Source organism: Eleutherodactylus coqui, chromosome 13, assembly GCF_035609145.1.
Source record: "Eleutherodactylus coqui strain aEleCoq1 chromosome 13, aEleCoq1.hap1, whole genome shotgun sequence".
Classification (NCBI taxonomy): domain Eukaryota; kingdom Metazoa; phylum Chordata; class Amphibia; order Anura; family Eleutherodactylidae; genus Eleutherodactylus; species Eleutherodactylus coqui.
In genome coordinates this window covers 35,263,586-35,407,764 of record NC_089849.1, presented here as the reverse complement: position 1 = coordinate 35,407,764, position 144,179 = coordinate 35,263,586, and the positions used below count along the sequence as shown (strand labels likewise).

The 144,179-nt window shown below is 44.9% G+C and overlaps 2 protein-coding genes and 1 non-coding gene across 5 annotated transcripts; 2 read left to right on the top strand and 1 right to left on the bottom strand.

The window, feature by feature from the left end:
* Nucleotides 1–26,330: 26,330 nt before the first annotated feature.
* NAGLU (N-acetyl-alpha-glucosaminidase) lies at nt 26,331–95,740 on the top strand. Of its 3 annotated transcripts, XR_010787470.1 has the most exons (13): nt 26,331–26,888; nt 33,729–33,876; nt 36,338–36,484; nt 38,183–38,268; nt 40,364–40,620; nt 44,583–45,338; nt 59,689–59,850; nt 59,931–60,110; nt 60,772–60,865; nt 61,960–62,143; nt 66,782–67,017; nt 92,341–92,517; nt 95,532–95,740. XR_010787470.1 is itself a non-coding variant. In XM_066586180.1 (11 exons), the coding sequence occupies exons 1-11, from the start codon at nt 26,479–26,481 to the stop codon at nt 66,941–66,943; spliced, it is 2,586 nt and encodes an 861-aa protein (XP_066442277.1). In that variant the 5' UTR covers nt 26,331–26,478; the 3' UTR covers nt 66,944–67,088. The 3 variants fall into 3 exon arrangements, 2 of the variants coding, with proteins under 2 accessions (XP_066442277.1, XP_066442278.1); XM_066586180.1 differs by lacking the exons at nt 92,341–92,517; nt 95,532–95,740 and having other exon boundaries at nt 66,782–67,088; XM_066586181.1 differs by lacking the exons at nt 59,689–59,850; nt 59,931–60,110; nt 60,772–60,865; ... (2 more) ...; nt 92,341–92,517; nt 95,532–95,740 and having other exon boundaries at nt 44,583–48,270.
* TRNAC-GCA (transfer RNA cysteine (anticodon GCA)) lies at nt 84,887–84,958 on the bottom strand. Its single transcript has one exon. It is a non-coding gene; the product is annotated as a tRNA-Cys (tRNA).
* Nucleotides 95,741–103,026: 7,286 nt separating the features above from the next.
* Nucleotides 103,027–124,168, top strand: COASY (Coenzyme A synthase). Its single transcript, XM_066586047.1, has 10 exons — nt 103,027–103,156; nt 106,356–107,023; nt 111,372–111,586; nt 114,898–115,029; nt 116,593–116,782; nt 117,286–117,350; nt 117,481–117,565; nt 119,961–120,058; nt 121,597–121,743; nt 123,418–124,168. The coding sequence occupies exons 2-10, from the start codon at nt 106,369–106,371 to the stop codon at nt 123,499–123,501; spliced, it is 1,671 nt and encodes a 556-aa protein (XP_066442144.1). The 5' UTR covers nt 103,027–103,156; nt 106,356–106,368; the 3' UTR covers nt 123,502–124,168.
* The last annotated feature ends 20,011 nt before the right edge of the window (nt 124,169–144,179 follow it).

The following is a 144,179-nucleotide window of genomic DNA, read 5'->3' as shown; positions in this document are numbered from 1 at the left end:
ATCTGCACCAAAATCTGCAACAAATTAGCATTGTGTGAATGCATCCTCAATAAGTAATGTGAGTGACATGCACTTGCACCTCATCCTCCTTTCCACTTTTCATTTATAAGCTTGGTCAGTGTAGTGGCAGACCAGAAGACACAGAATTTCAATCTTCAAAAAATGCAGACCCCACCTATCAGGCACCTATCTATGGGTTATGACATAGAGGTCTGATTTTGGAATATCCTTTGAGGAGTGCTTTAGCTGATGTAGGAGCTATGGGCTCTGGTTTGTTATTAGCCTTCTAGGACTACTGTAATGTTAATAATCAGTCCATTCCTGCTCTGGTAATTGGAGAGTCATGCATACAGACTTTACCCACCTTCATTAAAGGCTCATTTAGACACAACGATTATCGCTCAAAAGATGTAGCTCAAGCGACTTTTGAGCGATAATCGTTGTGTCATTTACAGCGCAAGATGATCTCTCAAGATGAGCGATCACCTTGCGCTGCCAGCGGAGGATGCAGAAGACAAGCGGGTGTCCCCACTTGTCTTCAGCATCCAGCTGTTCCCCGCTCGGAGTGCCCGGCTGTTATACAGCCGAGCGCTCGGAGCGGAGGATGCAGAAGACAAACGGGGTATCCCTGCTTGCCTTCTGCATCCAGCTGTTTTCTGCACAGAGCGCCTGGCTGTTATACAGCCGAGCGCTCCGTGCCGGGTACGGAGAACAGAGCTGGACCGCTCTGTTCTTCATACCCAGCCTGTCATCAGGGAGCGGGATACAGCTGAAATATTAGTATCAGCTGTATCCCGCTGTAAATCCCTGATAAGGCTCATCGTCGCCTTTCAGCACGCTGAAAGACAAGGATGAGAGACGACATAACAAAAACTGCACGATGTCAGTGCAGTTACACACAACGATTATTGCTCAAAAGATGGCTTGTGTCGTTGTGTCTAAATGGGCCTTTAGAATCAGTAGTCTATGTGCATTGTCTGGAGGCCAAGAAGTCCAGACTAGTGTTGAGCGAACAGCACAAGTAAAACCCTGTTTTTGGTCAAACTCTTCCGAAAGTTCAATTTGGTGCAAATTCAAACCAACCTTTTAGCAAATTTCTACCCGAAACAATGGGGTTCTACTGGTTTGGTTCACTCAACACTAGTCCTGAACACTGTTGTATAACACTATCTAAGGGCCATAAAAGCCTTGTGTAACACCTCTCAGAGTTTTATACAGGGCTTTAATGACTCTTAGACAGTGTTATACATCAGTTTGGGGAGTTTTGGTTAACTTCCAGTTCAGTTTGAACTAATTCAGACTGAACCTAGCTTTTTGCAAAAGTTGGGCGAATTGGCTGAACCAAACTTTTCAAAAGTTCGCTCATCACTTGTCCAGACCTTTAGAACATTCGTTCACCTATCTGCCTGTGTGAACCTGCCATCCATCACCCAACTAATGAGCAAACACCAACAAATGAAAAATCATTCTTGTTGGTGGCACATCTCCTTAGTGTAAACAGGGGATCAAACGGTATGGGGAATGACTGATTTTTCACCTTCCCATAGAAAGAATAGCTGAGTGATCGATAAGTAACCTATGAAAAGTAATCTAGTATCTACAAAGCCCCCAATGAACCCCTACAGTGGCTAAAATAAACAGCTCTATATATCAATAGGGCTCCCCAGCCAATAAAGCCCTCTTGGGTAGTCAATGGGGCCAAGTGGTCTCCTATTCAATCACCAGAATGTACTATATCAACCTGTTCTAAGTACAAAAGCCTAATCATAGACTTTATTACACTTTGTACATCAAGATGTTTTGTCAAAAATTAATTCTTCACATCTGGAACTCATATAATTACTGGAGAATAAAATGTTATACAATGTTCAGTTCTGTACCAAATCCCACAGCTCCGGATAATGAGATTTTCTTGGTGTGAATCATTATCTAAACTAATAAACTTAAGTTTTCCAGTGGGTGGTAACAAAAACAGTACATGGAGGATCTCTTGTGTGTTTATCGAGTGTGAAAACAAAAACAGAAATACAGACCTGCCCATATTACATTCTCAATAGCTAATTATAAAGGCTGCAGCCCGCAACCGAGGAGCCTTTATGACATCTGCTGCTGTGTAGTTGTTTCAGACTGATTATAGCCTAACTGAAGGTAAGTAGCCCTGTGTTCGAGTTGCGCCCAAGAGGCTGGGCCCAAGTTGCATCAGACAGTACATTGACACAGGTCTGTGTGTTGTCCAATTTACACAGAGGCAACACATTGACATGCATTGGCATTTCCTATTTCTCTTCCATGGAATGGACAAGAATAGGACATGCCATGAGTTTTTCCCCAAAGGTCCGTGTTTAAAAAACAGCAATGTGCATGTACTCATAGACTATAACGGGGCCGTGTGGTATCCATGGATCTGTACAGACAGCACATGGCCAAAAATATGCTAGTGTGTAGGGGGCCTAAAGGGATTGAGTCTGTATTGAGAGCAACTTATTTTTGGGGGCTGAAGATAGACAAATTACGAGTGGCCAGTAGTTGTCTAACAAGGCTGCAATTTCAGAGAACATCAACACCCATTAACACTTTCACATAAATCAGGAGAATCACGTATAATCACTACTGGATCACATCCTTAAGCCCAAACATATTCAACAAGTTGATTCTCAATGACTCTAAAGTACTTCCTAATTACAAATGAAGGGCGATTTTGCATGCAGAAAATCGGCCATGAGAATTGCAACCATTGAAACCCATGGGTTCACATTGGTAAAAATACGCTATCTGATGTATGTTTTGTGCATTTGCGCTACAGAAGCTCAATAAGAGTCTATGGGGGTGCACAAATATGCGCCCTTGTGCATGAAATGATATTAATTACTAACATCGGCAACTAAGTAGGCTAGCCCCCCTTCCACTTATTACACTGCCCCGCCAATTGAAACATGGCGCGGGTGTGTCCCACACCGATGTGAACAGGGCCAGTAGTGGGGCAAATTTCAGTAAGGAGCGTAAATCCGCTCACCAGAGGAGGTGATTGGGGCCTATTCAGAGCGCGATTGCATCCTCCTTTCAATATGCCTGATTCTTTTGTTCTCAAGACAGAGAAGTCATGGAAGGAAGAAAATGACTTTGGATGCAGACTGACCATGCTTACCATAACATTTCTGGAACACACTTGACTTATGGTGGTCATCATAGATTTAAGCCCTCACACGAGTTGTAGACATGGAGTATGATGCCGATTATGGAGACGCTTTACACCAGTTTAGTTGAAGGGACAATGCTTTACTGAATGTACAATAAAGAATAGTATGGCAATAACATACAACTGTATTCAGGGGCATAACTATAGGGGATGCAGGGGATGCGGTTGAACCCGGGCCAGGAGCCTTAGGGGGCCCATAAGGCCTCTTTTCTCCATATTGGGAGCCCAGTACTATGAAAAAAGCATTATAGTTGGGGGCTCTGTTACAGATTTTGCACTGGGGCCCAAGAGCTTCAAGTTACACCCCTGACTGTATTATTTGGATACAATGCAAACAGCTATCTTTGGACTAACGCTATAACTCGGATTGTACCCTCGGATTGTACGAATAAGGTGTCTTTAATATTGTGCACAAGAGCCCCATGTGGCGCAGAGTTTTAAGGCAGCAGAAATGCAGTCCCAAGCTCTTGCTCACGACCTGAAGGTTGCAGGTTTTATCCCACTTGGTTCAGGTAGCCGGCTCAAGGTTGACTCATCCTTCCAAGGCTGGTAAAATGTGCACCCAGCTTGCTGGGGGCTGGGGGGGGGGGGGGGGGGATAAAAGATGACTTGGGAAGGCAATAGCAAAGCACCCTGCAAAAACACCCTAGGAGTCAGTCATGATTCAGTGCTTGCACCAAGGGACTTTACCTTTACCAATATGGTGCACACAATATAGAATAATCATGTCAATAAATGGTTTACCTAGGGAAGTTCCACAGATGCTGCATGAAGTATTAACCAAATTACTAAATCAACTAAAATATGCAGTCACTGCCCCCTGAACAAATGTCATTAGCACTGTACCTTTTGGGAGGCTGTACAGTGAAAAAAGGGCAAAATAATCCATTTTAAAGGTGAAGAACCTGGTGTATAATACTCTGAAAGCAATTGGCTAAACTTGAAACCAATGAAACGCGAGGTAATTAGTTCTATAGGAATCAATGTAAATCCAATTAATTAGTTCTAGAATTCCAAAAAAAACACCAAACCACATTTTTGTACAGCGTTTCGCGCTGCTTTTTCAGCGCAGCGTTAAACGCTTTACAACGCTCCCATTCATTTCAATGGGGCTGTTCACACAAGCGGTTTTTTGGCTCTGCATTGCCCATTACAATGAATGGGGAGCGTGGACAGTGCTGCCGAACGCGTGGCACAACTTGGTACCTTGTTTTTGGCAGCACTAAACTCCCTAGCTACACTGACTGAGAGAAAAAAAATCAATATACTCACCTTGCAGGTGCCGTCGGTGACCCGGGGGAAGGCGCTCTCTGGAACCTCCGTGCAGGCTTGTCAAGCTGGCAGAGCATCTTGCTAGAGACGAGGAAAATCCCCTGCCTCCAGCAAGAAATTACTCTGATTGGCTGTGTCGGCTGAGTGACAGCCCGCTCAGTCAATCGCAGCTAGCGCTGGATGCTCCAATGAATGGCTGTGATTGGAGCAATCCATGAATGGCTGTGACGTCAGCAGCGATGTCACGTGGGCCGGTGGCCGCTGGTGAAACTAGAAGTGAGCGACGGAGGTAGAGACGAAATTCTGTGGTGAAGAATCAGCGAAACTGGAAACCGGCAAAAGAAGACGGCGACAAAAGTAGAGGTATGACTGCATACAAAATCCAGCAATACCATACACAATGTATGCATGGGTATTTAACCCACTGCAGACTGTAGTCTCATTCCATAGGGTCCCCTGATTACTTGTTACACCCCAAATCAAAAGATTTCATCAACTTCATGTTAGATGGCTCTCACTTGAGCGTTTTTTACAGCGTTTAGCATGACTTTGTAACATCCCCTAAAAACGCTGTAAAACGCCTCGATTGGTTTCAATAGGGCTTCTCAGACGAGAGTTTTTTAGTGCGTTTCAACAATTTGTAACGCACCACATCACCCATCGCAATGATGGGGTGCATTAAAAACGCTGTTGAATGCGTCTGAAAACGTCTTACGAAAACGCAGCGTTTTTACTAGCGCCTGTTTGAGAGCAGCCTTAGGCATTTGCACTTTACTGTTATGCAACTATATTCCTCAGCTCAGGTATCCATTGTTGCATCGCAGCCCATAAGTGCAAAGCATGCCATTCCAAATCGGATGAAGAGATTCCACTGCTGCAGAAACGTCGTCGTTGAGGTTTGGTGGTTGCGGTTATCCCCAACAGTAGTGCTTACCGGCTATTTCATCTCCACAGTGTTGACTACTTGGCTGAGTTGGAATCTTAGTCAGTCTGAAATCCACCTCTATTAGAATAGCTGCTGCTTTTCCTCCACTGCTTTACACTGCAGCTCTGCTTAAATGATCAAATACATATGCCACATATGCACCGAACCCAACGAGCTTCAATAAGGAATCCTGTATTCAATAAAAAGAGGATTATTATTATCAGAGGAAGAAAATGTGTTATAGACCGGGCTTAGTGCTGGCAGAGGACTGTTAGATCTCGATGTGCTTCAATAGTTTCTGAAGTAATCGCTCCACTTCTTCAATTGTCATTGTAAAGCACTTTTCCTTTTGAATTATGAAAGGAATTCATTCGCTGACTATGAGATCAGCACCATAAAATTTCAGAAGGAAAAAGAAATGAAATCTTTATATATTTCTTGGCACGGAGCGGCATGTATTATTTTTTCATATTTTTTTTACAGCCACCTTTGTTCCATGGAGAACAGCTGCTGGAATCAATAGAAATACCTTGTGCTTTATTAACTGCATCATAAGCCTCTTCATAGAGGAGATGGAAAGACTTAGAAATTGCATATGTTAATGACTATATAGCTCGCTTACCTTTTGAAGTGAGTGTTTTATCTAAGATCTGTACCTACTATGACCTTTGCTAAGGTGAGAGGGCACTGGGTTCAGACTTGGGGTCTTCTCCTTCGGCTGGAGGGTTCAATAGGATGATATTAGGGGCAATGGTTCGTACTGGCTCTGAGATCGAGAGGGCCAGTCCCAACCTTTTGAGGCTTGCCAACCTTTTGAGGTGCCAACAAGGATTCATGACCTAGTTCTGGCCAGCCCAGGTCGGAAAATAGGCCAGGTCGGAAAATAGGCAAGGTTCGCTGCTCTGTTGGAAGCTCACATATGATTCTGGAACCGACATCTTTGCTTTTGATGGTAAATTGTAATTAACAGCTAACTGCAGATGAACAATACAATTCCCGTCCTCAGGCTTCCGTTTACCTTGACCATTAATGAGTCGGTAGGTACAAGTCTTAGTCCTGTGGTTTCTCTCTCAGAGTCCTTTTTTAGTCCAACAGTGCTTTTGCCTATATACCAATGACATACATAGAAAATGAAAAAGGTTCCCGCCATCTGATACTAGTTCATATTTCTATACCACCAACTTCAATAAAGGTGGGTTTACACTGCTTATTCCCTCCAACTTCCATCTTGTGTAGGAGCCAGCCCTGTTTGCTATTGCTATGGAAAGTGAGAGTTGGACACCACACATGGGATGAGGTATAGTGCCGGCCTGAGCTGGACCCTGACTCTCCATGAGTATAGTCATCTATGGCACATAAGTCATGATGATTTTCTATTTTATAGCTTTCGTTACATTTTCTTTTTCAACTACACTGAATGGTCCTTTTATTAGAGACCCACATCTAGTAGGGCTTTGGAGCTCCTTTGGCCTTCAGAATCGCAGCAATTCATCATAGCATAGATTCCACTATGTCATGAAATGGTTCAGCAGGAATATTGGCCGATGCGGACAGGAAGTTTCTTGTAGTTGCTGCAAATTAGATTGAGATTTTGACATGCTCTGACCAGCTGACAGGAGGGATTCATCGATTCATGCTGCCTGCGCCAAATTTTGACCTCCCATCAGCATGGTGGAACAGGAATCTGAAGTCATCCGATCAAGTTATGTTTTTGCAGTGTCTGAGGAGCGGGCCCACAGCTGAGGAGATGGCGGGGTAGATAAGGATTTCTGTCACGGTGGCTCTACCATCTCCTCTCCTGGGGGTAGCTTGGGAACCATTCAAGTTACTGCTGGGGGAGGTCACAGGGAAAGGGTAACTAGTGGTTACCTTAAAGTCCATTGTCACTCGTGACACTACTGGTCCATCCTCTGCGGTGAATCTTGAAGTGAGAATAAAGTAGTCCATGCACAGGGATAACTTTCTGGACAAACCAGGAACTGTCGGTAATGTTTGTTTACTTAACTCCAATAAAGTTCCAACACAACACTAATAGTTCAGCACAATTTACACTCTCCGAAGGTGGTATGACAGGGAGGACTTCTCGTGGGAAATCCAGACAATCCATAGTCCTAGTTATCTGTGTGATCCTGCTCTTGGCGACTCTCTCTTTCTCTCCAACTCTCTACCGGTCAATACTCACTCTTCTGCTGTCCTTCTCTCTCTAGCAATGGTCCTTCCTCCTCTCTCACTCAGTGCTGCTGGCGGCACTAGCACATCCTGGGTAGCTTAGGCCCAGGCCAAGCTGAGGGGTATCTCTCAGCTTCTTCCATTCTTTCCCACACAGACCAATCTGTGCCCAGGTGGGCCAATCACTTGCAGTCTGGACAGCACTCTCTTAGACTCAAGTCTCAAGTCTCCAGACTCAAGACTCCAACCTCCAGTCTGTTCAGTCTCTCCAAGCATACCAACATATATATAAAACACAGTCACATGAAATACAACAAGATACATTTTCCAGACATAACCCAGACATTAACCCATTCAGTGCTGCAGACGTGCAATACACTTCAAATGCATACAACATAGAAGACACTGACAATAGCATTGCACAAGACAAACATTTAACATTATGGAGGGGCCCTGTTAACTCTGACCTACTACATTTTTCCACTGCTCCAATTTTTGCACTCTTTTGTCCCCTAGAATCTCACCTTTCTGTTTTTCTGAGGCTTTTTTTCACATTTGTGTTGTAGTTTCCATTTTCTTGCCCTGTTATGGGAACAGGAAAATGAATCTACTGGCTGAATGGATCAGTCTTATGACGGATCAGAACAGTGCCGAACAGATTCATTTGACTATAATGGAGCCTGTTCAGTTTCCCTTCGAACTGGTCATGTGCTGTTATAGCCCATCCATGGTAAGGAACGACGAGTTGTGTGTTCAGATTAATCAGTTGGTGCACAATAATTCTTGACATCCTCCGGAGACCTTTTTCATAGACAGGTTGCTTACATTTGTTGTCCAGCTGAGGGAATGACCTGGAAGGCACAGCTAGGCGAGAGGATGATGCCTACTCCTCCACCTTGCCTGTTGTCCGATCTGGGGGTGTGGGAAAACTGCAGGCCATCATAGGACAATGCAGCGGGGGAGGTAGAATCAGACTGCTGTATCCAAGTTTCGGTGAGGGCGAGCAGGTTAAAGTGTTTGGTGGTGAAGACGTCATGGATAGTTGGGAGTTTGTTGCATGCGGATTGGGAATTCCATAGGGCGTATTTGAATGGGGCAGGATATGAATGATTGTGCACTGCTGTGTCAGCAGCTCAGAGCAAACTGATTAAATAGATAATAATCTTTATTTATGTAGCGCCAACTTATTCCGCAGCGCCATTGCTGCTGATGACCAGCTGAGCAGTAGTACTAAAGTAGGAGGCCCCTCTGGAGATGGGGCATTTGGCCAATTGTCCAGTTCATTCCCCCTAACTCCAGCCCTGAGTGTGATAGAGATTAGTGAATTTATTATTTTAATTCCCAGAGCACAGTGGGGCCTATAAATGACTCAGGGGCACAATGGAGCCCTAGTAGTTACTCACTGGGTACAGTGGGGCATATAAATAACTTAGGAGCACAGAGGAGCTGTTACATTCATGCAGGACTTATCTACCTTGTCTGCACAAACGTACTAAGAAAGGGGTTCACACCAAGACATAACAGTCCCAGATGGAACACACCAGTAAACATAAAAGGGAAAGTTATCCCTAACAACTTTGAGGGGAGAGAACCCTGCCTACAAGCAGGGGGATGATCCTGACAAGAACGGCCCTGCATCTTGTACCTGAGGGCCTAGTCTATCTCTAGATGAAAAGTAGGAAAGAGGAGAGAACTAGACAGTTATAAGATAAACCTCATAGGTACTCAGCACACAGATGTCACATGCTCATCCCACACACAAGACATGGATACAGGCATCCATACACCTATAGACAGAAGGGAAACATTCAGACCAGGCATCCACACATCTGCAGACGGATGGGGATTGGGGCGGCCACACACCTACAGACACAGGGGGATTCTGGCATCCGCACACCTACGGATGGAGGAGAACAAACAGGCACCACATATGAATTCCAATCTGCATCCAGGCAAACACCAACAGAACATAGAATCTAGACTCAAAAATCAGACTACATCCATCTGACACAACACAGAATGACCCACATCCAGGAATGGGCGTGACCGAGTTAAATATACTCAAATCATGGCTGATTGGCCAACCAGGGGACACACCTACCTATTGACCAATCAGTCCATACACCACAGGAGAGGTTACAGCAGAGTTGAGAGGAGGGCCCCAGTGAGGTATTTTCCACTGTGGATTGTCCGGATTACCCCGAGCAGTCCTCCCTATCACACCACCTTCTAGAAGTGTACTTTGTGCCTGACCATTGCTGTACATTCCAACATTATTGAAGTTACAGTAAACGAACATTACCGACTTTTCCCGGTTTGTCCAGAAAGTATCCCTTCGTGTGGACTGAGTTATTGATATCATCCAGATTCAGCGCAAAGGACAGAACGGTGGCGTCACGAGCGACAAGAAGATTTCAGGTAACCTCCGGTTACACTTTCCCTGTGACCTCTCCCAGCAGTGACTTGGATGGGTCCCGAGCTACCCCAAGGGGAGGGGATGGTAGCGCCACTGGGACAAGGTCCTTATCTACCCCACCATCTCCTCGGACGCTGCACTAACACACAATGTCACAAGGGCCTTTTGCAGTGACAAGTAAGAGGCAAACAGCAGAAAAGAATTCATAGCCACATAGACCAGGCTAACGTAATAATGTCACCCTGGTTCCATTACTTGTTATCGTAACATGGGCCATATTATTGACTTAGGGTTGTCAGCAGGGCATGTAAATGTCTAAGGGGGCCCACCAATGTGCACACGTAATCCTGGAGCCCGTCCTGAGGGCAGAGAATGAGGTCCCTTAAGTCTAAGTACTCCAGAGATTTGTACTGTAAGGATATTGCTGCCACTTGATGGTTGCTGAAAATTTGTGCAAGACGGGCCTAAAGATGCTGAAAATTCTGCACCAAAATCTGGAAATCCACAGATTAGGCTGCGTCTTTAGGCGCTTCATTAGGTGCGTATTGCAAAAATATTCTGCGTGTGTGAAAGGTCCCGTAGAAGCCAAGAGTGGCGCAGTTTACGATAAAATAGAAGCAGACCCTATTTGCTAATCCTGGAGCCTTTTACTTGCACTTTTTATATTGTTTTGTGAGGTTATCCTGGGTTGACCTAAATATAAATTTTCATACAAGACTTCATATGTTATTTAAAGAAAATGACCCATTTATTGCTACAAATTCCATTATAAATCAGGCTTTGGATTACAAGTGTGAGTGCGCTGATTAATAAATCACAGTGAATAGTACACAGACTGACGTACAGTAAGTCGCATTGTCTGCAGGGATCATCTCCAACAGTAGTCATATTCAGGAATGTCCATATTTCTAGGACTTTCTATTAGGGTCTGGGAGCCATACAATAAATAGTAATGTTTTCTACTTTATTATTTTCTATTCCTTCAAGAATTTTGCAAAGGACAAAGTTGAAGTCTAGACAACTTCTAACAAACAGCTGGATTAACATGGGACTTAGCTACTAAATAGGCAGCAACTGGGAAGCCGTACTATAAGGCTATAACTAAATCCTCCCTGCTCCGTCTGGAAGGAAAAGAATTATAGCATCCAAATAAATAAGAAAATAGCAACTTCTATGCTGAATGGACACTTTATTAGAGACCCCGCCCTTTTCACGGTTGCAGCTTTCTTGTATGAAAATTAGACCCCGGCATAACATCAGGTGAGCAAGTTTTCCATGGATCAATTTCAGTGTGAATCCACATTAGAATAGGAAAATCAAGCGATCTGAGCAACTTCCAACGAGGCCCGGTCATTAGTGTTAGACTAGCTGAGGATTTCATACACTGCCAACCTTGTAGGGTTTTTTTATGTAATGTTGTCGAGAATATACAAAGAATGGTCTGATTGAGGAAAAACATCCAGAAAATGGGTAATCTATGGATGGTTCATTCCCTCAGCTTGACAAAATCGACCACATCCGAAAAGAAATCTCTGAAAATTGCACGGCTAGCCCTGACCCCGGTCTCCTCAGCCCTGCATCTAGCACTTACTCACTTTCTACGTTAGAACCAACGACAGAGGAAGAAGTCTCCACACTGCTCTCCGCAACTCGCCCCACCACCTACGCTAGCGACCCTCTCACCTCCTCCGGTCCCTTTCCCCAGCTCTCATTACTCACCTCACCACCATCTTCAACCTCTCCCTAACCTCTGGCACTTTCCCCTCCTTATTTAAACACTCCATCATATCCCCTGATGCTGCCAACTACCGACCTGTCTCAAACTTCCCCTTCATTTCCAAATTACTAGAACGCCTGGTCTACTCCCGCCTCATACGCTTTCTCTCTGACAACTCACTCCTCGACCCCCTCCAGTCTGGCTTACGCTCTCTACACTTGATCGAAACTGCCCTCACAAAAGTATCACATGACCTGATGACGGCAAAGTCAAGGGGTGACTACTCCATACTAATCCTCCTTGACCTGTCTGCTGCATTTGACACTGTCGACTATGAACTCCTTCTCACTATGCTCTGCTCTATTGATCCAAAGGACACTGCTCTCTCCTGGTTCTCCTCCTACCTCTCTGACCGCTCTTTCAGTGTCTCTTTTGCTGGCTCTATCTCCTCTCCACTTCCTTTCGCTGTTGGGGTCTCCCAGGGCTCGGTCCTTGGTCCCCTTCTCTTCTCTATCTATATAGCCCCAATTGGACAAACCATCCACAAATTTGGCCTCCAACACCATCTGTACGCTGACGACACCCAACTATACACCTCTTCTCGTGATATCTCTGCACCATTCCTCTACAATATCACCGACTGTCCACTGTCTCTAATACTATGTCCTCCCTTTTTCTCAAACTTAGCCTCTCTAAAACTGACCTCCTCGTCTTTCTGCCTTCCAACCGACCTCCCCTCAACATCTCCATTCCAGTGTCTGGCACCATCATAACCCCCAGACAGCATTCCCGCTGCCTTGGGGTCACACTGGACTCTGACCTCTCCTTTACCCCCCATATCCAATCTCTGGCCCAAACATGCCACATGCACCTCAGAAATGTTGCTGAAATACGGCTGTTCCTCACCATGGACACGCTAAAGACACTCGTGGTTGCCCTCATCCACTCCCGACTTGACTACGGCAACTTGCTATTCATCGGCCTCCCCCGCACCAGACTTGCTCCACTCCAATCCATACTAAATGCGACAGCTAGGCTCATCTTCCTATCCAGCCGTTACTCAGACGCTCTGCACTATGCCAGTCATTACCTTGGCTGCCCATCCACTACAGAACTAAATTTAAACTCCTCAACCTCACCCAGAAAGCTTTGCATGGTGCTACGTCACCATACATCGCCTTCCTCCTGTCTGTACACATTCAGACTAAACACCCCTCTAATACGAACCTCACATGCTCGCCTCCAGGACTTCACGAGAGTAGCACCCATCCTCTGGAACACTCTACCCCAAAGTATCTGGACAATTTCCGTTGCACGAAATTTCAGCTGTGCCTTAAAAACGTACCTCTTCAGGGAAGCATACCAAATCTCCTGACCTAGTCCCCCGCCCCTCCCTATGGCTCCCCACACCTTCCGCCCTAACTATCACATACGACCTCTACCCCTGCACCTCCTAACCACCCCTACCACATTTGCTTTCTAATAACTGATTTCCACATGAAATCCCCTATTGCCTGTGTTCCCTATGCCTCGCTCCCCCCTGTAACCACCCTGTACCTCCTGTACCACCCCCACCCCAATTGTTTCAAACTGATTGTACCTCACATTGTAATTGTTGTATTGTTTGCATTTATCCCATGCTTGAAAGCGCTGCGGAATAAGTTGGCGCTATACAAATAAAGATTATTATTATTATTATGTGCCCGAGTCCTCCTGGTCTTCGTCTCTGCTGTGAAGTGATGGAAAATAGGAGAATTACACACTGCCGTGCAACCCTTGTTGTGACAGCGGCTCAGCGCGACCTTACAGTGATGAAAGAGAGATGGTATGAGATTCAGAGCCAGAGATAATACAATCAAATTGTAAATATGGCAAGGGGCACTGGACTGCAGGGAAGATGAGCCCATAATTTCAGGGCCAAGTGGGGTGGCTTTGTAAATGGGGCCAGGGACATTGACCACAGAAAGTAAGGGCCCTTCTAAAGGGGATTAGTACTTTGAGGGCGGACACCCACTGGCAATATTTTCTATCTTGCGCTGCGAGAGCAAGTGAAAGCACTCGCCTCGCAGGGCAAGAAAGATGCCGGAATGAGACCGTGATATTGCCGGTCTTTTCAATGGGGCCAGCGGCAGCATTGCTAGCCCGATTGAAAAGATATGGAGAATACCGCGGACTTCGGCCACAGCTGTCACAACTGATGGAAAAAGTGCAACATGCTATCCCATTGTTTTCAATGGGATCGGCGCTGCTGCTGGTCCCATTGAAAGCAGCGGTTTTTGGCAAACCCAGCAGTATGATTTTCGGGGAAGGGCTTGAAATATAAGCCCTTGCCTGAAAATCATCAATAAGTGGTTAAAAAAGTAAAAAAAAGTACTCACCTCTCCGCCGCTCATGCGCGTCCTCCAGCTGGCCCCCCGATACTGCTATCCAGCACTTTAAGCAGGTGGGGATTTAAAAATTCCTGCCTCCTGAAAGGGCTGTGCTGATTGGCTGAGCTCTCAGCCAATAATAGCTAGTGCTTAGCTATTGGCTGAGTGCTAAGCCAATTACAGATAGTGCTTAGCTATTCATGAATGAATAGCACTATCTTAGCTGACTGTATACTTATGGTCGATAGCTTATTTAGGTGAATATAGAAGGTAATAATATTTAAACTGTCCACTCAGCAGGCAGAAATGGTATATCCTCTAGCTAATTCTTTACTTTAGCATCATAGAATAGATGTAAAATCAAAAAACAAGCCCTGTGTGGCGCAGAATGCTGAAGCAGCAGAAATGCAGTCCTAAGCTCTCGCTCATGACCTGAAAGTTGCAAGTTCAATCCCTGCATAAGTCAGCTAGAGAGCTCAAGGTTGACTCATCCATCCAAGGTAAAATGAGTACCTAGCTTGGTGGTGGAGGGGGGTAATAAATATATAAATTAGTTATTTGAAATTGCTGCGGAATAAGTTGGTTCTATACTAATAACAAAATCTTATTTAGCTGGTGCTAAAGATGGTGTGTGATAAACATCAGACATGGGGGCTGCATTGCATGGAAGTTGCTGCAATACATACAGGAGTGTGACAGGCAATCAAGCCTGGGGAGCAGGGATGGAAAAGTGCGCAAAAGGGACGGAATGGCCCTTTAAGGAGCTCATTGACCTTAAAAAGAACATATCACTACTATTAAAGGGGTTTTCTGGGACTATACTATTGATGACCTATCCTCAGGATAGGTCATCAATAGTTGATTGTTGGGCAACCACTCGGGATCCCAAGAGGCCATAGCGCTCAGCTGAACACCACAGCCTTTTCTCAAGCTAGTGATATCATGTTCATTCATCACATGGCCTAAGAGCAGCTCAGACCCATGCAATTGAATGGAACTAAGCTGCAATACCAGTCATAGCCACTATGTTGGTGGACTTCTGTACACAATGGAGTTGCCAGACCATGCTAGTATTCATAGTCACTAGTTCCCTGGCTGCCAGTTTGCATGACGAGGAGGTTCCATGCTTTAAAAAGGAGGCAAATCTGTTTAGAAGCCCTCCAAAACGTGTTGCATTCCTGCGTGACTCCTGCCCTGTTTGCCCTGTGCCCATGGAATAAAAACCGGAGGTGTTCCTACTCTTCTAAGATGCCTGAATAAAGTGTCATACTTTGTAATGAACTTGGATAATTAAGGAGGCTCATTGTTGCCTGCAAAATCCTCATCCAAGTAAGGGAGGTTTCATACTGGCGAGAAAATTGCGCAATTTTCACCTGATGCATTAGAGCGATTTTCTCACTCTATTAGTGAAAGCGCATGATTACGAAACCAATGAATTTCAATGGTTTCATTCTCATTTGCAATGCTTTCACTCCTGCGATGCTGCGTGAACAAAAAATTGCGATATCGCGATGCATTGAAAGCAATGGGAAAAGAGCGCGTTCCCCTGCTGCAGCTGTGATGTTTTCACTAAAGCGACAACAACAACAAAAAAATCACAGGATGCTCTATCTGTCTGCGATGTGCGCATTTTTTTTTTTTTTATACCTCCCATGCTTCACTATGGAGACTCCTTTTTATCGCATTGCAACGCAACAAACCTGCGTTGCAATGCGATTTCAACATAAGAAAGTCCTATTGACTTTCGTGTACGGCAGCAATGCAATGCAAGATTATTCTAAGAAGAAGCATTGCCTACGCTCAAAAATCATGGTAACAGAGACGTGATTTTGCCACGACTTTCTCGCGGCAAAATCGCGATCGCCCATGTGAAACCAGCCCAAGTGCATCTTCTATTTTTCTTTAAGCTATTCACTCATGCATACGGAGAAAAAAGAAACACAATGTATACGAATGACACAAATGTTAAAATTGATCCATTTTTCATGCACCAACATTAGACAGGCTTTTGTGAATACGACCTAACAGTATAAACTGAGGAAGCTTTGTAGTGGAGGATGACAAGTATAGACCTGATGCCCCTAGTGGACAAATGATGTAATCACACTACACAGTGTTGTCTTTGGTGTCGGTAATCTCTAGTAAGGCCATCTTTAACTGGGCAAGTGTGATAATAGTCCGAAAAACTCAGAACGATATCGCACATGTAAAGCGTGCGCTTATTAGTGCGAGTGTGATGTGTTTTGGTAGAAAGATGCATTGAATCGCTGCACATGGGATTTGCATGTGCATTTTACACACGCATGAAAATCATATGTTTCAATAGTAAAATTAGAAAAATCGCATTACACTTGCATGAAACTCGCATTTACATGCGAGTGCAAAATAGTTTTTCTTGCCTCCAATAGGAACTAATGGGCAATTCTGCATTAGTAAGTATTCCATTTTGATCTTGAATATACATAAAGATGGTTAGATGGCGGTAGAAGTACAGCTTTTGGATGTGATAGGAAAAGTTTGGATTAGTATTTTTTTAATTCATCCTAAAGTATATGAACACTTCTTTTGAGCCACACATGGTTAGAGCGCCATCTGCTGGCTGCTTTCCATAATCAAGTCAACCGTCCCACAATAAAAGCATAAAGCATTTCCCAAATAATGTCACCCTGTCCTGAGAACAACTTCTACAAGGTAAAATGGGTAATTCTGTATCAATAACAGAAAGAGATGGAGAAAATAGTAGGAGTCCAAGGATGGGCTACAGAAATGGTGGAAAGACTCAAGAACAAAACTTAGCAGGAAGGACTTAAAGGGGTTTTCTGACATTGGTGGAAGTGGGAGGACGAGATGTGTGGATAATGAAAAACACGCATACTTGCCTCCTGCTGCAAGCTGCTCCTGGCTCGTCTCTGCTTACATTGGCTGCAGCGGTGACATGGGTTGTTTACCCACGTGGCCGCTGCAGCCAATGGGTGGCCAGCAGGGAAGTCATTTGTAACGTCCCGTAACCTTGCCTTGGTGCTTCTAGAAGTCCATGTGACATGTAAACAGTACACCACCAAAGCTATCAGATGCTGCAGCGCCGGACCGCTGAAACGACAGTCCAGCACTGCAGTGAGTATATTTCTTTTATATAGTTTTGGGCGTGGGGAGCGCAAGGCTATATAAAGAAATAACTTTGAAAACCCCTTTAAAGAACATAGTCTGTATACCCTGGAGGAGAGAGGGGGCACAATGGAAACTTTTTTATACCCTCTTTGGAAAAAAAAAATCAAGCCCCTACAAGGAGTTGACGTTTTGCTGTAGGACCAATCCTGCAGTTCCATCTGAGGCAGATATACAAATGATGAGAGTTGTGGTGATTGGATGAACGGTCTTGTCACCTGAGGTCCTAGAAGTGGCTCCCCCCTTGGCCTATAAGAGGCTCTCGGAGGCTCCTTGTGTGCAGTGATCTCTTCTTCCGCTTGTGTAGAGCTTGTTGACCACTAGACGCCTCTACGACGTAGAGAAGGGATTTCACCCCGTTACCAGAAGGGGGCGCATTATTATTGGGGTGTGAGAAGCTGTATGGTTGTATCGATGAATTGTCCCCCACCGGGCCGTTCTGGCCAGACTGTTATGGGGGGTTGGGACCAGTGGATGTGTGAGGGCACACAAGGTGACCTTGCTCAGGACGCCCCCTACAGACCACCAGTAGAGAGGAGCGTCTGACCAGACTGTTAGGGGCTGTTGGGAACAGGGGATGTGTGAGGGCGCACAAGGTGACCGGGCTCAGGACGCCCCCTAGAGATTACCAGTAGAGGGGAGCGTCTGATTGTCCAACAAACATGAGCAGCCTCAACTGTTTCCTTCACAATCCGGAGACAATTGGCACCAATGTTACATTCTCCTGTCTCTGTAAGAACCATCTGCAGGCTCTTGGCTGAAGGACATTTGCTCTCATGGCACACATTATGTGTACTACGTTTGACACCCACCATCGCCTCCGTTTGCAGTGGTGTCATGAACAACTAAACTAGACACTTCAGAGGGGAACCGGGGTGTGTTTAGCGACTAATCCAGGCTTAGTTTGGGCACTGACGACGCCCATGTTCAAGGCTGGAGACCTCGGGGTGAGCACTTCAATCCTACCCGCTGCTGGTGTGCTGTCTGGGGGGCCATCGCATATGAAAGTCAGTCACCTCTAGTAGTGGTACGAGGGACAATGACAGCTCAGTAGAGATGAGCGAGCGTACTCGGATAAGCACTACTCGCTCGAGTAATTGGCTTTATCCGAGTATCGCTGTGCTCGGGGCTAAAGATTCGGGTGCCGGCACGGAGCGGGGAGCTGCAGGGGAGAGCGGGGAGGAACGGAGGTAAGATCTTTCTCTCCTTCTCTCCCGCCCGCTCTCCCCTGCTCCCCGCTGCGACTCACCTGTCAGCCGCAGCGGCACCCGAATCTTTAGCCCCGAGCACAGCGATACTCGGATAAAGCAAATTACTCGAGCGAGTAGTGCTTATCCGAGTACGCTTGCTCATCTCTACAGCTCAGTGATATGTTCAGGACATCCTGTAGCCACATATGTTCCTTTCATGGCGGCTTCCAAGAGGCAGCAGGATAATGCCCGGCCGCACATACAAGGGGGTCACAGGAAGCCCCCACAACATTGTCATACTTCCGTGGCTGCCCGGTCGCCAGATTTATCACCAATAGATAATGTATGGAACCATCTGGGCCGGCAACTTTCACGGTCTACGAATTTGCACGTTCTAGAGGCTCAGCTACAGCAAATGTGGACCAATATGCCTAAACTTAATTTACTGGCTTTGTATAGGACAGGGGCGGAGAAGTCCAGCGATGTGCTTTTTATACTTACCTGGCTCCCTGTTCCCTTGCTGTCAGCTCTGACAACTTGCGCTTGGTCTGTGCATCGGACTCATCTCTGTGGTCAGCGCATGCAGACACATGCTGTTGTCTATGGGAGCACGCACTGACTGCAGAGATGAGTCTAATGAACGGACAGTCTGACAACCTCCAGGGCTGACAGCAAGCGAACAGGGAGCTAGTATATCCCCGGACTTCTTAGCCCTTGTCCTATAAGCCCATGAACGTAAGGTTACATTTACACGGGATGATCATCACCTGAATTCTTGCTGGAAACACGAAATTCGTGTGATAGTCACCCCGTGTACACGCTTCCAACGACAGGGCGAGAAATTGCTCACCTTTCGGAGTCACTTGGTTTTAACAAAACTAAAAAACAAGCGGCTGTCGGGTCGTGGAAATAGCTGCATGTTCAAGCGGCTCCTGTTTGCTGTAAACGGAGGCGTACTGCCAGAACAATCCCTTCCCGCTCCACCTCCATTCACTTGATTGGCTATCACTCCTTTATGAGCACAAGAGTGATAGATGGGTGACAGTCCGTGGGACATTGTCCCGTGTTAAGGGACCTTTCACTTATGCCTACGGCTGGGTTCACACGGGACTAGAGATGAGCGAGCATACTCGCTAAGGACGATTGCTCGATCGAGCATTGTCCTTAGCGAGTATCTCCCCGCTCGGCAGAGAAGGTTCGGCTGCCGGCGCAGGTGACAGGTGAGTTGCGGCCATGAGCAGGGGGGAGCGGGCGGGAGAGAGGGAGAAAGAGATCTCCCCTTAGTTCCTCCCCGCCTGCCGAATCTTTGCTCCCGAGCGGGCAGGTACTCGCGAAGGGCAATGCTTGATCGAGCAATTGCCCTTAGCGAGTATGCTCGCTCATCTCTACGCGGGACGGATTTGCCGCGGAAATTCAGTGCAGAATTTTTGCACGGCAAATCGGCCTGCAGCTCCTAATCTCCCAGGATTAGCCAGCCATGTGGACGAGATTTTGCAAAAATCTCGTCCACACGGGGTGGCCAATTCGTCGCAGCAAAGCCAGCAGAACCGGCGATGCGGCGCGGAATTGACAGCCGCAGCATGTCAATTCTTTTTTTTTTTCATTGCGGCCTCTGTCCTCTCTATGGGGAGAGAAAGCCGCAATGGAATGCCGGCGGCTGAACCGCTCCAAAACCCGCGGCAAGATGCTGTGGAAATCTCGTGGCTTTTTGATGCGGCCAAGCTGCGAGATTTCTGTCTCGTGGGAACCAAGCCTATAGGTGACGACAGGGTACCTTTAACCTACTCTCCTGTTGGCTAAATACCTACTGAGCAGAACAAGGACAATGATTGAGGTAAGTCGGTCACACCTACACCTACTGTGTGCTGCAAGGTAAATAGCCAAGAATAATAACATGCTCATTGCTAAATCCCACGGCACACAAACCTTACGGATATGGAAACATTTATTGTACTTTTTACACTGTTAATAGTTTGCTTTATTTTTTACATGAATAACCCAAAAATCCATTTATGTTTCCTATATTCATGTCTTCCTTTTCTTAAAGGGGTATTCCCATCTTGGCTTTTCATAACTATGAAACTGCTGCTGTAGTTACCTTCTACCCAGCCAGCGACTATGTAAATTGCCAAGTTTTACAGCGCAGCGCTGTTTCCATGGCTCCCATTGAAGAGAATGAGAGCTAAGGAACCAGTGTAGCGCAGCAGGGAGTTACAGAAACAGTGTAGCGCAGCAGGGAATTACAGAAACAGTGTAGCGCAGCAGGGAGTTACAGAAACAGTGTAGCGCAGCAGGGAGCTACGGAAACAGTGCAGCGCAGCAGGGAGTTACAGAAACAGTGTAGCGCAGCAGGGAGCTACAGAAACAGTGTAGCGCAGCAGGGAGCTACAGAAACAGTGTAGCGCAGCAGGGAGCTACAGAAACAGTGCAGCGCAGCAGGGAGCTACGGAAACAGTGCAGCGCAGCAGGGAGTTACAAAAACAGTGTAGCGCAGCAGGGAGTTACAGAAACAGTGTAGCGCAGCAGGGAGTTACAGAAACAGTGTAGCGCAGCAGGGAATTACAGAAACAGTGTAGCACAGCAGGGAATTACAGAAACAGTGCAGCGCAGCAGGGAATTACAGAAACAGTGCAGCGCAGCAGGGAATTACAGAAACAGTGTAGTGCAGCAGGGAATTACAGAAACAGTGTAGTGCAGCAGGGAGCTACTTTTTCTGACTGCAACCTGGATAACATCATATAAAAATAATGGGGGTGGGATGTAAAGTAATGAGTCATAATAATTATTACAGCAGCGGTCCGCAGCCATTGGCTTGGTAGCAACATGGGGCTCGCTATGGAAATCTACAGTTCTGACCATATGCAATAGCAATTAACTTTGTAGCAGACATATTCTAATCACCAAACAGCGCCAATCCAGATGGCATATTACTAATGTGAGATTTTAGGTTGGCAGCCTGCTGAGGTGGCTGTATGATATCTATAAAATGAGTACACAAATATCCCCAACACACTTTTGACCCCAGTAATGTAAAGGAACTGCCTGGGAGAAGTGCAACTAGTAGTCATGGGACCACTCTACCAGGACCACCATCAGCAAACAGTGGGTTACGGTAATTGGAAAGTTATAACTAGTATGGTTTTTACTCTCCCTTTTGTGTTTTCATCTCATCTTACATTTGCAGTTTCCACCTCGCTCTCCACCATGCAGGTCACAGGCACTGCAGACATTAACAGAGATCAGTGATCGCTTGCTGGGCTCTGTTATTGGCTGAAGGCTGTTACGTTCCAGAGCGGGGCTGCGGGACACAGCGGGGCGCAGGGAGAGGTGCTTGTTATGTTAATGCCTGGGAAAGGAATTTTACAGTTAAACTAGAACTCGTACAAGCCCTTTAACCTGACAAGTTGGCAATGGACCGAGTGAACTGTTGTGTAGTCTGGGTTTCCATAGAAGAGTGTCAGATTTGTCTTTTGGCATGACCAAATTTTCAACTACAGCACTCTACAAGGAGCAAGAAAATCCAACATGGCAGATCAACTTTTTCGACAGATATTTTCTCTCATTCAGCATCTGTCATTCTCATTCATCTAAAAAAAATGAGCTGATGGGAGGTGGAAGATGGTCTAAATTGCCCTTCTCCGCTGTCCAAAACCTCTGCCCAGCTCTAGGCGTCTGAAGTATTGCTAGTTACAGCCGAACCTATACCCCTCTAGCATAATGTCATGTCTATGGCAATGTGGTTGCTGTAAATAAGGGAGATGGAATAATACCTCCACAGTGCCACCTATTGGAAGGCAGATTTCCTTTAAGCCAAAGTTAGGCTCTAAAAGAGTCTAACTTTGGCTTGAAGGAATGCTGCCCTCCAATAGGTGGCACTGTGGAGGTATTATTCCATCTCCCTTATTTGCATATTACCCAGAGGAGCATGAATGGCCTTTGAGTCTCCTGTCTCACCATCTAGGTGCTCTCCATAAGGAGAAAAGATAGTGGCTGCCGTAAGCATGTTTCAATCTCCATTATCATATATATATATTCAAAGAATGATCTCAGTGCTATTATTATTATATTAACTTTGATGTAAACCACCAGATAGGATTACTGAAACCCTGTAGTGGGTTTATTTGAATTCTTGAACTTCCGTACAGGTTAATGGGGTTAGAAAAAAGGAACTCTGCTAAAACCCCTGGGGGATCTGTTAAGGGAATTTTTATAGCAAAGTGTTAAACTTCTCCCTTTCCTAAATTGGAAATGCAAAAGTGCAGTAATGCAGTGTGCATATGATAAAACGCTGCCCCCTGCAGTCAGGGGAGGAGTTCTGTGTAAAATGAAGTTAAATTGGTTCCTTGTACTGATGGGGAATTTGCTCAGCATTGGCTTCAGTTATGTGTAATCATTTGAGAGCAAAATACAGTATGTCAGCAGCACATATCCTGATGGTTTGCTGCAATGTAGTAACAGCACACATGCCCAACACCCCTACACATTTAATATCTGAATATAATTGCATGACTGTTGTCTGTCTATACTAACTGCATAAGAATACAAGGTTCTTAGCACATATTTTGAGCAAAGTATGTGGGCCCAACTGCCACGTTAAGGAGAACCTTATTGGACGGGTACCAAGTGCTAAAAGACAGTGAGCAGTTCCCAGTCACGTGATCACCGTTATCCAATGTATAATGGTGATCATGTAAAAGTTAAAAGACAGTTGAAGTTTTATCTCCCCTCACCAATGCGATCAGTGAGGGGATATGAAACTTCTTACTAGAGGCTTCACATTTAAACCCCGACATGATCATCCTCCACGGACCTTCCCCGGCTTCTGCACATGCACCCACCGGCAAAATGATGGACACATGCCCAGGAGCCGGGGTGCCTGGGAAATTTAAAATCTCCTTGCTCCAAAGATAATTCTTTGCACAATAGTTATCCTGTGTAAAGGTACCTTTACTTAAGGCTCATTTACACACAAAGACAATCTTTCACAGGATTGAAAGATTGACAGTTTCAGCGATCATTTTGCATAAAGTAGTAATGGGCACTAATGCCCATTAGCACTTTATCTGCTATATTTACATGTAAATAAGCCTCCAGCAGCTGTTTGCAAATCCCAGCATGTGATCTGGACTTTGCACTCAGCTGCATTGTCTTCGCAGGAGCTGCCAAGGGCTGTCAGCTGAATACAATGCAATCAGCTGCTCCCGTGGAGATCACAGCATGCGGTCCCTGCTCTCTCTCCAGCTGAACAATTGATTTTATGCTCACTTAAAAATCATCTTTCATCCGAAGAGTGAAAAATGGAAGCGTTTACACGCAACGATTATCGCTCAAAAGCCATCGTTTGAATGAATTTTGAGTAGAGATGAGCGAGTATACTCGCTAAAGGCAATTGCTCGAGCGAGCATTGCCTTTAGCGAGTACCTGCCTGCTCGAGATGAAAGGTTCGGGCGCAGGCAGGGAGCTGCGGGGGAGAGCGGAGCGGAACGGAGGGGAGATCTCTCTCTCCCTCTCCCCCCCCCCCCCCCCCCGCTCCCTCCTGCTGAGTGCCACTACTCACCGCTCCCCGCGCCGGCACCCAAACCTTTCATCTCGAGCGGGCAGGTACTCGATAAAGGCAATGCTCGCTCGAGCAATTGCCTTTACCGAGTATACTCGCTCATCTCTAATTTTGAGCAATAATCATTGAGTGTAAATGGGGCTTTAGGAATGCATTAGAACACACATCACAATGCAATTCTGAAATTAGCATTAGGTCTCATGCATTTGACAGCTGGCTCCACATTTGTTCTGTATATACCTGCATAATACAGTGCTGTACAGGGGAACCATATGGCAATGACAGAGTACCTATGACTCTATAATACGGAACAGTTTGGACTCTGTGTACCACCGTACAGACTTGGGACACATTATACTTGGGTCTGGTCTCAAGACTCCCTTATTACACTTCTATGGATTACATTTTAGTGAATCCTGCCCTGAGCAGGGGGTTGGACCAGATGACCCTGGAGGTCTCTTCCAACGCTGCCATTCTATAATTCTATGATTGTTATGTATTCTTCTTGACAGATAAAAATACTGCACCAAGTAGAAGTTGTTGAAATCTAGTACCCTGTTGGGCCGCCTCTAGCCTAGATACATAATAAGATATGGTTGGGAATGGAGACTCTAGTACCCTGTTGGGCTGCCCCTCGCCTGGATACATGATGAGACACGGTTGGCCATGGAGACATATAGGCTCTCTATGTTATCCTCCTTGCCCACAGATGTTACCACCGGGCCTCTAGATTCTGCACACTTGTAGGCTGCTGAAGCTGGCATCCAACCTGGTTCCATAAATGCTTGATCAGTGATAAATCTGCCGACCAGGCAGGTCAAGGAAATGTGTCAACCTGGTGGAGACAATCCTGGGAAACCCTTGCAGTGTGCGGGCGAGGAGTCTGCTGAAAAGTACCTCTTGGAACCCCTACTATGAGAGGTAACATGTGGCTGCAGGATTTCCCACACACATCGCTGAGCTATTAATGTCCATTGTATCACTACTACCGATGACCAATTGTGATGGCTCCCTATATGATCACACCAATAGTTAGGGCAGTGTATTGCTCCACAGCAAACACAAAATGGAGATGTTAACCACGATACCTCCATACTCAAAAGCAACCACCGTTGGTGCACAAACAGAAATTGGAATTGTCACTAAAGACGATATGGTTCCAGTCTGCAACAAGGTTTCTCTTTCACGACACCACTGCAAATGGAGGCGACTGTGTTGGGGTGTTAACAACAGGTCATGTATTGGGCGCCATGACACCAACTTTCCTTCTGCGAAGTACCTGGAAATAGTTAGGGCAGAGACAGGGGTCTGTAATAAAGGTACAACCTGTGTCAGGATGGTGGACAAGAAAACTGTTGGATCTACTCATGCTTGTTGGTGGATCAAATGATCCTCTCTGCTGGTGGTCTGCCGTCTAGAGCCTGTTCGCCATGTATGCATGCCCTCACATAACTACCGCTTCCAACACCTCCTAACAGCCTGGTCAGAACAGCCTAGATGGCGGGTGATTCATTGAAATGACCATCCTGCTTCCCAATGATGTTAACTGCGCAAAATGTCCTTTTCAGATTCTCCGCCCGTGTAAAAGGGCCTAACTTTGACAACCCCCTTAAATAATAGCACTATAGTCCAAAATGCCAACCTTCACAGACCAATTATGAACAAAAAGCGTTCAGAAAATGGTTGTCCGAAATCACGACACTGTAGAGGCGTGTCTAGTGGTCAACGATGTCTCAACAAAAGGTCCACTACACAAAAGTAGTCTCTGAGAGCCTTTTTATAGGGCAATGGGGGAAGCACTTTACAGCCTCTGGTGACAAAACCCCCTGTGTAATCCCACCGCAACTGTAATCCTTTACTTATCTGCCTGAGATATAACTGCAAGCAGAGTTCTGCATTTCGCAATCCGACATTTGTATCCGGGTGCATTATTTAGTTTTTGGCAATGAGCGTGTTTCCTCTTATTTCTGTTTCCCTATTCACACATCACATATATTCAAAGCGAATATAATATGGAAAGAACGAGAACCAAAACATCAGCCTCTTCCTCCAGTGTGATATCTGCAGGGTGCGATCATCATCGACTCCGACAGTCTGGAATGGCTACATTAAACTTGAAGAATTGCAAAACTCCCTAGAGCTAACAAGAAGCAGCCCTGTTCTCTGTCCCTGCAGCCTGTTCAAACAGTCACCCTCGCTTACTAAAACACTTCCAGAACCAATGACATCCATGGCGTGGCCAATCCCGCAGTATGTGACAGTCCACCAATAGTGCTAGACTGCATGAGGCCAATGAGGCACCAGGTCTCATGTTACCAAGTCAGGAAATGTACAAGACTCAGCTGCTACATTGCAGGGGCATGCTGTTTGAGTCTGCAAAGTCTTAGTCTACACTTGTCATCAGAACATCTTCTACCTTAGCTGTTAACCCTTAGATTCTTAGCAAGAGCTCATGCGATTAGACCAAGGATCTTCCATGAACATTTCATAGCAGACACAAGGATGAAAGTAGATGGGCTGACATTGATTCTTCTGTCCTCTCTTGGTCTGGTGGTTTCAGGAAAAGTTTTCCAGACTTTGTCCCACTTGAAGCCACAGCGCAAGGATGCGGCACAGACAGCCGCCGTTCAAGATCTGCTTCATCGGTTGATTGGTGATCGTGCTAATGAGTTTGTGGTCACCGTGAACAGCTCCTTGGCTGGAAATGATGGTCTGGACACTTACCGGCTGAGTTCTGTGGATGGGGGTAAGGTGGCTGTGGTGGGCAGTAGTGGGGTAGCCGCTGCCACTGGATGCTACAGCTATTTAAAATATTTCTGCGGCTGCCACATTTCATGGTCAGGAGTCCAGCTGCAAGTCCCATCACCGCTACCTCGAGTGCCTTCAACTATCACCGTGAAAACGCCTAACAGGTAAGATATATACAAGCGTGGAGACGTCTTGGGAAAAAAAGTTGAGACAATGCTAACTTAGGCTGGCTGCACATGGCAGTCGGATTTCGCAGATTCTGGCTGTGACCCCCGGCCAGCGACCCTGTATACCTGCTTTTGCTGTACTGCGGATGGCCGCGGACGCTCGCCGTTGATCATGCACAGTATGGATTTTTTTTTTTTAAATGTGTTTCTTTCCTGCGCTGTTGCTAGGCGATGACGCGGGTACCTGTAGGCTATTTGCAATATGAATTGCGGATGGGCTGCATGTCAGACGGCTTCCATTGACTTCAATGGAATCCGCCTGCACGGAATCCGCGGCACAATAGAGCATGCTACGATTTTTTTCCTCCACTTGCGGAAATCACAATTTAGTTTCCACAAGTGGGAAGGAAAAAGCGGGTTTACATACCTTTTTGAAAGCATGCTATTTGCTGCTGATCCTCCATGCGGCGTGGATTCCGTAGCGAAAATCCGGTTGTGTAAAGCTGCGCTTAGTGCATATGCATACCTTTTTTTTTTTCATTAATTCCACTTTATTACATACCGCCTTTGAAAAATAATAGAAACTTGATGTCCTCTGGACCCAGCTAAAGCCAGCAATCTTGTCACTCACAGTGACTCTTCACTCTTCCCAGAATGCATTGGGAATATGCAAATTATCTTCTTACAGTTCCAATGTCTGGTCTTTGAGATGTTCAGAGCTTTAATACAGCACCTCCATAGGTGCATGGGGACCGACTTGCTTCCAGGGTAGAATATCTCTGTACATATGGCACCTGATGGAGCATTTATGGCAGATCATGGAGGCCGTGCAGCACCGTAGTAGAGAACTCTATGGTTGTATGAAAAAGCTATACTGCATATAGAAAAGTGTTCTATATAAAGCTATTTCATCCATTTAGGGAAATAAAGCTAAGCTACCCAGATATAGAATGCTAATTTAAAGGGGTTGTCTGTTTGGTGGGAGATTTTTTTTTTTTAAATATCGCTACAAATGTGGTAAAGTAACGAAAGCAGCGGTACTTACCTGTCCTCTTCCCTGGTGATCCAACGCTGCTGCCTCACGCTCCTCACAGCGTTTGTTTTTTAAAAAAAACAGCTACTACCTGATGGCCGCAGCAGTCAGGTGTCATACCTCTGGTATCACTACTTAGATGCTGGGAGCCATGTTGCCAAGAGAATGGCACCTGACTATTGCGGCCTCTGATTGGCTGCAGCAGTCAGATGGTATCCTTTCCCAAACCAACATCGGGAGGACTGAGGGCAGAATACTGGCTATGCTTTTGTGATGTGGCTTTAAGAGGGAGCAGGCACCCGGGATCGCGTGAAGCGGAACAGGAAGCTTTCGCCATCTTGGAGTGCAGGAGGAAGCCTAGATGGAACTGGTAGTCAGTTTCGACATTTTGTTACCTTCTAAGAGGTAGTGGTGAAATCCTGGTGATGCTGGCATATCCAAGACGTACCAATGGTGAACATACCCAGCACAGAGCCAGGTAATGAGTCCATGAAGTGGGACTGCAGAGTCGCTAGCTTCCTGCCTGCTGACCGCGTCTGGGTGAGCCTCCCGCTCTAACCTGCCATAGTGAAACACCGGAATGGCGTCATACCCAGCAGCTCCGCAACTGCAGCCTTCCCTGGATGAGAGGTGTTTTCATGTGAAAACAGCCTGGCATCACTGTGGGGAATCCCTTCATCCCTCTGGGGAATCCCTTTACCACTACTGCATCTGAAGGGATTTCCCCACGGGGCTGAAGAGATTTCCCCGCAGGGCTGAAGGAATTCCCTGACACTGTTGTCACAGCCACAGCAGAGGATCGCTGAGTTCTCCCATTGCTTTCAATGGTACAAAGGGAGCAACTAGTCCCAGCAGATTACACTATCGCTGGCCTAGGATTATCCTGGTATCTATTCTTTTGCCTGTGTTGGTTGTCCGTGCAGTTTTATTCCTCTTTTGCTTGCAAGCCATCGCACAAGGTCACATGACCTTCTTCCCTATGTACATGATGATGCACAGTCATATGAGCGGTACTTCCTCCATGCACTAATCCAGCCTATGCCGCCCTTAATGCAGGAATTAATGCAGATCTTCCCCTACAGTATTAATGAATAGTAGAAAAAGACCCCCAGAATGGCAGCAGGCGTTACATCTAACACAAAGCAGACTTGCGTATGGTTTTTATTAAAGGGGTATTTAACCTCTTGCAGTACTGATGACCCATCCTCCCAATAGGTCATCGATAGTTGATAGGAGGGGGACCTTCCCCGTTCCCTGGCAATCAACTGATCTTAGCCTCTGCTCCAACTGCAACGGGGTCGGACATCAGCATTTAGGTCAGAGTCGGAAGTGCAATAGACTGCATAGCTCCCATTGATTTCAATGGCAGCTCTACCTTCTATTGCACTTCCGGCTCTGACCCCCAACGTGGACAGAGCTGTCAACATCCAGCCTGCTACAGTGAATGTGCGGGGCCTGAGATCAGCTGATCGCTGGGGGTTCTGAGCAACAGATCTCCGCCTATCTACTACTGATGACCTATCCTGAGGATGGGTCATCAATAATGAAAATGGTAAAATGCTCAGAATACCCATTTGAGGGGGAAAAAAATCACTGTGCCTATATGATCTATGTATGCAGTGCTGTATGTACTAAAACTTGCAAGCAGCATATGGACATATGTAGATGTCCTCTTTAACAAAGACCGTGGGATATCAATAATTAATTTGGATTCCTTTGATCTTCGGTCAAAAAGGGCACCTGTCAAACTAGCTCATAATACCTGAACATTTCCTTCCAGTATTGGGATCTTATCATCTACACCTCAGATCATCTCCTTGATCCCACACCTGTAATTATAGGTTGCTGAATGGTCCAAAGCTGTCAGTTCTGTCAGGTCAGTTGGGTGCGGTAGCAGTGACGCTGCATTGGTTCTAGGACTTATCTTCCCGCTATTCTTTTCAAACTGCTGCGGTGGCGAAAAACCTTGTTCATGCGCAACTATTCTCCATGCCGGCGAGCGTAGTTGCACATATTGCCATCTGAAACCACCGTAAGGCCTCTTTAACACGGCTGTCTGCAATATTGCCGCAAGAAAATTGCAGCAATATCGCAGCTGTGATCTGTGCGATATTGCTGCATCTTCTCACGATTATATTGCGATTTTGTTGTGTTCTTTTGCCAGGATTTTGAACAGGCTTCAAATTTAAGCCCTACCCTGAAAATAAGCCGTGGCTGCAATAAAAAAAAAAATCACAATACATTACCTAAGAGGCGCTGTCCGCCAAACCTCTCCTCTGAAGGTCCCAGACACTTGTCTGCAGTCTTCAGCCAGGGTTTCCTGGTCAGGGGGTTCAAAAACATCACCTCCAGAAGGTGCTGGCTGTGATTGGTTCTCGAGTACCGCGACTCAGCCAAACACTGCAGTGCTCGATGAACCAATCACAGCCATCGCATTCAGTGGCTGTGATTGGTTCTTGAGTACCACAGCTCCGCCAATCCCTGCAACGTTCGATGAACCGATCAGACCAGTGGTATCCTTGTGGATTCTTCACTTCTTCTGAAACAATCAGAGCCAGCACTTCCTGCAGGAGGGTTTTTGTAACCCCTCACCAGGAAGCGCAGGATGAAGACTGCAGTCAAGTGCCGGGGACCTACAGAGGAGTGATGTATTGGCTTTTTTTTTGTTTTTTTATGTAGCTAAGGGTTATTTTAGGGGAAAGAGTAGTATTTCCTACTGTTAAAAGTTGCATCGCACGAAAACTGCATTTCCGTGCGACGCAATGCTAGACATGGGAAGGCTCCATAGGGAGACATGGGCTACAAAACATTGCGGCAATATTCAGCATTTCTGGCAATGTTGCAGCCTTCAAAACATCGCTAATGTGAAGGAACCCATAGGAAAGCATGGGCTTCACACACGTGCGATTTGAAGCGCTGTCACATCGCAAAAAAATTGGCGCGATTTTGTGGCACATATGAAAGCGGCCGTATTCTCATCATTTGCAAACAATGAGAGGAACCAGTTAGTGAACTTTGGGTATGTTTACACTCAGCAGCTTTATTGCAGAAATGTCGGCGACAGATGATTTTCTTGACTTCAATGGAAGCCGTCTGTGCGTAACCTGCACCGAGTCGCAGCATGCTGCAATTTCTACTCCCAGAGCAGAAAATCACAATGATGAAATCTCGTATTTCCAGCATGCTATGGGGGGGTATTTGCTGCGGAGTCCGAAGGGAAATGCCCACTGCGGACTCAGCAATGCAAATCCGCCCGTGTGCAGGAGACCTTAAGCATGTTGCAATTTTTTTTCTTGCAATGTCGCAGGCTACAAAAAGTCGCTCGTGTGGAAAAACCCGTTGGAAACCACGGGCTTCACATACATGCGTTTTGTGCGATTTTGTAGTCAGCGTGAAACCAGCCTCAAGGGGTTACCCTATGATAAGCTTCACAGGTTGGGAAATATACAGCTGCTTCTGTAATACGCCACGAGCTGTAATGGAGAGTGCTGTACATATGTGTTGCGGGGGACTTCTACAAGGGCCAACAAATGCCTGAGCAATCGCTCAAAAGAGAGACGAGTGACTGTCATCCCATCTAAACAGCTGATATGGCAAGTGAGCGAGAATCACCTAAAAACCAAGTGACTGTCAGCCTGTGTAAACAGGTAGTTGTTCATCTATGAATTACTGCCTGTTTACTGTGAATCTAAAATAAGTTGCAGATCATTAGTATACAGTCAGGAGGATGAGCTGTGATCTCCTGTACTATAACTGTGTGACAGGAGCTGTGTGATCATCATCAGTAGCTGTTTTAGGAGTGTCTGTAACCCCCTATACACAGTTTCTGTAGTAGGATTTATGCATTAGCATCATACACACTGAGAAATTGACTAGTTTCAGACATCAGAACCCCAAGTAGATCTGAGCTGGTCAGAATTGAGATCACATGACCATCTGAGGAGAAAGAGGCCAAGAGGTTCAGATAGTAAGAAACAACTAACCAAAGTAACACTAGCCCATTTATATATACTGGGGGAGAGCTACATAATGAATGAAAGAAAAATATCACTATTTTCCTAAATAGTTGGCTTTCTATTGGTTTAGACTTTGTTTGTCTAAAGCCAAAGTCACCCGGACTCCGTGCACTGAATGTCCTATTCTCGTCTGTGATAACGGATGAGGGTAGGTTATGCCAAGATCTTTTTTCACGTGGCCCAGTGGCCTGCATAAAAGGACATGCATAGCATAACCCGATTGTAGCCTCCTGCCATAGCGCAGGAGTTTGAAAACAATAGCGGGAAGATAGGTCCTGGCCTGTCTTTCCTGCACATCCTATCTTTTCTCACCCGTACAATTAACAGGTGAGAATTCCACTAGCAATAATGAAACCATTGAAATCCCATCCGTCGCGGCCGGATCTTCTCTTTTTCTGCCCGACGGAAGTCCTCGTAGCGTGCCGCGCGCATGCGCCGTGCACACTTTATTTTCTTTTTAATTCCTGCTTTCCAGCGGTCCCGTGGCACGGATGCAGTGACAGCTGCGGGTGTGCCGCGGGACCGGACAGCTTCCATAGGCTTCAATGGAAGCCATGGCAGCCGTTCATGCGGGAAACCCGCAGAAAATGGAGCGATCCTCACGACAGTGAAATATGACATGCGCTTGTATTTAATTACCTGCGGCTGTCCAATGATTCCCTATGGGTGTGGATCACGCGTGCGGGACACCTGTGCGGATTCACTAATTCGATTTTGCCCATGGACATTCGGCCTTAGGACATAAACAGAGGCGTGATAATCATGGCGGCATAACGGGACGAAACAAAACCATTGATTTCAATTGTTTCATTTTCACTATTGGGATTCTTGCGCGTTAATAGTACGTGCATGGAAAATCTGCGCCATTTACAGTGCCAGCAGAGTGAATGAGCTTTTAAAAATCTCATTCTCACGCAGTGGAAAAAATCTACTGCGGAAATGGACATACAGTGCAACATTTTAACTCTGTTATATATTACCGTAACTATAGCAGTGGATTTACGGGGAGGAATCCACCTACTCAATTGGTGGGGTTAATTTTACACTAAAATCTGCATTAAAATCTGTAGCAAATGGTGCAATGCAGATTTTGCTCTGCGGGTCTGCTGGGGAATGTCTGCTGTAGACATTCCGCTCCGTGTGGGCATACCTTTAGAACATACCCTTTCCGCAGCTACAAAAATCCATACCAAAATGTGGATTTTGGTGCAGATTTACCTTTTCAATTGAATTTAAGTAAAGGGGTAAAATCTGCTGCTGTTCTGCACCGAGTGGTGCGAATTTTGATTTTGGTGCAGATTAGAGATGAGCGAGCGTACTCGGAAAAGCACTACTCGCTCGAGTAATTTGCTTTATCCGAGTATCTCTGTGCTCGTCCCTGAAGATTTGGGTGCCGGCACGGAGCGGGGAGCTGCAGGGGAGAGCGGGGAGGAATGGAGGGGAGATCTTTCTCTCCCTCTCTCCCGCCCGCTCTCCCCTGCTCCCCGCTGCGACTCACCTGTCAGCCGCAGCGGCACCCGAATCTTCAGGGACGAGCACAGCGATACTCGGATAAAGCAAATTACTCGAGCGAGTAGTGCTTTTCCGAGTACGCTCACTCATCTCTAGTGCAGATTTTTTTCAGTTGTGGAAAACCAGTTACGTGAGAATGCACATATACACTGTCTAGTATCAAACACATAATCCAAGTTGTCAGATAGTTGACCCCTTCACAGCACTCTGCCGCCGCTCTGCGTCAATCATGGTTGCTCCTATTTGCTTTTTCAGATTTTTCTCCTTTTTTTATAGGTTTCGCTACTATCAAAATGTCTGCACTTCCAGTTACTCCTTTGTCTGGTGGGACTGGGCTAGATGGGAGAAGGAGATTGACTGGATGGCACTGAATGGAATCAACATGCCTCTCGCATTTACAGGCCAGGAGGCTATATGGCAGCGGGTAAGAAATACGCCTCTTTCGAATGATGCAGATATTTGCGGTTGAGCAAAAAGGTTGTACCCAAACAATGGCAGTTCTTCGACTGAGGCCGGAGACCTCACGTTGTACTGGAGGTACCACCAAGTCGTGTTGCACTGAAGTGACTTGCCCGTCCTAGTGTGCTGCTGTGAGTCTTTGAGTGGCCACTCTCTACCACAGCATGCCCTATCTACACATAATGCATGGGGTACCAGTCACTTAGTGTTCATACTGCCCCCGGGTCCTCGTGATAACTACTGGACTACTTTTCATTAACAGCAAGCATGCAACAGGCACCTCGTACCTACCCTGCTCAACACATAAGTACAGCCCCGAACCACAAAGTGGCCAACCTTGTCCCAGTCCAAGTGTTTTTGTAAAAGAGGTACTGCCTTTTTATTTCGTTGCAGTTCATGCTTTTTGCCACTTTTTGTATATCTTGGAAGTCCCCTTTTGCCCAGCTGTACTATGTTCAAGAGTAGCATTTTTGCAACTTAGTCCCCCAGCCGTCCAGGCACCCTGTCCAGCTCGGAGGTTTGGCTCTGCAGCAGGTCTTGGGGCAGACACTCCGTACTCAGACCAGTCCTTCTCCAGCAGGCTCTTTCTTTACCCTCTCTACATGAGTGACTACGTGACTCCTTTAGTCTTTTTGCCTCCAGTCCATCGGCTTGTTTCATGGCGGCTGTATTTAAGTCTTGTTCTGCAACACTCACACAGCAGGACTCTCAGGCACTCTTCCCCCTCAGCCACCAAATTTTCCACTTTCTGTGACTTTTCTGCCCCCTCATCGTCTTAGAGTCGCAGGGCAACACTGAACGCCACACTTGCCAGTACTTCACGCTCTACCTGGGCCCGTGTGGATGCTTGGCACCTGCTCCTTTTCTGCAGTTTGGCAGAGACTGGTGGCACTGCCACATACAGCGGCCAGTCAGCCACAGTGTACACCAAATAGAACGGGCATACAGTGCAGCATGGCAATACACAAGGACACCAGGGGGCACAAAAATTAGGAAACAATACTTACAAAGGGGAACATACACAGTTACCATAAGGGAAAATGGGAGGGCTACCTACCCTTGGAAAATAAATAACCTGTACATCCTTTGAAGTGATAGATTAGTTTTATAAAATATTATTTGTCTCAGTAAGAGAAACGGAAGAATCTTGTAGATATGATACCCTACTTAGTTTTATACACACAGTTCCACTTTCTACCACTAGGTGACAATATAGGATTGTATCCGAATGAGGCTACACCTAAAGGACAATACTACTGATTCCTGACTGTGTTGTCTGTCATTACTCTTTATCAAGAAGCATTACATGCATGTTACCAGTGCCGGCCTTAGATTAGATCACCTCCTGTATGAAATTCCCCTCCCAACTTCATAAGAAACAGTATATATATTGCATTGATAGCTAGGCTGCTTGTATTTTGCTTGTGCAAATCAGAGCAGGTCAGTGAATTAATGCTGTACCAGAACCAAGCTCATAACATAAATACAGTATCATAACCAAGCTCAGTACATTAATACAGCACCAGAACCAAGCTCATAACATAAATACAGCATGAACCAAGCTCAGCACGTAAACACAATATCAGAACTAAGCTCAGTACATTGATACAATACCAGAACCATACCATATCATAAGTACAGCACTAGAACCAAGCTCATAACATAAATGCAGTAGCAGAACTAAGTAATTGTGTTATGAGAGGGCGCTTATAGTCAGACAACAGTCCTTCGGAACATCATAGGGAGTAAACAAAGCTAGGGAAGATGATAATACATGCAGCTCCACAGGATGCTACCGCACGGAGAAAGAAGATTATCTGGTCGGGTGGACCTTCAAACTGGTGGCCAGCGCCCTGCAAGACCACACTGGCCACACGTAACTAAGGCTGACAGTGTCTGTTACGTATCCAGATTACCATAGTAGAAGAGATAAAAAAAACTAGGACCAAGGTGCAAACCACAGAACAGAGGATTGGTGGGACGATGATGGACGGTGAAATGGCTATTTGTAACCAGCTGGTAATGCGTTTCGAGGCTTTTTCAATCAGCTGGAATCCAACATTGGGAGGGAATCAACTGAATATGGCAATATTATTCGGTTCCAGTCCATTGGTGGTCAGTGGAAGAAGCAGTGCCGCTAACCGCTGAAGGAAATGGATATCCCAAGAGTCTTTTCTTCTTGGGATATCCAGATGACTGTCTAATTTAGATCTTGTGGTTCCCACAAGAGTTTACAAACTGTATGAATCCTCTCATTTGAGAAATATTGATAATCCCACTCATCCCACTCGTCGGATGGCCCCAAGTATTGGTGAACTCTGTAGAGAGATCTACGCATACATCTTATCCGTAAAACATTGCGGCCAGTAATATATACCGTCATCCACCATAGAATCCTTTATCCTTGAATGTATTTTTGATTTCAGGTATTCTTGACTTTAGGATTAGGCCAGTCGGAGATTGATGACTTTTTCACTGGTCCTGGTTTTCTAGCCTGGGGTCGGATGGGCAATCTGCACACTTGGGGTGGTCCATTGTCCTATAACTGGATGGAGAAGCAGCTCTCCCTGCAGGTAACATTCACTGATATAATCAGTTGAAAAAGTTGTATTAAATATTTTAAAGTTTAAAAAAACCTCTTTCCCCATATTTATAATATTTTATAAAAAGTGAGGTAAATCTTGTATGTATTCCAAAGTGTTACCAATAGAAACTAGATGTCCCAGAAAAACAAGCCTCACACAACTATGTTGATGGAAAAATAAAAAAAAGTTATGGGGGGTAAGAGGATTGTGGCAGATAAAAATTTAATTTTTTTCTAAAGATATTTTATTTTTCAAAAATAATACAGTTAAAGGGGTTGTCCCGCGCCGAAACGTTTTTTTTTTAAATTCAATAGGCCCCCCGTTCGGCGCGAGACAAACCCAATGCATGTGTTAAAAAAAACAAACGTTTAGTACTTACCCGAATCCCCGCGCTGTGGCGACGTCTTCCTTACCTTACTAAGATGGCCGCCGGGATCTTCACCCACGATGCACCGCGGGTCTTCTCCCATGGTGCACCGTGGGCTCTGTGCGGTCCATTGCCGATTCCAGCCTCCTGATTGGCTGGAATCGGCACACGTGACGGGGCGGAGCTACGCGATGACGCGTAGAAGGGGGCGGAGCCAGAACACTGCTCGTGCCGAGACCCAAGAGAAGGGAGAAGACCCTTCTGCGCAAGCGCGTCTAATCGGGAGATTAGACGCTGAAATTAGACGGCACCATGGAGACGGGGACGCTAGCAACGGAGCAGGTAAGTGAATAACTTCTGTATGGCTCATATTTAATGCAAGATGTATATTACAAAGTGCATTAATATGGCCATACAGAAGTGCTGAACCCCACTTGCTTTCCCGGGACAACCCCTTTAAAGAAAAACTATATAAGCTTGATATAGAAAAAAATTGTACTGACCCATAAAATAAAGTTATCGCGTCATTTTTGCTGCCGTGTGCACGACTTAGAAATAAGACCACCCCTAAATAATGGCGGAATGGCTTTTATTTTACATTTCACTCCACTTTTAATTTTTTAGTTTTTTTAGTTCATTAAACCGTTGAAAAATGCAGCACGTCCTGTAAAAAATAAGTCCTCAAACAGCTACGTTGATGGATACGTGAAAGAGTTATGATTTTTTGAAAGTGGGGAGGAAAAGACGAAAATGGAAAAAAAAGCGGTGCTTCATTGGCATCATGGCAGCTGGTATTGCAGTGACTTTCAGGCTGCTGCTTCCCCCTATTGGTGATATGGAGGAAGTAGCAGTCTAAGACTGTGCTGACGCCTGTACAGTCTAAGTCACTGAAATGAATGAGGACAAGTGATGGCGTCACCTGCCAGCATGTGTCTTTCCACTCCATTCTGATGCAATATCCAGTAGAACAGAGGTCCCCAACTCCAGTCCTCAGAGACCACCAACAGGTCATGTTGTCAGGATATCCTATGGTAAGAACACCTGAGGCAATGTCTGAGGCACCGACAATAATTACATCACCTGTGCAACACTGAGGAAATCCTGAAAACATGACCTGTTGGTGGTCCCTGAGGACTGGAGTTGGGGACCCCTGCAGTAGAAGATCCGGTTCGAATTAAATTTTTTTTGCTGACTCTACCATCATGTAAGTCAACCGATAGAGACCATTATGACTGTACCGAAAGTGTCCTGAACAGTAAAGTCACTTTACGCATATCTGAACTTGGTGGTAAATGTATTCCTTTCATGTTTAATCTCAGAACAAGATTGTAGAGAGGATGAGGTCTCTTGGAATGATCACAGTGCTGCCGGCATTTGCCGGTCATATACCACAAGGTCTACTGAGGTAATTCAATCCCTTACTGTTGAGTTGTATGTATTCTATAACGCTCTGAAATAAAAGATAAGGGACATATGACATCATCCAATAATGAAAAAACACAATAGAATTACTAATAGTGGGTATGAGTGTGTGAATAGAAAGACTTTCTTACAATAAGGTAGTTGAGTTGCACTGTAGGGTTTTAACATGTCATCATTGACAATTGGTTGGCATCATATAGATTAAACACAGTTCCAAGCAAACAACCTGTTTCATATAGCCTCTTGTACCCAACGCCATAGAATCATAGAATGGTAGAGTTGGAAGGAACCTCCAGGGTCATCGGGTCCAACGCCCTGCTCAGTGCAATATTGAGGTCTCCTATAGTCCTATGGTTTGAAATTGAAAGGCTGTGTTCCGTCTTATCCACCTTAATGGTCCTCTTACCTGGGCCAATAGGCTGAATGTTCCTAAGAATACTCATTTGCCTGACATTTGGGCCGAAAAAGGACCAACGATCTAACAAAACTAGGCGTATCCAACAGTCTACCCTATATGTGCCTCGGATAGTAGGGGGGTTGGAGGTTCCTAATACCATAAAATATTATCACGCGGCCCAACTAGCACGATTAACCTCCATTTTCTCTCGTCATAATAAACCCCACTGGGTATTGATTGAGGCACAGGCAGTCTCTCCTCAATCACTTGTGCCAGATGTCTTTTGCCACAGATCGAAACATAAAACACCTATCATGAACCCTACCTTGTCTTCCTCTGTGGCCCTTTGGGATAGACTTTCTAAAAGCTATAACCTGATATCTAAACACTTCCCCATATCCAGTATATTTGGTAATCCTGCCTTTCCAACAGGTATGAACAAAACTGAGCTTGGATAGTGGATAGCCAGAGACCTCACCAGAATAGTTGAGTTTGTTGATTTTCTGGATAGACTTGGTTTCAGACAATTTGAATTTTGGCCCTTCCAGGACAATCCAGTTTACCATCAAGCATTTCATCTACTCCCCAGTGGATTTAAGAGGAACATGAGTTCCGACCAGGTCAATAGAAGAAGTTCATATTAATTTCCCACCTCAGGTTTACTCACATAATAAGCCATATCGCAGCCTTAATCCTTCCTCCCCTCCCGACATTCCCTTATGTGTTCTTCCCACCTTCTTTGTCCTCCCCCCACTCAGTACTTCTGTTTGTGGTCTTCCTGTGTTTATACTCCTTCATTTTGGTAGGGGGTTACAGTTTTTGAAGAAGTGGAAAAAGAGTATTTCATTTTATTAACTATACAAGAAATCGTTTCAGACAACGCAACTTGATTTATTTGCTGCATCTTGACTCTGCACAAGAATGTAATGTTGTAAGTCTTGATTGATCATATTGACAAACGCTCGTTCCCATAAATCAATACCACATGAGCAATCGGCTGTACAATTGTTTGTGCGGCCATTAGTTCCAGTGATCCTCGTTCAGTATATAGTCCTTTAAAACAAACACTAATTGACTTGTTAAATCGTTGATCGGTGCTCTTATGGCCAATTGGCCCATCTGCAAGATCTTTATTAGGCCCATGATTTTCTAAAAAGACATTGTGTGCTGTTTGAGCCTTTAGCAAACACCCCCTTACCTCTGATCTGCTTCCTGTATTCCCAAGATGTAATAGACAGTATGACACTCCCTATTCCACACATTAAATCCAACCTTCCTAAATGAAATGTTTGCTGTTTTCAGTCGCCAGATGATGACATCCAATTGGAGCCTATAACTTTAATTCCCAACCCGCTAAATCCCCATTGTAAGGGCTTCTACAAACAATGGATTGTGTAATGTGCCTCTCTCCAGTGATGCCCCATTGTTCAATGCCTTCCCCCTCTAGATATACCAATAGTCCATTCTTGGACCCCTCTTACCACCCTTATTGTGTCATCAAGGACTGCCATTCCTGGTTGTTACATACCTTCTAATGTGGCTGTGTTATTTGATCTTTGACCTGAGTTCAGGTTCCTTTTCCTCTTTGATCCTATTTTTTATATATTTATTGCATTAAAAGCATTACAATAATAGAATGGTCAAAAGTTTAATTTATTTATCTTATTGCCCTTTCCTACAGATTATTTCCTAAAATTAATGTGACCAGACTTGGTGGATGGAGCAATTTCAATTGTACGTACTCATGCAGTTATCTCCTGGACCCGGAGGATCCCCTTTTCCAGCGTATTGGAGGGCTCTTTATGACTGAGTTGATTCGGGAATTTGGAACTGACCATATTTATAATGCAGACACATTTAACGAGATGACCCCGACCTCTTCTGATCCAGCTTATTTGTCTGCAATCAGTAGTGCCATCTTCAAGTCCATGGTTAATGGTATGTGCAAACCCAGTGGCATGCCGCCAACGGAGGCAGACCAAGCAACTGCCTGGGCTCAAATGGCCAAGTTCTCTTTCCATATTTGCGGAACCTGAATCCTCCGAGCCATTGGCCGGCAATAAAAATGTGATTTCATACACCGTCATGCTGATACCAACTTGAGTGTTCAGGGCGCCATCAGACGGCTTCCTTTCCTTACAGAGACTGGTGTTGGAGTTAGATGTTGCCTTGAGCGCTCCGACTCGCGTCAACGTGACAGAGTATGTAATCACATTCTTACTGTTGGCTGGTGGTTCAGAGAATGAAGACTAGTATTCTTTGATACATCGTGCTATTCCTAGTGCATGACACAGTGAATCAGTTTTGCCTAGAGCGTTTGTTTAACCACTTCATGCCCGAGGATGTATATGTACGTCTTGAACACATGGGGTGTGTATGGAGCAAGATCTGGAGCTGACAACTGACAACCAGCCTTAAAAAACGCGATCAGTGTTCAAGCTGATTGTGACTGTTAACCTTTTAAGTGCTGCTGGTATTTAAATCTATGATCTGCATTAAAGGGTCCTGAACGCCTTCCCCCACAATGAGATCATGAGTTTCCATCTGGATGTCATAGCGGCTGGGTGCTTTCTGAAGGTTCCAGGGCTGCCATGTATTTCTGCCTGTTAAACTATGTCTGTAGGCTGTCTTAATACAATGCTAGCAAAAGTACAATATACTGCACTACCAAAGTATTGAAGTATATGGTATAAGCAATCAAATCAGAAGTTCAAATCTTTTTTAGGAGACTAAAAATAAGTGAAAAAAATATTATTTTAAACAATAAAAGATAATAAAAGTTTAAAAAAAATACCTATGGCGGAAAGGGTTAAGGCAGCAGAAATGAAGTCGTAAGCTCTCGCTCACGACCTGAAGGTTGCAGGTTCAGTCCCTGCATGGTTCAGGTAGCCGGCTGAAGATCGACTCAGCCTTTCATCCTTCTAAGGTCAGTAAAATGAGCACCCAGCTTGGTGCGGAGTAATAAATAAATGAAATTACCTGAAAGCACTGCAGAATAAGTTAGAGCTATGCAAATAACAAGATTTATTTATTCTCCTGTAGGTATTAGTGTATCTTGATGCCACCAGGAAGTCCTGGTGGAGTCAAGAGTGAAGGGGGGGTGACGCCCCCTGTACCTAATTGTCTGCAAAAGAAGGCTTGCCTGCAGTATAATTGTAGCTTCCCGGTTTGCTGGCTCCCAGGCCGTTAAGGCTGGGTTCACACGGGGCGGATTTGCCGCGGAAATTCCGTGCGAAATTTCTCCACGGCAAATCCGCATGCAACCGCTAATCCCGGGATTAGCCAGCCATGTGGACGAGATTTCTGAGAAATCTCGTCCACACAGGACGGCAAATCTGTTGCGGCTTAACCGGCAGAAGCCGCCGCTGCGTCGCGGATTTGCTGACCGCAGCATGTTCATTTTTTTTCCGCTGCGTCCATACTCTCCTCTATGGGAGCGCCGGCCACAGCGGAAGAGCAAGCGCCCGGGCCACTGCAAAACCGCTGCGGGTTTTGAAGCAGCGGTTCTCCCGGCGGAAATCTCACGTTTTTTCGCTGCGGCCAAACCGCGGGATTTCCGTCGGGAATCCGCCCAGTGAGAACCCAGCCTAACAGTGCTTGCCGCTCCTGCTGCAGCATTCCTGGGCACGCTCCCCAACCGTTCAGAGTGATCGCCGCTGCTGTTGTCTCGTTCATGGCCCTCAGAAGGCAGCAGCTGCTCATTTGTCTCTGCCGCTGTGATCCCCGCTGCTGATGATGTTGGCTGTCCGTCCCTCTGCTCCCTGGCGCTGTTCTCCCCTCTCCTGCTGCAGCGTTCCTGGCCCTCTGCTGCACGGCGCAGTTCTCTCCACTCCTGCTGAACGCTTCCCGGCCCTCTGCTGGCCGCTCCGGCTTTGCTGTGGTCGCCGCTGTCCTACCCCTGCTCCAGCTGCAGCGTTCCCAGCCATCTGCTGCACAGTGCAGTCCTCCCCGCTCCTGCTGGACAGTCCCCAACCCTCTGCTGCCTGCTTCTGTTCTGCTGTCCCCAGCCCTCTGCTGGCTGCTCCCGTTTTGCAGTGGCTGCCCCTCTGCTGGACTCTGGTGCTGTGCTGTCCACGTGCCTCTGCTCACGTCTGCAATGGTAGCTTACCCGGGCCTCTGCTCCCCGCTCCTTGAGTTTTCATCAGCAGCCATTGTACGCAGGTGTTCCAGATGACCTGGAGCTACGCTACTTCTAAGCTGTTGACGCTGGTATGTCATGCTTCTGTCCTTCACGCCGGTAGCAGCAGATCCACGCCAGTGTGTATTCATTGTTGGCCATCGTAAATGCTTACTAATCATTCACGGCGGCCAACAATCAATAGACACTGTACAACCTTTGACAAGTCACCCAACGGGGAGCTAAAGCTGTGGCAGGGGCGTTTCTCCTGTCAAACCCCTAGCTTCCTGGTGGCGTCAAGATACACTAATACCTGTCCTGTACTTGTAATAAAAAAGCATATTTGGTATTGCCTCATCCGTATCAAAGTAAAACATTATTTATCTCAAACGGTTAACATTGTCAGAAAAAAAATACGCAACACCAGAATTTTGGTCATCCAGTCTCAAAGAAACTTTTTTTTTTAAAACGACCAAAAAGTCATACGCAAGCCAAAATGGTACCAATAGAAGCGACAGGTCGTCCCGCAAAAAACAACGCCTCACACAATTATGTCAACAGAAAGATATAAATGTTACGGCGGTCAGAAGATGGCGGCAGAATATATATATTTTTATTTCAAAGATACAGTATTTTGTTTTTTAAAGGTAGTATAGTGAAAAAAACCTACCGAAATTTTATATTGCTGTAATTGTACTGACCCACAGAATAAAGTCATTTTTGCCGCAGAGTGTATGCCATAAAATCAAAAGCCCGCTTGCATTTTTTTTCTGTTTCACTCCACTTAGAAAGTTTTTAAAGTTTTTTTTCGTACATTAAATAGTACCATTGAAAAATAAGGCTGCTTTACACGGGCTACAAAATCGCTCGATGCGACATCGCTACAAAATGCATGGATGTGAAGCCTGCGCTTTCCAATGGGTTTCTTCACATTAGCGATGTTTTGTCTGATGCTATGTTGCGACACAAAAAATTTGTGGCATGCTGAATATTGCCGCGATTTGCTATGTTTTGTAGCCCATGATAAAATTGTGCACGAAAATTAGAGGTAGTAGCGACGCAAAAAAAGCATCCCTGACGCTACAAAATCGCGTGTACAAAGCGGCGATATCGCAGAGATTTTGTAGCAGCGATATAGCTGTCGCCAGTGTGAAAGAGGTCTAAGGCCTCATGCCCACGGGCGGGTTGGATTCCACCGGCGAAATATCGCAGCAGAATCAGACCCGGCGCCCCCGGAGACCCTTTACTCACCTCTCCAGATTTGCTGTGAGTGTCTTGTCCGCATGACGCACCGGGGCTGGGCTGGGATGCAGATTCCTGCGATACTTCCACAGTACTCACAGTGGAAGCATCGCGGGACGGCCGGCTTCTATTGACTGCAATGAATAGAACATGCTGCAATTCTTCCCCCCGAGCGGAAAATTGCAGTTGACTTCCACTCGTGGGCGGGGGAGAATCATTTAACCTAGCATGTCTATGGGTGGACATTGCTACAGAATTCGCGGCAGGGGTCTGGCTGCAATTTCCGCTGCGATACTCCGCCCATGGTCATTAACCCTAAAACTCCTCTCCCAAAAAACAAGTCTTCAGACAGCTACGTCGATAGAAAAATAAGAGTTGTAATGAAAAGGAAAAAAATTCCATGCCATTAATGGCTTAAGCTCAGTACCTCATTAACCACAAGGTCATTGTAGCGGCGCCATATTAGTGTCCTTCCACACAACCTACATGCTACACTGACAGTTTAAGCACTAACTAACACTTTGTTCTCATCTGTCTTTAGTGGATCCCGGAGCCATCTGGTTAATGCAGGGCTGGCTGTTCGTTAATAATCCATCCTTCTGGAAGGCAGCACAGATTCGTGCACTACTTCATGGGGCACCCATTGGTAAAATAATTGTCCTGGACCTGTTTGCAGAGACCTCACCCGTTTACCAGTCAACAGAGTCTTTCTTTGGGCAGCCATTCATTTGGTGCATGCTGCATAACTTTGGTGGCAATCACGGTTTATATGGAAAGGTTGAGAGTGTTAACACTGGGCCCTTTGAGGCTATGTCATTCAAAGACTCCACCTTGGTTGGAACAGGCTTGACTCCAGAAGGCATTGATCAAAATGACATGATATATGAACTGATGAATGAGATAGGTTGGAGATCCAAGCCCCTTAATCTTACTGAATGGATCTCAAGTTATTCCAGCAGACGTTATGGACAGAAGAATCCTAATGCTACAACTGCATGGCAGCTTCTACTTTCGAGTGTCTACAACTGTACCCAAACTTGGAAGGACCATAATCACAGCCCCCTAGTAAGACGACCATCTCTAAAGATGAACACAGAAGTCTGCTACAATCAAGACTACCTCTTCGAAGCTTGGAAGTACATGTATCTTGCAGCCTCTTCCCTATCGACAAGTAGCACGTTTCTGTACGACTTGGTGGATGTTACTAGAGAAGCCGTGCAGCAGTTGGTAACCCAATATTATATGGAGATCAAAGCATCGTATCAGAGTGAAGATACAGAGAAGCTCTTGACTGCAGGTGGTGTATTGGTCTTTGATCTTCTTCCTGAACTTGATAATCTCCTTTCCAGCCAACCCCAGTTCTTGCTTGGAAGATGGTTGGATGGTGCCAGTAAAATGGCAGTAACTGCGGAGGAGGCTTCGCTTTATGATATGAATGCTCGTAACCAGGTTACTCTATGGGGTCCTACAGGCAACATTTTGGACTATGCTAACAAACAATTTGGGGGCCTTATACAGGATTATTATTCAGAACGCTGGAGTCTATTTCTTGGGTACCTGGTTGAGAGCCTGAGTGCAGAAGTACCTTTCCAACAAGAGAAGTTCAATCAGGCTGTATTCAATGTAGAAATGGCATTCATTTATAACGCCAAGAAATATAGTTCAACTCCCACCGGTGACACGATAGATATTGTTGGAAATATTTTTAGAAAGTATTATCCAAAAGCAGTAAAGAGAAATCAATAGATATATAGCACATAAATGCGCTAGAGTTACTAGAGGTAAGAATAGAACTTCTAAGAGAGTAGGGACTTTTCTATTACAGTCTTAGGCCTCGGTCACACAGGCATTTTTTCCCGCGATTTGCGGATCCACAAATCGTGGGATCGGGGCCGACGATTCGCTGAAAAAGCTGCACCTAGCAACGTTTTTAGTGAAACCGCCCCGCACTGCCTGCTATCCTCTGCCACAGCTGTGGCAGAGGAAAACGATGTTCGCCCATTGAATTGAATGGAGCCGGCAATACAGCCGGCTCCATTGAAAGCAATGGGCTGCCAGCGAGCGCGGGATGAATTTTCGGAAAGGGCTTAAAAATATTAGGCCTTCCCTGAAAAACATCCTAAAATGTGTAAAAATAAAAAAAATATATATACTCACCTTTTCCCTGCAGCCGGAGTTCAGCCGCGTCCCGCCGGCAGTTCTCCTGAACTGCTCTGTGTAGTATTCAGCAGCCGGGGATTTAAAATCCCCGCCTGCTGAATGGGCTGGCTCTGATTGGTCACAGCCCTCACCAATCAGAGGCAGCTCTCACTCACCCATTCATGAATTCATGAATGGGTGAGTGCTGCCTCTGATTGGCTTAGCGCAGGGACCAATCAGAGGCAGCTCTCAGCATCATTCAAAAGGGAAAAGGTGAGTATATATATTTTTTTTTATTTTTACACATTTTAGGATGTTTTTCAGGGAAGGGCTTATATTTTTAAGCGCTTCCCGAAAATTCATCCCGTGCTCGCCGGAAGCCCATTGCTTTCAATGGAGCCGGCTGTATTGCGATCTTTAAGTATATGTTCTCAATGGGGTCGGCGCTGCTGCCGCCGGCCCCATTGAGCGCATATATAGAACACAGCGATGCGCAGAACGCAGATAGGCGCGTTCTGCGAATCGTTGTGTCCTATAATTCATCGCACATCTGCATAAAAAGCGGACATGTGACCGATCCCATTGGGATGCATTTGGTCTATAGATCTGCAGATCGCAAGCGCGTCTGCAGATCGGACCAAAAAACGGTCGTGTGACCGAGGCCTTAAGGTGGTTTTCCGGAGCTTTTACACAAAATTTCCCAGGCTCAGATAAAGAAAATAGACTTATTCAGGCACTTCAGCCCGTCCAGCGTTGGAACACTAGTTTTTACCACTCGTAACCCCAAAAAAGCAAGCTGGCAGTCACATGCTGTTCATTGTGCACATGACCACTCAGCCAAATCACAGGCTTCAATGGTGAGTCATCTATGGCCACTGAAACGTGTGATTGGCTAAGCAGTCACATGCACCATGAGCGACATATGACAGTCCACATGCTTCTGCCAGATTCCGAGTGGCAGACTCCAGCGCTGGACAGGGTGTCTCTGGAGCAGGTGAGTATATCGTGTTTTTTTTTTTTAAATTTTATACAATTCTGAGATTTTTCTAAAATGTTGGAAGCCCCCTTTAAATATGCGTTGCAATCATAAAGTGTGCATAGAACTGTATTTAACTGTATATACATTTGCTGTATCAGCATATCCCTGAAAGTATGTAAATTATGCAATTCAACTTCAAAGTTCTTTGAGCTTTCTTGCAACTTTAGACATATATGAGAATAAAGATCATGCAGGCTGTCCATCAATTAGAGACAACACTAATGCAGTTTGATACAAAATCAAATACAAGCCTAAAATCCCATAATAGACTAATACACTAAATCGGTATTTCCCAACCATTGGCTTAGGAGCAACATGTAGTTTCGTAATGGCACCAGAGATATCATAATATAGTTTACATTTGGTACTAGGCTTAAAGGAGTTATCCAGGCAGCGCCCGCTAGGATACATTTGGGTCGGAGCGGAAGCGCTACCCCGATCCCTGTGCTAGTTCAGTTCTCATTGAAATCAATGGGACCCCAGTCTGCAATTACAAATGCAGCTCCCATTGATTTCAATGTGAGCTGCAGCTGCAATTACAAGCATTAGCCGCTACACAGGGGTTGGAGCAGTGCTTCCACTCCGACTTCGGTGTATCCCTGCCTGGATGACCTCTTCAACTATATATCCCTAGTAGCTAATACTAGGCTAAGGGCCATGTGATTTTGTCATACCCTTAATAGACTTAAGGCTGACTTAGACACAACGATTTTTGCTCAAAAATCGCTCAAAGCCAACTTTTCAGTGATATTCGTTGTGTCTAACTGCGTTGACATTGTGCGGTTTTCGTTAAGCCGTCGCCGATCGCTGATCTTTCAGCATGCTAAAAGATCAGCGATCACTTATCAGGAATTCACAGCGGGATACAGCTGATACTATTGTTTCAGCTGTATCCCGCTGCCTAAAGACAGGCTGGGTATGAAGAAGACAGCGGTCCAGCTCTGTTCTCCATACCCCGCTCGGAGCGCTTGGCTGTATAACAGCCGGGCGCTCTGTGCAGAGAACAGCTGGATGCAGAAGTCTTCTGCATCCTCCGCTCGGAGAGCAAGGTGATCGCTCAATGTTTAAGTGATCACCTTGAGCTGTAAAAAGCACACGATTATCGCTCAAAAATCGCTCAAAGATAATCATTGTGTCTAGACCAGGCTTATTTTTGTCATAACTTCAACACAACTTGTCATTTTCGAAAGTGCCTGGCAAGTTAGAAAATGTTGGGGCATCCTATAATAGTAGGGAGATGGTGGGCCATATGCCTTAGTTACTATGGGGAGTTGGGGGTTGTCAATAAGCCACTCTGCTTGGCTAGGGTATTTACATGCGGGGCTAGGAAGAAAACTGAGACTTTTCCCCATATGGAGGAGAGCCTAGCTACAACCTCTATAATAGAAGAATAACATCATAAATATGACTGTGCTTAAGAAACAAAGTATATAGCCATAAAACACGTTTATACTGTTAACTCTACAAGACACCACCCTGCGGAGATGGCCCCAGTCTACTTGTTGGGTCTTGTCAGCCACAGCTTGCCGCTGACACATATGGACATAGATGTTTGTAGTAACACTGTTTATAGCTGGACTCAATTACAATTAAAGGGGTTGTCCCGCGGCAGCAAGTGGGTCTATACACTTCTGTATGGCCATAATAATGCACTTTGTAATATACATTGTGCATTAATTATGAGCCATACAGAAGTTATAAAAAGTTTTTTACTTACCTGCTCCGTTGCTGGCGTCCTCGTTCCCATGGAGCCGACTAATTTTCGCCCTCCGATGGCCAAATTAGCCGCGCTTGCGCAGTCCGGGTCTTCTGCTGTTCTCTATGGGGCTCCGTGTAGCTCCGTGTAGCTCCGCCCGGTCACGTGCCGATTCCAGCCAATCAGGAGGCTGGAATCGGCAATGGACCGCACAGAAGAGCTGCGGTCCACGGAGGTAGAGGATCCCGGCGGCCATCTTCACCGGTAAGTATAGAAGTCACCGGAGCGCCGGGATTCAGGTAAGCGCTGTGCTGTTCTTTTTTTCAGTCCCTGCATCGGGGTTGTCTCGCGCCGAACGGGGGGGGGGGGGGGGGGGGGTTTGAAAAAAAAAAAAACCCGTTTCGGCGCGGGACAACCCCTTTAACTATTTTATATGGGATTTGAATACTAAAAGTATTGAGGTATTTGCCTAGAATATTACTGTAGTACACCCCCCTTTGCAATTTTTAGATAAACAATTTTTCTAATAACTATAGTAACTATAGCTCATCTAATATCACTAACAATGCGCAGCATCCTAATAATGCTACCAAAACTGTCATCTACACTACCCTAGCAAACGTAACTGGACACCTGAGCAAGAATCAAAAGTAGTATTTATTTCCATATGTTAATACTCAGTGGTGCTCCTTTGGGCCTAATGACATCGGATACTCCTCATGGCATACTTTCTACTAACGTCTGATATACCTCAGCTGGTATTTCCCTCCATTCATCCTGCAAACATCTGGCAAGTTCTCTTAAAGAAGATGGACGCTGTTCCAGTTCATCCCAAAGATGTTCAGTAGGTTCAGGCCGGGACTCTATCCAGGCCAGTCCAATCGTGGACCATCTATATCTATAAACCAACATAAAATAGCTTTGGGTTTGTGACGAGGCGCGTTGTCTTGTTGGAAGTATGGCTGACCATTCCCAGAGTGTTGCCACATTGTCAGCATTAAAGTATTGTCTAGAATATCAGAGTACACCTCTGTGTTCATGGTTCTTGTCACCACAACTAATGGACCGAGACGTAAAACACCCCAAGACTATAACAGAACCTCCCCCGTACTTAAACGTTGGCACAACACATACAGGTAAAAGGCATTCCCCAGGCTCCTCCACATCCAGGTACGTCTGTCTAATTGATTTGAAGATGGAGTTGTGCAATTCATCACTCCGTAGAACGTTCTTCTATTGCTCAACTGTCCAGTGACAATGCTCCTTGCACTATTGTAGACAGGCGATGCATCTTCTTTCAGAGAACTTACATTTGCAGGATGAATGGAGGGAAATACTAGCTCAAATCTATTAGATGTTAGTAGAAGGTATCTCATAGAGAGTATCCAATGTCATTGGGGCCAAAGGAGACCCACTAAGTATTAACATGTAAATAAATACTACTTCTGATCCTCGCGCAGGTGTCCAATTACTGTTGGTAGGATGATGTAGTTTGTAATACTGTAATTAAATAAATAACCACCATGCACTGCTAAATAATACTGTGTGGTTTTAGCGTTCCCCTGGGATTCACGGTTTTATGGCCCACCCTAGGAAATGAGGAACCGGGGCCATTTTGTCACCCCCTTATACCGTCCATAGTAATAGTTGCAAGCAATTCTGTTTCCAAACTCCCTGATCATAGTGCGATGAAATCTAAAAGGATAAAGCATCAAAGGGGTTTTCCTTCCACAGGATAGGACATAATACATGCTCAGCCTTAACCACTAAACCTCATGGTCCCAGTTCACACGTATGTGGAAGAACAGAAGTGCCACAAAGTGGCATGCACAGGTGTTGCCTGTTTTACATTCCATGTGTCCAATGCCCAATAAAACACCCGTACCTTGGTAAAGAAAATGCAGCTAGGTAGGGACACTAATAATGCAAATCATGGTCCAGTTGGGCCAGTATGATTTGCTTCATGGTGGGATTTTGAACTTCAAAGGGTTATCCAGGTCTTTAAAATTGATGAGCTATCCACAGGACAGGTCATCAATAGCTGATCACCAGGGTCCATTGCTTGGAACCTATTAAGTTGTTCAACCGGCTGCTGATTGTGCCATACATTGTACAGTGGCCCGGCTGGTATTGTAGGCACAGCTCTCATTAAAGTGAATGAGATTTGTACCTGCAATACCACACTGGGCCACCGCAAAATGTACAGAGCTATCTGCTTCCTGCTCCACACAAGCTGACAGCTGGCAGCACAAGCAACTGACCGACCTAAGTCCCGGGCAGCAGAGCCCTGCTGATTAGCTACTGATATATAGATAGGTTATCAAGTTTTAAGAGCTGGAAAACCCCTTTAAGCTTTTTGCTAACTGATGTATTTGCCAAATGTATTCTTTTGGTAGCCGAGCAGTTTGTTACTGTTGCATTTTAACCTACAATAACTTGGTCATTTTCGTAAAAACTGCTATTTTTTACAATGTTTAACTTAATGTTCTTGAACTAATTAGCACATGATTTGTGTATCCAACACTCTCTTATCTACCTTTGGCATGGGGATATTAAAATATATTTGTACTGGAAAGAGGTGTCTGCATATTCACTTGATTATTATACAAGATGCACTCCTTGAAATAGCTAATTATGTTCTATTTCCAGCAGAATTCCGCAGCATATCGCGCATCTCCTTGCGTATTGTCGCATTTGCACCCCCCATTGACTTCTATGGGGGCCTTTGATGCGCAGAAAAGTGGAGCATGCTGTACTTTTTTTTTCGTTTTGTTCTGTGGCTATGATTATTATAAGGGGACAAAACCCTGTGGTCTGAATCCTCCCTAACTTGGGCAATTGTTTAACGGCCCTAAGTAACATTAGTTAATTTTGTCTGCTACATTTATCTTTGTTTAGCCCCTCAAATAAAGCCCCACTACAAAGTTCACCCTTTATGTAACAATACAGCCCTCTAAACAGATTAACTCCTAATTACCATGTGACTACAGTCATGGCACATTCTTACTAAGACACAGTGGCATGCCACCAGTGTGGGCAGACCATACCACCGCTATGGGGCACAATGGCCGCACTTTCCTTCCCATTGCTCGTCCAACTGCAGATCTCTCACAGTAGTGCTGAGCTTGTCAGAGATTCCAGATACCAGGCACTGTATGTAGAGGAAAGTCTGACTCCTCCCCCTCTCCTGTTCCAGCATATAGTATGTGCAGGAGACGGGGAGGAGTCAGAATTTCCTCTGCATGCAATGCCTGTCATCTGGAAACATAGGAACTTTGACCTGACTGACAGCTCACTCAATGTATCAAACCCAAATTGATTTTACAGCAGTGGTGAGGATGTCACAAATCTAATGACACCAAAATCATCCACCATAGATCGGGCAAAGGGGTCAAAGTGCAGTGCAAGAAAAAGCCTGTAGACTTTTTATATTAGATGAATGAGGGTAACACGAATATTATTATACTCATATGGGCAACAGCGGACACAAATATATTAATGAGGGCAACATTGGGCACTATTTTAAGGAGGGCAACAGGGGGCACTATTTTTTTAAGGAAGGAAATAGGGGGCACTATTATTTTAAGGAGGACAATAAGGGACACTATTAAATTGAGGAGGGCAAAAGGGGTACTATTATATTAATGAGGGCAACAGGGCACCATTTTACTAACAAGGCATCACAAAGAGGGCACTTATTTAGTGGGGGCAATTTTACTATGGGAGATACTGAGAGGGTGAGTAACAGCAGGATAGGCAGAGTGTACTGCAAGACGTATTTTACTATGTAAGGCTTCATGGCAGTCTGGGACACGAAAGAGAAGAAAAACGCAACGAACATCACCCATCGGAGAAGTCTTCTGTGATCACTGGAGGTATCTGCACTGTGATCACTATCGCTACGCAGAGCTGGTATCTGATGATTAGGTGATGGCATTATTTAGATGTATACTAAACTGAGCTTTTGTATCTAAGCTCATTGGGGGGCCCCATGAGCTCTATGTACATCCCTGCTAAGACAGTATACCTGCATAGGCATAACCTTAGGGTGTTCAAAGTTTATTTCTGCACCCAGGTCCTATTACTCTGCGCCAAATTACAAGACCAAAATGATAAAGGACGCGTTTTGAGAATCTGCTGAGGATTTTGCATTGCCGCCGAGGTTTTCAAGTTACACCTCTAGTGTTGTTGGAGTGTTTTTGACAGAAAACTGGGGAACAACTGAAGCCCCCATTTTCATTTCCAGTCCAGCCATAGGGTTTGCCATAGAGGAGTTGTGAATATTTCTCAGACCTTCTTCTTTAAGGGAAAGCTACTAATGATCCAGGTGAATAGTAATATATGATAACGTGATATGTGCTGCAGCAACAGAGCGTCAATCCGTTGGTTTCCCGGGTCACACTGCAGTCTGCTCTTCTGTACTGCGATTATTTTAGAAGCAAAAATGATGCTTTAATGACCATTAAACCCCCATAAGTCATTTAGTTTATACAGAATAATTACTAAACACATTAAAGGCTTCTTCACATGAATGAGTCACAGTGTTCCTCTAACATTTTCTTATACTTTGTTTCAAGTGGATGGAATAAGTAATGATTAGAGATGAGTGAGTATACTCGCTAAAGGCAATTGCTCGAGCGAGCATTGCCTTTAGCGAGTACCTGCCCGCTCGAGACAGAAGGTTCGGGTGCTGGCGCGGGGGAGCGGTGAGTAGCGGCTGTCAGCTGGAGGGAGCGGGGGGGAGAGAGGAAGAGAGAGATCTCCCCTCCGTTCCTCCCCGCTCTCCCCCGCAGCTCCCTGCCCGCCACCGGCACCCGAACCTTCAGTCTCGAGCGGGCAGGTACTCGCTAAAGGCAATGCTCACTCGAGCAATTGCCTTTAGCGAGTATACTCGCTCATCTCTAGTAATGATGAATGTTATTTTATCTACTGTCTCCTATAAGGACATTCAGGACTGTTCACCTAGAAGATCGTACAAAATGGCCATACACGTAACGTCCGGCCAGAAAGCTGATTTTTACCATACTAGCTCTTCCACTGCTGTATGAACTACTTTTAGTGAAAACTTTACTCTGTAAAACCAAGGAGGTCCAAGTATTATGGTAATACAATGGACCTTAAAGGCTATAGACACCGCTGAGGGGCAATTTTTTCACTTAGATGCATGTATTGGGCTGACAATCATTTTTACAATAGGATTCAGACTAAACCCCCATTTACACGCAAAGATGATCGCTCAAAATTCGTTCAAAAGTTAGCTTAAATGGCAGTTTGAGCGATCATTTGGCATAAACTACTAATCGGCACTAATGCCCATTAGTACCTTATTAGCTTCATTTGCATGTAAATGAAGCTCTCTTTGCTGTATGCAGATAACAGCAGGTTGTCTGTTATCTGCATACAGCTCCATTGTTCTCCCACGGGACTGCAGCTGAATACAATGTTATCAGCACTCCTGCAGAGAATCACAGCGTGCGGTCCTTGCTATCAGCTGGCAGTCTGAACAATGGTTTTTATGCTAAACTAAAAATCATCGTTCGGCGAAAAGGCAAACAATGGTAGCATTTACACACGACGATTATCACTCGAAAGACATTGTTGCATGTAAATGGGCCTTTAGTAGGAGATCCTCCAGTATGCTGGACTTAATGCTTAATATGCAGCCCTTATATCTCATTTCCTGAACTTTTTATCAGCTAATTTATGACCAAAACAAAGATAAAAAGTCCTAATACATGTTTCAAATAGCATGTTTACATAATATACGGTACAAGTGATCGCGAGTTCAAGTTCCCTATGGGATCTAAAAAAATGTACAAAAAGGTTTAATAATATTTTTTATAGACTAAAAAAATATATATTAAAACTTCAAAGAAAAACCCTTTTCCGATTTTCTCATAATAAGCTGAGCAATGAAGATTATATTTGGTATTACTGTGTGCGTAAAAGCCGGAACTAATAAAATATCGCACTATTTATCCTTCCCTGTGAATACTGTAAAAAAAAAGTACAGAATGCCAGAATTGCAGGTTATCTTGTTATCCGCTCGCTTCTGCAATATTGAATGTTCTGAAGAATCCAAGGACAGTTTATTTAATTCCCTGGGACTGGTCAGTGTTTGTAAAATGTGATAAAACCTTGGAAGCTCTAGAACATGTACAAATACAAGGATGCATATGAATTCTTTGGATAGTCTCTATGATAATGTCCCTATATGACAAATATGATTGCCAGTGCCTAACATGATGTCTGAGTTTATATGAGAAATACCTGAATTCTCTCATACAACAAAATCAAGATTATTAATATATCAAAGGCATTAGCTCCAATCCTTTACCATGTGGCTCAGCTTAAATGTGTAAATTTTATACTGACAATTTTTGCAATAGGTCTCCTATGGGAGCCAATAACAGCGTCCAGAGAAGGGAGGTGGGAGGGAGTTTAGCAGTCCTCCCTCCCACTTCTCCCCTCCCACTCGCCGACTCACCTCTTCTCTCCTCCCCTCTGGCTGATTCCAACGGGAGGAGGCAGAGCTAAGTGCAGCTCTGTCCTGCCTCCTCCCATTGCTGATTGCTAAGCTTCTACCCCCTCCCCGCCCCTTGTCCGCAGTCAGCAATGGGAGGAGGCGGGATAGGGCGGTGATTAGCTCCACCCCCATCCCACCCCTTCATTGGAATCAGCTGGAGGTGAGGAGAGAAGAGGTGAGCCGGCGAGGAGCAGGGAAGGGGAAGGCTCAACGTATATGCGCCGGGGCCCATGCTATGTGAACGGGCGCACAAACGTTAGATTTGTGTGCCCATTCACGAGCTTTTACACCCCAGATGGTAGCATATATCGTCCGGCCGTGAAAATGGCGGCTGATATACGCTTGTGGGAAAGAGCCCTGAGGGTTCATTTAGATGTCGAGCAAATGCTGCCTGACACTTGTCCTCGTATGTACTTGCTCCCGTGCTGATCCACAGAGCGGCTAGCAGGTGGGTGTGGCGGCTGCAGAGGATTTATCTCCTTGCGCTCCCCCGCCTCTTTCTATTGACTTAACATAGTGGCCATTCAGTACTGAACGGCTGCTATTTACACTGAGCGATCTGTGATCAGCTCCTCATCCATCGTTTATGTAGCATAAATGATGGGCGATGAGCTGAACAATGAGCATTTAGTGTAAATAGCAGACGCTCAGTATTGAACAGCCACTATGTTAAGTCAATAGAAAGAGGCGGGGGAGAGCGAGGAGAGAAATCTCGTGCAGCCTCCCCTCTGTGAGCCAGCGATACTAGCTCCCGTGCAGCAGCAGGAAAGCGAGTATGTGCGGGGACAAGTGTCGGACATCATTTGCCTGACATTTGTCCCGTCTAAATGGGCATTAAGGGTACTTTTAGGCAGGACGACTGTTGGGCACTTAAGTGAAATAATTTCGCACTGAGGGAGTGGCAGGGCCCGGCTTTTATAGGAAGTCCAATCAAAACAGAGGCGGAGGCAGGAGCCGGGTTGCAGGAGTGAAGAACTGGGCAGGGTTAAGCAAAAGGAGCTGTCCAGCAGGCTGACTCACTCACTAGCCAGAGACACCGCCTAGAGCACAGGAGTTCCCAGGTTTGAATCCTGACACATTCAGTGAATGAAGGAGAAGCATGCCAGAGATCTCTTCTGGCCACCTGCCTCCATTCACTCTGAGCAGGCAGTCACTCAAAGATGAATGACTGCCTGTTCACACTGAGTGAGAGTCAGTGAGTTGAAACAAGGTGAATAGCAACGAATGAGCAATTTCTCGCTCAGTACCCTGTCAGGTCCCACATTTACACAGGACATCTATCAGTCAAAATTGCTCAACTTTGTAAATGTGGGACCTCACAACAGTTCTATCTGTTGTTTGATATATTTGCATCCTCGATGTAACCAGTACCAGTGGGATATAGTTTTTAGTCTCTTGCACAATATAAGAGTGTATTAAGGGCTCTGTAGGAGGTACGTGCACAGGATTGCCCTTGTCAGGGCAGGTTTCCTGTCTGATAGGCAGGGTTAAATTTAATAGAGCAATAACAGGGTCAGAATTATATATTCCCAGTATATGGATGCATTATTTGAGGGCCATCTGTTCTGTATTGCATCCTATGGATGACATATAAATTCCCAAGAGTAACTAATATGTTTATAAGGCTTGATTATTGTGCTTTTAGATGTAATTATGAAAAATTATGCTTTATGGTAGCCTCTCTATAATGTTTCTATAATACTATATGGCTCCCAGTATATCTTATGATTTTCTGATGGCTGCCCTGTTGGTCAAATTTCTGAGCTGCAGTTAACAGCACTTAGAGATATGTTTTACAGCAGCTTCATGGGCTTTTCACACAATGGACAGCAACTGAACCATTGACTTCTATGGGAGAGTGTTCTAGACATGCTCTGTGACATGTGCAGAGGACATTGTACAGGGAGGAGGTGAGCTGTGGCAATCACAGTTGGGAACTTAAAAAAGTCAATCACCAAAAATTCTTAACACTATGTTTAACATAAAGAATTGATTTATACAACAGGTCATTTTCTAATGACACATTCTCTTTAAGAAATCTATAATAACGTACAACAGAAAGTGATTTTATTTAGCATATGTATATGTGTGTATTGAAAGCGCTGCGGAATAAGTTGGCGCTATACAAATAAAGATTTTTTATTATTATATGTATGCGTGCGTGTGTGTGTGTGTACAGGGGCGTAACTATAGAGGGTGCAGGGGATGCGGTTGCACCCGGGCCCAGGAGCCTTAAGGCCTCTCTTCTCCATATAGGGAGCCCAGTACTATGAATAAAGCATTATAGTTGGGGGCCCTGTTACAGGTTTTGCATTGGGGCCCAGAAGCTTCAAGTTATGTCTCTGTGCAGCATGGTTTAGGTATGGGTACGGGTACAGATACAGATAGAGGGGGGCCCCAGCTCATCTTTTGCATCAGTGCCCCTGAGCCTTTACCTACGCCCCTGTGTGTGTGTATATATAATGTACAGTATAAGTTGCCATTTACGACTCCTATACAGAGAGGGAGAAAAGGCAATAGCAGCTGAAGTCCTTGAAGAACCAACTGTAGACATAACAGTGGAAATACCATCACAAGCGGCTCTTGAGCAGTTTGCTTCACAACTCAAAGTTCCCAGAGAGACCAGTATACTCTTTATGTTGGTGCTCCCAGATTACCGTTCAGATGGAGAAAAAAGTGGTTCTGATTACAGGATGTTCATCAGGGATCGGCCTGGGATTAGCTGTACTTCTGGCTTCTGATTCTCTCCAAAGATTTAAAGGTAAATTTGTAATGTTACTTGTTATAACGAAGGGATAAAACACAGTAATGAAGGAATAATGACCGGTCCCTGTTGGTGTATGAGATCATCGGCTGGGATGTCTATGGGATTGAAAGCAAAACCTGTATTTGGTTTATCACTGTGTTCGCCCTGTACACTCCGGTGAGTTATTGTATCATCTCCTCTTAACCACATTCTGGTCCATTTTTGGAGCGCAACCCCATATTTCTCTAACTATGTACATAATTATACTTTTTGAGTTAGAACATCTTACATTTCTAAAAATTTCTAAGACCATTGATAGCCATGTGGGTATTACATTTGCCCCAAACTTCTAAGTCAGGTGTGATAAAGGAGTTCTCTGGGGCTTATGCTATTGACAGCTTCTCCTAAATTCAATGGGAGCTGCGCCGGTAATACCAAACTGTACCACTGCAATGTTGACAGCGCTATTGTAAGGGGCCACTGGAGGCAGCAGGTTTGGGGCTTTCCAAACAGCTTGATGGACATAGGGTGCAGGAATTGCCATTGCTGAACAAAAAATGCTTTATTGACTGTAAAACAGGAAAATGGTAATTTGTAACCCAGTAATCCAGGGTGTATGAGTCTATCAGTAAAGTTCATCAGAGTCTTAGCCCGCTTGACCGGCATCAGCAATAAACAGTAATTGTCTCATTAAACAGTCTTCAGGTCTGCTAGTGCCTGTGAAAACTCTACGCCCGGTTGGCTGGGGATGACTCTCTTCTAGGCCCCCTGGTGCAGGTTCACCGTCATCGGAAGGAGTGGATGAACTACTGGGCATTGACTTTCCTACTCAGCACTCTTTTTCCTGTGCATCAAAGGAACACAGCCCGTAGGACAATTGCTACAGCCCTGTAGGACAAAGCAGAATAGATTCTTTTCCTCCTCTGTCCACAGCTTAGCTGCTCTCTGCAATTCTGCAGCTCTTTCTCCCAGAGGGAGTAGTCCTTCCTTAGGACTGTATCTGCGATACTGCAGTACACCAGGAGAGACTCCTGCTTTAACCTCTGTCCTGCACCAAGCACCTCTCTGTACTACTTTCTGTCTCTTCTTCCTGCTCAGCTCTGTTACCCCATTCCTGTCCCCTCTTAAGTACCTTTTCGGCACTGTCCACACTAACAGTGGGACCAACTATCAGCTGATCAGCAGGGACCCCTGCTAATCAACTACTGATGACCTACCCTATGGAGAAAGGCCCATTTAGAAACAAAGATGATTGCTTTAGAGCAATCATTTTGCATAAAACTACTGCTTAGTACTAATGCCTATTAGTACCAATTAGTAGCGTGAGAGCCGCCGGGAGCTGTATTCAGGGAACAGACCACCCGCTGTGCTTGAATAAGCATTAAAGACTTTGTGGCGTTCACTGGATCCCAACTTGCTAATTCCAAAAATGAAGTCCAAAGAATATTAGGTTATATAATTTTAGCGCATAGTCCGATATAACTGTCCTTTCTTCCTCCAGTCTATGCCACCATGAGGGATCTTTCCAAGAAGGAATATCTGTTGGAGTGTGTACGGGACTGCCATGCTGACACTTTTGAGATTTTGCAGATGGATGTTACAGACCAGCAATCTGTGTTGGCTACCACAGAGAAAATAAAAGAAGAGCGAGTAGACATTTTAGGTGGGCCACGTGGTTGACTTGTGTTCGATTGTGATAGAAGGTCTTTATGTAGTCTTATTTACCCATTCTTCATCCTATAGTATGTAATGCTGGTATTGGATTGATGGGGCCCCTGGAATGTCACACTTATGACATAATGAAGAAGATATTTGATGTCAACGTCTTTGGAACAATCAGCACCATCCAAGCCTTTCTCCCTGGGATGAAGCAGAGGAGATCTGGAAGGATCATTATTTCCAGCAGTGTGGGAGGTCTGCAAGGTATGAGGCAACCAGAGATGTCCGCTGCTTGTAACCAGATAGTTCACCCAATAAGGCCCATTTAGATACAACGATAATCACTTAAGAGATGTCACTCAAGCGACTTTTGAGCGATCATTGTTGTGTCATTTACAGCGCATGATGATCGCTCAAGATGAGCGATCCCCTTGTGCTGCCAGAGGAGGATGCAGAAGACAAGCGGGGTGCCCTCGCTTGTCTTCTGCATCCAGATGTTTTCTGCACGGAGCGCCCGGCTGTTATATAGCCGAGCGCTCAGAGTGGAGGATGCAGAAGACAAGTGCCGGGTATGGAGAACACAGCTGGAGTGCTCTGTTCTTCATACTCAGCCTATCATCAGGGAGCGGGATACGGCTGAAACAATAGTATCAGCTGTATCCTGCTGTGAATCCCTGACAAGGCTGATCGTCGACTTTAGCACGCTGAGTGACAACGATGAGCGATGGGGGAACAAAAACGGCACAATGTCAGTGCAATTACACACAACGATTATCGCTCAAAAGACGGCTTTTGAGCGAATTTTGAGCGATAATCGTTGTGTCTAAATGGGCCTTAAGGCATTGGGAAATTTTACAATGTAGTGCAAGTAGGAATTGACAGGATTTTGTAGTGGCAAATATAGATATAATTTCTTTCTGTTTAGGCGTCCCGTTTAACGATGTGTACTGTGCCAGTAAATTTGCCGTGGAAGGGTTCTGTGAGAGCATGGCTATTGTTCTGCAGCATTTTAATGTACAGTAAGTATAACAATAGTGTGTGTGTATATATGTATATATGCAAGCCACAGTAAGACCTAAAAACATTTCAGCCTGCATTTGTGAATGTACCTTTTAGGCTAGCTTCACTCATCATATGGCCACATTTTTGGTTCTGTGTTATAGCTTTAAGCCATAAGGCCCCTATGACCCTACTGGACTGAACTTGGATCACCATAAGACTCTATAGTGATCTAAGTTTGGTGAAGTAAAAACACAGGGGTCCAAGGACCCATGCCCACGGCCGGGTCGGATTCCGACTGTGAAATCTTAAAGTGGAATCAGACCCAGCGCCCCACAGAGACCCCATACTCAACTCTCTGGAGCGTCTCGGCCGGCGTACATACGTAGTGCAGGGCATGATGCACCGGCACTGGGCTGTGCCGCAGATTTTTGAGATACTTCTGCAGTGCCCACTGCGCCGAATATCGAGGGACGGACGCCTTCCATTGACTGCAATCGAAGCCGTCCGTATGATTTTCCACACAGAATAGAGCATGCTCCGATTCTTCCCCGCAAATGGAAAATCGCAGTTAATTTCCGCTCGTGGGCAGGGGAGACTCTTTTAGCCTAGCATGTCTATGGACAATCATTACTGTGGAATTCGCAGTGGGCGTCTGGCCATGAATTCCGCAGCAATAATCCATCCGTGGGTTTTAAGGTGTGGCTGGGTTATAGAAGTATTTCCAAGATAAAAATAACTAAATCTTGCCATTTGTATAGCACCAACTTATTCTGCACCGCTTTCAAGTCATTTATTTCTTACCCCCCACCAAGCCGAGTCGACCTTGAGCCGGCTACCTAAACAAGGTGGCGATTAAACTCACCTGAACCTTCAGGTCGTGAGTGTGAGCTTAGCAGTCTGCACCACACAAGGCAATGTAAAAGAATACGACGAGGATGGGATTCGAACCCATGCATGCAGAGCACAATGGATTAGCAGTCCATCGCCTTAACCACTCGGCCACCTCGTCACTTGCATGATTGAGTTTTATGACCTATAAAGTCTGATTGCTAGGATCGTCACCGCTAATTATAATCTAACCCTGTTTTTATACTATTTATTTTCTATGAAGTGTCAGCCTGATCGAGTGTGGACCTGTCAACACCAACTTCATGAACAACCTACATGAGAGTAACTCCAGTGAGGGCCAACTCCAGGGTGTGGACAGCGACACCCGCTCCCTGTACGCCCAATATCTCCAACACTGTCAGAAAATTTTCCAAGATGTGGCGCAGGACACCGATGAGATTCTGCAGGTTGGTTTTCCTGATTTTCGTACACTTATTGTCCGCATACAACGTAAGAACAAAAATCCAGTTTTTGGCACCACAGACCCCTTCACATGGGTGTATTTGAGTACACAAAAGTTGATTTCAGTGGGTTCATTACCTCATTAGGTTAAATAGCCTTTCAATCAAGGCGGGTGGGCGGGGTGGGGGTGTAAAATACATTGTGCAGATGTGCGCAAATCAATCATAGTGAAAAAACGTTGCACTGAAGGACCCTTAAAATGGTTATGTGGGACTAGAAATTCGAGTCTCCTTGCATGAATTTCCATTCCGGGGTTCCTTCACGATGCTACAGTATTCATGGCATCTGTGATGGATTCCCACAGCATAGTAAAAAACGCAATGTGAATGCCCCCTTAGGCTTCCTACACACAGCCGAGCACGATATCAGGCCAGGAAACTGACCAACATGCGATTTACCCGCATTTCAGGTAAAGTAGCGATCTGGGGGATCGGAAATAGTTTGTTATGCCATGCGATGTGTTTTACTGTCCCAATGAAAATAATGGACGATGCGTTCTGAGAAACGTGAAAATATAGGACATGCTGCTATTTTTTTTTTTTCACTATCGGGATTCTTGCATGTTAATAGTTCGTGCGAGAAAAGATAGGGCAGGACCTATGTTCCTGCTTTTTAAAAAAAAAAAAAACTTGTTTGAATAGTCAAAAAAAAAACCCAGTTCATGCTCTGTAGCAACGAGCGTATTGGCGCATGCACCCAAAAGTGAAAAGATATTGTTAGATATAGCCATTGAATGTATATGGTGAAACTTACCATGTATACTCGAGTATAAGCCAAGTTTTTCAGCACATTTTTTTGTGCTGAAAAAGCCCCCCTCGGCTTATACTCGATAAGCGAGGAGGGGAAAAAAACGCAATACTCACCTCGCAGCCGGCGCAATGCTCTCCTCGGCGGTGTGGCAAGCTGCTTCAGACTTCTCCCTGCTGTCATCTCCCTGGCCTGGTTTTGAATCCCCCCACTGTCAGCGCTCTGTAAGTAAGCGCTGTGATTGGATCGAGCGCCAGCCAATCACAGCCGGCACTTGATCATTTACAGCCATTCAGTGAATGACATCACTGAATGGCTGTGATTGGTTTATCAAATGCTGGCTGTGATTGGCCAGTGCTCAATCCAATCACAGCGCTTCCTCAAACAGCGCTGACGGCGGAGGAATTCCAAACCAAGCCAGGGAGATGACAGCGGTGAAAAGTCTGAAGAGTGGGGAGAGCATTGCGCTGGGGACACAGACACCAGCTGGGAGGTGAGTATTGCGGTTTTTTTTTAACCTAGTGTATACTCGAGTCAATAAGTTTTACCAGTTTTTTGTGGTAAAACTTATTGACTCGGCTTATACTCGGGTCGGCTAATACTCGAATATATACGGCAGTTCAAAAGTGCGTATTTTTGACCTCCCTTACCTAGTGCATAAAGCTGGAAAAAGATCCGTCCTTCCAGTTCAGCCTATAATCCTGCAATGTTGTTGCAGACGAATGCAAAAACCCCATGTACGCTTTTTTTGTGGGATAGGAAAGCATAGCCTAACGCGCAAAAAATACGTATGGAAACATATACTTTTTTTTAACATGACAGTCAATGGAAAACGTATGGAGACCTATACCTGTACATTTCCATATGTTTAACATTTACGTTTTTTTGTTATCAAATGCATTAAAGTAAAAAAAAAAGTGTTCAACTAAAAAACTTTATTAAAAAAAAAGTTTACAGTGAAAAGTGTATACGTTATGTAATAATAGACACAAAGTATAGAAACATGGCTATCTATTTAACATATACGTTTTTAAAATGTACAGGTATTCTTAAAATGGCTCATATTTGTATACATTTTACCTGTACGTTTAAGGTAGGTCTAAATGTTCTTGTAAATCCTAATGTGAATGCGCCTCTAATTCCTATTTGACCTGGATGTGCAGGAAACTGCAGCTGGTCAGGGAAGCGCTCTACCTCTACATAGCCGGTGGACTAGGCTCAGATGTGTGGGAAAACAATGAAAGAGCTTAGGGCTTCTTCACACGGCTGTATGCGCAACTACACTCGACTCTACGGAACGAAGTTGCGCATTAGCGAGGTAAAAAAATCTTTTTTTTCTTTTACCTTTGAAACTCCATTCCGCGCGAGTTTGAAAAAAAAGTGGGAAGATAGGTCCTGCTCTATCTTTTCTCGCCCGTTAACAGTACGGCCGAGAAAAGATAAAACAGGACCTATCTTGTTCCTAGCGAGAATACCGCTAGTAAAAACGAAACCATTGAGATCAGTGGTTTTGTTTCATCCCGTTATGAGGCTGTGATTAATGGATTCTGGCCTGACTTTCAATTCCCAGTTATTGTTCCTGACCCACGTCACACGCCTCTCGCTAGCCAAGCCAGAAACCTACTACACACTGATGAGGGGCAAACATCCCAAAACATCTGTCTGTGTATGGATTCTAGCATGGCTTTCAATTCCCAGTCAATGTTACAAGGCTTGTATAAAGAGTCTAACATTGACTTGCAGGAAGCTGTCTTTCAATAGGTGGCACTGCAGAGCTATTGTTCCATCTCCCTTATTTGCATAACGAGACTAAATCGCGCCCATTTGTTTAAGCCCTTAAACAGATGGGCACATGCGGTAATACACTGGCCACTATGTATCGTTTTAGTGCATGAACCAGTGTTTTTTGGGTGTTCTGACTATTCAAACTCCACGCTATTACGTGTGACTTCGAAAAAAAAAAATCAGGAAGATAGGTCCTCTCCTTTTTGACTCTCATGTAGAAAAACTAAGTGCAAGAAAGATATGGCGAGTCCTATCTATTTTTTTTCTGCGCTTAGTATCAACATGCGAGAATAGCGCTAGTTAAAACGAAACCATTGAAATCAATGGTTTCGTTTTGCATTCATAATTTTCAAGGCTGCAAAACAGGACAAAAACCTGCCCATCTCTTTGAGCCCTCTCACCAATGATGCATCCCCTAGCAAGATCAGTAGGGGTTTCCAGAGGTTGGACCCTGCTGATCATAAAGTGATGGTATATCCTAGCAATATGCCATCACTTTATAAGATGAGTAAACCCCCATATGATGCCTTAAAGGGGATTCCCATCTGCATAACCCTTTCCATATAGCCTACTTTGGCATATAGACATAATAGGGGAAAGGCGGTGGTTCTTGCACCCAGGACCTCGTTATGAGCTAGCAGGAAAAGTCTGGTGTACCTAATGCAACTCTTTATTACATGGTTGTCCATTTATTTGAATGGGCACCATATAATACTATATTGTAACTGCAGGGAAAATGCGTGCAGCCTTCCCCAATGATGCCAGCTAGGGTTGAGCGAACATACTCTGCCGAGCTTGATGCTTGTTCGAGTGTTAGCAGCAAACTCGATGGTGCTCGTTACTCAAATGAGCATCAAGCCGTGTTCGACCCCGCCCAGTTTTTGGGTCCTCCTCGCAGTGACGTGCCTGTTTTAGCCCCTCCCCGCCACGACGCAGTGTGCGTCATTGGCAAATTTTTTGTGAGAGAGAGAAAGAGAGAGAGAGACCGTTGGTCCCTCAGTGGCAACTTGAAAAAACGCAGGGCACGCAGTCCCACAAACACACACACAGAGATCATGCTAACATCCCGTGTCCAGTGTCCATCTTCTGGCTTCCTTATAGCTGACATGGAAGGAGCATTTTGAAGGAAGAGCATGCGAGCAAATTAATATTTCTTGGCTCATTAGATAACGATTATTGGGGCCAATGATAAAAACCTTCTTTTCATATTTCTAACTTTAATTCCATGTTTTTCTGTAATTTTTTTTATTTTCATTGGTAACTTTAATATATTTTCATGATGTTGTTAATAGTTAGAAGTTAATAATAAATTCAACAGTTTAAAGTTTTAAAAAAACTATAATTTTTTTTGATTTGTTGCTTTATTAACCCTGGACCTGTTTTATTTTTATACAGCATTTTAAAAAGTCGATATATCGAAATATCGATAGTTTTCCAGCGATATTTTACAATAATCGATAGTTTGTTCAGCGATAGTCGATACTATCGACTATCGATATTTTTGTGTCGATGTCCCAACCTTAGCGGATACTCAAGAGGAATTTGTTTTATCATTTTTGAAGCTCTTCAGTAATCTTCAACTTTATCCGTGTTCTGAGGCTGTGGATACAGTTGAAAGTATTGCTGCTGCCAGGAGGTCTAGCACTATCACGTTGCCTGTGCAGATGCACCTTTTGCCCTAGAGTAAAATTTGGCCGTACCCTAGGGTCGAATCCAATTAGAGACAACATCTGCATGGAGTTTCCATGTTCTCTCCATGTTTGCATAGGGTACTCCAGTTTCCTCCCGCAGTCCAAAAACATGCTAATAGGTAAATGTCGATTGTGAGGCCCCATGGGGACAAGGCGCAATGTAAGTGATGACAATTTGTGTAGAGCCCTATGGAATATGTACACACTATATAAAATGAGAAAAATAAATCAACCAATCTCCATTTTGAGAGGATGTCCAGTTGGGACAGCCCATTTAACTATTGAATGGTTCAAAATTACATACCTGAGGACTTATACCGTGATTCTTTAAATTGATTTTGCCATTTATTTATATTATAGGTATTTGTGGAAGCCATTGAGGCTCCGGTTCCATCACTTCGATACTTCACAACTCAGTTTTTCATGCCGCTTATTAAGCTGAAGTTACAATGTGCAAGCGGATCGGAGTATGTCCATGCCATGCACAAGTTTGTGTTTTCTGGATCAAAACCAAAGGAATAGCGTCAATGAACCTCTTACATGTACTAAACGCCGGCTTACATTGTCGCCTTTTTCTACTGATCTTCTCAACACAGGTGTATAAAGAAAATACACATGGAAGCATTTATTTGCATTGTCTGTTTATGTGCAAAAAAGTTCATTATTAAATCCATCATAAGTCTCTTACATATCATCTTAGTGTTCATCAGGGCTGTAATCATAGGGGGTGTAGAGATTACAGTTTTACCTGGCCCCAGAGCCTGAGGGTGCCCAATAGGTCTCTGTCCTATAAGAGGAGAGCAATATCTAATTGTCTTACATTTGCAGCCATTTTTTTGTATTAGGGAATTTTTTAATTGGTCCACGAATGTGCACATAGTTAGTCAACTATTTAGAAGTTGAGTGTTGAGTGTTGCTCCGTCATCCCCCGCCGTCAAGCTGTGATTGGCTGTGATTGGATTGAGCACCGGCTGTGATCAGCTTGCCGCACGCAAGCTGTTTTAGAATTCTCCCCGCTGTCATCTCCCTGCTCGGCTTTCAAATTCCCCGCCTTCAGTGCTGTGGAAGTAAGCGCTGTGATTGGATCGAGTGCCGGCCAATCACAGCCGGCGCTCGATCCGATCACAGCCTGACGGAGGAGGATGACAGAGGCGAGCAGAGAGGATGGTAGGTAATGACAACGGGGAGGATTCCAGCAGCTTGCCGCACCGCCGCCGGGGACACAGACGTCAGCTGGGAGGTGAGTATGTAGGTTTTTTTTTTTAGCCCTTCCCTTACTCAAGTAAGTTTTCCATTGCCCCAGCAAAAAAAAGATTATAAAGCTCATTCAATACATTATATGTACCCTAAATTGGTTCCTATAAAAACCAGACCTCTCATTATGTCTCATGCAGCTACATTGATGAAAAAAAATTAAAAAATTTTGACCGCTGGAACACAAAAGGGTAAACAATGTACTGGCTCTTAAAGGGGTTGTCTCGCGAAAGCAAGTGGGGTTAAGTACTTCTATATGGCCATATTAATGCACTTTGTAGTATACATCGTGCATTAAATATGAGCCATACAGAAGTTCAGAAGTTATTCACTTACCTGCTCCGTTGCTGGCGTCCCCGTCTCCATGGCTCCGTCTAATTTCGGTGTCTTCTTGCTTTTATAGACGCGCTTGCGCAGATGGGTCTTCTCCCTTCGGCTCGGCTCGGCAGCAGCGTAATTTTGGCTCCGCCCCTTGTACGCGTCATCGCGTAGCTCCGCCCGTCACATGTGCCGATTCCAGCCAATCAGGATGACGCGTACAAGGGGCGGAGCCAAAACGCCGCTGCTGCCGAGCCGAAGGGAGAAGACTCATCTGCGCAAGTGCGTCTAAAAAAGCAAGAAGACACCGAAATTAGACGGAGCCATGGCGACGGGGACGCCAGCAACGGAGCAGGTAAGTGAATAACTTCTGTATGGCTCATAATTAATGCACGATGTATATTACAAAGTGCATTAATATGGCCATACAGAAGTACTTAACCCCACTTGCTTTCGCAAGACAACCCCTTTAAGGCTAAATTTAGTTATGTCACTAAGGGGTTAAAAATGGACTTAAGGTGACTGAGTTCTGCGCCAAATATATTTACATGAAAAGTAAATTCAGAGCCTACAATTAAAAAAGTAATGTTTTCAGTAGGGTTTTTGCAGTTTTAGGGTGCCTGTTGGAGGGGTAAGATGAATCCTCTTCAATATCCAGCAGTTTAAGTGTGAAGAATTACTGTAGGCTCAGTGATTAGGGCGATATGACTCACAGATCCGATAATCAGTGACGTCCTAAGCTGGATGTACAAATCGTGTTTCTATCACATACAAACAAGCTCTTTACTATTCACAGTGATGGGTCCATGTCTAATTGCCCAACCTCTGTATATTTCCACCAGCATATGCGGAGGCACACTTAGTAGATTAATGTGACCCGCTGGCTGGAGCACTGCTGGCTCTCATAAGAATTTTGCATTAAAATGGTCATCTGGTTAAAAAGACTGAATAAATGACAAAAACACATATTAGGCATGACTCTGCAATGATTAAAATATGAAAAAGGCATGTCAAAATGATGACTACACGCGGACTGTTGGGTTAATTATTTCTTTTTTTACCCTGTGTTGACGTGATTTGATATCTTTTTGAGTGAGACACCAAATTTATTTGGTTCAAAATCTTAAAGTGACCCTCTAGAGGTCTCAGAGGAAGCAGAGTTGACTATGTGGGGGAGGATAAAGTGTTACGGACTGTGAGTGTGGGCCCACTGTGCCAACCTATCATTTAGGCTTGGCAGCTGGCTATCGGTGGTCAGACGGGAAATCTCACACTTGCTTGTTGGGAAGGTGGGGTACCCCTGCCTAAAAGTGGGGTAGGTGCCCTAACAAGGACGGCCCCATGGTCTTCCTTTCAGGCCTGACTTTCCCTGATAGGACACAAGATAGGGCGATACAAACTACAGAGACAGGAACGGTGCAGGAACAGGAAGGCAATCATCAAGCGCACACAGACAAGGGCAAGAGACAGAGGGACAGACAAGAGGACAGAGACAGGATCCAAACAAAGACCAGGAGGCACAAACAAATATAGATATGAATCCGGAGTAAGTACAGACAAAGTAGTGGGAGAAAGGACCTATGCTGGGTGTCTGAGACAAACACACACAAACACTGAGGCAATGAGGGAGGATTCACAGTTCAGCTAAATAGGGAGGTAATTGTCCATGCCCTACATTTAAGCTGGGAGCACTGGAGAACATAACCCTTCATGTGCTGGCGAGAAGTGTGCAGCAGTTCATGTTATGGAGAAACCAGGATGACGCCCACGTCTGCCAGAAACAGCAGAGAGAAGGCAAGTCTGAGAAGCTTGCCTAATATAAAGCAACAGCCTGAACCAATGATGAGACAGAGGTCATGTCTCAGACTACCTAAGACTCCTTATAGTCACCATAGATAAGCTGTAGTCATAGATCTCAGCTCAGTTCTAATGGAGTTGAGTTAAAAAGCAAACAAGCAACAAAATACGCTGAAAACAATAGCGGGTAATCATCTCTTTAGGTAGTGATTTACATATTCCTTTCAGGTCATGACTGGACAGGTACTTTAACCCCCTAAGGGCCAGGCTGTTTTGTACCTTAAGGACCAGACACTTTTTAGGGATTTTACCCATGTGGCGTTTTTACTGCCCTATTTTGTTTCCTTTAGCTACCAAAATTATTTTTACAGCGTTTTTTTCCGTGACATATAGGGCGATTTTTAAAAAAAATATCTTTTTCACAGATTTTTCTTCCCGTTTTTTAGTTTTATTGGGGGTAAAATGCTAAAAAATATATATTTTTTAAACTTTGTTATTTTTTTAAATTAGTATATTTAAAATAAAGTATGGAAATGGGTTCCTCTATTTGTTTTGGATATTTTGATATATAATATGTATGGTTTTGGATTACAGGGCGCATATGGCGACAGTTTTTGTTGGGGTCAGCTTTGTGTTCTTTCCTTTCTTATGTATATATTGTTGTTTCATTCTGTAATATTGTTCTACTGATGTATGTAATCATGTTTTTTACTATCTATGTCCCCCATGACGTCATATAAGACCTCCTGGGGGGCATTCATTTTTTTTTTTTTAAATTTGACACTTTCCCACTGTAGCTGGGGCATACATAGGAGGCCCAGTTACAGGGAAAACGACCCCGGCAGTGACATTAGTCACTGGCAGAGCTGGCCAGGGTCTAGTATGACCCTCCAGCTCTGCTGTAGTAGGGAACACCAGCGGTCATATGACCCCCCAAGCTCCCTTCGACTAACCCTTTCAGTACACAGTGCTCAGTGAGCGCTTTGTACTCGGGGAAGCAGAAGGCAGAAAGGGTTAAAAAACCCTCCTGCCTTCTCCTCCGGGTTATCAGCTGTCACTAACAGCTGATTACCCATTCCTGCCTGGATTGATTGCAGAGCAGGAGGCTTAAAGCGCTGCCGTAATTTTACTATCTGCAGTGCTTTAAGCCCAGGATCAGGCGCCGTAAATTTACTGTGCCTGGTCCTTAATGGGTTAATATGTACAAATAACACTACTGCCTTCCAAGGTGATCAATATGTCAGGGTCCTCTCTCCTACACTGATAGCCACTGGGTAAACCCCTGAATTTTTAGCAATGTGTTTGAGCCTTCCTTTGCGCGCACCTTTTAGTGGCATCTTTTGCTACAAAAAAAAGCATGAAAAAGCCAGCATTTTTTTAAACTAGTAGGCCGCCTTCACGGAAAAACACAGTGGTCTTCCAGTGTAATTGCTGCAGGTTTTGTGCTGTAGAAAACCTACAACAATTATGTTGGGCGTGAAGGCGGATGTACAAGTCACACATTTTTATGTGCGTTTTTCTTTTTTTTTTCTTATATAAAGAAGCCATAGCAAAAATGCTAGGTAAAATAAACCCAAGGTAGACATAACATTTAAGGCCTCCCCTCTAGGGATGCTTTTGTACAGCATTTAGCGTTGCCTTTTTAGCGCTGCGCTAAACGCTGTACAACGCTCCCATTCATTTCAATGGGTCTGTTCACATAAGCGTCAAAACGCTGTGACAACGATGCATGTTCTATCTTTGGCCTTTTTTAGCCCTGCGTCACCCATTGAAATGAATGGGCAGCGGTTTTAGCGCTGTTGAAAACCTGGAACAACTTGGTACCGCGTTTTGGCAGCGCTAAACGCAAGCGCTATCTGCACTACCAAAAAAAAAAAAGGAATACTCACCTAGCTGCCATCATCTGCTGCTCTCCAGAGCTCTGTGCAGGCTGCTGGCAGGTGTCAAGCCGACAAAACATTTATTGCTAGTGACGGGGATTGAAATCCCTGCCTCCCAGCAAGAGATTGTACTGATTGGTTCAGGAGCATTGGCTCCACCAATCAGAGCCATTACTCAATGCACCAATCACAGCCATTCAATAAATGACTGTAATTAGTCCATCCAGCACTGTCTGTGATTGGCTGAGTCTGCTGACAATCAGTGGGCTCAGCCAATCAGAGCAATCTCTTGCTGGAGGTGGGGTCTTTAAACCTTGTCACTTGCGAAAGATCCTCTGTCGGCAATGACAAGTGCTCCAGAGAGCAGCCAGATAGGTGAGTATTGTTTTTTTTTCAACATCGAAAATGCATGACAATGCTGCTGAAACCGCAATTAATGCAGCATTGAAAAAAGCTGCGTTTCTGCAAACGCCTGTGTGAGGGAGGCCTAACAGTCTCATTTATCAGTACTATATGTACTGTTGAGCATGGAAAATTGGGCGCAAATGTGCACCAAAATGTGTATAAGGAACATCATCAACAGGTACAGTATATAAATGACATCCTGAAGATAATGAACCGGCTCCAATTTTTGTGTTCATTATTTGATTATGGCATTACATTGAGAAAAACACATTTTCAGAAAACAGCGAGTAGATCGTTATCTCCAGAATGACGTCTTTGGTAGACAGAAGTGGGTAGATGTATGTTCCCAGCCATAATTGTAGAGAGCTTCTATCTTAACCCTTTCCAATCCAATTTGTATCCTGGTTTTCCTAGGGGGCTTACTCTTTTTCTGCCGTTATACAATGGTGCTAACTGCTGGCTAACGCCAGTACTGCATGAGGTGACACATTGGGTAGGCTCTGACAGCAGAGAGGCTGGCAATATACAGTAAGAGAGCCCCGACGGACGTCTTCCAACATCGGAGCTGTACAGCCTTAAATCATAATGTCTTTAGACATCAGACAGTGGATTAGAAAGGGTTAAAGGACATACATATAAAAATACATGGATATGACAGGACAGTGTAATACTAAACACAGTGGCGCTACGTACAACGCCATTTGCACCCTTTGACATTAAATAATTTGAACATATCTTTTTGTACCCTAAAGTTTCAAAGCTAAAAGCTTTATCTTGTTAGGGCCCAATGCACGCGGGCGTATGTACACTGCAGGATCCGGAGCTCCGGATCCCGCTGCAAATACAGCCCATAGGACGTGCATTGAAAAATGCACTTCCACGCCCATGAGCGGAAATCAACTGCGATATTCCGCTCGCGGGGTGGAAACCGTAGCATGTCCTATTCTAGTGTGAGCCTCTAACTATCCATGTCAATGCTGGGCTGGCGGCTCTACACTGCGCATGTGCGGCTGTGCGCCAGTCGGGACATCCACAGAGCAGAGAGAAGACGCCGGACAGGTAAGAAGGGGGTCACTGCAGGGGCACAGGGTCGCATCCCACTGTGAGGATCTCGCAGTCGGAATCAGACTCGGCCGTCTGCATACAGCCTATAGAAAAGATGATTTCCAATAATCGCAGTATTCTCCTCGTATTCACAGAGATTACTCCAATACAGGTAATGCATTGTGCAACTTTATGGGTTGTCTTCCACCGGTGTTTCTGACCGAGGAATTCAGTTTGTGTCAAACTTTTGGAGTTCTTTGTGCAGTTGTTTAGAGCTGTCTTTTTCCTCAGCATATCATCCTGAGACCAATGGTAAACCTGAAAGATTTAGGGCTGTTACCCACTGGCAATACGACTTCCCTGCGATGTGAGAGTGAGTGAAAACGCATGATAATGAAACTAATGAATTTCAATAGTTTCATTCTCATTAGTGATGTTTTCCCTCTAATCTTGCATCCCCCACTCTTAAGACCCGCCCCTCGCTCTCGGGGAAACCCACTAGCCCCGCCCCCTATCTCTCCAAATATGGGGAGATCTGTCAGAGATCCCCTGTAGCTCCGCCCCCCCCTCTCTCCCCTCTTGGGGGGGATTCCTAGCCTGCTTCACGATCTTCTATTGATTTCAATGGAGCTGGCCCCATTGCAAACAATGGGCGAGATCGAACATTCCTCTTTGCGATGTGAGGTTAGAGTGAAAAGATCGCTAATGAGAATGAAACTATTGAAAATCATTGGTTTCATTATCATGCGTTTTCACTCACTCTAGCATCGCAGGGAGGTCGTATCGCCAGTAGGTAAGAGCCCTTAACCAGAGTTTTTAACAGTATTTGCAGTGCTTTGTTCCTGAAAATCAGAAAGATTGGTCAATATATTTGCCTTTAGCAGAGTTTGCCCTGAACAATAGGTCCATGGAATCCACCGGTACTTCTTTTTTTATAATTACAAATTTCATTGGTGTTTCGCTTCATTCTCCGATTTTGTGTTGGAGTGGCCTGATGAGAATCTGTTCTCGTCCCCATTGAGGCAATTTGGAAAGAAGTACAGAAAAGTCTTTGGAAAACAAATAATTCTGAAGGACCTGATTTCTGAGTTGGTGATTTGGTCTGCTTGTCCACCAAAAACATTAAACTTCAACTACCATTATTCCAACTGGGTCTAGGCTTCATAGGTCCATATGAAATTAAACCCTTAATGAGATGACCCCTTTTTTCATTTGTTTTTTTCTCCCGACTTTCAAAAATCAACTCTCTTATTTTTCCATCGATGTAGCTGTATGAGGGCTTGTTTTTACAGGATGGGTTGTATTTTTCTATGGCACTATTTAATCTTCCATAGCATACTCGCTAAGGCAAACTACTCGAGCGAGTAGTGCCTTATTCGAGTACCTGCCCTCACCTCTCACCCGCGCCGGCAGCCGAATCTTTAGAGACAAGTGGGCAGGTACTCGAATAAGGCACTACTCGCTTGAGTAGTTTGCCTTAGCAAGTACGCTCGCTCATCTCTAGTACCATATAATGTTCTGAAAAACTTTAAAAAAGCTAAGTGGAGTTAAATGGGAAAGCAATGCAATTCAGCCATCTTTGGGGGGGGGGAGTCTTGTTTTTAGGGTGCATACACTGTGGCAAAAACTACATGATTACTTTATTATGTAGGTCAATATAATTAAGATAATATCAAGTTCATGGTTTTATTTGCTGTTCTACTTTTAGAAAATAGTTAATTATTTTCTGCCACCATATTTTGACCATCATAACATTTTTTTATTTTTGCGTCAATATAGTCGCGTCGGCTCATTTTTTGCAGGATGTTCTGTAGCCTCTATTAGTTCCATTTTTTTGTGTTCATTTGAGTTTTTGATCACTTTTTCGTTCAAAAAGTATTTTATTGTCTCTGAGCATTGTGGCAACAGGGAGCAGTCGACCTCTCTGTGCCAGAGGCGTCGCGGATAAGTCTGTAAACAGAGACAACGTTTGATAAAGGCTCAGGCGATGGACTCATTTCTCTGGTTGCTTCCAAGATGTTTGTCCTTAGCATGAAAAAAATTAATGCTGAGAACAACATCTCTGGGTATATGATCTGACAGATGTTTTAGGCCTCATGTCCACGGGGAAAATCAGATCCGCTGCAGATTCGACATGTAGAATCTGCAGCGGGTCCCTCCTGCCCCGCGGACATGAGCGCTGAAAATAGCAATTTAAAAGCATTTACCTATCCGTAGCGGGCGGCGAAGCTCTGCTCTTCCTCACGTCCGGATCTTCATTTTCGGCCGGCGGATGAATTCCTGACGCCGGCGGCACGTCGCCGGCACGTCTTCGACGTGCCGCGCGCATGCGCCGGGCACATCTGCCGAGCCGAAGCAAGGGAGATGCGGCCGTGAGGAAGAGCAGAGCTTCGCGGCCCGCTGCGGGTGAGTAAATGCTTTAAATTCCTATTTTAGGTCTCCCGCGGATCCGGACGGCTTCCATAGGCTTCAATAGAAGCCCGCGGGAGCCGTCCCCGCGGGAGACCCGCATGAAAATGGAGCATGGTCCAGATTTTTTCATGCTCCATTTTTTTTAAAATCACTTTTATTGACGATCTGCGGGTATTTATCTACCCCGCGGGTGGTCAATGCATCCCTATGGAGTGCGGATCCGCGCGCGGGAGATCCGCTGCGGATTTTAAATCTCATTTTGCCCGTGGACATGAGCCCTAAGGCGGAGGAGTCTGTGAGCCCTGTGTATCGGTAGATCCTGCAAGGAACAATCCGTTAGCAACAATTTCATGAGATTTTGCAAATAATGCGTTAACTCAGAAGCAGAGACTAATTCTGGGATCCCTCTGAATTTGGTGTTATTGTGGCATGACCTGTCTTTTAGGTCTGCCACTTTATTTCGGAGTTTCTCAAGTTTCACTTCCAAGTTATAGTGTGAGTCTGTAAGATTATTGTGTGATTATACGAATTCTGCCACTTGGGATCCCATAGGGGTAATTCTATTTTCTGCTTCAGCGTTTGTTGAGTGAAGAGGTTGACATTGGCTTCAAGCCATGCCATCTTGATCCAGCCCTGGGTACTGAGAGGAAGAAGAATTGATCAACTTCTCCAGTATAAATGATGGTCACTTCCCCCTCCGCAACATCTCGGATAGCTGGGCAGCAGGTGAGTTCATTGACCCATGGAAATACTTCTTTAACGTCACTTTTGAGCCCTGGTGATTCAGGAGCTTTGCAGTCAGGCAGCCATCTACGTAGGCAGCCAAGCCACGCCCCCCCCCCCTGTTTCATATTTTTGTTCTCCGCATTATTATATCATGTGCGTATTTCTACTTTTAGGACCACTATTACTTTCAATCCTGACAAGGTGTTTGGCGTTCGGCTCGGACATAGCAATCTGTCACCTTTACTGACATGACTATTTTAGTAAATAGTTGTATTCACTATGACATAACAATCTTAGAGCATCTTCTCTCATTTCTGCATTGTGCCGTCCTTTTGTCCTCCTGAATACTGATGAATAAATTGACAACTGGGTGCTTCTATTTTCCTTGTCAAACGGGTGTGTCCTTATATAGTCTGGTACTGATGGCACTAATAGAACAATATCACACTGTATATAGACATCCCTCCATCTGGTAACGCCCACTTGTCAATTTATTTCTAAATTTCTAGGAGGAATAACAGAGAAATGGCACAACAAAGAGTTCTAAGAAATGGTGCTTTAAAATGGTTATTTTCTGAATATTACGAGATCCGAATTAAATTAGTTTTCAAAAGAAGCATGGTCCAACTCAAAGCATGGTCTAACTAATGTTATGTAAATATAGACACCATTTGGTATAATGAATATGAATAATAGGAGACATTGGGAAAGGGGTGCAGGTACATTTACTTTAGATCACTGTATTATTAATGTGTTTTCAGTTTCCAAAATTAGCTATAGTTCGTTATTGCGCAGATTTCTTCTTGATGTGAAGGACATAACTCCCCCCTCTTCACCCTTACCCCTCGCTACTTATATGGATCAATATCAGGAATGCGACTGTTAATTATCTCTTTTATACACTATACCGTACTTTGTATCACAGAAGTCATTGAGAACAACTTCTGTAACACTTGAGAAGTCTTGCCTAGAAAAAGACCACTAATTAAAAACTTTCTATTCCCTCTCAGTTACAAAAGTCCATAAAACCTGTTAACACTATTGTAGTGAATGTGTTCTTTGAAGAGTGCATTAAAACAGAAAAAATAGATTGACAAGCAAGTGACATCATAGTCTTCTGCCATTAAGACTAATGCACTAAAGTTGGACATAGAAGGATTGTCTAACCACATCCAAAACTGGTTACAAAACCGAATAGAAAAACCCCTTTACAATAAGCAGATCACAAAGTGTCCCATCTTTGGGGATGCTAGATGTAAACTATAATCTGTGAAGTAATCCAATGGGAAGTATTGAATTTCCCTGCAGCACCACCGCAGGAGAATTTAGGTATTACACAGTTGCTGATTAAGTCAATGAGCTGTCCTTATAATGCAAATATGTGTCCATTCCTCCAAGGCAAGAGATACTATTGGACTTTCTCTTTACTCTGGCTAATGGATGAGGGTCCCCAATGAGAACTCCCCTCTATTAAAGAGGTTGTGCCAAAAACACAACTCTGTTTATATGTCTTATTCCCCCGTTTCCCTGAAAATAAGACCTATCCTGATTTGGGTGGATTCCGGGGAGGCTTTAAATATAAGCCCTATCCTGAAAATTAGTCCTAGTTGTATAAAAAAAAAGGAATACTTACCTAGCAGGCTTGGTCCGGGTCCTCCTGCTGCTGTCCGCAGCTCCGCCAGGTGTCCTACAGTTCTCATTCGCCCACAGAAGTTCACTTCCTGGTTATAGGACTTATAAATCCCAGCTCCAGGAAGCGATGACTCTGATTGATTCTTGTGGGCTGCTCAGTCAGTCAATGCAGCGCTTGATGAACCAATGCGATGGCTGTGACTGGTTCATTGAGCGCTGCATTGATTGGCTGAGCAGTGGTCGAAAGACGAATCACAGCCATTGCGTTGTGGAGGCGGGATTTATGAATTGGCCAATCAAGGCCGCGGCATAGCATGTCGCAGCTCCGGAGAGCAGCGAGAGTGACCTGGACTGAGCATGCTAGGTAAGTATAAGGCATTCCCCGAAAATAAGACCGAATGCCTCTTTTCAGGCAAAAATTAATATAAGACAGGGTCTACTTTTTGGGGAAACACGGTAGGGTATAAGAATATTATTGAGCAGGTTCCCCACTTGGGATCCCCTTCTATGTGCCAGAACAGGGAGCCACTCTGCTTCCTTTCAGGCAGACTTTTAGTCATTCTTGAATTATATAATACTACATTTATCCTGCAGCCGCTGTGGCTTTCTCTGGCAAAATAAACTGGGTGCCAGGAGTGCCAGGAGCAGGACCCAGGGCAATCAGCTGTTCCGAAGGAGATATATCTGATGACACAACCCCTTTACAACCTTATTCACACTGGCAAGTGCGGTTGTGGTCAGTGAAAAATTGAGCAATTTCAATCTGAGACTTGGTTTTGCATCAGTTGTTGTTGTGTTTTTGAGCTTTTAACCCTTTCCAATCCAATTTGTATCCTGATTTTCCTAGGGAGCTTACTCTTTTTCTGCCGGTATACAACGGCGCTTTATGCTGGCTAAAGCCAGTACTGCATGAGGCGACACGTTGGATAGGCTCCGACAGCAGAGAGGCTAGCAATATACAGTAAGAGAACCCCGACGGACGTCTTCCAACATCGGAGCTGTACCGCCTTAAATCATAATGTCTTCAGATGTCAGACAGGGGATTGGAAAGGGTTAACACTAGAGATGTAGTAACTGACTACTCAGACGAAAAAATTCGAGGGGCGCCGGGGGTGAGCGGCGGGTTGCAGAGGGGAGTGGGAGGGATATAGAGAGAGCTCAAGCCTCAAGTTAAAGAGGTATTCCAGGCGGTTACTATTGATGACCTACCCTCAGGATAGGCCATTAATAGTTGATCAGTGGGCATCAGCTAATCTTCTGGCCCACTTGAAGAGCAGCGGAGCCGGACATAGTCATCGGTAGTCAGGGTTGGAAGTGTAATAGACGGCTTCACTCTCATTAAAAACAATGGGAGTGTTGCCTTCTATTACACTTCTGGCTCCTCATTGTGGTCAGAGCCGGTAGTGTAATAGAAGGCATTACTCATGGATTTCAATGGGAGTGAAGCCGTCTATTACACTTCCCATCCGGACTGATGCAGGCACCCTATACAAACCCTTCCTGTGGGCAAGTATAATACTGTACAAGACAGCCCCCCCATCTGTAGTAGGTGTGTGAGTGGTTGTTCTTCAGTAATTTACACCTGTAATGCCTTCCCAATATGGAATTTTTGCCTTCTGCCTGGCTTTGTACCTTTGTATTAGTAAGTATGACTGTTGGGGGCTTTAGTCACTTTAGATCTGATGTAAGGGCTGGATAGCGATATTCAGCCATGACATCCTTTCTTCAATGGGATTACGCTAGAAGGTGCCAACTTGACGTTGAGACTTTCAGACAACCACTTACCTCCCGTAGTGTCTAGAAGAGGAGCTGTAGGGGAACAGAAACCAGGTGAGCATTCCTTTTTTGTTTTCAACCTATCATTGGGGGAAAACGAATGACTGTCCAGTCAGACTGGCGGTAGAGTCACATGTCAGAAAGACCAGCCGCCATTGCAGCATGGAAGTAAATGAGAAACTGGTGAGAACCAAGAACAAACAGTGTGAGCATGGTGGGCATTTTAAGGGGTGAGCATAATACCTCCTGCTTTATTTTCAGAGATCCAGACAACCCCTTTGAGTAATTGGTATTTGCAGTTGGCAGGGATCAGTTTCATATGCTGCAATGTCATTATCATAGATTTTACTTGAAATACAGTCAATCTACTATGCCAAGTGGATAAAATCACATTTTAATGTATGAAGACTCGTGTGGACTCAAAGCTGATCCCATAATCATGACTTAGAAGACGTATAAAATGACAAGTCTGATCTGATGGACAGAAAAGAACAGGTGTATCCCCCCCACCTCCTTCACTCTGCTCCCTCCCACCTTTCTCCTCATTACATCCTCCAAGTTACTGACGGAGGAATATATAAAGGGATGAACTGCAAACCCTCTGAGATCTCACAAGTTCCTTCTGGAAAAGAGGAGAAATACAGGTGGGTGACACCAAATCTTTTCTTTATTGCACTTTTTGGAGCAGATACCTTTATCAGGTAGATGGAGATGGAAGAGATACAATGTATGTATGTAGCCTTGCAATGTATAGTAGTAGATTATTATCATCAACATCTAATTAATAGTTTCTCTTTGATCTAATGCAAATAAAGTTGACTTTAGATCCACTGCAAAATGTACAAATCACTTTAGTTAACTGAATTGATGTTTTTTTGTTATCTACAGTTACCATAGTAAATCATTAGACTTATAAACAGACTTCTGCATTTTATGAAAAGTTATGGAAACAAAGTTGTAGACTAGAGATGAGCGAGCGTACTCGGTTCGGGTGTTTTTTGCACTCGAACACCGCTTTTTCCGAGTAACTGACTACTCGGACGAAAAGATTCGGGGGTGCCAGGGGTGAGCAGGAGTTGCAGAGGGGAGTGGGGGGGAGAGAGAGCTCCCCCTGTTCCCCACTGCTACCCCCCACTCCACCACGCCGCCCCCCGAATCTTTTCGTCCAAGTCGTCAGTTACTCGGAAAATGCGGTGCTCGAGTGCAAAAACACCCGAACCGAGTACGCTCGCTTATCTCTATCGTAGACGTCTATTTGTGAAGATGGAGCCTAAACGTTTGTTATGTCTTCTTTCTAAGGCTTTGATCATAAATCTGTCATAAATGCCAGAAAAAATAGCCCGCCTTGCAACACTATTTTCTTTTGTAAAATGATGGACCCGACGGAACCAACCGTAGATAATGAGGTCCATTGGGCAGGTCAGCGTCCAACATATGTAAGATCCGACATGCTGTTGTTTTTTTTGTTCCTATGACAGAACAAAAAAACTGTAATCTTGATAGGGGTGTGAGCAGAGCCATAGAAACCATACCCAGAGTGTAAGAAGACACTTACATGAGATGTTTTTGACCGCATAGTCAAAATCCACATTAAAAAAGTGCATGCGGTTTTACAGCGAATTGCCGTGCTTTCAGCTGTGAAATCATGAGGTCTACCTGTACCAAAAACTGCATGGTGAAACTGTGGCCACTTGTGCTAAAAACCTTGTGATTTTTTTATGTGACTGTTGACTGTGCATCAAAAGTGCCTCATGTAAATGCACTATAAAGCTGCCCATATACACTGCTCCAAAAAAGCATCACAGTATAAGCCCAAGTCACAAACTTCAGGAATATCAATCTGTCCAGTTATGCTGCAATTACACGAGTAAAAGGGATTCAGTCACCAGGTTCATGCTGCCCGCAGCATGAACCCAAGACGGCAACATAACCCCCAAAAAGGGAATGGAGATAATTCCTCTCTCTTTATCCGTCCTGACTGATCCTTCTCTAGTTTAGCGTATTACGCCCTTGTCACTACTTGGTAGCATGAGGTGGCACCTGCAGCCCAATCAGGTTGCACAAGTGGTCCTGCTCCTCCAGGTTGGCACATCCATACATTTGCCGTGTCTCCTAGGCATAGTCTCAAGAGCATGAACCAGATACCAGGACATCGGCTGGATGAGGAGAGCTGGACATAGCCATAGAAGGGCATCAACTCAACATCAGGACCACTATCTGCTCATTTGTGCGAGGAGCAACAGGAGTAGTACTGCCAGAGCCCTACACAATAGCCTTCAGTGGCTACTGGTTTGCATGTTTCTGACCAAACAGTGTGAAATAGACCCCATGAAGATGACACGAGGGCCTGATGTCTTCTGGTTGGACCTGTGCTCACTGCCTAGCACTGGGCAGCTTAATTGGTATTCACCAGACAATGCCAGAATGGATAGGTCCACCATTGACGCCCCGTTCCAAGGTTCACATTGAGTACATGTGACAGACGTGAAAGAATCTGGAGATGGCACATGTGAACGTTATGTTGCCAGTTACATCTCCTGTTCTCTTAATTTTTTGGAGCAGTGTATTTTAGAAACTTGGTGACCAACAGCTATTTCTCCTCACTCTCCCAAATACAGTACATACATGCTTGGCGCAGCTGAGCCTGCATTTATATGTCAATTGCAAGGAGTGAACAAGTCACTGCCAAAAGAGTCTGGCTTACATGCCAAGGAAACAAAGAATCAGCCATGTTGAAATCAAACATACACAATACTTCTTTCCCCAGACATATACCATTACTATGACTCCCATTAACATTAGATGGTTGTCTAATCCCGCCAAGATCAATGGGTTTGTCCAACTTTTATTTAATGTGTATGGGCACTTTAGCTTTCTTCTAATATGGAGTGTTAATTATTTCTGATATGGAAGACTGTATGACAGCTGTCCTGTATCGGGATTGGATTTGGGTCAAACATAATTGTGATTAGGAATAGCAACATACATAGTAATATAGTGTGTAAGGCCAAAAAAGACACATGTCCATCCAGTTCAGCCTATTACTCCCCAATGTTGATCCAGAGGAAGGCAAAAGAAAACCCAATCACGCAGAAGTCAATTTTTCCCATTTAAGGGAAAGCAAATTCTTTCCTGACTCCAATTCGGCAATAGGAATAATCCCTGGATCACCGACCCTTCAGAAGTCGTAAGGATCTGTCCACACTTTTGCTTACGTTTTTTTCACCAAGGTTTCCTTTATTTTCAAAAGAAGAATAGCTCAAAATGCAGCGCTATTCTGGCCATCAAAATACAGGCATCCTGACCCCATTATAAGTCAGTAGGATCCATCATGATTTGCTAATAGTCATTTGGAAGCAGAAGCGGCACAGTTGCATGGCTCCGTTATATATGGAGGCAATCATAATAGCTTGACTCACAGATCTCTCCATATTTACAATATGGAGAAACCTTTCAATTAAGCCAAGACGGATGGCAAGGAGCCAGGGGATAGCTGTCCATTTGGCTCTTCACCCCGTGACCAGCTCTTTATAAAGCTATTTGATGACATTTCAGAGTAAAACTTGGTTCTTTGTAATAAGGGGGTTTTGTCACTGTTTCATGCAGTCCATAGTTAGAATAGCATAAATCTACTGAGAGTCTGCCTTTAACCCTTTCCAATCCACTGTCTGACATCTAAAAACATTATGATTTAAGGCTGTACGGCTCCGATGTTGGAAGACGTCCATTGGGGTTCTCTTACTGTATATTGACAGCTTCTCTGCTGTTGGAGCCTATCCAACGTGTCCCCTCATGCAGTACTGGCTTTAGCCAGCAGATAGCGCTGTTTTATAACAGCAGAAAAAGAATAAGCCCCCTAGGAAAACCAGGATACAAATTGGATTGGAAAGGTCTAAAAGGGTTGTGCCAAGTTATAAAATTACCAAGTAGGTAAAGTAGGCTCTTGTCTTTGCCGAATTTCTTCTGTGGCAGTTTGATTCCATCTATCTGCCATCATTCCTTATATTGTATAGTATATTGCAACTTTACATACTGCCTTTTTATAGTAATGTCAATTAAAGTTGGGCAGATTGAGTCTTGATTCACAACAGTCTTGCTCTTTAATATCAATTGTTGTTGCACACAGGCGAGAAGCCACAAAATGAATCCCTCCATCATAGGAGTATTTTGTCTGCTGGTATGTGTCCACAGTCGATCTCTGCTTAATGAGCGACTAAATGCATTGGATTTGTCAGAAAACAGAGACTTGGTGAGTGGGAATTAGTAAACTACTGTAATATGCATGCCTTACTAAGGTAACTGATTTTCTTTAGACTTAAAAAAATACATATGTCCATCCAGTTCAGACTATTCCCCCCCCCCCCCCCCCAATGTTGATCCAGAGGAAGGCAAAAAGAACCCCAATGAGGTAAAAGCCAATTTTCCCCATTTAAGGGGAAAAAATTATTTTCTGTCTCCAATCTGATCTTTTATCAAACTACTAACAGCCATTTGTCAGTGAGTATGTGAGTGCTTCTGATGCCCCAACACTGATGACATTATCGATGGCCCCTGATGATGTCATCGCTCCGCTACTGCTCCCCCCTCGTGCCATAATTGCTCCGCCCCTGGTGACGTCATCGAAGGTCCTGCGACATATAAAAAAAAACCAGAGCCTGACCAACAGAAGAACAAAGTTAGGGCTCTTGGAAGGGGAGGACAAAAATAACAAAATGAGAATACAACTAAACTGTTATTATCTCAGACATAACTTAGCGGTCCTGACAGAAGACACCAACCTACCCTCACCTCAGAGATCCGCCAGCTGAAGGACTTGCAGTGATGTCACTGCTGTGGGAGGACCAATTGTGCAGTTTGGTAGAAAGCACTCTATACTGGATAAGCCAATATACCCAAATTGCAGAGCAGCAGCTGAGGTACTATGTTGAAAAATACTCACAAAGGAAAACACAGGTCCTTTAATCAGAGCATTGGCTCACTTTGCAACGCAACGTTTCAACCGTATACACGGTCTTTCTCAAGCCTATACAAGAATGGCTGAACACCTCCATATATTTTTCCCGCTGTCCACTAGTTTAAAGAGATACATAAAGATATAAGAGGTAAAGGCAAGCAATTATGCATGCTGTAAAAAAAAAATCAATAATGCAGCTGTCTATTTCCAAGTTCTTAGTGATAGCTAGATAGAAAAGTGAATTTTCAATAAATAGAATAGAAAATGAGGGGGCACCCGGATTTGAACCAGGGACCTCTCGATCTGCAGTCGAATGCTCTACCACTGAGCTATACCCCCTGCCTGAGGCTAACCTCCTAGAACAAGTTAGACCAAACCAACATGAGTAACCTGTGTGTTTAGCATTGTTTGCATTTTACTGTTGACAGTTGGAGGATTCTCATAGCAAAGATCAGCAGCTGAAACTATGGAAGCACTGCAGTAGGGGGCGCCTTCTACCAGGCAGAAGTGTTACTTAAAGGGGTGGTCTCGCGAAACCAAGTGAGGTTATACACTTCCATATGGCCATATTAATGCACTTTGTAATATACATCGTGTATTAAATATGAGCCATACAGAAGTTATTCACTTACCTGCTCCGTTGCTAGCGTCCTCGTCTCCATGGTTCCGTCTAAATTCGCTGGCAGCTTGCTTTTTTAGACGCGCTTGCGCAGTCCGGTCTTCTCCTTCCAGCACGAGCCGCTTCAGTGTGCTCCCCGCTACAGCTCTTCTGCGCATGCGCAGACGAGCTGTCACTGCTCGGGAGCGCGCTGGAGCGGCCATTCTGTACCTTCCTCTGTTAGAGGAAGGTGCAGAGCTGCCGGGCTGTCCGGAGAAGCCGCCCAGCTGTCCCGCCGTCCAGCTGTCCTGCCGCTGCGATGGGGGGGCTGTCGCTGCGCCGGGGGAACTAGCGCTGGGCCGGGGGGGCTGTCGCTGCGCCGGGGGAACTAGCGCTGGGCCGGGGGAACTAGCGCTGGGCCGGGGGGGGGGGGGCTGTCGCTAGGCCGGGGGAACTAGCGCTGGGCCGGGGGGGGCTGTCGCTGCGCCGGGGGAACTAGCGCTGGGCCGGGGGGGGCTGTCGCTGCGCCGGGGGAACTAGCGCTGGGCCGGGGGGGGGCTGTCGCTGGGCCGGGGGAACTAGCGCTGGGCCGGGGGGGGCTGTCGCTGGGCCGGGGGGGCTGCCGCTGTGATGGGGGTGGGGGGCTGCGCCGGTTACCTTCTGCCTGGCGGTGGGTGACTGGTCGGCCGTGTTCACTCCAGGGGTCCGGTCGGCGGCTGCGGGGCGTCTGGTTGCCATGGAGACACAGCTGGTAGCGTCTCGGGAGCGCGCACGTCAGGCTACAGCAAGCGATGCGAAAAGAGCTGGCGGCCATCTTGGGAAAAAGTTTTATAAGTTGCTGAAACGCTGGAACGGTAAGTAGAAACCAGCTAGGAAAGTCATTTACAGGGGTAATTAGTAATGTATGTTTAATTAGGGGGACTGGGCAAAAAAAAATTCACTGCTTCCTCGAGACATCTCCTTTAATGCTCCTAGACCCCAATGCAAAATCTGTAACAGGCCCCCCCAACTAACACATTATTTATAGTACTGGTCTCTTCACTTTTTGGGCACTCTTAGGCTCCGGGTGTAATAGCAATGTCTGTGCCCACTATATGTGCCCTCCTATTACCAGGATTGCCAGGTGAGGGATGATCAATACCCACGGATTATAATAGGTTAACGTTAGCAGAATATTCATCCAAAAGAAACCAACTGCGCTCAAATATCACAGATGCACTTAAAATTGCATATCCAAAAAGTTCATGCAGAAGTGAAGAAAACATGGGACAATACACATTATGCTCATTTTTGTTGAGCGGTGGGGGGTACAGTATGATGGGGTATACAGATGTATGTGAAACAACAAACGGGCTATTAGTGAACATTTTTATATAGTGGCTGATCTCTTTAACCCTTTCCAATCCACTGTCTGACCTCTGAAGACATTATGATTTAAGGCTGTACAGCTCCGATGTTGGAAGACGTCCATCGGGGGTTCTCTTACTCTATATGGCCAGCCTCTCTGTTGTCGGAGCCTATCCAACGTGTCACCTCATGCAGTACTGGCTTTAGTCAGCATATAGTGCTGTTTAACGGCAGAAAAAGAGTAAGCCCCCTAGGAAAACCAGGATACAAATTGGATTGGAAAGGGTTAAAGGGATTATCCCAAGATCGGCTTTTATCACATATTGTAAATCTGATTGGTGGAGGTCTCACCACAGAGACCACTACAAGTCCCAAGAATGGGAGGTCTCACTCTCCACCTCATTGTAACCCCGCAGTGAGGAGGAGCTTGAATGGAGCGGTGGCCCAGTACGCGCGGTTCCACTCTATTCAATTTAATGGGGCTGTAGGAAATAGCTGAGTGCTTGTACTCAGCTATCTATTGCAGTCCCATTGAAATGAATGGTGCGACCACTGCTGCATTCTATGGGAGTTTCCATGGTCAAACCCCAACTGATCAGTAAGTAATGCCCTCTCCTTCGGATAGGTAATAACTTATTTTTGTGGTAAAAGCCCGTTAATTTACTTTTCACTTCTTATTTACTTTTTCCTGGTGTAATGGAAACACTATTTAACACTCAATGAGTAGACATCAACACTCAGATTATTGTACATCTCATTATAATCACAGGCAGGATTACAATGAAAGGTAGCACCTAAATATAGATCATACAGGTTCCACTATTCGCAATAAGTGATGATCACAGCTCACCTCCTCCCCCTTCCCTGCACAATGACCACTGCATAGGTCACAAAGCATGCCACAATAATAAAGTCAATGAGTCCCCTCCAGTCTGTTGTGTCTATGACCCATGAGACTGCTGTGTAGAAAAGAAAGTCTCATCCTATTATTAAGGACTCCATAAACCCTCAATAGGTATCAGATGAACGCTCGATCAGTTCAACAGCTATTTCTCCCAACTCGTCCATACACATGAATACTCAGTTCGGCCCATCATTCCTGTATTTTCCTTTGGATGAGATGAATAAGTAGCAGCAAGAAAGCTCTTGTGGTGATTTATCTCCAGGAAAACAAGAGGATTGGGCGTTGAACTTCAACGTGCCCAATCCATCCTCTTCAACATCCTATGAAAAACGATATAGCCATCATCATTCATAAGGGTTGGTATGAGGTGAACTCAGGAGCTGAGCTCACGTCATACCTGGCGGCTAACAGATGTTTCGGACAACTCACAGCCACCAACAACGGCCGGGCCCAGAGTTAGTTCTGATAGAGGCAGTTTAACTGCTTAAATTCTACAGCCCTCTCTTCTCCAAAGAGCTGTGGGTTTGTCTTCCGTTCCCACCCCCACCCACCCTTTTTTTTTCTTTCCTCCTCTTCTCTTCTCTCCTATACCCCTGTGTTTCCCGCACCTCCCCTTCATCCACACCCATCCTTTGTCATCCCCCACCCCCCTCCACTTCCCCCATCCTCCAACCTCCTCTGGTTAAGTAGACCAACAGTCAACCAACGACTTAACTTATATCCTGTTTCTACCTGTTCTTGTTGATAGGGACAGGTTTTTGAAAATATGTAAACCCATACATTACCGTTGTATTCGACAATGCTAAATTTTAATTATATTCTGGAAAGACAAATAAATAAAGAATTTTTAAAAATTCTATAGTCAATGCTGACTGTAACGTTTAGGCAGCTAGCCAGAAGGTGGGTCCGTCGGGCACCCCACTAGTGCCAACTCAATGCAATCGGAGTGTGCCGATAAGTTGGCATGGCAGCCCAGAGCCTCGCGAAGGCTTCTATGGATGCCTATGAAAGGACAATATATTGAAGTATTGCAGTTTATTGCGCAAACATTTCGAGTCCTCTATGTGGACTAAAACAAAAATGTTAAATTAATATCAATAAAAAATCATTTAAGTATTACAAAAATAAGAAATATAAAAAAGTGCAAAACTCCCCTTTTCTTGATTTTCATGTTAAAAAATCAGAACAATAAAAAAAATGATTATAATTTGTATTTCCATGTCTAAAGTCCAAAAAATCTAAATATTAGATGATTTTATCACCCACAGTGAAACCTGTAAGGAAAATAAAACTGCAATACCAGAACTGCAGGGTTTAAGAGTCACTCCAAAACAGTCAAATAAAAGCTCGACGCAAATCAAAAACTGATATGCACTTCTAAACGGAACCAATAAAAACTACAGCCCGGCCCGCAAAAAATAAAATACTTATAGGGGTCAGAATGTAGTGACAAAATCATGTTTTTATTTATGTGTTTTAAAAATAGTAAAAACATAATAAAAACTATATAAATTTGGAATTACCGTCATCATACTGACCCACAGAATTAACCCACAGAATTAAGGCTGCCTGCAGATGGGCGGGTCGGATCCGGCGGCGAGAATTCTCGCCGCGGGACCCGACCCCAGCGCCTGCAGGGAGGAGCGCGTACTCACCCGCGCCCGGTGGCCTCGGCCTCGCACAGAAATAGGACATGCTGCGGTTTGTTTGCCACGCAAGATTTCGCGTATTGTAATGCACTCCTATGCAGGCTTTTAGTGGCGGAAATCCCGCGGGATTTTCCCCCGTCTGCAGGCGGCCTAAGTTCGCCTCTCATTTTTATCGAACCATGAACGTTGTAAAAGCAAGACCCTAAAATTGCCACAATTGTTTCTTTTCCCATTTCAACCCACTTAGAAATCTTTAAACGGTTTTTAATATACCCATATACACTCGAGTATTAGCCGACCCGAGTATAGGCTGAGTCAATAAGTTTTACCATAAAATAATAGGAAAACCTATTGACTAGAGTATAAGCCGAGCTATACTCGAATATATACTGGGTTAAAAAATAACCTCCTTACTCACCTCCCAGCTGGCGTCTGTGTCTGTGCGGCAAGCTGCTTAAATTCTCCCCGGTGTCATCCCTGCCATCCTCTCTGCTTGTCTCTGTCAGCGCTGTGTAAGTAAGAGCTGTGATTGGATTGAGCACCAGCCAATCACAGCTGGCACTCGATCCAATCACAGCGCTTGCATACACAGCGCTATCAGCAAGGGATTTGAAAGCCGAGCAGGGAGATGACAGTGGGGAGAATTCTAAAGCAGCTTGCGTGCCATCAGCGCTGTGTAAATAAGCGCTGTGATTCTGGCGCTCGATCCAATCACAGTGTTGACGGCAGGGGATGACAGAGCCGAGCAAAGAGGACGCTGGGGAATGACAGCGGGGAGAATTCAAGCAGCTTGCCGCATTGCCACCGGGAACACAGGAATTTAAGCAGCTTGCCGCACCACTGCCGAGAACACAGATGCCGGCTGGGAGGGGAGTACAAAGTCTTTTTTTTTTTAAACCCTTCCCTGACTCGAGTATAAGCCGAGGGGGGGCTTTTTCAGCACAAAAAAATGTACTGAAAAACTAGGCTTATACTTGAGTATATATGGTATATTAAATGACCCTCATTTGGCTCGGTCAATGGAAAACAAAGAAGTTATGATTCTTTGAAAATGGGGATGAAAAAACAAGAGCAAAAAATAGAAAAGTGGTTGTTAAACAAAAGGCCATTTTCAGATGACACATTCCCTTTAATGCATCAATCATAGTTACCCTTGTAGTTACTAATAAGATGGAAGGAGCAGAGAATCTCCAAATCTTTTCTTCTGATCCATTAGAGATAATCTGGGTAAATCACAAGACTATTTGAGCCGCATGACACATGCCGTGCTTTGAAGTAATGCTACGCCCCAGTGAAATTACTGATACACGGGTGGCTTTCTTTAAAAGCAAATGATTCATAAAACCTTCCATTCTTACACCAACATAAAGCCTCCACAAGCTGTGTATCGCTCTGCGATAACTTACTGGGCCTCATTTATCAAAACTGTCTAAATGCGAAACTGTCTTTGCTGCTATAGTAGCCAATCACACAACAGCTTTCATTGTTGCGTGCTTCGCTTTTAAGACAGTTTTGACAAATAAGTCTCATAAGTAGAAGACACACCCAAGTCATCTTGTATGGCTGGCCAAGAACGGGTTTGTCATGTGCTCTAGTAGTCATGTCTGTTCAAGTGAGGTTTGCATCATGTGTAGTGTAGAAATGTGGCATGTATGAGGACTCTAGTACTGTCTATGGAAGGACCATATAGTAGTCATGTCTGTTCAAGTGAGGTTTGCGTCATGTGTAGTATATAAATGTGGCATGTATGAGGACTCTAGTACTGTCTATAGAAGGACCATATAGCCAGATTGTACTACTTAAAGTGACACCATAAACACAGTATAATATAAACTTAAAGGGGTTTTCTGAAAATCTAATATTGATGACCTACCCTCCAGGCTAGGTCATTAATATCAGATCTGAAATGGGGGGTCATTGGGTGGTATTAGGGCCTCCTATAGGTTCCAAGGATAGGGATTTGACTTCGGCTTAGGGTGGAAGGGGTATTAAGTGAAGAATAAAGTAGATTTTGTGAATATGGCATTACAGCTCGTTGCAGCATGAACCAGAACCTGCAGCAATCCCCTCTTACAGATCAGCGGGGGTCCACCACTCGAGACTCCCACCAATCAGCTGTGTGAAGAAACCACAGTGGTCGGGTGAGCGGGGCAGCCCCTTCTCAGGCTAGTGATGTAACTTTCCTTCTTGATGTGGCCCAAGAGCAGCTAAGTCCCATTCAAATGAATGGGAGTGAGCTGCTTTACCAGCCACCACTGCTACAAAATCTCCAGTGCTACGCCTGGTATGCAGTGAAGAAGTTGCGGTGCTTACCTAAACGCAGCAACCTCTTCAAACAGCTAATCATGGGGGACTGGAGCAGCAGACCCACACCAATCTGATATTGATGGCCTATCCCTAAGGATTTACCCAGGACTACATTTCCCATAAGACATGTGCCTATTGGAGGACTAGCTTTAAGGACTTCGTCAAAATGGTTTGCAACCACTCTTGTAACTAAAGAAGACGGGGAGAAGAACTGCTGTGATCAAAGGCTGTGTGACTAGTTGTAATCAAGGGAAGAAGGGTAGTGGAAAGAAGCCCTGCTGTGACTAAGGAGGATGGGACAAGATGAAGAACATAATAATAAAGCCAACCAGTCATTAAAGCAACCCTGGGACCGAAGGGTGGAGGGGATACGACAGATTACCTGTCGTTGATTTTGCCAGTCCTGAATCCCATTCGGGGTTCCATTTTTGGGCTGTCAAGGTGGCCACTAGAATTTTTAGACTACCTAATGGTCCATAGTGCATTGATAGTCTTAGGAATACCTGCTTTGTGAATTGGCCAGCACAGAGCAGTGCATAGCATAAATATAAAATGTTGATGGCCATCTTGGAAACTCGAAAAAGGCATCAGGAATCTGCAAAATTGCACAATAGCCAACACAATCAACCAGATGTAATCTACCCCTCCACCCTCAATTCCTGGGAAAGAATTTTGGCAAGAAACCAGACAGCCACATTAAATTGTCGAAGATAAAACAAACTGAAATAATTTTGGAAAGCTTGGCAAGATTATTGGAAGAAACGAAGGAATAATTAGTTGTTTAACGGGTTGGCATTATTTTTTTTTGGGGGGGGGGGGGTTGCTCTCCTTTTTCTTCCCGCCCTCAAGCGCCACTTGGGGTATTTGTGACAATTTACAGTTAAAAAAAAAAGTCATCTATTCTTTTCCATTGCAGTTTCTAAGTGCATTGCAAGCATATTTCAGTAGAAGAGGGATCCATGTGGACAGAACAGCCCCCTCATACTTTATCTTGTCCTCAAAGTCTCGAAGTAACAGAGATTCTTTTCTTGATGGAGACAGACTCTTAGAGACGCAAGTAAGTGCTGCTGGTTCCAAGAAAGACATTCAGTGGGTAAGTCGGGTTTTTAAAAGAAACAAGTATTGTGATTATGTCAAAGCTGGAGGTAATCATATCTGTTCTTATGTTGTGTTACTGGGTTACCGCAATTATAAGGGCACTTTCATAACCTGTAGCTGTATTAAAGGGAATCTGAGTGTAGCATAATCTGTAGGTATACTGATTACAGTGATATGTCTGCTATATGTATACATGAAGTAGTTTGGGGGAACCTTGCTTTTTATTAGTATCAGCACCCACAAATAGGACTACAGAAAGTAGTCCTCGATATTCATGAGCTGCAGGCTAAGTACCATGCCCTCTGGCTACTGACTGACAGCTGTCTCCCTATTGCTGTGCATAGATGTAAGTGGGACTAACTGAAGCTCAAAAATATAGAGGACTACTTTCTGTAGTCATTTATGTGTGTGCTGATACTAATAAACTGCAAAGGTCCCTAAAAAATGTCATGTATACATATAGTAGACATATTGCTGTAATCAGTGAGCCTTTTATCTTATGCTGCACTCAAATTAACCTTTAATATAGCCACAAGTTATATGATGCTGCAACGTGCCACAAGTGGAAAGAGGCCTGCACTCTCTGAGCGGTTTCCAAGATGTGGCTGAAGAGCCATGTCAAGGTTGCGATGAGTGCAGCACGCTCTTTAATTTTGCGTACCATTGAAGGTTTACAACAGGATCTGAATGATTAATAGATTTAGGTGATCGTGACGCCAGTGCCTGGATTAAAAGCGCTTGGTAGCAAAATAAGACTTACACACGGATGTAAGTAAATGACAGGCACACCATTTACTTTCAGGTACATGGCTGTCTGCAATAAACTTAAACACCAGCAAATTACTTATACAACTTGCATATACACAGTTTAACACTTTATGCACAGATAAACAAGCCTTGGGGAGGCAGGATCTGATCTAAGGGGGAGCTATAGAGAGAGACTGGTGAAATCTGAAAACTCCTTATAAACCCTACTAACAGTTTTGCCAACCTGAAATACTAGCTAATATTTCTTCAGTACTCATGAAATTCCTATAAAGATTCTCTACTGCTTGTCTAAAGCTTGTGTCTGTGTTGCTGTCCTGTAGAAAGCAGAGTTGTAGGGTTTGGAAAGACAAACAGTTTCTCTCAGTATCAGGGTGATTTATTAGCTGCTGAATACGGAATTTCTTAAAAAGTTTACATAACGCCTGTCTCTAATTACAGCAGGACAGAGAAGTGGGCAGCATGGCTGTGGCCATTTTTCCCCCCTGCTTCTTGCTTCGTCTCTCCACTTTGACTGAACCCACTTCCGCCTTCTAACACTGTAATAATTTCTAACTGTGCAACAGAAAATTATCCGGAAACTCCATCCTTTTTTCCCCACTCTGGGAGCTTGTCACAGCTCAGCAGCTACATGATTTATGACCGTGAACTGATTAGCCGCCATTAACTATTTAGTTCCCTATTCCGACTCCCTCTTATTAAATGAAGTCCTGCATAACTTCCCGATTGTTAAATGAACTGGTAGTTAGAACAGCTGCTCTTGGCTTGCAGGTAAAGTACTTTTATTCTGTAGTGCCACTCTTTAGGTCACTACAATGCAACTCAGGGACATGCCTAGATATGCACAGCAAACCATCTATTGATTAAAGGTGAACTTGTACTTCAAATGAAGTCTGTCATCTATATTTAGTATATGAAACTAATCCTAACATACGAAGTGACATCTACAGATGAAAGTGATCAAACCTTTTTTTACTTCCTCCAAGCTTTCAAAAGCGAAATATCTGATTTTCTGACCTTCCCATTCTGTATACAAATTGTTATCAAACTATCTGAAGGGCGGTTGCATAGTCAATGTTGTCCAGGCTTAAGGTGATTTCCCATCTGTGTCGGGGATTTTGATTTCCTGCTCTCTTCGGGAAGCAGGAGAGGGGAATCCCTGTGATCAAACAGCTCTGTTTTATGACAGAAGCAAACAGCAATGAACGGACCCCATTGACTATAATGGGGTCCATTGTCTTTCCACTTAGGGGCCCTGCTTTTAGTGCTTTTTCTTCCATTATTTTGTGCCGGATCAATGACGGAACCTCTGGAGGTTCTAATGCAGTTGTGAAACCATCCTTACTCCCACTCCACACTTGCAAGCACGTTTTTCACTTTGATGGCTAAGGTTCCTAGCTCAGGCTGGAGACACTGTGTATCTGCCCTGCGCTTCTGCATGCGCTATGGCATCCATTCATATCTCCACAGCCTCAATAATGTCACACGCATGCAACAAGGCCAGAAGTGTGGCACCAACATAGACTCACAACATCTCTAGCCTGAGCTGTGGATATTGATTATTAGTGTGAGGGGAGGGGCGTAACTATAGAGGATGCAGGGGATGCGGTTGCACCCGAGCCCAGGAGCCTTGGGGGGCCCATAAGGCCCCTCTTCTCCATATAGGAAGCCCAGTACTATGAATAAAGCATTATAGTTGGGGGCTCCGTTCCAGGTTTTGCATTGGGACCCAGGAGTTTCAAGTTATGCCTCTGCGTGAGGGTCATGCTTGCAAGTATAGAGGGTGAGAGTGCCCAAACAATTTCGGCCAGCTGGGTGGAAAGCAGATGGACCCCATTATAGTCAAAGGGGTCCCTCCGGCGGTATTCGGGTCCATCCTGAGATGGAGCAATTCGGCCATAGAGATTTTCCGAACGGAGCAGAAAAGCGAAATCCGGAACACAGTTGTGAAACCACCCTAGTTTCTTCTGTAGCTGGGACATTGTATGTTAGAATTAGTTATATATACAAAATATAGGTGACAGACTTTCTTTAAATTCCAAACAACCTGTAAGAAAAGAAACATTCTCATCTACTATTTTCAGACTATATATATCACTATATAAAGGGAGAGCCTATCACAAAGCCAAAAGGCCCACTAAGTTCTCGGAATTGTTGTAAAGTCCCCCTTGCTGGCAGCAGTATCCTTATGGCTGAATCCTATTTACTGACATTAACAGGCGATCTTTATTTTTTGTTTTCCAGTCCCAAGAAAATTTCTACTAATCAACATGAAAGTAGACGACTTTGGACCAGACAAAGCTTTTTATTGCATTATTTGTTTCTATTAGAAATTAACTAATTAAACTTTCAAATGGAACTGATGTCTTGTAAAGTATACACGATGTAATAGAGTCTCCCGTGTAATTGGTACTGTATGCAGGTAATTGTTTTTATATATGTGTATGGGATTTAGGCTGACTATATCTTGTAGAATTCAATAAAATATCCCAATTACCTGTGAAGCTATTATGACTGTCCTATTTTATGCTTGTGTCTTGTTTATGCCTCTTATTACGCCTTCCTGAACCATTGTAGTCTTTTTATCTCTATCTCAGAGGTTGTCTAAAGGTACCGTCAGGCCTCTTTCACATGACCGTATGTGGTTTTACGTTCGCCCATACATGCCATAAAATAGCATGAAAGAAGAATAGCCGCCATCAAGGCCTGATCTTAATTAGCGTATTCTCTGCCGCTGAGTGATGCCCATAAAATATCCTGCAGCGTGGAAATCTCTCGATCGGCAGAAATCCTTGGATTGACTACTACCGTGCATTCCCGAAAATAAGACTGTGTCTTATATTAATTTTGGGACAAAAGAGGCGCTAGGTCTTATTTTTGGGAATGTCTTATAACAGCGGCAGAGCGCAATGATTTCAATGGCGGTGCTCTGCTGCGATTTCAATTTCTCTTTCGGAGGCAGTGTTCCTGACTCCGACAGAAGCTTTCCCCGATCATTGATGAGGTGCACAAGATGCAAAGAATAGAACAAACAGCGCTCGAAAATCGTGTTTGAGTGCATGTCTGTGGGGCTCTCAATTGAATGTCGCAGTAATTGCGGTAAGTCTTACCTAGCATGGTCCAGGTCCCTCCCCCTGGTCAGTGCAGTTCCGGCAGCTTGCTTGTAGTTCCCAACAGAAGATCGCTTTCTAGTAAAGGGGTTCATAACCCCGTCTCCAGGAAGCGATGGCTCTGATTGGTTCTTGAGCCCCACGCTTCAGCCAATCAATGCAGCGCTCGATGTACCAATCACAGCTATTATTTGCTGGAGGTAGGGTTTACGAACTTCCTTTACAAGGAAGCCATCTTCTGTTGGCTGCCGAGGACTTCAAGCAAGCTGCCAGAACCCCGCAGAGCAGTGTGAGGGACCTGAACGGCGCCTGCTAGGTAAGTATTGCTGTTTTTTTTTCCATGAAGTATAGTTAGAGCTTATTATTTGGGGGTAGGGCTTATATTTAAACCTCCTCCCCCCAAAAATCAGGGTAGAGCATATTTTGAAGTAGGTCTTATTTTTGAGGGAGACACAGTTATGCTTCAATAAAGCCAGCTGTCTTCTTTTCTTTAACTCCCTCCACCTCCCTTTTTTTTTCCGCTTCCATTGAAGTCTATGAGAGCTTCCAGCGTATCTTGGCAAAGGATAGGGTAAGAACTATCTTTTGACGCAGAATATATAAAATCGGTCGCCAATGTCCTATTTTTCCCAGCGTGTTTTTTTTATGCACTCAAAAAACGTTCATCTGAATAAATACATAGGAATTAGAGATGAGCGAGCGTACTCGGAAAAGCACTACTCGCTCGAGTAATTTGCTTTATCCGAGTATCACTGTGCTCGTCCCTGAAGATTCGGGTGCCGGCACGGAGCGGGGAGCTGCAGGGGAGAGCGGGGAGGAACGGAGGTAAGATCTTTCTCTCCTTCTCTCCCGCCCGCTCTCCCCTGCTCCCCGCTGCGACTCACCTGTCAGCCGCAGCGGCACCCGAATCTTCAGGGACGAGCACAGCGATACTCGGATAAAGCACATTACTCGAGCGAACAAAAGTAGCCAAATATTACCGATTTGAGGGTGCTGAACAAGACGCTGGCAATAAAAATTGCAATTTGGCTCTAGTTTTAAAAATTTCAGAAATAAATGTTGTCTATCTACATATAATCCTGTTGTTACTTTATTTTTTAAATATTTATGATATATGTTGTAACCATTGTGCAACAACGCTTCGTCAGTGGCTCAAAGGAAAGAAGTGCTCTATGAAATTTAGTGTTCCCATGGTCTGGGGGAGCCTACAGGCCATGTAATTAACATCTATTTTTGCTTTGCACCTCCAATAAGTAAAGGTTAGTCAAAGAAGAAAAAATGGATGATAGATTATCCCAATTAAATCTGCACGTCGACCTGTTCCCCATAATGAAGGTATTCCAATTCCGCAGCCACCTGAATCATATTCACTTGACACAGCAGAAGAAAATAATGCAATTGACGTTTATGATGGTGCTGAGCCATTAACATCCACAGATCCAGATTTCATTCCGGCAACAATAATAATAATCTTTATATATATAGTGCCAAAAACAGGGGAATACAGAACGACAAAAATACAAAAAGCACAGATAGGCCGCCTGCAGACGGATACCGCTGCGGCTCCAGTAGAAATAGTGACACCCCACAGCGGCCCCAGTAGTAATAGTGACACCCCACACCTCCAGTAGTAACAGTGACATGCCACAGTGGCCCCCAGTGGTACTACTGACACCCCACAGTGGCCTTAGTAGTAATAGTGACATCCCACAGTGGCCTCAGTAGTAATAGTGACACCCCACAGTGGCCCCAGCAGTAATAATGACACCCCACAGTGGCCCCCAGTGGTATTCGTGACACCCCACTGTGGTCCCAGTAGTAAAAGTGACATACTACAGCGGCCCTGGTAGTAATAGTGACACCCCACAGTGGCCACAGTAGTAATATTGACACCCCGCAGTAGCCCTAGTAGTAATAATGACACCCCACTGTGGCCCCAGTGGTAATAGTGACATCCCACAGCGGCCCCAGTAGTAATATTGACACCCCACAGCATCCCCCAGCAGTAATAGTGACACCACACAACATCCCCCAGCAGTAATAGTGACAGCCCACAGTGGCCCCAGTAGTAATAATGACATCCCACAGCGGCCCCAGTAGTAATAGTGACATCCCACAGCGGCCCCAGTAGTAATATTGACACCCCGCAGTAGCCCTAGTAGTAATAATGACACCCCACTGTGGCCCCAGTGGTAATAGTGACATACTACACCGGCCCTGGTAGTAATAGTGACACCCCACAGTGGCCCCCAGTAGTAATAGTGGCATTCCACAGTGGCTCCAGTAGTAATAGTGACACCACACAGCAGCCCACAGCAGTAGTAGTGACAGCCCACAGCGGCCCCAGTAGTAATAGTGACATCCCACAGCGGCCCCAGTAGTAATATTGACACCCCACAGTGGCCCTAGTAGTAATAATGACACCCCACAGTGGCCCCCAGTGGTAATAGTAACACCCCACAGTTGCCCCAGTAGTAATAGTGACATCCCACAGCGGCCCCAGTAGTAATAGTGACACCCCACAGCAGCCTCAGTAGTAATAATGACATCCCACATTGGCCCCCAGTGGTAATAGTGACACCTCACAGTGGCCCCAGTAGTAATAGTGACATCCTACTATGGCCCCAGTAGTAAAGTGACATCATACAGCGGCCCCAGTAGTAATATTGACATCCCACAGCGGCCCCAGTAGTAATAGTGACATCCCACAGCGGCCCCAGTAGTAATAGTGACACCCCACAGCAGCCTCAGTAGTAATAATGATATCCCACATTGGCCCCCAGTGGTAATAGTGACACCTCACAGTGGCCCCAGTAGTAATAGTGACATCCTACTATGGCCCCAGTAGTAATAGTGACATCATACAGCGGCCCCAGTAGTAATATTGACATCCCACAGCGGCCCCAGTAGTAATAGTGACACCATACACCCCCAGTAGTAACAGTGACACCCCCCAGTGGTCCCCCGTGGTAATACTGACACCCCACAGTGGCCTTAGTAGTAATAGTGACACCCCAGAGAGGCTCCAGTAGTAATAGTGACACACCACAGTGGCCCCAGTAGTAATAATGACACCCCACAGTGGCCCCCAGTGGTAATAGTGACACCCCACCGTGGCCCCAGTAGTAATAGTGACACCCCACAGTGGCCCATAGTAGTAATAGTGACACCTTGCAGCTGACCTAATAGTAATAGTGACATCCCACAGTGGCCCCCAATAGTAATAGTGACACCCCACAGCGTCCCCCAGTAGTAATAGTGACACTCCACAGTGGCCCCCAGTAGTAATAGTGACATCCCACAGTGGCCCCCAGTAGTAATAGTGACACCCCCCAGCGGCCCCAGTAGTGATAGCGCCCCTCTGAGACCCATATACTTACCCCCTCCTCCTCTGCTCGGCGCTGCTGCTGATCCCAGGTGCACACTGTGACATCAGTGTGTGCTGCCAGACGCCTCCTCCCCCTGCTCTCGCGGAACCAAGTAGGAGACCACTGCTATAGGAGATGGAAAACAGATAAAAAAATGAAAATATAAAGCACCTTCTTGTAAAAATGAACTACAGTATGAAGAACACAAATAGAAGGTCTGTGGTGATTTGATAATTGTAGCTATGCTGCTTGGACTTCAATTAGCTTATACAAAGTCCTGTTGTTTCCTTTGTGAGTGGGAGAGCAGAGACAGAGTAGCACATTTCAAAAGGAGAGAATGGCCCGAAAGACATCACTGGAACCTGGATCAAAGGACGTTGTAAGTACAGCCCTCATTGACCCCAGTTTTATAATACTACCAGCTTTGCATATAAAATTAGGACCCCTAAAGAATTTCATCAAGGCCATGGACCGTAACAGCACAGCATTTCGTACGCTCGGAGAAAAGTTTCCGCATGCAAGTGAGGTCAAAGTTAAAGAGGGGATGTTGGTGGGTCCACAGATCTCTTCGAGGATACACATGTCGATGACGTACCATGTGGTGATGAAAAAGAAACTTGGAATTCTTTCAGGATGGTAGCAAAGAATTTTCTTGGAAACCACAAAGCTGCGAATTACAAAGAACTGCCGGACAATCTGCTGCCATGTTATGAAAAAATGGCTGCAACACGTCTTTAAAAATACACGTTTTACATCCCCACATTGACTTTTTCCCTGACAATTGTGGTTCTGTAAGTGATGAGCATGGCCGACGCTTCCATCAGGACATCTCTGGTATGGAGCGGCTCATCGGAGCGGTTAACCCTTTAAATGCCACTGTCAGAATTTAAATCCCCTGACCGATGTTCGGAGGGTCCCATACGGCCCCCTGCGATGAGATCACAGGAAGCTGTGCGGGTGTCATGGCAGCCAGGGGCCTACTGAAAGGCTCGAGGGCTGTCATGGCAGAATGCCTATTAAGCCGTGCCTGTGGCATAGCTTGATAGACTGCCTGTCCGATCGCAGTATGATGTAATGCTATGGCATTACATTATATTGCAGGAGCGATCATAGTAACATACATAGTAACATAGTTCGTAAGGCTGAATGAAGACAATGTCCATCTAGTCCAGCCTGTCTAGCCTCCTGTTTTGTTGATCCAGAGGAAGGCAAAAAAAACCCAAGAGCAGAAGCCAATTAGCCCTTTTGGGAAAAAATTCCTTCCCGACTCCCTAATGGCAATCAGACTGTTCCCTGGATCAACCCCTAATAGTTCCAACCTGCCTGTATTCCCGGATTAACAAATAATCTTAGATTTATAGCCTATAATATCCTTCCTCTCCAGAAAGATATCAAGTCCCCTTTTAAACTCCTCTATGGATTTTGCCATCACCACGTCCTCAGGCAGAGAGTTCCACAGTATAACTGCTCTAACAGTAAAGAACCCCTTTCTATGTTGGTGATGAAACCTGCTTTCCTCTAAACGTAATGGATGCCCTCATGTTACCGTCGTAGTCCGGAGTATAAACAGATCCTGGGAGAGATCCTTGTATTGTCCCCTCATGTACTTATACATAGTTATTTGATCAAAGCATCGCAAGTTCTTGTCCTCTATGGGGGACTAAAAAACCAGGTAAAAATGATTTTTTTAAAGTTTTACTACTTATCAAAAATAAATAAAAAGTAATTAAAGGGGTTGTCCCACGCCGAAACGGCTTTTTTTTTTTCAATAGGCCCCCCGTTCGGCACGAGACAAACCCGATGCAGGGGTAAAAAAGAAAAAACGGATAGTACTTACATGAATCCCCGCGCTGCGGCGACTTCTTACTTACCTTGCTAAGATGGCTGCCGGTATCTTCACCCTTGGTGGACCACAGGTCTTCTCCCATGGTGCACCGTGGGCTCTGTGCGTTCCATTGCCGATTCCAGCCTCCTGATTGGCTGGAATCGGCACACGTGACGGGGCGGAGCTACGAGGAGCAGCTCTCCGGCACGAGCGGCCCCATTCGGAAGGGAGAAGACCGGACTGCGCAAGCGCGTCTAATCGGGCGATTAGACGCTGAAATTAGACGGCACCATGGAGACGAGGACGTTAGCAACGGAACAGGTAAGTGAATAACTTCTGTATGGCTCATATTTAATGCACAATGTACATTACAAAGTGCATTAATATGGCCATACAGAAGTGTATAGACCCACTTGCTGCCGCGGGACAACCCCTTTAAAGTTAAAAAAATAAAAACCTTTTGCCCTATTTATAATAAAATAATCTAAATAATAGTACAAAGATACATATTTGGCATCGCTGCAAAGGTTCGATCTATCAAAGAAATGCATAATTTACCCCACCCGGTGAATGTCACCAGAAAAAAATAAAAAATAAAAAACGCCAGAATGGTACTTTTTTGGTCACCCCATCTCCAAGATGTAATAAAAAGCGATCAAAAAGTTGTATGTATTCCAAAATATGCAAACTACGGGACGCCCTGCACAAAATGCGCCCCCGCACAACTGTCGACAGAAAAATAAAAAAGTTATTGCGGTCAGTAGATTGCGACAGGAAAAAATGTAAAAAAACTAAATATCTTTGAAAAACAATAAAAGTAGTACAGCAAAAGAAAAAAACGATAAGTTTGGTATTGTAGTAATCGTACTGACCCATAGAATAAAGTGATCAGGTCATTTTTGTCGCAGTGTGCACGCCGTAGAAACAAGACGCACCGAAAGTTGTCGGAATTTTTTTCTTTTCTACTTAGAATTCGTAAAAAGTTTTGCAGTACATTATATGGTACATTAAATAGTACCAATAAAAAATACAACTGTTCCTGCAAGCCCCCAGACAGCGGTGATGGACAAATAAAAGAGCTATGATTTTTAAATGGGGGAAAGAAAAACCAAAAATAGGGGGGAAAAATGTGCTGCGTCATTAAGGGGTTAAAAAAAATTTTTAAGGGACAATTCATCATGGAATCTAGTCTTTACAGGCAATGATATAATCAAGCATCACCCACACTACTCCTACAAGTTCCATTTTTTCACACAAGAGAAGACTTGTTCCTGTCACACCCTTTCTTACACAACTGGACTCCAACAAAATGGCTGCCCTCCTAAGCCTGCCTGATAACAACCGGTATGGTTTTAACTCTAGTGCCGGCGTGACATCACGTGACTAGACTACCAGCGCAGCTCAGCCTACCGTTGTCGTTTTTAAATAAAGTTGTTGAAAGGAACAAAAAAAAAAAAAGAAGAAGAAGCAAGGCTCTGACCTGTCAAAGAGAGAAGTGCGGGAGGAGGAGGTGGACACCGGGGATCCGACCTGCCGGGGGCGCTGTGCTGGAGCTGCCACCTCCGTGTACGTATGACTGGTGCATGGTGTATTGTAGACCCCCTGTGCAGTCAGTGGCATGTAATGTACCCAGCAGTGAGGTCATCAGTAGTGCATCCCCATGATGAATAGTTGTGCAGTGTGGTTTTTAGGAATTGACCCCCTTACCTAATAGACGATACCCACACAATGGCGCTAATGCCATTTTCTTTAGGCCAGGGTCACACGACCGTATGGTAATACGTAAAAATCGCAGCGTTTCACCAGCGTAGGGAACCGCGTGTTGTCGCGTCTTTGCATCGTATGCACCGTGTATTTTGCGCACGCTGTGTTGCCTGGCAACATGCATGTGTAGAGAAAAAAAAAAGCGTACGTGTGCAATGTAATTGCGTATACACTGCGTCCAGAACGCACAGTGGGGCTGCATGCGCATGATTCATGGTGAAATAGAACGTGCTGCGTTTTTTTTTATATATATTAAATATACGCAAGTGCGAATGGACCAATAAAAATCAATCTACTTTCATTGACGCCGTGCGTTATGTACGCGCACACTGCATGCATAATACGCAACTCTAATTCGTCTGTGCGCGCCCGGCCTTGGACCGCAACAAACAAGTAAAAAACGAAGAAAATCATATTTAAAAAATAATTAAATAAATCTTTGTTTTTGTATCGCGCCAATTTGTATAACTGCGTCGATTTCAGGTAATTTATTACACAGACGCTGCGTACTTGCTGCGCCGGGCCACCGATTGCCATGCGCTATCTTAGCGTGTGTATGCGTCAAGATAGAACATGCTGCGCTCATTATTACGCGTGTATTTCACATGATGTGGGATCGGCAGCAATGGCAGATCGGTATAGGCGGAATACGCTGTGACACTAAGGTCCTGAGAAGGAGCCCAAACAGCTAGTGGGTAACTTTTCGGTGTGAACAGGAAGATGTTCATCTTTGAACGACTGCCTGTTCACTGTGATCGGAGGAGATCTCCGGCGCACTCCACTGAACAGCTATCGCTCCCGCGTGAAAGCATCGGAGTAGTAGTTGCTGGGACGACTGTCGGGACAACTGTTGCCTGAATCGTCACTCCATTTAGTTGGTAAAGCGTATTGTTGGAAGCGTTTACACGGGCCGAAGTATCTACTGGCTAGGGGGTGTGAGGCTCTTTGGTTGGCACGTATTTGAAATTTTTGACCCCCCCCTCCCCTAACGCACACTCATTGGTTGCCGGGTTCGTTGACGGCACAGTGATCACTGCGATCTCTCGCCGGCTCAGCTGATCAGTCCGTACTGCAGCCAGTCTGTCTTTGAAGGCCAAACCCAGCCAGAGATGGCAGCAGCGAGGGTTCTCTTGAAGACCAGCAGAGACCGTTCATTCGAGGATCACTCGCATGTATTTATGTGTTCGGGAACCAATGAGCATTAAGTGGGAGGGCACAATATAAAAAAAATAAAAGGCAGGAGCCAATCAGCTCTCAGCGGGAGGCGCATGCAGAACAAACACTCCCTGCAAAGTTGTTAGATAGTCTTGGAAAGAGAACTATAAACTGTTTGCACCGGACCATAATTAGTCAACCGGCGACTACTTTTAGGTGAGTTGAAATGAAGCAGCTAGTGAATGAATTCCGTCTCCTCACTCAGTTGGTGGCCATGTTTACACGGAACAACCGACGCTTATATTTGCTCTGTCGAGTGACTATTCATGGGATACTTGTCTCGTTTAAAGACCACTTTAGACCGGCGGCGCACGGGCGGATAAGCATTGCGAAATCTGCGGTCAGCGTCCGCACCACGAATCCGTAGCAAATACCGTTCGTTACAGCGTATGGAGAACCGCTGCTTCCTGCACACGAGCGGAAGATGTCACAGCATGCTCCATTTTCGCGTGGGCTGGGCACGGATGGCTTCCATCGAAGTCAATGGCAGCCATCCGACCGACGGCCCTTTCACAATTGACATTGTTGAAATGCTCCGGGACCCGCGACATCGTGTAGCGACGCCGCAGAAAAAATAAACATTTTGAGAAAAAAAATCTGTACTGCACATGCCTGAAGGCTCGCCGTCCGGACCATCCGCAGTACAGAAGAAAGAAAGCAGGTACGCGGGGTCCACCGGCCAGGGTTGAGCCGGATTCTACTGCGGGCTCCCGTATGCGGAATCTGGCTCTGCCGCGTGCAAGCGTCGTTAAGTGACTATGTAGTAGTAGTCATACGTCATCTTCAAGGAGTAATGGCAGATCCCTCCAGATGATAATTTACAGTTTCGGCCAATGCATGCATGGACTGCTGAAATGGCTCTGGTAAGATCCAGTACATCGCTGAGGATGAAAGTCAGAAGAAATTGCACTTTTTGGTTTTCCTGTAAAAAATTATAGGTGATAAACGTATGATCGCTGGGGGTCCAACAACTAGGATCAGGAGAATGGCACACCCGAGTCTGTCCAGTGAATGGGGCGGTAGTGTACATGTGCAACCACCACTCCCTTCACTGTCCATAGAGATAGTTGAGGACATCTCTCGACTATCTCAATCATTTGCATAGAAGTGAATGGAGCGGTAGTCACACATGTACACTGGCGTACCATTTACAAAGGGAACTTAAGGGCCATTTACACACAACGATTATTACTCAAAATTCGCTCAAAAGCCATCGTTTGAGTAATTATCGTTGTATGTAAATGCTCCCATTTTTCACTCTTCGGCTAACCAATGATTTTTAGGTGAGCATAAAATCTATCGCTCAGCCAAAGAGAAGATAACATAGACCGCATCCTCTGTTTGCTGTCCACAGTGCTGTATTCTTCACGGGAGTGCTGATTACATTGTATTCACCTTGCAGCCCCACAGCAGAAGGATCTCTGCGGCAAAGGAGCTGAATGCAGGGAACAGACCACCTGCTGTTCTCTGCATACGTCTCCGGGAGGCTCATTTACATGCAAATGATGGTGATAAACTGCTAATGGACATTAGTGTCTATTAGCAGTCTATGCAAAACAATCGCTCAAAACCTATCGATTATTATCTTTGCGTGTAAATGGGCCTTTATGGACCACCACTTTCATGATTGCTGGGGTCCCAGTGGTCAGACTTTTCTGTACTGTAAAACTAGTCAGTGAAAGTGGCGCTCTACATAGAATCCGAGGTAACTCTTGAGTACAGTTGACTAAAAGCTAAAATGAAGAACTCTAATAATAATCTTACTTCAATGTATTTCTATTTAAAGGTGATTTTCAGCGATGTCTGTCTTTCGCTCGGGTGTGTTGGTCTTAACATCTCCGCTTTCTGCCTTGTCTATGAAATTGGCGCCCATTCTAGCCTCTGCAGCAAAAATTGTCCAAGACACCCTGTACATTCATCTCCAACCTGGGCTTCTCCTGACTGGTTCTTCTCAGCCGACTTCTACCTACGTCCCGGCAACCCAAGAAGTCTGCAGCCTCATATCCAAGTTGTATTCCGATGCGGATCTCCATAGTAATCTGGATGTCCGTGTGCTCTTAACTAATATTAAAAACCAAAGCCACAGCCAGCAGACTCTTTCCTCTGTTCAGAACCTCTCTCACCCTCCAGAAGTAGTCCTCACAGACTTCCAGACCAGTGATGGTGGACAGTACAACCCAGCTAAGCAGCAACTGGAGCGATATGCTACTAACTGTTACAGTTGTAATCCTCACCTAGTATCAGTGTTACTGTACCCCGAGTATGGAATAGAAGATGACATTAATTTTAAGGACACAGATATTGAAGAGAACCCCCTGCAGAGTCACAGCGATGTTGTAGTTGGAGGCACCTTCGATAGGCTACATAATGCCCATAAAATCTTATTGAGTGTGTGTTGTTTGCTGTCAGAAAGGCGTCTTCTCATTGGTGTGGCCGACAAAGAACTCTTGGACAGTGAGTAACGTCTTCAATATATCTGATACTTTATGCATGGAAGCCAATTTCGATGCTGGGAACTGCAAAAAAAGTTGACAAAAGTTCCTAAACTTATCTGAGGTCCTGCAGTGTGGACATCTGAGGTTCTGTTGAGCTTCCCACACTATATATAAATATGGAGAGCAACCATCATTCTCTGTACTGCATGTCATAGGAATATTTATGTAGATGACCACTTGTGGCGCCAGGACCCTTATCAGTGTACCCCAAACCCTTTCAGCCTTAGCCTGGACATCCATACCTGATAGGCGTCCACTGAACCAGCTGTACGCCCCCAATACACATGCATGCTTGCCTTGGCTAAATATGCATGTACTTTGAATGTAGAGAGAGGAGAAAGCTGCTGCCAGCCATCTATGGTGGCAGCTTATCTCCCTAAGGAGAAAAGGATTAGGCACGTTGAAATCCATCTTCTCAGTCCTTATCTCTTTCGACACCCACCATTGGGAGGCCCCCGTACACACGAAGTGATTATTGGGCTTGGCCGATATGCATCTAATGTATATGGCCACCCTTGGGGTCAGAATTGACCGCTAAATATTCACATGAAGGAACTACTCATTCAGGACATGGAGGCGCCAGCAACCCACAATTGTGATCCTCTGACACTTTATTTTTGATGTTGTGGAATATTTTCTTGTGGCGACACCTAACACAATAGAGGAAAGTCAACTGAGCTCTCCGACTATCTCATGTACGGTGTTGTCCCAGTTCCTCTCCACCACAAGGGCAGAAAGAATTTGCCAAGCTGGATTTCAACATGTCTGATCCTTTGTTCCCACAGGAGATAAGCTGCTGCCAAAGGTACCACCCTGGCCGAGTGTACTTGTGTATAGGGAATTTGGGAGAAGGGCTGTTGGATAAATGATGAGTTGGCAGACTGCTATTGAAGGTGCATGATCATCTTTAAAAAGGGGTTGACTGGGACTCTTTTTTGAATTTTTATTTTCTTTTTTATTGGTGACCTGCCCTCGGTATACGTCATTGGTAGATGAGCGATGAGGGTCTGACGCTCGGATCCCCACTAATCAGCTGATTACAGGAGCCACTGTCACTGTGGGAAGTGCAGGAAGCACATTGCATTGACCATAGTACAACGGCATGGGTTGGTACTGCACTGAATTCAATGACAGTTGTACCTGCAATACCAACCCAGGCCACTGGGCTATGGTCAGCTCAATGTGCTTCCTGCGCTTTCCATAGTGACTGCGATGTCGGTAATCAACGGATCGGTGAGAATGAGAGCAGTGGCACCTTTGCTATCATCTATTGATGACCTATCCCAGGGACACATCACCAATAGGAAAAAATCTGAAAAGCCCTGTGAAACCCCCTTCTAAGAATGATGTGTGTTTAGTCTGTGTCACATGAGCCTGATGGTGCCGGGACAGGTTTTACTGGCTTGTGGACGTTTCCAGTTGTGTATTAAGGTTTTTACATAACCCCTGGCGACATGTGTAAGTTTATTTATTAAGCTACATCAAAGCAAGTGCCAAGGATCCTTAGCCTTAATGCTATTCCTAGACCACAAGTTATGAATTACCACGGTCTGGATTCTATCACAAGACTATTGCTTGCAGCTGTAGGTTATGGGTTACATAGCAGGGCAAATAAGTGTCTTTCCTGCCTTCAAAAACTGTATGCAGCAGTTCCAAGTGAGAGTCTGTAGGCCCTTTTACATGGCACAATAATTCTGCATTAGATTGAGTGGTTTACACGATAAGTGTTAATAATCCCTTTACAGAAAAGAACCCTAAAACATAATTTAGTGTATCAGTACAGACGAACAGACAGAAAAGACACAACTACTGTCCTCTCGATAGAGACACCACTTTCATAGCGGTGATGCCCCTAGAGGACACAAAATTGGTGTCAATGGCTCCTTGCTCAAATAATCCCTCAGTACTGGACTAGAGGTGAGGTTTGAGATTCCCAGCCAATATTCAATAGTGAAGCAAGGCTGGTTTCCCCATATGCAAGCCACCTCTCCAAGCATAACCCGGGGGGGGGCACATTCGAAGGTCTCCCACCTATTGCGCAGACTTGACCATTGACTGGTTCTAGAACTGGTTTTATTACATCAGGAACTCATTCATTCATAGCGTCTATTGCTGATATCTCTAATAAAACCAGTACACTGGATGGTTAAGTCTGCGCACAGAATAATATAGCAGTTCTGTGCAGGGAGGTCCAGGCAGCCTGGTGGACCTACTGCTCTGCAGATTCAAGAACAGAAATACTAGCTGACGCCAATAGTTGGGAGATCTTCGAATGTGCCGCCCCTGGTTATGCTGGGAGAGGTGGCTTGCATATGGGTAAACAGTCTCATCTATGAACGACTGCCTGTTTACTGTGAATAGAGGCGGGCGGGCTGGAGCGGTGATTGCTAGAGATGAGCGAGGATACTCGCTAAGGCACATTACTCGAGCGAGTAGTGCCTTAGCCGAGTATCTCCCCGCTCGTCTCTAAAAATTCGGGGGCCAGGGAGTGGCGGGGAGGAACGGAGGGGAGATCTCTCTCTCCCCTCCCCGCTCCCCGCCGCAACCTACCTGTGACCCACGCCGGCCGCCGAATCTTTAGAGACGGGCGGGGAGATACTCGGCTAAGGCACTACTCACTCGAGTAATGTGCCTTAGTGAGTATACTCGCTCACCTCTAGTGATTGCCCTTGTGTGAAAGCAAAGGGCAATCATTGCTGACTCACTCGTCTGCTGTTTAAGCATCCGATAGTTGTCCCTTGTAAAAGGGCCTTAAGGCCTCATGTCCACGGGAAAAATATGGCCCGCGCGGATTTCCGCAGTGGATGCATTTGTAATTGGCTTTTTTTTTTAGCATGCGGGAGATCAATTGAGATAGAGGACAATTGAGTCCTTCCGCGCGTAATCTGCGTGAAAATGGAACATGCTGCGTTTTAAGTCCCGCGCGGGCCATCCGCAAATCGCTTAAAAGATACCATCCGCGGCTATTTAAGTGGCCACGGGTGGTCAATGATATCTCTTGGACAATTTTATATGCGGATCACGCGTGCGGGAGACCTGCGTGGATTTAATAAATCTATTTTTCTCGTGGACATTGGGCCTTGGGGTGTGTTTACTTGTAGCGGAAAATCCACAGCAAGATCTGCAGCATTGGTGTGGATTTTGTTGCGGATCCACAGCAGACTTCAGAGATTTCAAAGGGTGAAATTTGGTGCAGGTTTTGAGGTAGATGCACATTAAGATCCGCCACGTCGGAACATCTCCTAAAGGTGCCCTAATATACCTACAGTGGCAGAGGCTTATCTCTAGGGACTCAAAGGGATCTGGCATTGAAGTTCAATGTGCCCACTCTTCTTTCCCTGACCTCATTTGTTGAGAGAGACGGGAAGTCGCTATGCACAAATGACAGCCGGCTGACCCCACCAAAATTGAAAGGTTCAACTAAAGGCCCTTTTACACGCAACGGATATCACTAAAACAACCGCACAACTGAAGAAACTGCCAACATTTTTTAATATAATTACACATACAGGTAATGGCTCTTAATCATCTGCATTTCCTCCAGGAGTTGTTTGCTCAGCTGGGTGTATGTTAAAGTGATGGTTATCTGGCTGGCAGGATTCCATTGTCTCCTCCCGGTATGAGTACATAATGAGTAAACAATGTACTCATTATGTATTCAAGGCAAACAAAACCTATCATGCAGCTGCTCAAAATTCCATTCAAATGGTCCCAAGTTTGGTTGATCAAACAATGGTTTTTATTTGGGCTAAAAACCAGCGCTAAACAACAATTGAACGAATAGTGCACGCGTTTACATGTAACAATTATAGCTCACTTTTGGCCGTTTGAACAAATTTTGAGCAATAATCGTTGCGTGTAAAAGGGCCTTAACTCTTCCCGAATGTGTATAGGGGCCTTTAGTGTAATGGATTGCCTCCACCCCATAACACATCCACTTTAGTTCATTGCCCTTATTTAGAGCCCTTTTAAACCCATGCAGCGAGCGAACGATCAGTGATAAATCTTTAGATTATTGCTGATTGCATCTTTCATGGAGACCTAAAAATCATCATTCATCTACTGCAAATCATTTCATGTAAGTGGGTGTCGTAACTGAAGAGAAAGCAGCAACCGAAGGGTTGACGAGAGGCAGTTGTGTTCCAATGAATGATCAAGACTACCCAATTATTGTTCCATGTAAACGCATGCCGAGCGAACGATATACGATCACCACTGGTCATATTCTCCTTCCAGTTATCTTTCCGTGTAAAAGGACCCTTTATTGCTTCTTGGTATAACGTTTTTTGATTTCTGTAATCTCCCAGATAAGGTCCTGAAGGAACTGATACAGCCCTACGAGAAGAGAGTAGAAGAACTGTCCCAGTTCCTGGTAGATGTGAAGCCGTCTCTTGGATTTGACATAGTGCCTATATCGGATCCCTACGGACCTTCCATCACTGACCCAGAACTGAACTGTATTGTCGTCAGCGAGGAGACCCAACGGGGAGGACTGTCGGTGAATAAGAGACGTGTGGAAAATGTAATAAGACTTTCTAGATTATGTAAATGGTACCATCAACTAGAAGCGTTCTGTCATTTGGGACATAATTGCCATATTGACCTACCTATATTTATTAATTCATATTAACCCGTTTAGGACCAGCTACAGTAAATTTACGGCCCCTGGTCCTGGGCTTAGAGCACCACCGATAGTAAAATTACGGCGGTGCTCTAAGTCTCCTGCTCTGCAATCAGTCAGAGGCAGTAACGGGTTATCAGCTGTTAGTGACAGCTGATAACCCGGAGCAGAAGGCAGGAGGGGTTTTTAACCCTTCCTGCCTTCTGCTTCCCCAATATACAGTGCTCAATGAGCACTGTATGGGGAAAGTGAAAGTAACATGTACTTTCACTACGGGAGCCTCGGGGGTCATGTGACCTCCTGGGATTCCCTGCTACTGCAGAGCTGGAGGGTCAGACTAGACCCTGGCAGCTCTGCAGGTGATTAATGTCACCACAGGGGTTGCTTTCCCCTGTAACTAGGGATCCTATGGACGCCCCAGCTACAGTGGGAAAGTGTCAAATAAAAAAAAAATATATGAATGTCCCCCAGAGGTCTTATATGACGTCATGGGGGACACAGATAGTAAAAAACACAATTACATACATAAGTAAAACAAAATAACAGAATAAAACAACAATACATACAAAAGAAAGAGAATAACACAAAGCAGACGCCAACAAAAACCGTCACCGTATGCGCCCTGTAAACCAAAACCATACATACTATATATAAAAACGTCCAAAACAAATAGAGGAACCCGTTCCCGTACTTTATTTTAGTGTAAATATAAAAATAATTTTAAAAAAAATTATAAATGTTAAAAAACGATTTCTTTTTTAGCTTTTTACCCCCAATAAAACAAAAAAACGGGGAAAAAAAGTCAGTGAAAAAGATATAAAAAAATAGTCCTATATGTCACAGGAAAAAAAAACGCAGCAAAAATAATTTTGGTAGCTAAAGGAAAAAAAATAGAGCAGTAAAATCCCTAAAAAGTGTCTGGTCCTTAAGGTACAAAACAGCTTGGTCCTTAAGGGGTTAAAGGGGCCGTGCTTGTGCTGACTATTTTTATATATAGAATTTTTTTTAAGCATCGGTTCAATAAAACAATAAAAGCCATTGTACTTACCTATCCCCTCCCCCAGTGATTGATCCAATGCTGAAGCTTCTGCAGTCCTCCCAGTCTTTGTTTATGAACATCTATCACCTGACTGCTGCAGCCAATCAGAGACCACTCTGGTCACATGCCGTTCTCCTGGTTTCATTGGTCAGATGCTACGAGCTGTTACATTAAAACGGCATGTAACCACTGCAGCCTTTTATTGCTTGCAGGGAGCAGGTAGTAGCTCTTCGTAAGCAAAGACCATGAGGACCACTGGAGCTGCAGAACGGAATCGCCAGGGGGACAAAATGGGTGAGTAAAGCTGCTTTTATGGTTTTAACACATTTGCATCCATGTTTAAAAAAAAAAAAAAAAAATCTGCACCCAGACAACCTTTTTAATGGGACCTACCTGCTTAGATACACTAATTACAAAGTCTGCCTTATCCTTATAAATATTTTGGTTCAGACCATTTTTAGAAACTCAACATATTTCATTTATAACAGCAATGTTGCAATAAAATAGCCATACTCCACATACGTTGTATTATAATAGTAGCATACATTGATCCCTATGGGTGAATCTTTACAATTACACTGCCCCCTCACCACAGCGGTCCCCCTAGACTAACACTTGGTAACCATGTTTTCTATACGGTCTCTTGTGCTCAGTCCTTTAAATATCGCTTGTGAGCCGCACAACTATCTCTTAAGATTGCCAACTGTAAAATGCTCTAATGCACAGTAATGGCTCTCAGAAGTCCTGACTGGAGCACCAAGGACCCTCTGATAAGGACTTTGGGTATTCTATTGTAACCAATCTCAACTTTGGCCACAAAATTATTTCCTCCTTGAATGCAACAAAGAGTGTCTCTCGTTCTGGAGGACTCGACCTATCTTGCATTATACAGAGAACCTGTTGATGTGAATAGACACTGTGCAATGCTTCATTCAGCCTGTAGTGGCGCTGCAGGAAAATTGAACACTTCGTGCCAGGTTAACTCACAGATATTGGCTTCGACGGGTATTCTTACCAGGACAGCTTTTGGATGCTTAAGTGCCTAACAGCCCTCGCAACGATTATCAGTCCTGTGCTTTCACACAGAAGTGATGATCACTCACTGAATAGAGGCGGAGCGCTCTGGAGATCTCTTCCAGCCTCCGTTCAGACTAAACAGGTAGTCATTCATAGACAAACGACTGCCTATTTATATGGGCCAACAGTCCTTTGGTTTTTAGGTGAGCTGAAAGCCAAGTGACTCTGACAAGCGAGCTACTTTCCTCCATTTGCCTTCTCGCATCCCCTGTTTTCACGGTACAACAGTCACCCGTAATCACTCATTTGAGCAATTACCCGGGTGACTATCGGCCTGTATCAAAGTACTCTAACAATAGGGATTGTTCACAGTGGAGAACCCTATTAAATTGGTATTTGTCTCATGGCTCATTTACACGCAAAGACAATCTTTCAAACGATTGAAAGATTGACATTTTGCATAAAGTACTAATGGGCACTAATGCCTATTAGTACTTTATCAGCTTAATTTGCATGCAAATGAGCCTCTGGAAACTGCATGCAGAACTTAGCAGGTGGTCTGAGCTCTGCAATCGGCTCCTTTCTTCTCGCACGAGCTGTCGGCATCAATACAATGTAATCAGCTGCTCCCGTGCAGAACACAGGTCTGTTTTCTCGCATGGGCTGCAGAAAGAGCACAATGTTATCTCTAGCTCCCAAGGAGAACACAGCATGCGGTCTGAACGATGTTTTTTAAACTCACCTAAAAATCATCGTTCAGACAAAAAGTGCACAATGGTAGCATTTACACGCAACGATTATCACTCATATGCCATTGTTTTAATGAATTTTGAGCAATAATTGTTGCGTGTAAATGGGCCTTTAGTCAATCGTGGCTCAAATGGACATATTCAATGTAATGCCACATGGCTGGAAGTATGGAAACAACCAAAATGGCTGTTTACTTCTACAAGCTTATTGGGAACATAGAACAGCCAGTTCAGCTGTTTCTATAATCCCAGCTACCGGTGGCTACAGATGGGAGCTGGGACAGAACCCCATTCTGACAACAGATGTTTGACCCTTATCTCTCAGACCTTTTCGGCATATCTTGTGGATACGTCAGAAATGTGCGAGATGGAATTGTATTATAACATATCTGTCTTGTGTTCTCCAGGGGCTTGATGAGCTGACCATCCATGAAATCCAGCTGATTACGGACCCAAAACATTCTGAAAATGAAGAGGAGAAAATCAGTTCCTCCAGCTTCAGGAACCGGCTCCTGGGAACTCTGCTGAAGGAACCCGATGTAAGAATCCAACTTTTCAGTTTTAATATTTCAAGAAATTGATTCTAGCTGATTTTTTCCAATGTCCATTAAATGGCTTGTCCATACGGGGTATACAGTAGGTCCATGTAGAGCAAACGAGGCTCTTTACTGCCTTTATTTGAAGTCAGAATTCCTGCAAGTCAATGTCCGATATTGTTTTCAAGCATGCCTTATCACAATGACTGGGAATTGTGAGCTAAAGCCAAAATAACCATACACAGACAGCTGTTTTGGGGTGATTGCACCTCATCAGTGTGCAGTAGGTTTCTGGCTTTGGCTGCTTCACCTCCAGAAGGAGATACATTCTCTATAGACTCTGAATCCCATCTATTTACCACTGCATGAGAGTACTGGGGCTGATGGTCTCCTCCTTCGAGGGTATTCCTTACGGCCAATTTCATGCTTGGCCTCTCCGGTGGACAAATCCGTTGACTCCTTAGATCGGATGATTCAAGTACCTCTGCAAACGCAGCGCTCGTTTTGTTGGTGGCTGGACTTCACATGGGTTTATCTAGGGCGCATTTTTCTGATCCTCAGATGGAAGGTACTCCTCACGGATGCCAGCCTCTCTGGCTGGGGGGTACTCTGCAGAATGTGTCCTTTTTCCCCAATAAACGAGATGAGAAAGAGATTTTACAGCAAGTCCAAAAATTTTGTTTAGCTTACGCGTCCTGTATGCAAATGCTCCACCTCAAGTCGGAAGTGGTGCATCCCTACGGAAACCCGGCCTCTTCTCCCGCTCACTGCCATCTTTTGTACATTGACATCAGCTCTGGTAGCACTGAGATCTCAAGAACGCATTGTGTGGCCCTCCCTTCCAGGTGCATGTGCAGGGAAGATGCTGGAGGGGCGCACGGTGAGTTTCCAGCTCTATCAGTAGTGACACCAATACACAGGGGGAGGTGGAAAGTTGAAGTTGAAGTTTTCCGCATTGATGTGCTGACTCGGAGTGATGATGGCGCGGCCACTTTGATTTGAGGCAATGCATTTGGATAGTAGGTGTCCAAACAAGAAAGTAAGAATTTTGGTTATTGCTAAAAAGCTTTTTTTTTGTGCAGAATCGTGTGGCCTGCTCGTGTAATGCTCTATTACACTAGGATGGCAAATTATAAACAAATTTTCTGGTGACAGGCTCCCTTTAAATTGAAGTAAATGGCTGCGTGAAAAAAACAGAGTGCATGCCATTTTTTTTTTGCAATTGACCTGAATGGGCGAGAATGACACCAGAATGGCACATGCTGCGATTCTTCTCCCCACACCTGTGAATACACACATTGACTTTAATGTGTCAGTTGGAAACCCTGATGTTAAAATCACCCTTGTGAATAAGCCCGTACGCTGCAAATGTTTCATGAAGCGTGCGTGAGAGTTCTGTAAATCCCATCCACTTTACAGCTACTATATATGCAAGTCCATATGAAGAAGAGCGAAGGGGACATAAAGAGTATTTTATAGTAGGACATCTTTTACTTATATGTAATCAAATTATATCTTCAACGGCAACCATGTAAAGAGGATATAAAATGGAATATGTTTCTACAGGCGAATCCCAGCATCCCGTCCCGGCCTTATGTCATCGGACTAACAGGAGGCAGCGGCAGTGGAAAGTCCTCTATCGCTAAGAGGCTGGAGAAGTTGGGAGCCGCTTTGATAGACTGTGATAAGTTGGGACACCACAGTTATAAGCCTGGAGGACTGGCCTACCAGCAAGTTATAGATGAGTTTGGATCAGGTATATTCTAGTATTATATCTAGGTTTTCCACGACTGTTAATTAAGGCCCATTTACACGCAATGATTATTGCTCAAAATTGTGTGTAAACGCTGACATCGTTCACTCTTCGATGATTCACTGAATGATGATTTTAAGGTGAGCGTAAAAACCATCATTCAGCCGGAGAGTAGATAACAGGGACCGCACGGCTGGGTTCTGCAGGGGAATTGGAGATTACATTGTATTCTGCCGACAGCCCATGCGAGAATAATGCAGCTGTGTGCAGAGTTCAGGCCACATGCTGTGCTCTGAAAACAGCTCCTGGATGCTCTTTTGCACGCAAATGAGGCTGATAAAGTTTTAGCATAAGTGTCCATTAACACTTGATGCAAAACTATCGCTAAGACTGTTAATCTTTCAATTGTTTGAAAGATTGTCTTTCTGTGTAAATGGGCCTTAACATTGCTTGTACTCATTTCTATTAGTCAACTGCTAATGAACTTTTTTTTTTTTTATCACCAGATATCCTCTGTGAGGATGGGACCATAGACCGGAGGGCTATTGCAAGCAAAGTATTTGGCAACAAGGTGAATGAGGTTCTTTAGCATGTGGTTGCCTCACATGATCACCTTTGTATTGTCGGACTTCTGATTGTTTTATTATCTTGATCAAACACCGTTGCATAATGAAGCTTTACTAGGCTTTTCTCCTCTGTAGGACCAATTAAAGCGTCTGACAGACATTGTGTGGCCAGCAATAGTGGTTCTTGCTAAAGAGGCTGTAGAAGAAGCTGCAGCTAAAGGTAACTTGTGCTCTTTATAGACTTTATACATAAACCATTCATGCTTTGTAAACCACAATCCTAATGATCGGATTAGGATTTCTTTGTAGCAGGAGAGATAGCTTTGAGGAATGATAGGTCTAAACATCTTCCCCATTTACTTATAGAGACTATTACTGCAAATAGACGATTTGGGTCAAATGGTAACAGAAATCCCTTTGTAAACTCGCATTTACTTGGCTTGATAAGAGATCACTTTAAAGTCATGTGAAATGGCTGTTTATCTAGTCTGTGACTTGTTGCACTCTGACCTTGTATAAACTATAACTATAAGACGCAACGCTTAGAGCCCATTTACACAAAAAGATGATCGCTCAAAAGATGGCTTTTGAGCGATCATTTTGCATAAACTACTAATTGATACTAATGCCTATTAGTACCAGTTAGTAGCTTAAACAATGCCTGTGAGCTGCTGGGAGCTGTATTCAGAGAACAGTGAGTGGTCTGTTCTCTGAATACATTCTCTTTGTTCTGCCCCTGTGGCTGACAGCTGAGACAATGATATCAGCGCTCCCTGGGCAGAACACAGCATGCGGTCCTTTTGATCAGCTCTTCTGCTGAATGATGGATTTTGAGACCCCCCGCTGATTGCTCTAATGTAGGGCCTGCAGCACTCACCTGGCTGTAAGCTCCTCTCGGCAACTGAAGACGGACACGTAGACTTTATAGATATCTATACATCTGTCTTCAGTTGCCAAAAAAAGATGACAGAGAGAGAGAGAAGACAGCTGGAGGGGAGGGGCACACCACTCAGGTGACCCTTCAGTGATCAGTGGGGGTTTTGACACCCTCACTAATCAAAACTTTTGATGTGTTGCTCTTACCTGTTGAAAGAGTACCTACACTTTCAAAATACCTTTTAAGGTTTTTTTTTAGACAGGCAAACCAGTAGCCCATCTCAGCGCCGATGGATGATATAACAAGTCGTTTGGCGCTTGTTTCAAAGGACGACACGGAGGGTGAGAATCGCTAAACGGCACACAAACAATTGTTTGCTACTTGCAATTGTTAGTATGGCTGTTTGCTGGCTGATTGCAGCCATATTTATACAGGACCGTGATCAAGAAGCGTTTTAAGGAGTGCTTATCATTGGTTTATGTAAAAGGGCCTTAATGGGGTTTTCTAAGAATATTGATGTCCTTGAATGGGACAGAGCGTGCGGTACCAATCCAGGCCGCTGCACAATGTTCCGAGCAGCACTAAACTCTAACACACCCCAGCTGATCAGCAGCGGTGTCGGGCGTGCGACCTGCACTGATCTGATATAATGGTCTATCCGGAGGATAGCTCCTCAATAATACATCCTGGAAAATCTTTCCACTTTCCCATTTGCAATCATTTCCTAGAGGAGCCTTATAAGACTTCTCACTAGGTGCTCTCCCTAAGGAGAAACCAAATCCTTCATGACCCACATCATACAATAGGAAAGCTTCCAAATGTATCCATGGGATCCTATTGCCCGAATGTATAACAAAAGGATATCCAGCTACCTGAGGCATAACTTTAATGGGCACAGAGGATGCAGTTGCACCCGGGCCCTAGAGCCTTGGGGGGCCTATAAGATTTCTCTGCTGCATATGAGGACACCAGTACTATGAATGAAGTATTCTAGTTGGGGAACCTTGTTACACATTTTGCATTGGAGCCCAGCAGCTTCAAGTTACACCTTTGCTGACTACATTAAGGCTAATTTCATACAGGTGAGTGTGATATCGGGTCGTGAAACTCGGCCTGATATCGCGCTCACCAACATGAGATTTTCCCCACAGATGCGAGGCATTTTTGTATCAAAAACTCCTCGCATCGCTCCAGGTAAATGGCTGTTCTCTGCCATGGCTGACATTTGTGCCGGAGGGTGGGCAAGTGTTTCCCATTGTTTTCATTGGGAAACTTTGCATTAGATCACACTGGCATGCCGTGCAATGCTTTACTAGCCCCATTGAAAACAACGGGGGAATGCCCAAAGATGGGACACGAGGGAATTTTTTTTCCGTACCGCTATGTGACGTGGGAAAAAAATTGCTCATGTGTATGACCTCATTTAAAAGAATGGAATTCAGATTTGCTCATGATTTGTGCATCTCACAATGTACAAGTCTCACACAATTTTGAGAAAGCGGCCTAATACTGAAGCAACTCATCAAGGAAATGTGGATTATTTTTATAATCAAAGCTCATAGGTGACGTATGTTAAGTGGCAAACAATGGAGATGTATTAGGGGAAGTACTTAAAAGTATGGCTCCTACTTCAACGTGATGTGAAAAGACCCTGTGATGTCATGTGACCTCTTAGGAGGTGTATATGCCGTGTGATCTTGTTGTGTTACACTAAACTAAAGCTGCTCATTTAATGAAGGTATATCGGTCTGTGTGATGGACGCTGCTGTTCTCCTGGAGGCCGGGTGGAATGAGATGGTTCATGAGGTCTGGACGGTAATCATACCAGAAAAAGAGGTAAGAGCCGCATTAGTTAGAAGGGTTCTGTGTATGTCGTATGGGACACCTTTCTGCTATACTCCCACCCATATCGCCTCCTAGTGTCCGCCACAGACAGACATATTTTTGAAAAATATGAGTTTAGGGAAGCATGAAAATGGTGCCCTGTATTAAAGAGATGGAACACAAAAGCTCTATCAGATATATAGGGTGAATGCTTCAAATCCTGTTGCTGTCTTTGTCGTAGGCTGGATTCAGACGACCGTATATCGGCTCGGTTTTCATGCCCAGCCGATATACGTCGTCTATCTCTGCAGGGGGGAGCCTGGAAGAGCCAGGAGCAGTGCTCTGAGCTCCCGCCCCTCTCTGCCTCCTCTCCACCCCTCTGTACTATTTGCAATGGGGAGGGGCGGGGCAGGGCTAATTCGGAGAACTTAGCCCCGCCTCCTTTCATTGCAAATAGTGCAGAGGGGTGGAGAGGGGGCGGGAGCTCAGTTCCTGCTCCTGGCTCTTCCATCCTCCACCCCCCAGATGAGGACGACGTATATTGGCTCAGCGTGAAAGACGAGCCGATATACGGTTGTCTGAATCCACCCTAAACTTGATGTATTCATCAGTAAAAGCTTAAAAACGTCTGAGATGCTTAGAACTGTACTTCAGTATAACAAAGCAACATCTGACCTAAAAGATCTAAAAACACTGAATCAGCAAACTTTGTGAAAACAAACATTTGTGTCAGTCCCAAAACATTTGCCCACAACTGTAGTGCACTCTGGTGTGCGATCCACAAGCTGAAATTCCGTAACATATTGCATATACGATATGTGAACTTCTCCTAAGGCTTTATTCACACGAGCGTTTTTACGCCGCTAATTTAGCCAAGTAAAAAATCGTGACCACCTGAAGCATTTGTGTCCAATGTATTTATTCCGGTGTTTTTTATTTACTTTTTCATTTTAAAGCTACATAAAAATGTTGCTACGGGAATAATAGGACATCGGCGACCGAAACCGGTGACTGATTTTATACGCTGTGTGAAAAGATAGGTCTAGCCCTATTTTTTTGCCGAGATACGATGAAGGCTCCCATAGACTTCTATGGGAGCTGGAAAAAAAAAAGTGAGAGGAAGAGAGTTTAGCAGCGTCTAGCGGTGCGAAAAGATTTCTGCTGACTCTATTTAACTATTTGAAGTCATTCAGAGGATTTATGCAGGCCTTTTCACGCACTTTTTGCCTACGATGCGGCCAGTGTGAGAACGCATCGCTTGTGTGAAAGAGGCCTAAGAGTTATAATTTGCTCTGTTTGCTGCAGCATTGCAGTTATATGTTCTTAACATGTAGTTCTGCCACCAGTCTTCTTGCCGGCTTTCCCTCCGGCAGTGTGCTGGTACCCACCTAGTCTGAACTGGGTTTAATTGACAACTTAAACCTCCCTCTCTATAAATGTCTTATTGTTGAATTACTTTTGAAATCTAAAAAATATGTTTATAGAAAAACGTTACCCTTTTTAAAGCTGAAGGTCTTGTTTCCGCAATCTCCTCTGTTGGCTACTCTTAGGCTATTTCTCGTATAATGAAGAGGGACGGTGTTAGTGAGGAAGCTGCTAAGAACAGACTGGCCAGCCAGATGTCCAACAGCGAGCGGGTGGAGGCATCCAATGTGGTTCTGTCCACACTGTGGGAGGCAGAGATCACACAGAAGCAGGTAATATGGCTGGTGGATGAGAGAAGTGGAATGAAGAAAATGGCAAAGACTGCACAGTCAGTGGCAGAGGGCAACCGTGCGAGTCCACCTTAAACAGTGCTCACTAGCGGTTGAGGGGGTTCGCTGCGATCTTGGTGCTGGCAGCACAAAGTAGTCCAAGGTGAGGGCGGCAATGTAGGTTTGGAAATCAGTTGTGGATACACAGCAGATTCCTAGTCAAAATCTGCCCCAACGATGCAGAAATGCTGCAGAAAATCCACAGCAGTACTGCTTAGTGTACAAGTACCCTTACCAGCCACTATGAAATGTACAGTGCTGTGCTTGGTACGCAGTGAAGTGGCCACAGCACTCACCTGAGCGCCATGGGCACATCACACAGCTGATTGGCAGGGGTCAACAAGTGGTGGACCCCCACTAATAATGGGGATGTCACCCGTGGGTACCTACACTGGTGTACTGTATTAACCTCTTGTGACAATACTTTTCTTTCACTTTCTTTCGTCTTTGTGGGACGAGTTGCATTTTTCAATGGTACTATGTAATGTACTGAAAACCGTTTTAAAAATTCTTTAAGTGGTGAGAAATAGAAAAAAAAGAAGTTCCGCCATCTTTCGGTGCGTCTTGTTTCTACGGCGCACAAACTGCAACAACAATGAAATGATAACTTTATTGTATGGGTCGGTACGATGACTACAATACTAAACTTATATTGTTGTTTTTCCTTTTTTTTTTTTGCTGTAGTACTTGTATTCTTTTTCAAAGATATTTAATTTTTTTAAAATTATTTTCTGCCGCCATCTTCTGCGCACAATAGCTTTTTTTTATTTTTCCTTCCACATAGTTGTGTGAGGGCTCATTTTTTGCGGGATGTCCTGTAGTTTGCGTTGGTAACATTTTGCAATACATACAACTTTTTTGTCGCTTTTATATATTTTTTTTTTTTCTGACGATGTTCACAGTGCAGAATAAATAATGCATTACTTTGATAGATCGGACTTTTATGGAAGCAGCGATGCCAAATATGTATTTTTGTTTTATTATATAGATTCTTTTATTATAAATACGACAAAATGGTTTTGTTTTTTTTAAAAAACTCTTATTACTTTTTTTTTAAAAACTATTTAGTAAAAACTTATTGATCTTATATTTTGTTTTTTGGTTTTTTTTTAGCCCACAGAGGGGGCAACATCTAGCAATTCTTTGATCGCTCCTGCAGTATGATGTAATGTCACAGCATTACATCATACCGTGATTGGGCAGGCATTCTATCAAGCCACCCCACGGGGATGGCTTAATAGGCATTCTGCCATAACAGCCTTGGGGCTTTTTAGAAGACCCCCAGTTGCCATGACACCTGCATGGCTACCTGTGATCTCATTGCAGGGGGCTGTATGGGACTCCCGAACACCGTTCGGGGGATTTAAGTGCCGCTGTCAAAATTGACAGCGACATTTAAAGGCTTTACAGCTCCGATGAGCCGCGCAGCTTATTGGAGCTGTTGCCACTGAGTGTCAGAAAGAGCCGGTACCTGCGTTGTATGGAGGGAGATCGCCTCGTGATCTCCCTCCATACACATCCTGCAGCTGCAGGACGTAAAAACGCGATGGGCCGGTCACTAAGGGGTTAACCACTTTTATGCAATGCTTCAGTCATGTTTTGTTTCCTACCATCTAGATCGAGAAGGCCTGGGATCTTCTCCAACAGCGGATCAATCCGGACTTTTCCAATGACAAGCCCTTTCTACAATCAAAATTTTAACTTTACTACCTACCAAGCTCAAACTTTGACTTCGGAAGACTTTGCTGCAGCGGACCCTGGGCGCTGCCTGCTGTGGCGCCGGGCGCCGCCTGCTGTGGCGCCGGGCGCCGCCTGATGTGGCGCCGGGAACTTTGCATACCTTATTCTTCAGTTGAAATGTTCACTCTTCACTGTTTTCCGTCTGTGTAGAACTCTTTTAAATGTGTGTTGTGTGTCCGGACTGAACAATGCTCTCACTTCAGACTGTGATGTTCCCAGCACACAGTTACTTTTCTCTTTTTATACCCTACATCACCATTGACCACGGCATCATGAGATAACATTCACGAGCTCCACCAAGTTTTTTTAGATTCTTTTCTGCAATCACACTAAAAAAAAAAACTTGGCTGGGTTTTCGCTTAGTGATTTGTTCTAATAATCTGGGTTTCCAGAGATCAGTTGCTGCTTATTACGTCACAATAAAGCGATGAGTATCATTTTTAAAAGCCGTTTTTTTTTTTTTTCCCTCTTCCGTACAGCACATCCGCTATGTGTCATGGGGTAGCGGCTATTGAAAAATACACGCTTAATGGTAACTATAAGTGTTTTTGGGAAATGGAAGTGACCGCTGCTTTCAAAGACCAACACAATTGTTGTAATTTCTATTAAATCTCTCATTATTCCATAATTCATACTATTTTATTGATGGTTCTATTACATATAGCTGAATTATATTGGTTGGCAATCCGTTGTTTGCCAATGGGCCCTGGTAGTTATGTGTTGCCACATCCCTTTACCCCGTCGCTGTGCTCCCGGCACTTGAGGTGCAAAATGCATAATGCTGTCCAGTTCCCCGCAATGTCGTGAAGAAGAGTAACCCAGTGCTGGTGGGTGAGTGCGGGTCATTGACTGCTGGCAGGGAATAGTCATGTAGGTAAAGTAATATCGCAGGTAAGTAAAAGCTCTTATACACAGCCCAACTATCGGGCATGAACATCACTTCAGCCAGCCCATGCAAAAGGACTGATGAACGAGCGCTCGTTCTGCGGCTGATTATTGATTTTCAGTGAGCCGTGCATCTCCCCGTGTGAACAGGGAGATGTTCAAACCGGCCTATGGTGACAAATGGTCATACTGAGGCCTATTTAACACGAGTGTTTTATCACAGCAGCTATTTTGCCACAATAAAACGACGTCCGATAGCACATACGTTGCGCATTCCGGATGGCAACTTTTACGTGCCGCCGGAAAAGATAGGACTTGTCCTATCTTCTGCGGGAATGCGTCGGCTGTTCCAATAGACTCCTATGAGAGCCATCAGAAAAGGGAAGGGGGAGGGAGTTTAGCAGCGGCTTGTGTTGCTAAAGTCCCTCCCCTTGCTGGCAGCTCCTATAGGCTTGGGAGGGAGGGAATTTAACGTGGCAAGCACTTCTATAGGAGTTTCTATTGCCGCTATCAGCTGGCAGGGAGAGGGGGAGAGACTTTAGCGGCGCTAGGGTCTCTTTCCCCTGGCCCAGGGAATTCCAAACTGCGGCATATATACGCTGCAGCCCAGCCATTTGACAGGAGATTTTGCCGTGATGTGGGCTGCTGAATATCGCAACGCCCTTGTAAAAGAGGCCTAACGATTTGATTATTCCCCCATAACTACAATTCTTGGCCTATATAAACAGAAATGAACGAGTCTCAATTGACATGCTTGTCAATTTCTATTTGTCTACTTCGCACCATGTAAAAATACCTTTAGGGACCTTTCATTACACGGCACAGAATTACGCCACAGAATGCAGCCAAATCCACAGTTTTAGGCCCCCTGCACATAGTCGGAAATTCCGCGGCAGGATTTCTCGCAGAATTTCCGCCCACGCCTGCCTGCATAGGATTGCATTACAAAACGCAATCCAACGCACACAGCCGCGATTTGTCCACGTGAAAAAACACGCACGGAAAACAAATCGCGGCATGTTCTATTTCTGTGTGGGTCTCACAGAGGCCTGCACAGAAATGTCACTAGCGAGGCTCCGGCTCTGCTCTGCGCATGCGCCGGCATTCGTCGGATAGCAGAGACGGAAGACGCCAGGAGCAGGTGAGCCGCAGGTCTCTGCAAGGGCACGGGTCCGAATTCCGCTGTGAGAATTCTCGCAGCGGGATCCGACCCGGCCGTCTGCAGGCGGCCGTAGTCTGTGGATTTTGGTGCGGAATATACTGCAGCTTGCAGTGTGTCATGCTGCCTATTCCGTCCCATAGGAAAGGTCCCTTACTTCATTTCACACAACCAAAAATCAACTTTGAATCTGATGGATGTCAACATTTTCCCATTACTCAGAGATTATTAGTTCACATAGAGAATTTCATTGTAATCATGACTAGTGACTTTTTGTAAACTTTAGATTTACTTGGCTTGATAAGAGATGACTTTGAAGCCACATGAGACGGCAGCTTATCTAGTCTGTGACTTATTGTACTCTGACCCTATACAAGGTATTACTAAAAACAGTTATTGTGCTTTTAAGGTGCCTTTTTAGGTGAAATCATTCAAATGAACGATAATTGTTAAGTTTAAATGCAAGCCATCGATGAACGAGAATCATTTAGTTTCCGCCGACACAAAGATAGTCGGCTCGTTGGCTTCTCATTACATTTAAACACTGATCGTTGAGTGTTTCACAAGTGAACAAGAAGTTCACGATTCCCAACGATGATTTGCCTGACTAACTAGGCTGCTCGAGCGGGAACAACCTGGTGATAACGGCCCCAGCTCAGACAAATGAGAGTCTGTAGGTCCTCGTTGGGTATAAAAGAAGCATTAGACGGGTACATGATTTGTCTGTGAGTGCTAATTGACATACAACAAGTTGATTGGTGCTCACTTTAAAGAGTTTCACACAGAAAGAGGATCATCTGCGTGGCCGCATGTACAATTGCTTACTTCTTACAGCCGTTCATTTGTTGGCTGATTGTGGACACATATTTACACGGGGGAATGATTGGTCAAATAAGCATATATACAAAACTTTCTAATCATCCACCTGTGTAAAAGGACCTTAAAGAGATGGTCTGGGTCTACAATATTGATACACTTGAATGGGATTGAGCTTGCAGTATTTCTCTGGGCTCCAGCAAGATGTAAGGAGCTGAGCTGAGCTAGTTCAGTCTAAAATTGATGATCTACCTGGGGACATGTAGTTAAAGTAAGCCTCTTGATAAGTAAGGGCCCTTTTACACGGCCCATTCCGTCTCCATTCACTGAGTGATGATCATTCCTGTGTAAAAGCACAGGAACAGTCATCGCGAGGACAACCTGTCAGGCACGTGCGCCCAACAAGTCGTCCCATGGAAAAGGGTCCTTAGTCAATTTCATAGCTTCAAGATCTATTCTCAACGGACTGTTTTTATGCCAAGGCTTGCTAGTCTGCTTAATTTGGATCACTGCCTCGTAGCTAATGCCCATAGGAGCTGCTGCTCTGCTCCTTCGATCCATCTTTAGAAATGGATCTAGCATTAGGTAATTTATACAGAGAACAAAATGGCCCGCGATGACTTGCAGAGCATCTCTTTCACTGAAGGAAGGTTGACCTCTGCAGTCTTTAAGCAATGGATGGAAGCCCCCTGTTCAGTATGTGTTTGGACTTTAATACAAAAGAGTTACTTAGACCTTGGCTAACGTGGTCCTCAGGAATTTAGCAATGACGCCAAATAAAACCCCAAAACAAATACATTTGGGTGTAAAAAAGAAATCCTACTCATACTGTGCAATATGTAGACAGTCTTTAAAAGAGCAGGTCTGCAGCCAGTCAATTGCCAACGGGTCCCAACTAGATCATTGCCCAAGTGCTACTTTCAACCTTATCCTCAGGACACAGAGACCGGAGCCACTGACTCCCAAACTCCACTGTAGTTGTTATCCACTTTGTCTTATCACTGTGCTGCTAGTGTATTTTACACTATGCGGCCTGTATTCCCAGCTACCTGCGCCATACACCTTACCTGCCATTCTGGGTTGGGTGGCACTTGGTAGAATTGTTTTAGTGCTGGTCTATTAGAGAAGGCCGGTGTGCTTGTTCGAGGATTGGTTATGGTTAGAGCTGTGGTGCAGCAGAAAACAACAATGCTGCATCATACGTTACCTGATAGGTCCTTTCTATACAGTAACAGTTAGGAGGTATGACTATGGGAGCACTTTTACCGCTCGGGGGCAGTACCTCTAGATCCGAGTCATGACTATGGGAAGTGTTCATGTCAGTCTGGTCTGAACGGAGAAGATGAAGAAAGAGAACAGCTACAGTCGGAGAAAACGTCAGCTGCGAATCACTAGATTTCCCATAGCTGTTGTGAAGGGCTGGGCTCTACTGTTTGTCCGGTAGCACTGAAATTAATTGAAAAAAGTAATATATGTTCAGGTAGGGTGTCTTTTTAGATCCCTGATAACTTACATCATATTTTCCTCCATGATCCTATCACAACTTGGTATAAAGTCGAACTGAAGACCAAAGGAGACAGGCAAAGCATTCTAATACCACGAGGGGGAGCTGTTTCTACGAAAGAGGAAATGAAACAATATGCGGAGTAGTGAACTACATGTACAAAAACCAAGCTCCACTTAAAAAGGTAATGGCGTTCACCTAAAATTTTCCATATTACACACTTTTCCGTTCGGTTACATCTTCCTTTGTGCCCGAGTGTCTGCACACCACAGATGAAGACAAAGGCAGTTTAGCTGAAAAAAATGGAGAGACGTTAACAATCACTTGCCTAAGGAGCTTTGAATATATAACTATATTACAAAATGTCTTCCTTTTATGTGATCCATCTGTAACATATATCCTCTAACCGAAGAGAGGTTGTAGTCAGACTACCCACTAAAGCAGGGGTGTCAAACTCCTTTTCACCGACGGCCACATCAGCCTTAGGGGGCCTTTACACAGGAGAGAAAATTGTGTGATTTGTGAGTGAGTGAAAATGCATGATTCTGAAGCCAATGGTTTCATTCTCATTTGCGATGTTTTCACTCAAAATTGCAGCATGTTCTAGCTTTTTGCGATATTTCACATTGTATCCAATGGGGCCGAGGGCAGCAGTGCCGGCCGCATTGAAAGCAATGGGAGAATTCTGCGATCCCCTGCCATGGCTGTTTCACATGGATTGCGAGGGCGATATCACCATTGTGAAGCTGGCCTTATGGTTGCCTTCAAAGGACCAGTTGTAATTGTATAGTAAAAGCTTATTCATATGGGCGTATCTGTGCAGCGTATTATGCGTGCATTTATTGCGGAATTTTGAGGAGTTCCACCATTGAACCCGGGAATACCTGACATCCATCTGAGCTCTTTTCAGCCTGGAGGGTTCATGCAGTGCTCGCCCCTGCCCAGGGAGAACAGGTTAAGACCTTTTAAAGTCTGTTCAGAGACAATTTCCAGAGGACTACGCATTCCTGAGCTCGATTTCTGGGTGCGGGCGCTTGGAAATCGCTCAGTATGAAAATTCTAAGCCCATCAGGAGCAAAGAAGGTCCCAGGAACCCCTGAGGAGCTGCAGCCACTGGAGATCCCCAACTAGCTGCTCGGAGAGCGACGGCGAGGTGACCGATATCGGGAGGCCCCGCTGACATCCACTGTTGTCCCGGCCGCTGATGGGTGCTGGAGTAGCAGTGCAATCCCCTTCCTCCCCACGAGACATAAGAACAGAGGAGTAAGGAGCCGCTAGGCCAGTGCCGCGACCGCTGACAGAGTACAGCCCAGCCGGGCCTGCGGAACCCCGGCCTCAATTTTGAGCGCGTATTGGATAACATCAATCATGTGAGCTGGGACCCTTGGTAACTGCTCCAGGCTCTCGGCTACCTTAGTAGCAAGGAAAGTTTAAATTTCCCGGGCCCTTACCAGCTTCTGCGCTTGCATCCAACATTTTGCCGGCGGGTGCATGCGCAGTAGCTGGGGAAAGGTCCGTGGATAAAAATCACGTCGGAGAACATCGCTGGAGGCCTTAGATATGTAATTTCACCTCCCCTCACGGATCGGATCCGTGCTGGGAGGTGAAACGGGGAGATTTTAAATCCAATCCGCTTTGGCTATTGAACCTCTGGCAGCGGCAATCCGCTGCACCCCAGCATAAAGGGGATTTGAATGGGGGACAATGAATATAAAATAAGCCTATTTGCAGATGACCTCTTGTTGACCATATCTCAGCCCTTTATCTCTCTCCCTTTGGGTGCGTTCACACGAGCGCATAAACGGCGCGTATTTGCGCCCAATCGTATATACGTGACCATCTGAGGCGTTGGTTTCCAATGTATTCGTTCACACGGGCGATTTTACGGCGCGCAAAAACGGCAACCCACAGAAAACAGAACATATGCGACCGAAATTCGTGCCAACGTATATTCGATGGCCGAAAAGTTCATTTGAAAAGTAGGAATAAACGATAATACGCTTTCTAGCTCTGGTCATGATCGCCGAAAAACGTTCTTTCCGGCGATTTAACGCTGCACACGTGCGAACGTAAATACGCCTACGCTCGTGTGACCGCGCCCTTTATCTGTTGACCATATCTCAGCTGCAGCCGCGTCTCCATTGAAGACAATGCGTGCATTCCTTATGGTGCACGCATGTCCTATCTTTACAGGCACACGACTGTAAAACACAGACATGTGCACACACCATAGGGAATGCATTGGTTTAAATAGAAGCGTGTTTTTGTGCGCGTGTATGCACGCACAAAAACACGCTCGTGTGAAGCCACCTTGAAGGAGGCAAATGCTTTTTCGTTGGCTGATCACCTTGTTTATTTGAATATAAAAATGGTTGCTGTTTGGCTGCGTATCTCCCTGTGTAAACAGGGGGGGATGTGTGCCCAATCAGTGACAGCTGTAGTATGGTGAACAATCATATTAATAATCAGTTGTCCCCATTCAGCAGATAACCAGTTTAAGTACACGGAGCACTAATCAACTTGCTCATTGTTGGTTAGTGGTCGTTAGCATCGATAGATTATCTGCCCATGTAAAAGGGCCATTACACTGGATAAAATAGAGATCAGCATCACCCATTGGGTAATGGCTATTGTACAGCTTATGGCATATCCTTTAGCTAAAGGCACATGTGTTTACATATTTGTTAATGACATTGAATATTGTATGCACAAGGCCATGCAATGATTGGCTGAAGTTGCCTACTTTAGCCCTACAAGCTAAGCTTTAATGGGTTAAAAGTAGGTGACCCGCTGAGTCTAGGGATGTGTTATACTTACCTCCTCTGTTGTTTCCCTGGTGTCTATACTGGAAGCTGCCGCTCAATAGATTGTAATTAGAGATGAGCGAGCATACTCGCTAAGGGCAATTACTCGATCGAGCATTGCCCTTAGCGAGTACCTGCTCGCTCGGGAGAAAAGATTCAGCTGCCGGCGGTGGGCGGGGAGCTGTGGGGGAGAGCGGGGAGGAACGGAGGGGAGATCTCTCTCTCCCTCTCTCCCCCCTGCTCACTGCCGCAACTCACCTGTCACCCACGCCAGCAGCCGAACCTTTTCTTCCGAGCGGGCAGGTACTCGCTAATGGGCAATGCTCGATCGAGTAATTGTCCTTAGCGAGTATGTCGCTCATCTCTAATTGTAATACATTCTAATTTTATAATGGGCGGACTACTTGGCAGCATCGCCCGATACGCACCGCCGACACCGAGCTAACGACAGGGAAGGTAAGTATTACACTTATATCCACAGACTCAACGGGTCATCTACTTTTAGCCCATACGCTTAATGTTTCGGCCTAAAGGTATGTGACAGAATCTCTTTAAGATATCCAGTATCTCCAGTTCTCCAACTACTTGAGTCACTGAAATAATTATAAAAATGGTATTTTAAAACGAGCAGAAGAGTAATCTTATATATCAAGCTTTATTTCAACCTGTTGAAATAGAACACTGACCTGTTTTCACAGCTGTTGCAACTATTTGGGATCTGGATCAAAGACCTTGATGTGGCCAGTACAGTTTACTTTAGCTGTTACACAAGAGTCTTAGAAACTTTTTCTTTTAATTGAGTCACCCGCTTAGAGGTGATTTATGGTGGAATATTAGAAGAGGCCATTAAAGGGGAGTATCTGGGATCAACAAAAAACGGGACAATGATGGGGCATGCCAAAAAATATTTAAAAATGCATTACTGAGCGATTAGATCCTCTGGTGCTCCAATGCCACTATTCTGGGGCAAGCTGCTAGTGTATACTGCCTGAAGGCCTGACATATATCTTGCTGCAGCCAATTACTGGCCTCAGCAGTCAGACCAATTTAATGGACCTTCTTTGATTTTCACTATAAATCATATTGTGTCTGTATGAGATGTGTATCAGCAGCTGCTCGCCCTTCCTGTATCCAAAGGGATTACCGTGCATATCTGAGAAAGCTAAAGGTTCATGTCAATGGGGGTTTAGAGGTGATCCTATTGCTGGGCGTTATTAGTTTCAACTATGTAGGACCATATTTAGGATGTGTGCACAACTGCATTAGGTGAAGAAGAAATCTACTGCGCATGTTACCATAGATCTATAGCAATATTGTATGTATTACTTGCAGATTATGAAGAAGATTTCACATGCAGCAGATTTTTCAGCCACATCTGAGATCCTTGCTCTATGATATTTTCGAGTAGAGGCAAGAAACTATTATCCAGGGAATGCTGCCCTTTAGGATGTCACAACCTCTATAGGAAGCAGATAACTGGTATATGGTCAATGCTATGTTGGATGTCCAAAGTTCCTGTTCTCTTTATGGGTTGTTCGCCTCTAACTGTATCGAGGCCACAAAAGCTTCAGCCAATTAATGCAGTCTGCACTGGACCATAGAGCTCATGCACAGAGGCTATACTGCGGCACACAGAGTCCCCGTGGTGTTGTATAATGGACCCAAATGCACACCGTGTTGCCTCTGTAGGCCACCATACTGTGGGGGTATTCTCCCCTAAAGACAATGCTGACAGAAAATAACTATGAAATTGGAGGCATATAGTACTGCAGTATGGTTTTGTATAACACAGAAATTGAATCCAGCTGTATAGAATGATGAACAGGCAAACGACCCACAAAGAATAATGAGCCTCGTGTCTCCCAGGAAGAAATAGGTAGTAGTGGGGAGTGTTGAATAGGTTGGGATAGTATTGGATAGGGGTTCCTCTGTGCAAAAATAGAAGTTGCAAGATAGTTTGGGGAAGGGGGGGCAGAGGTAAGGGAACAATTGAGGCAGTTCTTAGGCTGGAATGTAGGTGTAAAGGTAACTGGGTAGAGGGATTAGGGGTAGACATAGAGATAAGTGGGAGTAAATGCGCATTGACTGAAGAAAAGAGTCATGCTCATAGACCGATTTCCAGCATGACCGCATGGGAATGGGAAGCCCAGTATGTATAAAAAGTACACCCAGTTCCACTCTGTAGCAGTCCAGTATCATTGTTTAATACACCACTGCAAACAGAGGTGACAGTGTATAGGTGTCAAAAGCAGTACACATAATGGGTGCTATGAGACCAAATGTCCTTCAGTCAAGTGCCTGGAAATGGTTCCGACAGACACAGGGGCTTATAGTGATGGCGTCACCTTCTCTGGATGGCAGACAACGATACATTTGGAGCTGCTCTTGCTTGTTGGATGATCAGACAATCCTCTTTACTGTTCAGGGTGTCCTTGTGTATGTGCCCTCACACATCCACTGGTCCCGACACCTCCAAACAGTCTTGCCCAGGTGGTGGGCAATTCATCGATATGGCCATCCATCTTCTTGCCTTCCAATAATGCGCCCCCTCTTAAAGTCTGTTAACTAGGCAAAATCACTTTAATGTGTCGTAGAGGCGTCTAGTGGTCTAAACCAGTGCTCCCCAACTCCAGGGACCACCAACAGGTCATGTTTTCAGGATTTTCTCAGTATTGCACAGGGGATGTAATTATTGTCAGTGCCTCAGACATTGCCACAGGTGTTCTTACCATAGGATAGCCTGAAAACATGACCTGTTGGTGGTCCCTGAGGACTGGAGTTGGGGACCCCTGGTCTAAACAAGCGAGAAAAGAGGTTCACTGCACACAAGTAGCCTCTGAGAGCCTTTTTATAGGCAAAGGGTGGCAAAACTGTTCATCAAATCTAGGCACAATTCTAAGCATTTGCATATCTACCTGAGATGTAACTGCATGCCGAGTTTTTAGCAAAACGACAATTCCTTATAGGTGCTTGATTTTTTTTTTGACAAAATGTGTAATTATGGAATGTTCCAGGTATAAAGCAAGTTTATGAATCCTGTTAATATGTGCAATTCTCCTTTAGAAGACGTATCTAACCACAAAGTAACTTACCAACACAGTACCTTTCTGTTTAACACCTGCCTTACTGGATCAAACACTGTCCAATATACTGGGGGTGAAGGAGATGGCTGTATTCAGGAATATACACAGTTGAAGCTTCACCATCCATAAACCTTCTGCCAATCCCTTTGTTTCCACCGATGTCCTATTTTTGATGAAGCCTCTAAGCCTGATATCAGTGTTTGCAATGGGGTAACTGATGTCTCTTTAGGAAGCAGATTAATCTTCCTCTGGAACCTAGAGTGCAACTTGTTGGTGAGTCCTGATCACCCGAGACCCCATCTATCGTGGGTACCCCAAGTTCAGTTATTGGTAAGCTCTGCTGCTGCTCACCCTGCCCGAGATGCTCTCTTTGTTTCGGTCAAGTTACTTCGTCAAACACCCAGTGCAGAAAGAAAGTCTCCTTTTTATAAGTTCAGTCTTTAGCTTATGAACAGGCTGGTCAAAGGGGTTTTCAGGACATTTACTAATGATGACCTATCCTAAAACTAGATCATTAATAGCTGATTGGTGGGGGTCCACCGCTTGGGATCCCTGCCCATTAGCTGATCCATTGGCTGCGATTAGTACAGCAGAGCCGGATGTCTTCATCAGTGGCCAGAGCCGGAAGTGTAATACAGATCGGAGCGATGCATCCCATTACACTTCTGGCTCCTCATTGTGGTCAGAACTGGAATATATTAGAAGCCTTTCTATTACACTTCCAACTCGGACTACCAATGTGGACGTCTGTCTTGGTTGCACTGATAGCTGATCGGCAGGGATGCTGAGCATCAGACCCCCGTCAATAAACTATTGGTGACCTATCTTGGGTATAGGTCATCAACAGTAAATGCCTTGAAAACCCTTTTAAGGTCCTGGCAATCTACTATATCAGAGCTAGAATAGATGAAATCACGTGACCTCGCTGAAGGTCCTGTCAGATACATGCTGATTAGAGATGAGTAAGCATACTCGGTAAGGTGATATATTCGGGAGAGCATCGTCTTTTTCTAGTACCTGCTGGCTCGTCCCTGAAGATTCAGGGGGGCCGCGGAGGTGAGCGTCGGGTTGCAGAGGGAATCGGGAGGGAGAGAGAGAGGGAGGGATCTCTCTCACTCTCCTCCCCACTCCCCCTCGCTGCCTCGTGCCGCCCCCGACCCCCGCGGCCCCCCTAATCTTCAGGGACGAGCTAGCAGGTACTCGAAAAAGGCGATGCTCTCTCGAGTATATCACCTTACTGAGTATGCTCGCTCATCTCTAATGCTGATATTACTACAGTAATATATACTTTGCTGTCTAACCTTTTACACAGGGGCGTAACTATAGAGGGTGCAGGGGATGCGGTTGCACCCGGGCCCAGGAGCCTTGGGGGGCCCATAAGGCCTCTCTTCTCCATATAGGGAGCCCAGTACTATGAAGAAAGCAATATAGTTTGGGGGCCCTGTTACAGGTTTTGCATTGGGGCCCAGAAGCTTCAAGTTATGCCTCTGTGCAGCATGATTTAGGTATGGGTAAGGGGGGGCCCCAGCTCACCTTTTGCATCAGGGCCCCAGAGCCTTTAGTTACGCCCCTGCTCTTACATATTGTTTGGTGTGATTATTCATGTTCGATAAGTAGGGGGGTTTAACATGTGCAGTGTGTACAAGAGTTTTTACTCAGATTGGGTCTGTTCTGTACATCTGACCGTGGCTTGCAGAATCCGTGTGCTTACCGCCAAAAGATTTTCTATCACCGAAATCTCTGCAACAAATCTGTCCACCTATTTAATCTATTACCAGCTACTAGCAGAAACAATAGTTGCCATTTGATATTAAGCTGATAAATTTCTTCTGTAAGATATTTATGGTAACGTCTCACCTGTCTGTAATATGCAGAATACACCTTTTTTATCACTACCTTTTATGTGGAATATTATACTTGGCAACAAACAAGGGTTTGCAAACAAGGGTGGAAGGGTTTGCCAAATGAATGTACGTCATTAAAGCTCTTTGGCACAGTATACTTCAGGGAGGATTGCTCTTGGTAGCTTATCTGACTGGTAGTAAACGTGGGTAAGGCAAGGTGGTGACATTTGCTCTAGTGCTCATAGGCTGCTGCTGCCACATCCTCTTTCTCATAGCCATTTATATCCACTTGTGTAATATCTGATGGGACAAAGATTACTTCTCTTCATAGGAATCAGGCTATATTAGCTCGGTACATGATGAAAGCTTGAAGAGTATATACATGTTATATCACAGAGGACATTACTTAGACTTCTTATGCTAATGGTGGTGTATGTCGCGGCGGTGAAGGGACGGAGGCGGAGGTAGCATACTTCTTTTTAAATAAACTTTACTGAACAAACTGGTTTCACTCCATAAGAGGGTATTTCGTACTTAAACGTTACGCATTTTTAACCGAAATTCACACTTATAACATAGGTATCACTTATCCATATCAGGGAACACCTCAGAGGGACAAGGCACTTCAAGGTCTCTCACTATTTAACATTGCCCACGTTGCACTCAATACTCAACATCATACTCCGTACTATATTCTCGCAGCCTCATGCACTGTAGGTGCCAGGGTATGTCACCGATTTAGGAGCTCCGTGTTACTGCAGACTCAATGCAACATATGTGTAAAATGGCATCTCTAGTACATTTCCGTCTGCGAGAAGATTGTTTCTGTCCTCTTTGGCCCTGGGTCATCAGGGCCCTCTGATCCTCCGGCTTTGCGCTGTTGGCTGTAGCCTTCCTATTGGGGCTCTTTGGTCACAAACCCCTATAAGACCCCAAGCAGGGGCGTAACTATAGGGGATGCAGGGGATGCGGTTGCACCCGGGCCCCGGAGCCATAGGGGGCCCATAAGGCCTCTCTTCTCCATATAGTAAGCCCAGTACTATGAATAAAGCAATATAGGTGGGGGCCCTGTTACAAGTTTTGCATTGGAGCCCAGAAGCTTCAAGTTACACCTCTAACCCCAAGTTTAGGGGTGCAGCTGCTCACAGCCTCTCTAGCCACCTCCTAGCCGCTATCCTACACAGCAGCTTCTGCCACTTTAAGCGCAGTCCTCTGCTGCGTCTTGCTCTGCAGCTGTGCGGCGTCTTGATACTGTGTTCACTACACTAGTTTCATTTTATGCAATAATGAAGATAATACACCTCAACCAAAATATCTGACCAAAAATGGCTGTTTTGGGCAACTTCTCCACTTTACTTCATACTAGTTTTATAGGAGACCCTATAGGTCATGATAGCCATACAATATTGTAAACAAACTACCTCAGGGCCAAGACGAAGCTGCAAAATAGCCAGTCTATAAAGAGACTCAAGGTAACAAACTATCATCTTGAGGTTAGACTTCCTCTTGACAGCACTGGGAGCATTAGGCCGCTCTCACAAGACCAGATTTGAATTGCGAATTCCGCGATCTGCGGCTTCCCGGACGATCCGTGATAAAACATGTGCACTGAAAGGCATGTATTTTTGATATTTCCTTCACACTCGCGGATATGAATTGTGTATTCCGCAAGCGGAAGAAAAGTTGCAGCATGCTCTATTTTATTGCGGAATCTGCTTGGACGGCCTCCATTGATGTCAATAGAGGCATCCGACCTGCAGCCCATATGCAATTTACATTGCGTATGGGCTGCAGGTACCCACATCATCACTAAGCAATGGTGTGGGAAATACAGACAATAAAAAGAAAACTGTAGTGCACATGACTGCCAGCGAGTCTCCGCGGCCATCCGCAATACAGGTACTTGCAGTATGGCCCGGATCACAGCTGGAATCCGCTGTGGGCCTCCCACATGTGGAATCCAACCCGGTCGTGTGAGCCCGGCTTTAAGGTGAATTCACACACACCAGATATTGTTGGATAACGTTCTGCGGCTATATGAGGCTTGCAGAAATCCATGTACTTGCCGCCAAAAGAACATCCTTCTTATGAACGGAATTCTGTAAAAAACAAAAGAAATAGTGTAGAAAGAAAAAATAAAAAGATAATGTAGAATGAAAAAAAGTTAAAAGTTCAAGAAAAACCCCACATATGTGGTATTATTGCATCCGTAATGACCTGTACTATAGTGTGAGCACACTAATTATCTTGCATAGCAAAATGCGTTAAAAATAACAGAGGCAAAGTGCTTATTTTATTTATTTTACCTCCACAAAAACGCAATAAAAAAGATCAAAAAAGCCATGTGTATCCCAAAATGGTACAAATAAAGACTGCAGCTCGTGATGCAAAAAAACAAGCCCTCACAGAACTCCATCCGTGGAAAAATAAAAAAGTTATGCGATTTATGAATACAACGATGCAAAAGTACCATATATACTCGAGTATAAGCCTAGTTTTTCAGCTGAAAAGCCCCCCCTCGGCTTATACTCGAGTGAGGTAAAATAAAACAACAATAAAAACCCGCAATACTCACCTCCCAGCCAGCGTCTGTGTCCCCGGGGCGATGGTCCCACCGGCAGTGCGGCAAGCTGCTTGAGAATTCTCCCCGCTGTCATCTCCCTGCTCAGCTTTGAAATCCCCTGCCGTCAGCGCTATGTAAGTAAGGGTTGTGATTGGACCGAGCGCCAGCCAATCACAGCTGGCGCTCGATCATTCACAGGCATTTAGTGAACAACATCACTGAATGGCTGAGTGGTTTATCGAGCGCCGGCTGTGATTGGTTGGCGCTCGATCCAATCACAGCTCTTAGTTACACAGCACTGACAGCGGGGGAAAACCTATTGACTCGGCTAATACTCAAGTATATACGGTAATTATAATTTCCAAAAAAAGGGTTTTTATTGTGCAAAAGTGGAAAAACCTAAAAAAATTATGTTTTTGGTATCATTGTAATCATACCGACCAGCAGATTTTTTGCAAGTCATGGTTTTTTTTTTACCTGCATGTATTATGTCATTTAGGCTTCATTCACTCCAGCGTATATCGGCCGCACTTTCACGCCTGGTTGATATACGCTGCCCATCTGATGCATTGGTTTACAATGCATCAGTTCAGATGGGCGTATTACCGTGGCATAAAAGTGCCCAGCTGCCCAACATAGCGCAAACAGTGCGTATTTCGGCTGGACGCTTTTACGCTGGCCAAGGAAGATAGTTCAGGAACCATCTTCTGGGTAGAATACGGCGGCAGGTTCTACAGACTCCTATGGGAGCCTATGGTAGCTGCCACAGAAGGGATGAGGGAGGGAGTTTAGTAGTGTGTCTGCTAAAGTTCCACCCCCTTCCCTCCTTCTCTCTGCCCCTTGCCAGCTGTTTGCAATGGGAAGAGGCGGGAGCTAGTTGCTAAGCTCCCACCCATCCTGCCCCTCCCATTTCTGGCAGCCAAAAAGGGGCGTGAGCTTAGAAAACTAGCTCCTGCCCCCACCCCTTCCCAAGAGACGGCGGGGGGTGGGGACAGGAGGTAGTTTAGCAGAGCTAAACTGTCTCCCCCACCCTACGGCATTCCAGCTGAAAGTTTCTAAATTTGACAAATACATTTCATTTGCCGGGGGGGGGGGGATAATTTTGATTGCAAATGTTGATATGCCTTTCTGCTACTTAGGCTAGAATTTTAAATAATATTTTTGGACCTTCAGACTTATTTTTTAACCTTCAACCAGTGATGGCTCTGGTGATCCTGACCTTTGGTTGCTGACCTACATCATTTCTAGCAGCCTGCCATGTATTGTTGGGCAGCAGCCTATAATTCTCACGGAACTGTTGATGCAGATTTCCAACAAATGGGAGATTTTAAACGCAAGAAATTCCGCAAGACGTTTCGCAGAACGCATTCTGCAGTTAAATACGAAACAGAATCGCACTAATGCATAAAATCATCTGCGCCACGTTCTGTGGACAATCCCCCCCCCTTCCCGTGTGAAAGGTCCTTTAATCTGTCAGTGAATGCCGTATGATGACCTGGTATCTAATTCTAATTCTAAATCCAGCACTGCGGGTGTTACCATCTCATCATGACTTGCAGACTAGAGACAGCTTGCATAAGACAAGTAGTCTCACAACCCTTGTATCTAGTATGCACAGCTAGGCCTCGCCAAAGCAAGATTACATTGGCATTTCTAAGTATAATATTTCTTATCTTTACAACCTATTAGTTGTGATGGAATAACATCCAAGTCTGCAGAAAATCTGATGACCTTAACCCTTTCCAATCCACTGTCTGACTTCTGAAGACATTATGATTTAAGGCTGTACAGCTCCGAGGTTGGAAGACGTCCATCAGGGTTCTCTTACTGTATATTGCCAGCCTCTCTGCTGTCGGAGCCTCTCCAACGTGTCACCTCATGCAGTACTGGCTTTAGCCAGCATATAGCGCCGTTGTATAACAGCAGAAGAAGAGTAAGCCCCCTAGGAAAACCAGGATACAAATTGGATTGGAAAGGGTTAAAACCTGATGCCACATTCCTGCAAGCGCTTTTTACCATTATTATCGTGGCGTTTTGAACGTTACGCTAATTGCGGTACAATGGTCCCATTAATTTTAATGGGGCCTCGCAGACCTGTGCTCGATTTTGGCGCGTTTTTGCATCTTTTAATGCAATTTATCATCTGCATTCGAAAATGCAGATAAGTCGTTAAGTTTAACCGACACCGCGTGTGAGAGGGGCCTAAGAAATATTGTTCTATGTACTGAATGCACCACAGCTGACTAAACTCTTCTTCTCTACCTCTGCATGATCAGATGCTTGGAAGGGGAAACTAATTATTGATTAAAATTGGATCAGTGTCAATTGTGTGGTACTAAAGGCCCATTTACATGCAAAGATAATCTTTCAAACAATTAAAAGATTCTAAGTTTTAGTGATCATTTTGTATAACGTGTAAATGGACACTAAAGGCCCATTTAGACGCAATGATAATCGCTCAAAAGATGTCGCTCAAGCGTCTTTTGAGCGATCATCATTGTGTCATTTACAGCGCAAGATGATCGCTCAAGATGAGCGATCACCCTGCTCTGACAGCGGAGGATGCAGAAGACAAACGGGGTATCCCTGCTTGTCTTCTGCATACAGCTGTTCTCCGCTCCGAGTGCCCGGCTGTTATACAGCTGAGCGCTCGGAGCGGAGGTTGCAGAAGACAATCGGGGTGTCCTCTCTTGTCTTCTGCATACAGCTGTTCCCCGCTGGGAGTGCCCGGCTGTCATACAGCCGAGCGCTCCCAACGGAGAATGCAGAAGACAAGCGGGGTGTCCCTGCTTTTTTTCTGCATCCAGCTATTTTCTGCACGGAGCCCCCGGCTGTTATACAGCCGAGCACTCCGTGCCGGGTATGGAGAACAGAGCTGGACCGCTCTGTTCTTCATACCCAGCCTGTTATCAGGGAGCGGGATACGGTTGAAACAATAGTATCAGCTGCATCCCGCTGTGAATCCCTGATACGGCTGATCGTCGTCTTTCAGCAAACGATGTCAGTGCAGTTACACACAACGATTATCACTCAAAAGCCAGCTTATGAGCAAATTTTGAGCGATAATTGTTGTGTCTAAATGGGCTTTTACACTTTATCATCTTCATTTGCATGTAAAAAGGTCTCCAGGAGCTGTTTGCAGAACCCAGTGTGTGGGCTGGGCTCAGCACACAGCTGCATTGTTTTCGTCTGGGCTGTCAGCAGAATACAATGTAATCTCCCAACTCCCGCAGAGAACACAGCATGGGGTCTATTGAGAGATACTTTATCTCTCTGTGGCTGAAGGATGGATTTTAAGCTCACTTTAAGACTCATTTACACGCAACAATTATCGCTCAAAATTCGTTAAAAAGATGGCATATGAGTGATAATCATTGCGTGTAAATGCTACTATCGTACAGTTTTTGTGTGAACGATGATTTTTAGGTGAGTTTAAAAACCATCGTTCAGACCACACTCTGTGTTCTCCACGGGAGCTAGAGATTACATTGTATTCTCTCTGCAGCCTGTGCCAGAATAATGGTGCTGATTGCAGAGCTCGGAACCACCTGCTGAGTATTGCAAGCAGCAACCAGAGACTGAGCAGAGCAACCATGTAGAAACCGAATGACAATTCCAATTTGTCGCCAGTCGGTACATGCATATACACTGAACAAGTCATTCAGTTTCCCACTGGATGCAGTAATCTGTAAAAGGGCCCTAAAAGTACTGGTGCGAAACACTGCCCAAAATATGCAAGTGTGAAAGAGGCCTAACCAGTCATCCTATTACCATAAATTGCATTAAAATGTTTGTTTTCAGCTGTTTCCATGGTAGGTGGCCACTAAACAATACCTAGTGCCCCGGGCAGTAACCTTCATTTACCTCAGCCCAGACCCCCGCCGGCACCATGTGGTGTTTTACAATGACGTCACAGCACCTGACTACTGATGTCACAGCTGGCCATTAGAAGAGGGAACAATACATAGTGACTAGCAGTAGTCTGCAGAGGCCACAGGACTGGTTTTGTCTACATGATGATTGTCTCTATTGTGTTTCTTTGTGGAATGATCACTTTTCAGGCTCGGGAGATTCTATACATTTCTCATCAAAAATTACTATTTTTATTCTATGTGGTTGGTTGTTGTGCCCATTTATGTGTAGATATTGAATATAATGGATCCGTAGAATGTTTAGGTGCCGCCTTCCCATAAGGCCTCATAGTCTCTACTAGGAACAAGGCTACATTTACTGGGGTGAGCGTGATATTACTTGGGTGTGCGATCTGTTCTGCGAGAAAAACACAACGCCAAACAAGCGATTTTTCACATGTATTTTTCATGTACGCGAAAATTGCATGTTGTTCCAATAGGAAAATTGAAAAATCGCATCGCACTCGCATGAAACCTGCGTGCACAAGCGAGTGCGGTGGGATTTTTTTTTTCTTTAACTTGCCCATAGGAAATAATGAATACGTTTTCTGCGGAATCACAGAAAATTAGAACATGCTGCCATTTTTCTATCTCACAGCATTGAGTAAAATTGCGCTCGGCCCACCTAAAAGACCCTAAGGCTTCTTTCACATGGGCATCATTTTGACGCAAAGTAAGCTCTACAAAAAATGGCGTCTATTAGAACCAATGGTTTCCTGTGGGTTCCTTCAAACAAACGATTTTTTGACGTGCCAAAAAAAATCGCACCGCAAAAGATAGGACATGAGCGCGTACTTTTAACGCCGAAATATCTTCAAAAGATTGGTCTTATCCTATCTTTGGACCGAACGATGCTGGAGACTCCATAGACTTCTATGGAAGCCTTCTGAAAAAAAGCAGCGGGAGGGAGTTTAGCAGCGGCGAGCGCTGCTGAACACGGACAGGCGCCTCTAGTGAGGCAGTTACGAGACATTATAGTACTTCTGCCGACCGGGGGATTTTGGGGCTTTAGCATTATTTCACCGCAACTAGCCGCGTGAATGGACGATAAAATCGCGAAGAATAGCCGTGGCTTGGTCGCGGCTATTCTTCATTCATGCGGTTTTATGTTACATGCGGCAGAGGATCGCTACTATTGGGAGGAATGATTATCAGCGCAATTGTTTATCTCCATGGAGATGGCATCCAGCGGCAGCGCATCCCCATTTACCCGGGAAATGCCAAGGGGCAAGCATTTTCATCCCGCATAAAAGATCGCTTGTTTGCCGGCTGACTGCAGCCATATTCACACAGTCCGATGATCCGGCGAGTGAACATTCGTACCGGTCGTTGGCCCGTATAAAAAGGCGTCCGGCACACTGTCATTCTTTTAGTCCAGGTGTAGTCCGTTTAAAAAACAGACCGCCTACGGCCCCAGAGTATCCAATGTTACAACAGACACTGGCAGGTCTTTTCACGGACTGAGTGAGAAATCTCATGACGTGCGCTATTCTGATCCCATGGAAGTCAATGGGGATAGAAAATAACAGACAGCCCTCCGATGCCATCCTGCGCGGTCAGTTCGTCTAGAAAGAATTGGGCTTATTTCAGTTTTCTTTTGTGAACGTGAAAACTGTTGGCAGAAAAACGGAGACGCTGGCTGTATATGGATGAAATATGGAGGCCACACGGAACTGCACAAGTCTGTGGAAAGTACGCAAATGCGCAAGGGGAAGCGTGAAACACTGCGCAAAACATCTGAGCCTCATTTGGCTAATAGTCTTTAATCCACTGAAAGGGTGTTTCGTGCGAACTGGCCCTGCGTGCGCAAAACGTACAGTAATATGCGCAGACGTACATTCCAACCTCATTCATGTGTAAATATACGTAGCGCTGTGGCGAACGTGTTTGCGCATATGCTGGTGTGAAAAACCCTAAATCACTTATATTACTGGGCCTCAATCTAAAGATTCAATTTATTACATTTTAATAAAAAGTAGAATATTTCCTGCACAATTCGAGGGATTTTGGTGTATTTTGTGGATTTGGTTGCTTAGACATCACTTGTCCATTACTGCTGAGCGCAGAGCA

Coding starts and splice junctions, on each gene's coding strand:
- COASY (XM_066586047.1), top strand. CDS start 106,369: ATGTCTGTCTTTCGCTCGGGTGTGTTGGTCTTAACATCTCCGCTTTCT. Junction 120,059..121,596: donor TAATCATACCAGAAAAAGAG/GTAAGAGCCGCA, acceptor GGCTACTCTTAG/GCTATTTCTCGTATAATGAA. Junction 121,744..123,417: donor CAGAGATCACACAGAAGCAG/GTAATATGGCTG, acceptor CCTACCATCTAG/ATCGAGAAGGCCTGGGATCT.
- NAGLU (XM_066586180.1), top strand. CDS start 26,479: ATGAAAGTAGATGGGCTGACATTGATTCTTCTGTCCTCTCTTGGTCTG. Junction 36,485..38,182: donor AGAAGCAGCTCTCCCTGCAG/GTAACATTCACT, acceptor GTTTAATCTCAG/AACAAGATTGTAGAGAGGAT. Junction 38,269..40,363: donor ATACCACAAGGTCTACTGAG/GTAATTCAATCC, acceptor CCTTTCCTACAG/ATTATTTCCTAAAATTAATG.